The following is a 126,274-nucleotide window of genomic DNA, read 5'->3' as shown; positions in this document are numbered from 1 at the left end:
ATCAATGGTAAGGTGCTACGTATCAAGCAAAGCACTATAGTCATTCAATGTTATTTGGAATGAACTGCACTGATAAATTCTAAGTGGCCATTGGTGCCTTGGATGTATACATTATGGGCCGTTGCACTACCGACTGAGCCACCAAATCGCCTCAATTTATCAGATTTTTTACAATATACTACAATACATTGCTTTTTAATACATCTTTCTTCAATCATAATTAATTCATACAAACAAAATTAAACGTCTCATGAATTTTGTTACTATTAAAGTATAACCATTTTAGAAATAAATAAAAATAACAAATTTTAGTATTTAATCAACGTAAAAAATATGTTTTTAATTGTTCAACCAAACACATCTAAATTATTTCAAATTTTTGTTGTAGATTACTGACTTAAAATGTATTCAACTTTTGTTATTCAACTATATTGACGTAGTTTGACATATTTATTAATTTTTTTATTATTTTATGCTGGAGAATTAATGAATTAAGTCGGATTAAAAATATGAAACTGATACTATGAATTGATCAAAGCTAAACGGAAATAATTCTAATCTGTGTTAAAAAGTGTTACGTCGATTAAAACCCACCTGAGCTTAATTTTACTCAGCATGATCGTCTTTAAAAGGTTGCAACAAGTTTTAAAGGTTTATAATCCTTGAAGGAAGTACATTGTAAAGTTTACGCAGAAAGTGGATAAACAACAAACTTTCCCTTTATTTAACCATAACAAAGAGCACTTCAGTACCCTTATAATTGATACCGAGCCGTCTAAAGGGGACCGATTAAGAAATTAGCTCTTATTAAAAAATACGACATTTATTATTAAAATACGAAATATTTTTATAATTAACTAGGTAATAAGATTATTATAACTTGTAAAGCTATCAAATAAAGAGTTTTTTTTTTTAAATAAACATCTACGATGAGACTGTTCACCATATTTTTATTTGTTACTTATAAAATGCTCTACACATCTTTGGAGTTTATTTAACATAAACTGTTTCATAAAATAGTCTAATTAATTTTAACATTATTTTACTGTCACAGTTTTCAACATTAGGTTTTTATCTATAACTACCAAAAAAGGTAGGAACTACAAAAAGTGTTTTAAATTGGGCAAAATGAATAACATATTAGCCAGAACCCATTGAAAATGGTAACTTTGTACTTCTTATACCATAAATATTTAACCATAAACGTTAGGGTACACTACAAATGATAGAAATGTATAAGAACATATGATAAATAACTATGATAATAAAATTATATTGCATCGTTTATAAATAGAAATAAATAGGAACCATTCTGTTTACTTAAAGAAAAAAAAAATCAGATTCATATTCTTTGCTACAAGAATGAACAAACTTTCATAAACGACACATCTAACTATTATCTAATTATTTGTATACTATTCACCTTAACCAAATACATGCAATATGGTTAACAATAAGTTTATGTATGTCTAAAAAAAAATCAGCTTCAATCGATCGACCCTTGATTGTTATATAACCACCCCTAGTCTGGACAAACATGGATAATCAGTCCAATAATGAGGAGATTAATCCTGTAGTAGATCACAATCAGTCTAGACAACAACAACATGTGTTCAATACATTGTGAAGGAAATCAGCTCCATGTAACTTAGGGTTTTGGTTAGAAGGTTACACTTATGTCATTATCATGTTTAGTAATAAAACTTATAGCAAGATATGTTTTTTTTTTGTAGAGAAAAACCTCGTGTAGTAGATTGATAGGACTTTCATTGTAATATACAAGAATATAAAAACGATGATACTTAAGACAAAACTAGGTGTTGTTAAAATTTTACATTAATTTAATTTTGATATATACATATTATGAACAGAGAATATACTCATACAAAATGGTTTTGTAATCAACATGATGAAAAATGATAATGAACTTTCAAAACATTGTGAGCAGGCAACTTGTCTAAAACTGAACTAAATTCCTTTCTCCATAGCTTTTTTACTTATTGAGGTTGTTTCCCTCAAAAAGATACAATCTCTCTTTATATGGTAATAGTTTATATAGTGAAGAATATAGAAAAAAAATACTGGTGGGTTTCTCGTCTATTAAAAAAAAATTTAATCGAATAAAATTAGGGCAGTACACTATATAATTCTTTATTGCAGTTTAACTAAGGAAATAATATTTTGGATTGTATCTTAACGATAAGTTGAAATAGGTTATATCTTAACAATAGTTAGCACATTCATTCATTATAAAACCTACTAGCCAATCATTAATAGTTTGACTTATTTAATTATTGTTGTATACAAACGTAAGAGTTTTTGAAATTGAGAAATGGATTATCATAAGGACTGCAATAGGCTAAGCAAAAACCCCCTAAAGATTCATCAAAAAGCTGCGTAATCAAACTTTTTGTTTCGCTATGTCATTTTGTAATTGGCATTTTTTGTAATGTTTCTAAGAATATAATTCATGATTTCATTAGTGATAATTTTGTTACTTCAAACAACGTATTTTGATTTGAAATTAAGAAAATAATGTATAAGAGAGCATTAGAGATCACCGTTGATTATAAGTACTTCAGATAAGAGATAGGCGTCTGAAAGCTCATCCCATTATCCCCCTATGATTGCAGTCGCATATATTTTGCATTATAATAATAGCTTTCAAGTATTTAAGAGTGATTAGAATACCCTTTGTTGTTAATTTTGCTGATTTTAGAATAATGATGGGAGGTGGACCTTAAAACAAATTTGTATTGCCTACCTTTGCCATGGTTGTTCTGTTGGATGGGTTTACTATATCCTTTTGGATAGTATTGCAAACTAGTGTTGTAAACTTTTACGCGTAACACTAAGCATAGAAGGTATTTATGATTGGTGCGATTCGAACACGGGATCTCAGGAAACTAATCCCCACATCTTACCACTAGACCAGCTCGATCCCTATCTTAAGATGTTGTAGAGTTGTGGGATTCTCGTTCTAAAACAGAAAAATGAACCACCTTGCATTGCAATGAAGCACCATTCGTATATTTTCATAACACTTTTTATGAACCATCAGGACACTAGCTTCTAGTCCGTAGCTATTTGCAATCCAGCCCAAGCTGGGAGAGTAGTGGCATTTATAACATCACTAATTCCGTTAGCGATCGGCGGTATTTGAACCCATAACTTCAACTTTAAGACAATATTTTCAATTTGCCAAGCTATTTCAACGTCAAACCATACAATTATATTCCAGTTTATATTTTTTTTTTATATTTTTGTCCGCCATGAATTATATTCTATAACCATTTCTGATAAATAACGAAGATCATATCTTAATTTATTTAAGATTTTATTTTTTATTTTTTTTTACTTAAACGTGCAAGTCATGAAACACTCCCTCTAAAGGCAGAATATTTACCTAGGGTGTATAAATAATGTCTTCAAAGTAAAAAAAATTAAATACATTTAGGAGAAAAACATCTTATTCTAGGTAAAACAGATTTTTTGTTAAAGTGCAGAGATATTTCATGTATATATTGTCAATAAAGTAATTCCTATCGCACAAAACTCATTTACCATTTTATTGAGACATTGTATTTGACTAAATTGTATTAACATAACGTTTAACATATGCCATGCACTTATCTTTTTTCGATAAAATATAAATACATTTATCATTGTTACCACGCATATAGTTAAATATTTGACTAAATGATTGGTCGTACGGATTATTATATTTTTTAATACTAAATGAAAGAAAACTATTCACCATACTATTGGCTAAATGTATATCATAAAGAGAAAGCTATACACTATGACTGCCATAACCACTAACATTGGTTAAGTTTTTATTATGATTTGTCTAAACACCGGCTTTTTTGTGTATTGTGATACAGTTTTTTAACACCAGATAATGTGTTCGAAATTAAACTGTACCATAAATGCCAGTCTAAATAATATAAATAACTAACTAATTGTGAAATAATTATATTTATTTTACTACTATTATTCATCGTAGGGGTACATTGAGTATTTGCTAGGATCAAGTGGTTTTTTTTTATCCTAACACTTTTTGCTATCAAAGTTTTACGTGAAATAATTTATATTTATATACTCTCTTTTTAGAATGGTTTACTAAAAAAACTATGTATGCAATAGGCTTAAAACATTATCATAACAACTAACAACAACTTTTGATACAGATGAAGTAATTGATCACTCTTTAAGTAGATTAAATCACAAACAAGAGAATTCTGCGATTAAAGTTAACAAGAGCTTAATCTTGAATAAAACTAACGATGGCGAGAGACAAATATCTCTTCAAGACCGTGACAAGTTAATCAATGGCAGATCCAGTTTTAACTAAGACACATGACTTTCCGTCTAATCCTTACTGATGTCCTTTCTGACGGATTATCCTTGATTAGTAGACTACTGTTTGTTCTTTTAAACTAAAAGAAAATATGAATTAATATTGTTATTGAAATATTATAAACAAATTTATAATGCAGTTTGCATATAACAAGTGGAAAACAACATACCGACTGATACAGACTGAAAAAACCTAAACATTTATCGTAACTATTAATTTATCACCATTCATAGTTGTGCCAGTGTTAACTACAGTACAGTGACAGGATAGTGCATGCAATGGATTCGAATGTCGAGAAGTTGTTGTTACTGAGTTTAGCAGAAAAAGTTAGTTTAGAAAAAAAATACCAACAATGCTGGAAATTACCAACTTAAATACTAACTAGGTCCAGTTTTGAAAAAACATTTTATTACAAAAGCACAGGAAACCTACGAAGTACAACAAGGAAGTCAAAATATAAACTCCTAGCTAAACAGCTGTATTAAAATAATCTCATGGCATGATTAATCGAATGGTTTAAGGAGTATTAAAAATTTCCCTAGGCTTGGTGCTTAATAATACTTGCACAAGTTTGTAAACGAAACGCCACTTGTTACTCTGTCAAGATGACAAATAATCCGACCAAAGAGGCAACTCTTACTTCACTGACCACTTGACACAACCTTTTGTTGACCAATTGTACTCATCTCTTTTTAACCTTCTTCTATCAAAAAATATATTATTTTTAGTGTGAGACAACACAACTTAATAATAAATATCTTACTAAAAAAAATGAATTAAAATTAAAAAAAATGTATTAATTAAAATTAAAAACATAATCTCAAGTTCGGTTTTTTACAATGATCCCATTAACATTTTATTTTCACCCACTTCGGTTTGATTGGAAACTCTCTCCCTTGTTTCTAATTTTAGAAGACTTGTGTAGTGTTAATGGAAAATTACAAATTCAAAGACTTCCGAATGAAGTACAATGTTTCACAGAAACGCTTTATTAAGTTCTTTCGATTTTATTATGTTACTTAAAAAAAAAAAAAATATTGTCTATAATTATTTCAAAGCTAAATGAGCATTGACATAACATATAAGATAGCATACGTTTTTATAAGGACATAGTTTAAATAGTTTAAACGGTAAAGGTGGTACAATTTGTAAATATATCCATCTGTATCAAAGTAGACCAACCAGATAAATTCCGTGCAAGATATTTTACAAACTGCATAGGAAGAATAATACTTTAAACATCTTTCGATAGTATAAATTAAAGTCGGTTCTAAATAATTACTTTTTAAAACTTAAAGTGCTTCGGTAAAACTTTAAATATAACATCACCGTTCAGTAATGAAAGATATGTTTTAAATAAGCTCAATTAAAATCAATATCCTTTGTGCACCTTTTGAAATTAATAAGACTGTTTTCATTGTTGTTTTCCTAAATTTTGTAGTTGTCCTAAATGTTTTCCTGGTTACGAAAATAGCAATTTCATTGTCCTCTGAAAATAATGAATGAGCCATATTATTGCTTCATCATTCTTATTTTAAATCTTTATGAGACCGTGATAGAGGAAAATGTTTTTAAATAACACTGAATAACATAAAGATTAAGCTTTACACCCTGATCTAGGTTTACATGTATTTTACATGTATTCATACTTTACGTTACTGTAAATAGAGTTCACGTGATCCGTACGTCGTATGCAGATATCATAACGAATATGTTTTTGCTATTTAAATAAAATCTTGCAAATTTAGTTCAAAAATATATAGTAGTTTAATGGTAAGTTTTTAACGATTGCCACATTTTGCGTGATTAAAATGTTGTACGTTCACTTTATTAAATACTCCAACGCTTTCAGTCAGGATTTAAACAAAAGCCAACAAAAATAACTCAGACACACGAGGCCAAATACAAAAAAAACAAAGAACAAAAAACCGTATGAAACCTAATACGTAACACTGTTAAGTCCAATAAAAATTACATACAGAAATTCACATTCATTGAATCGTATGCTTCTCTAACATTCATCTTTCAATCTATTATGTTTTGTAATGGCACAATTTGTCATTGCAACTACGTAATTTCCAACTGCATATATTTTACGAAACAAACGTCCTTTACGTGGTAGGAATACATGGGATCAGAGTTACACCACTTAATGTTTCTGTTTGCTTTTGTATAGTTTTTGTCTACTTACTTTGCTTCTTTAACTTCCAGAAAACTTGAGTTCCAAGAAACATCTGTCATGTGAAACAACTAGTTGACTTTTGATTAACTATCAACTCTTATAGATTGGATTTGTTGAATATCACATACGTTGTTGTACAAAATAATGGGAATCTTTTGTAGAAAAACATTCATAATTTTGTAAGTTTATAACTCAATCATTCCATCAGCATTAGAAAAAAAGGTTGAATGACGTGTTTACCATAAAAAATTATGAATGATTTTTCAGACTACCGGGTTTCCATCTTTTATTGTTACAGGTTAAACCTATTTATTATCTTAAACCTATTAGTGTATCATTAGTGAAAATGTATCTTTTTAAAGTATGATATTGTTCACTGAATGGACGTGTAGATGTGTATTCAAGTTTAGCAAAATAAATGGACATTAAAATTGTTATTAACTCATAATACATTAAAATGTACCTAAACCAATTTCTTGTATAGGTCCGCCATCAGTTAAGCTATGTATTACTGATATTTTGTTTCCAAAAATAACAAAACATGTACTTAATCTGAGTTCAAAACGATAAAACTGTTTCATTTCCTACCTTTACCGTATCCTTTCCCGAAATTGAATTAAAGAAATGAGAGAAACCTCTCCAACCGCCGACGTAACTTCGCCACTTCTATTAAATAATTCTGTTGGACTCCTGATTTCTCTCCTTGATTTTTCCATTGTTTTAGAAAGCATACTTGATTCTGATGCTGCAGATTAAAAAACAAACTGTGTTTAGTCATGGAAATAATCAGTTTAGGACAAAGACAATTATTTAAAAATGTTGTCACGCCTCATACATTTAGTAAATTTAAATCTGGTCTAGTAATACAATTTTGTAAAAATGTTTATTATTTATTTTTTTGTATTACATTAGCAGAATTTAATTAGGCTAGAGTCTTCAAAAACGGGAAGTGGCAGTTGGGGTTAAATTAAGCATTTATTCAATGCAATATAATTTATTCAGTATATTAAAACATGTAAAATAACAAGTCTTAGACCCAATCTGAACGGCAACCTATGTACCCATCGACCTTTTAGGAAAAATAAAATAGTAGATAATAATGAAGACCAGAAAGTGTGTTTGAAATGAGTTGAGCTTATGTGAGGAACTGTTTTAAGTTTGTTTACCACATCCTGTTAAGATTCGATTACTAACTACCTACGAACTTTGTAACCAAAGTTATGTTAGCATTTAAATAGGAAGATATAATTAGTTACATCGTTTTTAATAATTCAAGTTGTTGCTAAACACTCTGGCATGCAGAATTTCTGCTAAGACGCTGTCAATCAGCCACAGATACTACCACAGCGCCACAGGCATGCAGCGGGAATTTAATCAACTACTCAACAATGTGTTTGTTATTATTACCATGTGGGTCGAAATGTGGGAATTTTTATGAAAAACGCTGTAAAGTAGGATTTTTGTTTAAATTCTTACTTTAATAGTAATTCAGTTACTTTCAATTTATTTATTATTATACAACATCATAAACAATATTGTAAAGAAAAAGGTTACTTTCGTAATAATTAACCAAGTACTAAAATAAAATCCACCCAAAAATACATTTGATTATTAAAAATTATGAATTTCTTATAATAGAAAAGCGAGGAGATTTTTACAAGAAAATCTATGAGAACTTCGTAAGGCTAGCGAATTACCTTAATAAGTAAATATTTCAAAACAAAAAATACCCAAAACCTTAAGGAAGGTATGTGTAAAATGTATTCAAGAAGAGGAAAATTTGTTTTATTCTTCACTATTGTAAAACGAATGGCTAGGAATTTTAAATAATAAAATACTCCAGACGAAAAACAAAAAAACGGTATAGTTACAGATATTTTGACAACTCTCTTACATTGATGATAAGGTGTTACCACATTACTCTTATCAAATAATTTCAATGCTGTTCATTTTTATGTAAGCTCGTTCTTTAGACACTCTCCACATGACGTTCATACAATTGTTGTAGTGCATTTTCTAAGGTTTCATTTAATATCATTTCATTTAGTAAATGCAATATTTTGTTTACTAATTGTTTTAATTAAATTTTTTCGGTTTATATGCAAAGGAAACTACTCTTTGAGACCAAGTTTACCAAAAACCACACATATTTTTGTTTTATAGAAAGTTTTAAAACAAAAACAGTTCGTACCTAAAATGAACAGGATTCATTTGCTCAAAGCAGCTAATAAGCGTTTACAAAAATTTGACTTTAATCTGCGTAATGTACTGCAGATTACTTTTTACAAATTTCCAACGATAGAGACTTTTCAATGTTCAAAACAATGTCATTAAATAAACAAGGCTAATCTCATAAGGGGTTTTGTTTATAAATAAAACATGAATAACGTCATACTCTTGGCAAGCGAGAAGTCGTTCACAGCAGGAGGGTGCTAGTGTTAAGGATGCATCAGAATTGCTGTTTTACACTATAACTCCTCATTCTCAAACTCATTTTAGGAATTGCATATCCTAACATACATTCCCATGAGGAGGGATTCCCATTTTTGTCCTGGATGGAATGATCCCTAACGATAATGTCGTGTATGATTGTTTGGATATAAATTAACACTACAAACTTTAACAATCCCACTTAAAGAAAGTTGATGCTCTAACAAGGTTCACACTTCAAAGCTTTTGAGGAGATATCTACATTTAAAATATCCTCCAAACTAGAATTAAACATATACATTTGATTATTTAGCCTTTATCGAGACTAAGCTGTAATCGGCATAGTTAAAAAAAATTGCAAGACAATTGTCGTTCTGTATTTTCAGTTAGATGATTATTTAATCAAAGTCATCGTTTATTTATATTCATAATACAAAAGTTCAAATAGCTTCAAGTTAAACCTTGGTCTGCTATAAGTATGTGAAAATTAAAAATTATTTTCCAGTTGCACATAGCTTAATATGTACAGGCTTATATTAATTTATCATGCAACTTCATACGAACATTTTCGCAAAAGGAAATCAATCCATTTAAATTAATCGTTAATATATTTTTAGTTATTCATGGTTTTAAGACGTTGCATCGCTAATTACTCTCTATTTAATCAACATCATTAGTTGGAAAATATGATAGTAAATAATTGTGTTTTTTACATGGATGACATGTGTTGGAGATAACTTCTTCAGATAAAAATCTTTTGACAGGCAAACAGCATTTTAGTAGTAAATATCGGTTTCGTTCTTTGTCAAACTCATTACTAAAAGTTTTTGAATCAAAATCCTAAAAGATTTGTTTTTTTAGATATAACTTGCCATGTTTCACGGCAAGATACGTTTCGGAAGGAAACCAAACAAAGATTGCTTATTAATATCTAATAAATGTTGTACCGAGAGAATAATCAGTACCTATATAAAATATTTGATTTTAAAGTTAACAAAGCAATTTGCAATAACTAATGCTCTGCTAGGACACAAGTTTCAGTTCAGTAAATATACAATGAAACTTAACAGCTTAATGACTGCAACGTAAAAGTACTGAATGCAGCAATACCGTGCCTAAAATGTCTTGCAAACCTGAACTAATATCCCGAGGTTGTTGGAAGAATTTCGCGTGTCAGAGTTTCTTGTTCTTGTAATCCATATTCATGTTATAATGAGTCTCAAACGAGGGTGTATCAGCACTCTCTGATTTATAAACTGCAGAAAACCTTCATGCAATTATTGCAGTTTGTCGTCAACCTAAAGAAACTAAGGGACGTTATGGATTCCAAAGTGTTTCAAAGTTTACAGTCATTCCGTAAATATAATAATGATGTAATGACCATAGTATAACTCTAATAAAAATATGAACCACTGTCATATCAATGATTCTTATTAAATGAATGGCGACGATCAAAATAATTCTTTACAATTTTTTACCGACATTTCAAAATTTTACAGGTGTAGTTAAAAAGTTATGGATTCCACGCGTTTCATAACTGGACTATATTCCTTAATATTTTCGTTTATTGACCTTGTAAGAATGTTAGTAGTTATATAATTGTAAAGGAATTTTGTTAATGCATTTATAATATACTTTGACTTTTGGATAGCCACTTACACAGATGTCAACAGTAATACAAACTCCAAACTTGATTCCAAGTAGGATAGAGTTTAGTTTACCTTTATAGTTAATGGGTAAGTAATAAAATAATTTTTGAGAAACCAAATTATAAAGTGGTAGCACGGTTGACCACAGAATTATGGTAGCAATGACACTTTAACAAATCATCCTTCCTGTACCACAGTAATGATAATATTTCAGGAGAAATAATTTGGTACGTAAAGAATCTGGAGTGCAGACCCCTCAAGACAAAAACCCTTTCCAGTTATATTCCAAGGTTAAATAGAGACCGGACATACGTTTTGGTTTTGGAAAACAAAATAAACATACATTTGAATTTAGATATACAGGATGTCCGTAAAAAAACGTATCAGACTGAAAGGAGGAAAAAGGTTTATGTGACCTAGCATCTTTTAGTTTTTTAGTTGTGAACATACAGTGATTATTTATTATCATTAATTTGTGTATTTATTTATTTATTGTAGAACGTTTGAGAGTTTTTGTAGAAGTATGTTGATTGAATTTGAATTTGTAGAATTTTGGATCATTCTGCCTTACTTCTGACGATTCCGAGTGCATGTACTTTGTTAAAAGGAAAAAAGTAATCTTATTCTCATTTTTATTCTTATTCTGTGAAGGTATGTTCGAAAATGCATATTTATCTATATATCCACCCTTTTGTTTTTTAGAAATAACCATTTTTATCTTTAATGTTTTTTAACTGATGATTATGAAACTTAGTAAGAATGTTAATGTACGAATAACTTAAATACGTTTTTTAGTTGTAGGATCAGGCAAAATGAAGTGCACCCCAAATAACTTAGCCTTATTTCTTACACCAAAATGTTATATTTCCGTTATTTTTCGTCAGATCTTTTTGATCTTGGTATCATTTGATAGGAAATTTAAAATACTAAAAAGTATATTTGACAATGATTTATAAAATGATATATTTTTGAGTTATTTAAGTAATAAGAATTTAAACGACCGCCATTTTTAAATTTCTTTTTGGACGAACTTTATATTTTTTAATAGGTCTTGTGTACGTTAACAGGCTTATCAAATTTCAAAACCATCGGTTGAAAAACTTCACAGATTAACATATTTTTGTATACAAAACAAAATGGCAGATATCTGGGTAAACATGCATTTTCGGACATACCTTTAAATAAACCTTTTTCTACCTTTTAGCATGAGGATTGATATTCCTAAAGAACTAAAACGTTTTTTATGGACACCCTGTATAAATGACTTAACAAATCAGCTTAAAAATGCATAATATCAAATATACGTTCCACTCAAAATAAATATCAATACAAGGATATTAATTTTTCTACTTAAAAAAAAACTTAATCAAAATAAATGTGAAAAACTGAAAACACATAATATTCTTCAATGTTTAACCACGTAAACACACATCATATATATTTCACTTCGGTATGAATGTAAATTCAAGTAATGACCAACAGAGCTTAACCTCCTTTCCAAACATGACGGGTCTCCATAATTAGATCTCCTTAACGAACTTCCTTAACCTTCCCGAACGTGCTCCTTTAACGTTTTAAACCCGTTTCTTTAGCATTGCCTGGGTAAAACATAAAATATTTACTCTAGATATTTTAAATCTTTAGGATCAGAAACAGAGTGATTGAAAAATGTTTTCGTTAATTCTGTGATTACAGACAAGTTTCTACTTTGTATAGAACACGAACTTTTTATATGTTAGATGTAGGCCTATATTCCATATATTTAGTTTACTGATATTTTATAAATAATGCTGCGTGTATGTGTTGCTTATAGTGTTACCCTAAAGAGGATAAACTTTTTTCTAGAACTCCATTGAACGTGAATAAACATAAACAATCATTATGATGGTATCTAATTAATCACAGGCTTTAGAGGTTTTACCCAACACTCTTTTCCTTGTTGCAGCAAATCCAGGCATTCATTTATTAAAATTAAATAAAGACTATAAATTAGACAAAGCTCTTCGGTATATTTAATCAGGATGGTTTTTTTAAAATCTTATAGCTAAGAACAAATCAAACCGTTAAAAATCTTATTTAGGTGTGAACTGACGAACCCACGATTAGTTGGCTTTTTTGTAACAATTAAACTATTAATTATTTACTCTCAGTTGGTTAGTTCTCTTTCTCTCAAATAGAGAAAATGACTTACAACTGGTGTTAAAAGCTGGCAATAGATGGCTTTTAAAGAAAGAAAGTGTTTTAGTCTGAGAAATCTGTTATTTACACCTTTAAATATAATCTGTTTATAATTTGTTTTAAAATTATATAGTTTTGAGGTGAAATATTGTTTTGCGTTAGATTATTGTTTTGAGGTGAAATATTGTTTTGCGTAAAAATTGTTTTGCGTTAAATTATTGTTTTGAGGCAAATTATTGTTTTGAGGTGAAATATTTTAACGCAAAACAATATTTCACCTCAAAACAATATTTCACTTCAAAACAATTATTGACCTCAAAACAATAATTTACCTAAAAACCATATTTTAACGCAAAAATATACTTCACCTCAAAACAATAATTTAACGCAAAACAATATTTTAACGCAAAACAATTTTTCGCCTCAAAGCAATATTTCACCTCAAAACAATCAAATAACACAACCAACATTTTAACGCAAAACAATATTTCACCTCAAAACAATAATCTAACGCAAAACAATAATTCACCTCAACACAAAAATATATACCTCAAAACAATTAAATACCTCGAACCAATATTTTAACGTAAAAAATATTTCACTTAAAAAAAAATAATTTACCTCAAAACAATATTTTAACGCAAAACAATATTTCACCTCAAAACAATAGCAATACAATATTTCACCTCAAAACAATAATTTACCTCAAAACAATAATTTAACACAAAACAATATTTTACCTCAAAACGATAATCCAACGCAAAAAAATTTTCCACTTCAAAACAATATTTCACCTCAAAACTATATTTCTTCCCAAAACAATAATTTACCTCAAAACAATAATTTAACACAAAACAATATTTTAATGCAAAACAATATTTCACCTCAAAACAATAATCTAACACAAAAAAAATTTTCAATTCAAAACAATATTTTACCTCAAAACAATAATTTTAACGCAAAACAATATTTGAACGCAAAACAGTATTTCACCCCAAAACAATATTTCACCTCACAACAATATTTTAACGCAAAAACAAAAATTTAACGCAAAACAATATTTTAACGCAAAACGCACAACAATATTTCACCTCAAAACAATAATTTGCCTCAAAACAATATTTCACCTCAAAACAATAATTTGCCTCAAAACAACATTTCACCTCAAAACAATAATTTAACTCAAAACAATATTTCTCCTTAAACAATATTTCTTCTCAAAACAATAATTTACCTCAAATCAATAAATTAACGCAAACCAATAATTTTAACGCAATACAATATTTCACCTCAAAACAATATTTTACCTCAAAACATTATTTCACCTCAAAACCATTATTTGACGCTAAACAATACTTTAACGCAAAACAATATTTCAACTTAAAACAATATTTCACCTCAAAACAATAATTTACCTCAAATCAATAATTTAACGCAAAATAATATTTTATCGCAAATCAATATTTCACCTCAAAACAACAATTCACCTCAAAACAATATTTCACCTCAAAACAATATTTCACCTCAAAACAATAAATTAACGAAAAACAATAATTTTAACGCAAAACAATATTTCACCTTAAAACGATATTTCACCTCAAAACAATAATTTACCTCAAAACAATAAATTAACGCAAAACAATCATATTAACACAAAACAATATTTCACCTCAAAACAATAATTCACCTCAAAACAAGAATTTTCCTCAAAACAATAATGTAACTCAAAACAATATTTTAACTCAAAACAATATTTCACCTCAAAACAATATTTTATTTATATATGATATATTATATATATATATATATATATATATATATTATAAATAAATGAAATATTTTTTATTATTGATATATTGACATATTATTATAAATGAAAAATAATATAATAATATCTTTATAATATATAAACGAATCGAACTAAAAAGAAGACATTTATTTTACCAATCGATATTATTAGTAAAATGTTTACAAGTATTACAAGTAAGGCTTTATTTACAATAATATTTTAAATTATTTTAAATTATTACGTTACTGTCTGTATGGTTTACAGTGTAAGTGTTTAAGGCCAGACCGAAAGCCAATTAATTCGATGTGACAAACAGCTTCAAGGGTGCCACGGCCCCTCTCTAAAGTCACAAGAGTTATCCTGTAAAGCAGTATGTACTGAGGAACGTTTACTAAATAAAGGATTTTTTATTTATTTATTTTATTTATAGAAGGTGTTGAAATTTTGTAAAGGAAATTGCGTCAACACTTATCATTTTGAAGTTTTTCTTTATGTTACTGTATTTATTGAACATTTTTCTTCAAAATATCTATTTCGTCTTCAAATTCACAGCAATATTTAAAATTTTTTAATGATTCTGTGTTTTCTGCCAATAGTTTGTTTTTGAATAAAAATTCTAAGATAATATAAATCTACAGTTTATTTTTAATATTCATGATTACAGTAAGGAATTGATAATTGAAGATTTCAAAAATGGTTCTAAAAAGTGCAAAAGAATCTACTCAATTTAAGATAACCATTTCAAACCATCACAGTACGTAACTAAGAAAGAAGTAGACTGCCTCAGAATTATTTATATCAAGTGCCGAAGTTATTGTTGTAGCTAGAAGATTGTTCTTTCTCGTTTCCTTAATTGAATCTTCAGACCAAATCATTGATGTATAGTGGAAATCCGGCATGGATGAGTATATAAGTGCGTAAAAAAAATTATTTTTCCACAAACTTTAGTACTCTTTAAAATCTTGTAATAAATTAAACCATACAAAAGTTCTTCCAAAAACCTTTAAAAAAATAATTTTACTAAGTTTTTAATCTGCTGAGCTACATTTTACACCAATTAGTGTATTGGTTGAATGATTGGATTCACCTATTGAAGAGAATCAGGAAACTAATTTTAAGTTAGTAGCTATGCACTCCTTAAATATAGGAAACTGTAAATTTTTAGGGCCAAGATATTAATATTCGTAATAAATACCAATTTTTATGAGTGGTTATTTTAGGGAATCCGATTTACAAATCTATTTTTCTTTTTCGTTATTTTTATAAAATATTTTTATAAGTGTGAAAGTCCATATTACACAAAAAACTACTTCATGTCCAGTCAGGTCAAATTTAAGGGCTATTGATGTTACCAATCTCCTCGACAAGAATAAAATAACCGAATAATATTTATACGTTTTTACAACAGTTTGAAAGACATTCCTATTCTAACTGATTGACGAATCACCTGAAATTAAACAAAAAAAAATACTGTTTCGGTTAGAAAAACATAATAATAAATTGATGATTTATCAAATCCATAGTAGATTACTATGTATTTTTTATTAATTAATTAAATTTATTATTTACTAATTTATTTGTTTTGGTTTAATTGGATTGTCTTTGATGCTCCAGTGACTTAAACTAGGCATACTTTGAAACTTGGGCAGCGAAGTCGTGAGTTCGCGTCCGATTTAAACATTTATACATTTTTCAACACGGCATTCTTGAACTTTCTGAGCTCTAAAAGCCTTAAAATGTTCCAGCACCTGAGGCCCAAGTGAACAGGAAAATTCAAAGAAACAATCAAATAAAAAATACCCCCGCCGCAGCAAACCTGCAGATTAAGTGAATTTCCATTTGCCTGATTGGATTTACACTAAAATGTCTCCTTAAAAATATCACATTAAATTTTATTCCCTATTTAAATAACATTAGTTTAACGAGTACTAAGGTTTGCTGCAACAGGGAGGGTAAAAAGGTGTTTTTTTTTTTAATATTAATAGTTTGGTATGAAATTAATGCATTTTCCAAATTTGATCAAAATATGATCATAAACAAGCAAGTTACAACAGTTTACTTATTCTCCATAAGAATAACATGGGAATTTTAAATTTACAGTTTTTTTGGAATTTTCTCCGTAACCATTAGGCGCATAATAACGCTTCAATATACTAAACTATTTGTTTTTTTGAGCTCTACAAAATGGTTTGAAAAGAAATTGCAAACCTTTTGTTTTTAGGGTCAAAAATGGGAAAACCCAATATTTGTCCCATAAAACCCCCCATAAATCCCTGTTTCCATTGTCCGATTATGCCGGTTCGCGAACTCGTTCTAATAAACGTAGGTTTACACGTTTGTACCAAATTCCATCAAAATCAGATGATTTTTGCTCGAGTTATCGTGCTAATGGACACATATACATATATACATATATACATAAATATATATATATATAAATACCAAAAATTTAGCTGTTTTATCATATATCTATATATATATATGAATTTGAATTTGAACGGATGGTGTTTTTGGTCTCTAGGGACCTCAAAACGAAAAAGTAAATCGGTCCCGGGTCCAGGTCTTACCATGAGTACTACGGTAATAGCTTATTCCCTATATGGGAAATTCGCTAACAAAGGTTTCCTTTATCAGGATAAATGATAAATAAACAACAAAGATTTAAAACCGCATAGATTTAAAGGTTTACACCTTGCAATTTTCTCCAACTTTGTAATAGGGACTTCTCTCATTGAAGTATTGTTTGCGGGCAATAAACGGGTGAATTGTGAGTTAATTTGTCACTGGATTACCTTCCTGTTCCAACCCCGCGTAAACCCTTTGTTTTACCTCAACCTCTCAGCGACCTATTTACATTTTTATTGTGCTTTCATAGCGTTAACACTGGCCGAAATGAATCTTCTCACTTCAAGAGATAATACAAGGTCTTAAAACTGTTTTTTACGGAATAAATTATAATATCAAGTAAAATATGTTAAATGGTATTCAGTATACAACATGATTTATACTGTTTTATATGTGATGTTTAGTTTAAGCAAATAGAAAAAAAGGTTGAGCAATTTTATTAGTGTAAGTAAAACAGTTTGTCTCAAAATTGTACTCTAATTAAACGGTAAAGGTTTTAGGAAATTATTAGTTCAAATACCTAAAAGAGTATGATGTAAACGAGTAGAATATTAGTTAATCAATTTAACATATATAACTTTTTATAACGGTATTAAAATTTTTATATACTCAAAAATGAGTAAAAAAATATATCTACGTAATAAAATAAAACATAGGCATCAGTAAGTTAAAAAAATATTTTGGAATTATTTCTTTGTGTCTTATGGTTTTAGAATCACTGAGCGTGATTTATTTTTATATTTGGTATTAATCTAACATTAGGCCTAATTTAATTTTGGTGAATGTTAGAAAAAATCGTAGAAAGAACTAAAAAAGAAAAAAATGGCCAAGAAACTCTTGATAATTTAACAAAAAACAGGTAACTTTTAATTCGTCTGGTTATAAGTTTCTTCAATTAACATTAGCACAAAGCTTATTTAAGTCATTCTTGTTTCTCAGGGATATTAACATATCAACAACTTTTTAGTATACTTACATAACAAGTGTTTGGAAAGTGTTCTAAATTGAAGTCATAATAATTACACCACGGTTCAAGATGGACTCAGTGTAATTACTTTAATATCTGTAGTGGTTCGAAATACACTCTTATACAATATTCAAGGTTTAAGGTGTCTTGAGCAAGAAAAATATACTCATATACATAACAAAAATAACCATATAATTCTTCTGGCCTAAAAAGTGAGAAGATGCACCTGTTGAACTTCTGAGGACTTAAAAAAATTAATACCTGCTATTAGGCAATCTATTATTCTGTATACGCAACTACATGTTTTGATAAGGTACATTGCTATTTTTGAACTTTTAAGTCATACAAATTGCGGCTACTTGGGGGATTTGCATCCGTCCCAAACGCAGTCTAAATTAAGCGACGCTGTTTCCATAATGACCTCTAATTACTAAGGAGTAATACACGGACGACATTTATAAAGTTTCCTCGTTTAGTTAGTCGAGATGTTAATTAATTTCGGAGGTTCTGCTTGTGGAGTTTTAAAAGTGTGTACCTGAAGCTACAATGTAAGCTGACTGTGAGTTTTTAGTGAAATGTTTGTCTGTGAAAATCATCACAACTGAAATTGTTCATATACGTAAATATTCAAGTGATTTAAAGGATAAAATTTAATTATTAAAAATATTTCATAACAACTTTGGACAATTCCATTAGTTCAGTACTTAAATAAATCTAATTTCCTCCCAATAGTATACGCTATAAATTATTGGTTAATTATTATTCACTCGCTGTAACAACTTTAAACAGACATTTAAGTAAAATCGATTGTTTGACAAAATGTATAAAATGCGTTTAAAATGTTTAGACAATTTTAATATCTAGAATGGTTTCGTAGGATGGCAGCTTTCATAAGGTATAGGGTATACAAAATATTCTAATACCAACCTGTATAATGGTAATGAATAAAAAAAGTCTTAATCGACTTGATTTACTGTTATACAATAAAATAACGATATGCCATATTTGGAAAATATTAAAATAGCAACTGCATGATAAACACTAATTAATTTAATAACATTTTACCAGGAAACCATTTAATTAAAATAAACTAAGTACGTTTCATCTCTTAACACTAATTACACATCAGTAAAAGTATCTTAGCAGGAATGCAATTACTCTGTGAGAAATGTTGAGACCTTTTATATAACTAGACACTCCAGCTTGATTAATTCTTGTTCCTTTTTGCGAATGTAGATACAACATCTCAAAGGTAAAAGATTGAGCACAACACTGCTTCTAAACACCTTACCTGTGCAGAACTCGCTTTTTACATTACAAATGGCCCAAAATGTATTTTGTTATAATTTTAATTATATACAATAATCCTCACTTCCAACTACAAGTAAACGTTAGATAGTGAAATGGTCCCTTATTTTGAGCTTTTGCTATGATAGTTTGTTCAAAGTCAATAAAGACCAGTTAGATATGAATCCTGTAAGAGAATGTCATGCGTTATAGCTACTAGACAAATTAATCATTAGGTAAAAGTGAACCATGCGATATTATCCAAGAGGTGTTTCCTGCATAATTTATTTCGGTATTAGAATTTTATTTTATATCCATAACACGACGGCCATAAAGGAACAAACTAGATTTGGTATACTAGGATCCCTACTTTGGAATATACTACCTAATTTAACCTAGATTTACCTAGATTTGACCTAGAGTTTGCTTAAGCTAACTTATGGAGGAAAACACTAATGTAAACCTGAGAATTACCACAGAATTAGATGGAAGTAAAATTGGATATTTTTTCTCGTGCCGTTTAAAGAGACAAAAATGTTCTTTTTGTTCTTCTCAAATACGAACCTTTTATTATATAACAACACATGTATAATTACGTCACAACTTTAGTTGCTCAAGTTGGTAAGCTATGTAGGCCAGGTCGCAAACGTATACACAAAGTAATATTGGTTGAATGTTGTGAATAAGCCCGAGTAATATAATAAGGTGGGGCAATCCTTTGTCAAGATGTACCAGAATTATTAACTCACAAAGAACTCGTCAGCTCCATTTCATTTTGGAAATCAGAAGTCATCGTTGTCATGCGAGAGAGTCTAACAATCCCCTTCCTTTTGAAAGCAAGGGTTGTTTGTCAAAATAAAAATAAAGTAAGATTCTCAGTTGATAAATAATACCATGCAATGAAATGTTACAGTTTAATTTAAAGTTACGAACAGATGATATTCAGATTACCTAACTATTTCAATTGTAAAACTGTTGTATTAATTTTACAAGTTTTCTTTGACTCTACTATTAAATTTTTGCAATGATGTTAACATAAAATTTACCTGTAATTATAAATATCTGGTTCTTATTTTTTTTTACATTTTTTATAGGTATGGGATACATTATTTCAAAAATTATGTAATTGATTAAACCTATTATTAAAATGGAAATATGGTTATGTGTTTAATAATGTAATTACTAGTTAAACATGTAAGTAACTGAACAATTAATTATTGCTATTTACCTTTTATAAATTGCATTCGATATTATAATTAAGTAATTTAATGTAATAAAATGGGATTATTACAAATCATTGATAAAGGGATATCATTTTACTAGTAAGACTTTAAGTCTAGAGTACACGATCACAAGCATATTTCAATTAAAACATTTTAACGATAAATTCATAACTGTTTATGCTTTTAATTTTGTTTCAAAGAAAGTGTAAAAGCAAACCAACATAATTTAAAGGTATCAGAGACGTGGACTAGTAAAAATGTGAGAGATTTTAAACTTACAGTTATCTAAAAATAAGATGTCCTAACTAAAACCTCGTTGTTTTGTGTCAGTAATCACTTAATGTCAAACAGAGATAATCATCAGTAACAATCACATGATTAATCCCCTTGTAGAACACAATCTGTCGAAGCGGCTTTGTCAACGGAACAATGTGAACACATGGACAAGGAAATCGGCAAACTGATGCTGATATTGAATCTAACCTTTCAGAGTAACATAACATAAAGACCTAGACGAAAATAAAATAAGAAACTTTGTTGTGAAATGCAATTATTTTTCTAAGTGAATAGTTTCATTTTCAACAGGTTGGCAAACTTTAAACTTGCATTATCCCGACCACAAGCCATCAATGGTAAGGTGCTACGTATCAAGCAAAGCACTATAGTCATTCAATGTTATTTGGAATGAACTGCACTGATAAATTCTAAGTGGCCATTGGTGCCTTGGATGTATACATTATGGGCCGTTGCGCTACCGAATGAACCACCAAATCGCCTAAATTTATCTGATTTATTATAATACACTACATTGCTATTTAATACATCTTTCTTCAATCATAATAAATTAATACAAACAAAATAAAACGGGTCATGAATGTTTGTTACTATTAAAATATAATTGTTTGTGAAATAAAGGAAAATAAGATATTATAGTAATTTAATTTACGTAAAATTATTTGTTTATGATTCAACCAAGCACTTCTAAATATTTTTACCTACGACCGTTTTTTATAGTATCCATTTCAGTTCAGTTCTTACAATTGAAAAGTTTCACTTAACAGCTGTTTACTTTCATAACATCATAGTTTCATTTCATAACAGCATAGTTTTTCTCATAGCAACACGGGTAACGGACCAATGAGATTCAAGGATTGAGAGAAAAGAAGTAAAATTGTAATGCTTCGAACGTAAACTAATCAGCTGATCAGCTGATCAGTTGACAATATTAATTGTTGGTCCGTCTTGTTCCTGTTGATACTCGCGTAATTTTAACCTAATTTGGTGGTTAAAGGAAGGTAGATTAAACTGATTTAAAAATTTCAGTTTTAGTGAAAGTGAAGTTGACGAGATGGAGATGAGAGCACAAACTGTTTGTGCTAATCTTTTGCCACCAAAATCGAAACAAATGTAAATTACATACCAGCAATTCATTAAATGGACGAAACAAAATAAGGTTAGATTGATAAATGAAAATGTGCTTCTGGTTTATTTTGAAAACCTAACCATTGTTTTACCCAACTCGTCGTGGACCACATATTCGATGCTGAGATCTAACTGTAAATTAACTGGTTCACTATATTATTCAGTTGTCCAAATAAATATGCAATATTTCCCTAATTGTACCTGGTACAGTATTTAAGAATGCTGCTAGCAGAAGCTATTGCCTGAAAAATAGTAACGTATTATTTAACAAAATTTTACATACACGTAATTACATGAAATCAGCTGATTATACAATAAGTCGTTGCATCTCTTTCAGTGGCAATGACAATAAACGTAAACCCAACCTCTTTAAGAAGCTATGAGTAATGATTGTTAGTAATTAAAAACCAGATGGTTAGTACTTAAAAAAAAACTATCGTAGGTAAAGTAGTGTACGCAACTCGCGTTAATAGTCTTTACGACACTCGTAGAAGTTTTTAAGGCACTCGCCAAGGCTCGTGTCTTAAATTTTCTACTCGTGTCGTAAAGACTAACTTAACGCAATCGTTGCCTAATATACTATAAAATTTTCGTTGTACATTACAGGCTTAAAATGAATTTAGCTTTTGTGATTCAACGATATTGACGTAGTTTGGCATATTTATTGATGTTTTTTTATTATTTTATGCTGGAGTAATAATGAATTAAGTCTGATTAAAACTATGAAACTGATACTATAAATTGATCGAAGGTAGACCTACATAATTCTATTCGGTCTTAAAAAGTGTTACATTGATGAAATCCCGTCTGAGCTCAATTTTACTCAGCATGGTCGTCTTTAAAAGGGCGCAACAAGTTTTAAAGGTTTATAATCTTTGAAGGAAGTACATTGTAAAGTTTATACAGAAAGTGGATAAACAACAAACTTTCCCTTTATTTAACCATAACAAAGAGCACTTCAGTACTCTTGTAATTGATGCCGAGCCGTATAAAGGGTACTGATTAAGAAATTAGCTCTTACTAGTTGTTTCCAGTTAATAATATTAACTATATTTAAATATCATTAAACAATTTTAATAACCTTTTAATTTATCAATACGAAAAAAAGAAAGAACTTTTAAGAACTTAACTTTTAATTAACCATAAATAAAAATCTTAAGCTCAATACTTTTTTAATAAAAGTTCTAACAGAGTAGGCTTAGAATTCTGACTGACAGACCAGTTAAAATGTTCATCTTACATTTAAAATGTTGAATAAGAAACTCTTCCCATACTATGTTTCTTGTAAACACTCTAACGTCTTTAGCAAGATTACCTTGGTTTCGTTGTTCTTTAACCATTATTTTTAGATCATCAAAAGCGCGGCATCTTGACATTGCTACGTACAATTCCCCATGCTGAAAGCAGGGCTCTGGCAGATAAATACCAACTTTTCAAGTGTCTGTCCTTGAATTTTGTAATAGTCATGGCAAAAGCGATTCGACATGGGAACTGTCAACGTTTGAATTTTAGAGGAAAATTTCCTTCTGATGGTCCTAAGCTTAATTGGGGCAGTAACACTCGTTTTCCAGCTGAACTTCCAGCAATAATTTCAAGACTTAGGATTTAATCATTCATCTCTTTCAACATTAATCTGGTTCTATTAACCAGTCCTTTTTGTGGATTTAAATTCCCTAGTAAAATTACAATTACACCTTTTTTTGGCATAACTTGTGAGGAGGTTAACCACTTGGTGCTTAAGTGTGAAGAAATTCATCAGGCACATGTAACTGGTATCCCTCTTCTTGAATCAAAGTGTCCACTGAGTAGTAAACTCGGCTGTCATCATTTAGTTGATAAACTATTTTATTATTTATTACGTCACAAAGTTCATTCTTGTATTGCATGATTTTTTGCCCTTTTTAAAGCATCTTCAGAGAATCCTTAACTGAAGATTTTGTCAATAATATTTTAATTCACAATACATTAGGGCGGAAAAATGACTCACCAAGACACCAAGATCATTATGGTAGCTCTCTTGGCCATTCCCTATTCATAAAAGATATTCAGCAAATATTGATTCGCTTGGATTGGCTCTCATGTTTTTTGCAAATGAAATCCTTTTAAACATTGGCCATAAAGGTGATCTAATTATTGAATTTTCTACTATTGCACAGCGACTCGCGCTAGGTACTGTGGGAGCGCATTGCCAAAAACCACCTCCCAAAACAATCACCTTTCCACCAAAAGGCTTTTCTTGGTCTTCTCTTCTGGCAATATGTCGCAGTAATCTTTCTACAGACGATAAAGCTTACTTATTAGACATATGAGCTTCATCTCATGTCTCATAGTATTTATTTACAATTCCTAATATAAATCTACCTAACACTCTGAATGAAACTGCACAAATAAACTATCCCATTTCATCAGCCATCCTTGTATTGGAAAGTGAACTGATAAATAAACTGTAAAGCTATCAAATAAAGGCTTTCTTTGTGAAATGATAAAAATCTACCAAGATTACGTTCACAAAATTTTTATTTGTTACATATAACATGCTCTACACACAATTACATTTTATTTAGCATAAACTGATTCATGAAGTAGTCTAGTTAATTCTAACATTATTTTATTGTCACAGTTTTCAACAGTAGGTTTTCTATCTAGAACTACCGAAAAGGTAGGAACTACAAAAAGTGTTTTAAATTGGGCAGGATGAATAACATAACCCTGAACCCATTGAACATGCTAACTCCGATCTTCTTATTAATACTTACTTGTACTATAAATATTTAATCATAAACGTTCCACTACAGTTATAGAAATGTATATAACTAAGATAATTAAATTATATTGCATCGTTTATAAATATAAATAAATAAGAACCATTCTGTTTACTTAATTAAAATAATGTCTGATTTATATTCTTTGCCACAAGAATGAACAAACTTTCATTAACGGTACATCTATGTTATTTGCATACTACTGTATTTACCTTAATCAAATACATGCAATATGGTTAACAATAGGTTAAAGTATGTTTAAAAATAAAACCAGGTTCAATCGATCGCTTTTGATTGTTATGTGACCACCCCTAGTCTGGACAAACATTGGTAATCAGTCCAACAATGAGGTGATTAATCCTGTAGTAGATCACAATCAGTCTTAGCTAACAACAACATGTGTTCAATACATTGTGATAGAAATCAGCTCCATGTTACTTAGGTTTCGGTTAGTAGTAACATTTATATCATAATCTTGTTTAGTAATAAAACAATAGCAAAATACTATTTTTTAGTTTATAAAAACCTTGTCTAGTAAATTCATAGGTTTTTCAGTGTAATATACAAGAATATAAAAACAATGATACTTAAAACAAAACTAGGTTTTGCTAAAATTTTACATTAATTTATTTTCAATATCTACATATTATGAACAGAGAATATACTCACCCAAGAATGGTTTGTAATCAACTTATGGAAAATGGTTTGTTGAATATGATAATGAACTTTCAAAACATTGTGAGCAGGCCACTTATCTAAAACTGGACAAAATTCCCTTTTCCATAGCTTTTTTACTTATTTTGTTACAGTTGTTTCCCTCAAAAAGATACAAACTCTCTTCATATGGTTATAGTTTATATAGTTAAGGAAATAGGCAAATTTTACTGGAGGGTTTTTTCGTCTATTAAAAAAATGTTAATCAAATAAATTTAGGGCAGTCCATTATATAATTCTTTATTGCAGTTTAACTAAGGAAATAATATTTTGCATTGTATCTTAACGATAAGTTGAAATAGCTTATATCTTAACAATAGTTAACACATTCATTCATTATAAAACCTACTAGCCAATCATTATTAGTTTGACTATTTAATTATTGTTGTAAACGTAAGCATTTTTGAAATTGATAAAATGATTGTCATAAGGACTGCAATAGGCTAAGCAAAAACCCCCTAAAGATTCATCAAAAAGCTGCGTAATCAAACTTTTTGTTTCGCTATGTCATTTTATAATTGACATTTTTTGTAATGTTTCTAAGAATATAATTCATGATTTCATTAGTGATAATTTTGTTACTTCAAACAACGTATTTTGATTTGAAATTAAGAAAATAATGTATAAGAGAGCATTAGAGATCACCGTTGATTATAAGTACTTCAGATAAGAGATAGGCGTCTAAAAGCTCATCCCATCATCCCCCTACGATTGCAGTCGCATATATTTTGCATTATAATAATAGCTTTCAGGTATTTAAGAGTGATTAGAAAACCGTGTATTTAGCTGATTTTAGAACAATGATGGGATGTGAAACAAATTTGTATTGACTACCTTTGCCATGATCGTTCTAATGAATGGGTTTACTTTATCCTTTTAAATAGTATTGCAAACTAGTGGTAACTTTTTACGCGTAAAACTAAACATAGAATGCCGCATCATTAATATATGTTATTGGTGCGATTCGAACTCGGGATCTCAGGGCCCGAAGCCCCGCATCGTACCACTAGACCAGCTCGATCTACATCTTAAGATGTTATAAAGGCGTGGAAGTCTCGTTAAGCAGAAAAATGAACCCCCTTAAAATTCATTTTCATAACACTTTTAATGTACCATGTTAAGCGCCTAGGACACTAGGTTCTAGTCCGTAGCTATTTGCAATCCAGCCCAAGCTGGAAGATTCGTGGGATTATAACTAATTCCATTAGCGACTTTTGGTATTTGAACCCATAACTTCAGTTACCCGCACTCTACTTCAAGACCAGCCCGTGTTCCGAATCTTAAAATGGATTAAGATTCTTTTTGTTGACAAAACAACACAACTATATCATGTTGAGAATATATCCCCTATATGTTATCATTCCCATAAATATCATCCTGAAAATCAGTAAGTGTATTTTTTTAACTTTCTAAGCTATTTAACGTTAAACCGTACTATTATATTTCCGTTTATTAATAATTTTGTCTGCCATGACAATGGATTTGACTAAATGATTGATTTTACGTATTATTATATTTGTAAATAAAAAATGAAAGAAAATAATTCACCATACTATTGGCCTAATGTATATCATAAAGTAAAAGTGATACACTATGACTGCCATAACCACTAGCATTGGTTTAGTCTTATGATTTCTCTAAACGCCGGCTTTTTGTGTGTATTGTGAAACAGTTTTTTATCGCCAGATAATGTGTTTGAAATTAAACTGTACCATAAATGCCAGTCTATATAATATAAATAACTAACTAATTGTAAAACAATTCTATTTATTTTACTCCTATTTTGCATCGTAGGGGTGGATTGAGTATTTGCTAGAATCAAGTAGTTTTTTTACTATCAAACTTTTACGTTAAATGGTTTAGGAAATTCATGTGGCGTTTACATTATATACTCTCTTTTTAGAATCGTTTACTAAAAAAGCTATGTATGAAATAGGCTTAAAACATTATCATAACAACTAACAACAACTTTTGATATAGATGAAGTAATAGATCACTCTTTAGGTAGATTAAATCACAAACAAGAGAATTCTGTGATTAAAGTTAACAAGAAATTAATCTTGAATAAAACTAACGATGGCGAGTGAGAGATATCTCTACAGGACCGTGACAAGTTAATCAATGGCAGATCCAGTTTTAACTAAGACACATGACTTTCCGTCTAATCCTCACTGATGTCCTTTCTGACAGACTATCCTTGATTAGTAGACTACTGTTTGTTCTTTTAAACTAAAAGAAAATATAAATCAATATTGCTATTGAAATATTATCAACAAATTTATAATGCAGTTTGTATATAACAAGTGGAAAACAACACAAAGGCTGATACAGACTGAAAAAAACCCATAAATTATTTGACCGTGAGTATTATTCTATCACCATTATATCTAAATCCATAATATTAAAAATAAACAAAAAATAATACACAACATTAAACAGTTATGGTTTTGGTTGCATAGTTGTGCCAGTGTTAACTACAGTGACAGGATAGTGCATGGGATGGATTCAAATGTTGATAAGTTGTTGCTACTGATTAAACAGTATATTTCTCTAGTAAAAAATTACCAAAAATGCTGGAAATTACCAACTTAAATACTAACTAGGTCCAGTTTTGAAAACACATTTTATTACAAAAGCACAGGAAACCTACGAAGTACAACAAGGATGTCAAAATACAAACTCAGCTAAACAGCTGTCTTAAAATAATCTCATGGCATGAGTAATCGAATAGTTTAAAGAGTATTACAATTTTCATAGGCTTGGTGCTTAACAATACTTGCACAAGTTTGTAAACGAAACACCTCTTGTTTATCTGTCAAGATGACAAATAAACTGTCCAAAGAGGCAGTTCTATACTTCGCTGACCAATTGACACGCCATTTTGTTAACTGATTGTACTCTTATCTTTTTAACCTTCTTCTATCCAAAAATATAGTATTCTTAGTGTGAGTCAACACAACTTAATAATAACTATCTTACTTAATGATATTAATTGAAATTAACAACACAATCTCAAGTTCAGTTTTTTTTACAACGTTTTATTTTCACCCACTTGGGTTTGATTGACAACTTACTCTTTTTTTTTATTTAAAATTTGACTATTAATGGAAAATTACAATTTCAATGACTCCCAAATTAAATACAATGTTTCACAGAAACGCTTTATTTTCTAAAGTTCTTTTGATATTATGGTACCTAAAAAAACATATTAAAGGCCATAATTATGTCAAAGCTAAATGAGCATTAATATTACATATTTGATGGCATACGTTTTTCGTTGAGTATATTTTAAACAGTAAAGGTAGTACGATATGTAAACATACACATCTGTATCAAAATGAACCAACCAGATAAATTCCGTGTAACTGCATAGGAGGAATAATACTTTAAAAATCTTCCGATAATCTAAATTAAAGTCCGTTCTAAATGATTCCTTTTTTAAACTGAAGGTGATTCGGTAAAACATTAAATATAACATCATCGTTCAGTAATAAAACGTTTATTTTAAATAAGATCAATTAAAGTAAATATCCTTTGTGCAGTTTTTGAAATTAATAAGACTGTTTTCCTGCATCAACACCTACATTTTGTTGTCCTAAATATTTTCCATTTTACGAAAATAGAATTTTCATTTCCCTCTGAAAATAATAAATGAGACATTTTATTATTTCGTCATTCTTATTTTATCTTTATGAGATCGTGATAGAGGAAAATGTTTCTAAATAACTTTTGACAACAGCAAGATGATCATGTCGACCTTAGTCACTAACAAGACTACAAGATCGCGCCACTCATCCTACACTCATCCTTCACTCATATTTTGTTAAAATACGCACATAGTGGCGTCCCCATCTGAAATAATTGATAATTGATAATTGATGCTTTATACCCTGATATAGGTTTACATGTATTTTACATGTATTCATACTTTACGTTACTGTAAATAGAGTTCACATGATCCGTACGTCGTATGCAGATATCATAACGAATATGTTTTTGCTATTTAAATAAAATCTTGCAAATTTAGTTTAAAAATATATAGTAGTTTAATGGTAAGTTTTTAACGATTGCCACATTTTGCATGATTAAAATGTTGTACGTTCACTTTATTAAATACTCCAACGCTTTCAGTCAGGATTTAAACAAAAGCCAACAAAAATAACTCAGACACACGAGGCCAAATACAACAAACAAAGAACAAAAAACCGTATGAAACCTTATACGTAACACTGTTAAGTCCAAAAAAATTTACATACAGAAATACACATTCATTGATTCGTATGCTTTTCTAACATTCATCTTTCAATCTATTATGTTTTGTAATGGCACAATTTGTCATTGCAACTACGTCATTTCCAACTGCATATATTTTACGAAACAAACGTCCTTTACGTGGTAGGAATACATGGGATCAGAGTTACACCACTGAATGTTTCTGTTTGATTTTGTATAGTTTTTGTTTACTTACTTTGCTTCTTTAACTTCCAGAAAGCTTGAGTTCCAAGAAACGCCAGTCATGTTAAACAACTAGTTGACTTTTAATTAACTATCAACTCTTATAGATTGGATTAGTTGAATGTCACAAAGGTTGTTCTAAAAAATAATGGAAATCGTTTATATGAAATCATTCCTAATTTTGTAATTGTGTACCCAAATTATTCCATGAGCATTAGAAAAAAAGGTCGACTGATGTGTTTACCATAAAAAAGTTATAAATGATTTTTCAGACTACCGAGTTTCCTTCTTTTATTGCTACAGGTTAAACTTATTTATTCTCTTAAACCTATTAGATTATCATTAGGAAATAGTTATTTGTGCAACTAGTGAGAAAAGTGAGCAATTGACTCACTCGAGAGAAATCCTTACTCCCGAGCCGTAGGCGAGTGAGGAATGGTTTCTCGAGTGAGACAATTGTGCTTTGAACTCGAGTTGCACATTATACTTTTCCTAGCGTTACCATAAAACAAATAAATTGGTGAAGAAACATAACCTATTTTTACACAGAAGTGAACTTTAAATATAACATTTAATGTGAAGTGACAAATACAACAGTACAACAGCTGACCAGCTGATTTACAGCCAGTGCTGCCAACGTATTTCGCGCGCATACGACGTTGCCTGCATGTTACGCGCTCACTATTTCGTGCCTTCACGTTGCCAATCTGGAGTGAGACAAAGTAATTAGAGTGAGACAATGTTAACATTGTCTCACTGATGAGTAAATTGACCACTTTGCTTTCTCAAATCAGTGAGAGAACATGTACATTGTTTGGTAACTGTAGGAAAAGGTACATTTTTTAAATATGTTTATTGTTTATGTCCACCATATGGACCAGATATGTATTCAAGTTCGGAAAATGATACAGTTTTGTTATTAATTATTTATTTAATAATCAGTAAATAAATGTAAAGATTCTATGACTAATTAAAATTGTTAATGTTAATCACTATTTGCATTTATTACAATGAGAAATGAGCACACTATAAATATAAAATAAATAACAAATTAATTTGTATTGATATCACTGGGTTCAAGCGTCATCGGATATTAAAAAAAAAAAAAAAAAAAAACAGTAAAAAAGCTGGAGACATAAAAAAGCTTAGTTAGAAAATAAATTTTAAATTATACAAGAAGGAGGACAATGGATTATATAGGAAGGAGTTATTCGAGATGCAGAAAACCCCGTATTTTCATATCTATATAGTTTGTTTATTAAAAAAAATAATGAACATTAAAATTGTTATAAGATCATAATACATTAAAATGTACCTAAACCAATTTCTTCCACCATCAGTTAAGCTATAAAGTATTTAACTGATATTTTATTTCCAAAAATAACAACACATAGACTTAATCTGAGTTCAAAACGATAAAACTGTTTCATTTCCTACCTTTACCGTATCCTTTCCTGAAATTGAATTAAAGAAATGAGAGAAACAACCTCTCCAACCACTGACGTAACTTCGCAGCTTCTATTAAATAATTCTGTTGGACTCCTGATTTCTCTCCTTGATTTTTCCATTGTTTTAGAAAGCATACTTGATTCTGATGCTGCAGATAAAAAAAACTAACTGTCTTTAGTCATAGAAATAATCAGTTCAGGACAAAGACAATTATTTAAAAATGTTGTCACGCCTAATACATTTAGTAAATTTAAATCTGGTCTAGTAATACACTTTGTAAAAATGTTTATAATTAATTTTTTGTACTATACTAACAGAATTGCTTTAGGCTAGACCCTTCAAAAACGGAAATTATAGTTGATGTTAAATTTGGCTTTAATAATAAATAATAAATAAAATAAAATAAAATAAAATAAAATAAAATAAAATAAAATAAATAATAAATAAAATAATAAATCGCTTTATTTATCAAGCGATTGTCTGTACAAACAGATTTTCAAAATAACTTTCAAATTCTTTGATTCAAGGCAATTGAATTTATATATTAAAATTTATTAAATAAAAAGCCTTTGACTCAATCTGCACGTTAACACATTTACCCAGAGACTTTTCAAGAAAAAAAAAAATAAACAAAGCAGATAACAATGAACACTAAACGTATGTTCAAGATTACTTGAACTTAAGCTAGTTCATGTTTCAAGTGTTTGACACATCGTTGATTCGACTAAGAACTGTGTAACCAATGTGATGCTATGAATTTAAATATGTACGTATTAATTAGATATTTGTCTAGTCATAATCATATTAATTTTTTTAATTTAATTTGAGGCTAAACATGATTCTGAAATGTGTAATTTTCTTTTAAGCTACAGATACTACCACAGCGACACAGGCATGCAGCGGGAATTTAGTCTCCTGCTAAACACTATGTTTGTTATAACTATACAAGTGGGTAAAAATGGGAAAATGTTGATTGCAAATTATGTAAAGTAGGAATTTTGTTCGATTCCTTAATTAAACAATTTAATAGCAATTTAATTACTTGAATATTTGAATTTGAATATTCTATAATCATTGAATATATATACCTATAGTCACGTATAGTCATATATAGCCATATATACCTGTAGGTATATATAGTCGATGCTATAATTTATCAGAAATAAAATTGTAAAGTAAAAGGCTACTTTCATAGTATTTATTGAAGTAATTTATTATGATGAATTGCATTTTCATTAAAATTTGTTTTAAATTTACTAAATAAAAACTTCTTCCAAAATAGTATTTTACGTTTCTAGTCCTGAAAGTAGATGTATACCGGACGAGCATGGATAACTATAAGAGTCCGGTAAACACATTTCGGACGAATGACGAAGAATATTTTACTACTCTAAGCTTACTTAGCAATAACAATCTGTAAAAATCCTTTTATTTTACCACCGACTAAAAAACTAAAAATCTTTACTCATAACCTCTAAGAGAAGTTATATTTTTTATTATAACCACTCAATGCCAAATATAATCAGCTGGTTGGTGTCCGGTAAAAACTCATTACAGTACAAAAGTACGTAATGAAATACCATTTGATTAGCTGGTGACAAACAGCTGTTTTCTGGACTAAATCCTTGCGTGGGGAGTTCGTTAAAACAGTGATGTAAGGCCTAAAAATTTTTACTTTTATTTACGGACTTATTATCATAACCAGGAAAGACTTTTTTACAAGAAATTCGGTTAGAATTTCGTAAGGCTTAAACATTTCTCAAATAAGTATATATTTTGAGACAAAAATACCCAAATCTTTAAGGAATATGTAAAATGCATTCAAGAACAGATTAATTTGTTATTTTTATCATTGCAAATTTCTAATCTGAATAATTTGTATGACTGATAAAAAATATCTATACATAATTTATATATACATAATTTAATGATTCTATAAAAGGTTATGAAAACTTTGAGTGTAACATAGACATGAAGTCAATAACTAGGATTTTAAATGATAAACTATACCGGACGATTATTAAACAAACAATCTATACACTAGATATTTTTATTACTTTCTTACATTGGTCATAAGGTGTTATCTCATTACCTCTTATCAAACTATGTTAGTGGTGTGCATTTACAAGTAAGCACTTTCTTCAGACACCCACCAAATTGCGCTCACACAATAGTTTTATTGTATTTTACCTAGGTTTTTTACTATATAGTCTAATTTAGTTATTGACATTTTTTTTTGACAAGATTTTTTATTTTACTTTTTTACAGGTTTAGTTGTGAAGAAAATTACTTTTTTAGACAAATTTACCAAAAGGCAAACACATTAAACTTTTTAGTATAGAAATGTATTAATCACAATTAGTTCGTACCTCGAAAGAACGGGACTCATTTGCTCCAAGCAAATCAAAGATGTTTACAATAGTTTGACTTAGATTATTTGTTACATTTTCACCTATGGAAACTTTTTCTTGTTCAACAAAATAGTATTACTTAAACTAGGCTAATCTCATAAGGCCTTGTCTGTACATTGATAATATCATACTGTTGGCTGGCGAGAGGTCGTTGGCAGTAGGAGGAAGCTAGTGTAAGGATGCATCAGAATTGCCGTTTTACACTAAATCCTCATTCTAAAACTCATTTTAGGAATAGCATATCCTAATATACATTTACACGAGGAGAGATTCCCATTTTTATCCTGGATAGAATGCTCCCTAACGATAATGTCATGTAAGATTGTTTGGATATGAATTAACACTACAAACTTTAACAATCCCACTTAAAGAAAGTTAATGCTCTAACAAGGATTATATTTCAAAGCTTTTGAGGAGATATCTATACAAACAATATCCTCCAAACTAGAATTAAACATAAATATTTGATTATTTGGCCTTTATCGAGTCTAAGCTGTAATCCGCAAAATGAAACAAAATTTGCAAGTCAAGACAACAATTTAACAATTTAATTGTTGTGCTGTATATTCAGTTAAAGAAATATTTAATCAAAGTCATAGTTTATTTATATTCTTTATACAAAAGTTAAAATTTAAAATTAAATCTTGGTCTGCTATAAGTATGTGATAATTTAAAATTAATTTCTAGTTGCACATAGCTAAATCGGTACAGGCTTATATTAATTTCTCATGTGATTTCATACGATATTGTTCGTAAAGAAAATCTAGTCATTGATATAAGTCGTTAATGTTTTTTAGTTATTTATGGTTTTAAGACGTTGCATATCGCTAATTACCATTTATTTCATCAACATTACTAGTTGGAAAATATAGTAAATAGTTGTGTCTTTTTGTGTATGACAAGTTTTGGACATAGTTTTTCCGCAAAACATTTTGACGGACGAATAGTATTTCGGTATTAAATATTGGTTTCGTCGTTTTGTCAAACTCATTAGTACAAGTTTTTGAAACGAAATCAAAAAAGATTTGTTTATTAGATATAACTTGCCATGTTTTACGACTAGATACGTTTCGGTAGGAAACCAAACAAAGATTGCTTATTAATATCTAATAAATGTTGTCCCGAGAGAATAATCAGTATCTATATAAAATATTTGCTTTTAAAGTTAACAAAGCAATTTGCAATAACTAATGCTCTGCTAGGACACAAGTTTCAGTTCAGTAAATATACAATGAAACTTAACAGCTTAATGACTGCAACGTAAAAGTACTGAATGCAGCAATACCGTGCCTAAAATGTCTTGCAAACCTGAACTAATATCCCGAGGTTGTTGGAAGAATTTCGCGTGTCAGAGTTTCTTGTTCTTGTAATCCATATTCATGTTATAATGAGTCTCAAACGAGGGTGTATCAGCACTCTCTGATTTATAAACTGCAGAAAACCTTCATGCAATTATTGCAGTTTGTCGTCAACCTAAAGAAACTAAGGGACGTTATGGATTCCAAAGTGTTTCAAAGTTTACAGTCATTCCGTAAATATAATAATGATGTAATGACCATAGTATAACTCTAATAAAAATATGAACCACTGTCATATCAATGATTCTTATTAAATGAATGGCGACGATCAAAATAATTCTTTACAATTTTTTATCGACATTTCAAAATTTTACAGGTTTAGTTAAAAAGTTATGGATTCCACGCTTTTTATAACTGGATTCCTTAATTGTTTCTTAATATTTTGGTTTATTGACCTTGTAAGAATGTGAGTAGTTATATAATCTTAGAGAAATTCTTTAATGCATTTATAATATACTTTGACTTTAGGATAGCCACTTACACAGATGTCGACAGTAATACAGCTAATATAGCTATTTATATAATATAATAATATAATATAATATAGCTATTATAGCTAATACAGCTAATATAGCAGTAATATAGCTGTTATTTTTGATTGCTTTTATTGATGCAATTGCTGATGAAATGTTGATTTGTTGTAATATAATGTTTTGTATTTACATAATCTATTATAATCTTAACCGAATGTGTTTTGTAAATGGCATTGCCGTGGAAATAAAAATGAAAATGAAAATGAATACAAACTCCAATCTTGATTCCAAGTAGATAGAGTTTACCCCAATAATTAATGGGTAGGTAATGAAATAATTTTTGAGAACCCAAATTATAAAATGGTAGCACGTTTGATTACAGAATTATGGTAGCAATGCCACTTTAACCTTCCTGTACCATAGTAATAATAATATTTTATGAAAAATCATTTGGCAACTCTAGAACATAGATGGCAGACCCCTCAAGACCAAAAAACCTTATTCCAAGAATAGAGATCGGACAGACGTTTTGGTTAAGGAAAACTAAATAATCATACATTTGAATTTAGATGTACAGGGTGACCGTAAAAAAAACGTTTCAGGACTTTGGCATATGAATGCTAATGCTGAAAGGAGGAAAAAGTATTCCAAAGGCATGTACTTTGTCAAAAGGAAAATAAATCTTCTTATTCATATTCTTATTCTGTGAAGGTATGTCCGAAAATGCATATTTACCTAGAAATACGTCATTTTGTTTTTATACATAAATATTTTTTTCTATAAATATATTAATATGTTTAGTTTTTCAACCAATGATTATGAAACTTGGTAAGAGTTTACGTACACAATACCTAATATAGGAAAAAAGATGGTCCGATTAGAAATTTTAAAAATGGCGGCCGTTTGAATTATTATAACTTAAAACAAACTTAAAATTGGATAATTTTATAAAAAAAATTCTAGATAATTTTTTAGCATTTTCCATTCCCTATAAAATGATACCAAGTTAAATAAGATCGGACAAAAAATAACTTAAATTAGAACGTTTATTAGTTATAAGATCAGTCAAATAAGTGCATCCGAGTAACTTTGCTTTATTTTATACACCAAAAACGTTATATTTCAGTTATTTTTTGTCAGATCTTTTTGATCATGGTATAATTTGATAGGGAATTTAAAGTGCTAAAAAGTGTATTTGACATTGTTTGATAAAATTATCAATTTTTGAGTGATTAAATAATGAAAATTTAAACAGCCGCCATTTTAAAATTTTTTATTGAACCAAATTTATTTTTTTTTCTATCATAGGTCTTGTGTACGTTAACATGCTCACCAAGTTTCAAAACCATTGGTTAAAACAATTCACAGATAAACACATTTGTGTATACAAAACAAAATGGCGAATATCTGGGTAAACATGCATTTTCGGATATACCTTTACGTAAACCTTTTTCTTCCTTTTAGCATGAGGATTCGTATGCCAAGGTTCTGAAACGTTTTTTTACACCCTTCATAAATGACTTAACAAATCAGCTTAAAAATGCACAATACCAAGTATCAGAGGTTACTTACGATCAATATAATACGACTTCAATTGATTGTTTTTAGTTTTAAGACACATACGGTTACATTAAAAATCCTTCATAAATTTGGCTTAAGGTTAGTTTTCGTTGAACCTGCAAGACAAATTTTGAACCATGTAAAGAAATTTTGGAATATATCGTTTAAAGGAGCTAGGCTACGTTCCACTCAAAATAAATATCAATACAAGGACATAAAAAAAACTTTATTTAAATAAATATTCAAAACTAAAAACGCATAATATTCTTCAATGTTATACAACGTGAACACACGTAATATACACTTCGGTATGAATGTAAATTCAAGTAATGACCAACAGATCTTAACCTCCTTTCCAAACATGACGGGTCTCCATAATTAGATCTCCTTAACGAACTTCCTTAACCTTCCCGGACGTGCTCCTTTAACGTTTTAAAAACGTTTCTTTAGCATAGCCTAGGTAAAAAATAAAATATTTACTCTAGTAATATTTTATCATTAGGATCAGAAACAGAGTGGTTGAAAAATATTTTTGTTATTTTTGTGATTACAGACAAGTTTCTATTTTCTATAGAACATGAACTTTTTGTATGTTAGATGTAGGACTATATTCCATATATTTAGTCAACTGCTATTTTAGAAATAATGCTTCGTGTAGTATTTTGTTTATAGTGTTACCCTAAAGAGGATAAACTGATTTCCAGACCTCCACTGAACGTGGATAAACATAAAAAAAACATTATCATGGTATCTAATTATTCACAGGCTTTAGAGGTTTTACCAAACACTCTTTTCCTTGTTGCAGCAAATCCAGGCATTCATTTATTAAAATTAAATAAAGACTATAAATTAAACAAAGCTCTTCGGTATATTTAATCAGGATGGTTTTTTTGAAAATCTTATAGCTAAGAACAACTCAAACCGTTAAAAATCTTATTTAGGTGTGAGCTGACGAACCTACGATTAGTTTTTTTTTTATCAAACTATTAATTTTTTACTCTCAGTTGGTAAGTTATCTTTCTCTCTAATACAGAACATGACTTACAACTGGTGTTAAAAGCTGGCAACAGGTGGCTTTTAAAGCAAGAAAGTGTTTTAGCCTGAGAAATCTGTTATTTACACCTTTAAATCTAATCTGTTTATTTTGTTTTCTTATACTAGCAAAATAAAGTCCCTAAATCATCTTATACCTAGTACATTAGGCCATAGAGAGTAAATAAATACGTCTAATAACACGTATTATACTGATAAAAAGTTATTAAGCCATGCTCACAAAATAGCATACCATGGATTGTAAAATATATTTGGTTTAAATGTTATTTTAATCGGTAGGCCGTCACACAATTTAATTTCTTATTACTAATTGTCAAGCATTAATGTTGCGTTTTTTAGAGATTTTTAACACAATGGCTAAGAAAATAATAACAACTGTTAATTTACTATTCCAACACCAGTTATAAGTTCCTTTATTTGAAGACATGTTTTATACTCTTACAGTTTCAATCTGTATCCATATAAATGCATGTAATTATTTCAATGAGGATTTGTTTTTAAAATTTTGCCTTAAAACGTGAGTTCTATCGTAAGTAAAAGCGTATTTTGATACCACCATGCTATAAGATTATCCTGTTAGAATGTTAAGAAACAAGGCTTCTCCAATTAGCATATTTTAATGCATTACATAAAGGCAGTTAGCTTTACAATCGTATGTTGGCGCCTTAGCAAAAGTTTGTATGATTTTCAGGCAGGGCTGTTATGATGCAGTATTATTTAAGTAGATGTATTTGAGTCGCTGACCATAGATCCATTGAAGCGTAATACTTTAAATGTATGTAACTCCCTATGACCTTGAACTAAGAAATGTATCTTTAGTGAGTGCTTTACTAAAAAAAATATATCATTTACTATTTCCAGTTTGTTATATAGATAAAATTATGTATATCAAGGGAGTGTACAAGCTTAATTCACTTTGTTTAGAAGATGTTTTGGTCGAAAACATTTCATTTTGTATACATTTTAGCTAATTTCTTATCCTGGCTGTCGTGGTCATCAACATACAATTTAATTCTAAGATTAAGTATGAAAGGCAAGCATTTATCATAACTTAACGAGCAACAATCATTAATTTCAACTAAAAAGTGTTTTAATAAGGTTTAATGGACCCTTTAAAATACAAAATTTTGATCACTATTAAAATTATCGATTTCCAGCTCCGATAAGTAAAAGAAGAAAGCAGTGACGAGGAATTTAGTTGTAATAATTTGGGTAGTGTTATGTTAATTAACTGATTTACATTCCTGGGTGGCTCAGAGATTCATATAACTTAACCACGCCCGCGGCTGGTGGGCTCACCGCTATGAGATTATTTCTTCTTCTTTCCCCTCCGACTGATAAAATATTTACTTTCAACGGCCCAATACACTCCTTGAATTTGAATACACACAATCCTATAAATATTAATGTAGTATTTCTTTAGCACGCTTCATTTTTAATTTTATACAGGAATTGTTTAAATCATGTAAATTTTGTATTAGTAAAATGTTACATTAGCTGTTTTACAAGTAATTTTGATTATTTAAGAACGACTTTGGTAATGGTAAAATAAATTTATGAAATATGTTTGCTAGTTTATATTATTTTTATTTTTTATTTTAATATTTTATAATATTATGCAAATGTAATTAGCTACTTTCGTGAATTTCTTTTTACTGAAAGTCATGAGTTGTTATACTAACATTGTTTTCTTGAAATGTCTAACTACACTTAATATCACGCCTTAATATAATATATTTAGTATACTTCAATAAGGTAAATGTACACAATGACAGAATAAATAAGTTTCTGAACGTTATGATTTCCGGTAGGAGAAAGCTAGCGTTTTATACAGAATACTAGGAACAATAACGCCTCTTCTTGAAAACTCATCCTAACTAATGCCACTATTACCTCCAGGGTTAATCTGTGTATTCCTTTATATATTTAAAATTATTTATCATAAAGTCTTATATTTCACAGGCACGACTAGAAGTCTTGTGCTGACGTCAGTTCGTATAGAGCGTCACACTCTTCTTGGCAACTCCTCCATACTAGAGTGTCACTACGACCTTCAGGGAGAGCCCCTATACTCTGTCAAGTGGTACAAGGATGGCAACGAGTTCTTCAGGTTCCTGCCTAAGGATGTCCCACCCAAGCAGGTCTTCCCACTGAGTGGCGTTGAGGTCGATGTGAGTACCTACATATCTGAGAAATAAATTAGACATGTTTATAATGCACAGAGGTGGTTGGGCGTTCAAAAAATTCATAAGCCATGCAATTCGAGTAAAAATAAAAAAAAATATTTAAATAGATACATTGAATGAATAAACAAAATGCACACGCATTGCCTAGAATTATTTCACATTTTAAATCCCTCTATCGAACTAAAACCATGCAAAGCGCAATATTTTACATAGTTCACCGACAACAAACCCCTGATCCATCTGATTAACAGCACGCGGTGTTAACAGGTGATAAGGGGGTGATATTTACACCATTGTCTTTCTACTACAATGGATTACCCTAGAGTCCAGCATACTGCATTGCGCTCGTGTTATCCTCAACAAATTGTCAGTTTATTGGCCACCATTGTTTACTGCAAACACTTTAAATATTACTGTAAAAAACGATTGAAAGAGAAATAAATATATAATTTAGGGATCACGTCCCTTAAAGTTGTTCTTACATTTTAAATCAGTGCTGATCTACCTTTTTTATCAAATAACTTTCAAAACAGTGTTTCCAAGTTATCATGTACTTTATTTAATACGATAAGCAAGGGGACTGACACAAATATGGGCATAATATTTACCTAATTCCAACTGTGAATTAGAAAAATATTTTCGAGATTGAATATATTTTATCATGGCTGTTTACCTGTAAGTTTTCTTGTTAGTGTACTTAAGACGTCATTAATTAAAACATATAACAATATATATTTTGAAGTAAATTAATCACTTACGTTCAATAAATTGTTAACCAACTATGTTTTACCAAACGGCGAGGAAACAGTTTAATTAATCCAATAAAACATTGAGTATGTAAATATATGTTTACTGACAAAACACTATTTTAGGTAGTTTTCTTATTAAAATATATATTCTGGGTTAGGTGGATCGTTCGAATGCCACTCAAGTATGCCTGATCAAGTTGACATTGGCGAGTACAGGCAGATATAGATGCGAGGTGTCAGCGGAAGCTCCTTCCTTCCAAACCGTCTCGGACCACGGCGACATGCAGACAGTTGGTGAGAGCTCAACACAATTAACTAGGCTTACTATGAGAACAGTGCAACGTAGTTCTTTGTGTAGGAGTCACACAAGAATCAGCATGATTCTTCTTTTAGTAATTTTAAAACATTTGGTTTTCAATCTTTCGCCAGAAATGAATTTGTCCAGGACCACAACAATTGTAGCCTGCATAAAATCATAGCAAAAATATTTTCTAGGAAGATTCGGCGGGAGTTTTTAACCAACTCAAACGGTTACGTCTGTACCAATTTAAAGCATACATCACTTGTGTAATTAAATTCGTTTGCGTTGTTAAAGAAATAAATTGAAATTTCAGACAAGAAAAAAAATTTACTTTAGCTTATGTATAACGTTATCATCTTAAACGTATACTGACATTTTTATGTTTTGGATAGTATTTTTTGTACTTGTATAGCCTCTTACAGATTGTGATACAAACGAAGAATCATTCCTCTTTTCAATTTGATTATGATAACTTTAGTTCATGACACCTGTGCTGGGAATTTGATGCAAATAACCATTTAAGTATAATCAAAAATCACTAGTGCATTGTTCGACACCATAAATCTATTAAAGGGCCTAATATTAATACAATTGGCATTTGAAAAATAGCTAAATGCAGTAATATGAAGTCTAGAAGTCCTTCACATACAACAATGGGATTGAAAAAAAAACTTGCTCTAAATGTTGTAATGTTAATTTAAAATCATAAAATTGATTGATCAAAGTCGTTCCTGTGCTGTATGTTGAATGTCTAGCTAAGCTGTAACCTTTATTTTACAGCAATACCCAAGGAAGGACCACGCATCATTGGAGGCAGACCTAGATACCAACTCGGAGACACGGTTAGGGTAAACTGTACTTCAGGACCTTCCCGACCAGCCACCCAGCTCACTTGGTTCATCAACGGAGAACAGGTTAATATTTAACTATATGAAACTGAACCTTACGTATAAAACAATTTTACACTGGCTTAGAGTAAATAGCCTCTAGTACCAAACATCAATTATCAGTTATTAATTATTATTGGTTGAGATGAAGATACCACATAAGGTACGTTTTTAACCCAAATATAAGATATTGATGAATGTAGAATGGGGTGAGATGATCTGTGTAGCTTTTTTACCGGCTAAGATCAGCTGTTTCATTAGACAGGGCCATTTCTTTTTAAAACGCAATGATCGGGAACAGCTCCAGTTTTGAACCATCAAAAAGCTACTGAATTTTCTCAGGATCGATTCAACAACCGTTGCATTGCTAATCCAGTACTATAACCAATCAGCTAACCAACCTGTACTAAGTTAAAATAACTGTTTGACAGGCTAACCAATCGTACGTGGTTGGGCCAATCCGCAAGCCTCACAAAGGGTTTGAAATGGTGACTCTGGGACTAGTGTTCCGTGCAGAACCTCGCCACTTCAAGCGAGGAGATCTCAAACTGAAATGTCTGGCCACCATCGCCACTGTCTACTGGAGAACGAACGAAGAGAGTGTGGAGAGTGACAAGCATCACAAGTCTCCAGCCTTGGAGATGAAGGATACGGGCAAGTCTATAGCAGACAGAGTACGAGGTGGGTACAATGTGAGGTTGAAATAGTTGTAGTGAGTTGAGACGTAACACTACTTAAAACCTAGAGGTAGTGTAGGGAGGTGGGAATCCCTAATTTTAGATTAAGTTTTAAATTAAGTAAAAGATGGAAATGGTTTTCCCAATCTTCAACCCATACATTCATCTTCTCAAGTGAGCTTTATTTAATAACTTGCTTTGAGTTGGATCTATTTGACAAGACCCAGTTTAGAAAGTATAATGACCAAAAATATGAAAATTATAATGTTCATGATCATGATATTTATGATACAATACATAACATATTTGAAAAACCAGCTTTGACATTTTCTGGGTCTAGAATCTGGTACGATTCACAGGTGAGGAAGTATCTTAACCATACAAATGTTATATTAGCACAATCCCATCAAAGCTAGAAAACTACACAAGTGGATTTACGGTTAGACAATAAACATGAATTTAACTTGTATTTTTGAACAAAAGAAAAACCGATCTAATGTTTGGTCAGTATACTGATCTTGGTACATTGGGGGACTTTATCAGCTGAGGACAGGATCATATTGCAGACCAGATTTAAAACTTGTCTTCCCTATTCGTGATAAAATTATCCGTAAACATCACTAGGATAACATAAAATTGCACTTACCAAAAATAGACTAAAAATGAATAACTTCATTGTGCAACCTTCCCTAAATTATTGTTGAAGTCTCAGTTGATGCGTATTTCCTTTTGAAAAGTACCTGATGTAGAGTTGTTGTTTTCCAGCGTCGATCAGTTGCTGTTCGTCTTCAGGCAGTGTTGTCTGTTTAGTAGTTGTTGTACTCGCTGTGACCTCAGCAAGATAACCTGACTCATCCAGCTCCTCCTTGGACTAATCTTCCATCTTCCACTAGTTTAAATGTCTGAGTTTGTTGAGATACGCTATCTTTTTCGGACTAAAATGTAGTTAAGTATAAAGTTGTACTGGCTTACCCTGACACATTAAAAAAGGTTTGTCTTAACAGTTTGAAATTATACATTTACGTAAAATAATTTTCGAGTATGAGTTAAATACCATCTCAAAACGTTTGGTATCAACATTTTAACACACTTTGCTTACTAAATTATTTTCCATCTGTGCGTATAATAATAAAAAATTTTAGTTGTATTGTTCTATTCCTATCTAGTCAATGGTTTCCCTTAAGTGGCCTAATGGTTCTTTTAAAACAATAATTTTGATGGTAAAATTAGATAAACAATAATCAAAGAAATTTATTAAGATGAAAATTGGATGTATACTTAGAAAATAATGTTGCTCTAAGTACAGTGTTATTGTAAGTATCTGTGTGAACTATATCTGTGGAAATGTCGTCAGACAGCCCACTTGACTTTGTTATGAAAAATCAGTTATTAATTGTAAACCGAACCGCATTCCAGTGTATAATGCTGCAGACCGTAGTTAATTATCTAATTTTGACTTTAATTGCAAAGTAACACTTTTAAACTTAGTTGCTAGAAAATTGACTGTAGCTTCCATTGCGTAAGATTCTTGTAAATTTACGAATAGATAATTCCAATGTATATACTGTAGATGATAAATTTAAAACATCCCTACTAAACTAACGTGTTTATTTATTTATGTACAAAGATAAAGCATTTCTCAAACGTATTTTTACAAAATGCATCAACGAAACTAGCTTTGGCATATTACCTATTGTACAAATTATTAATGATGAAACGGTTTTGTGTTTTCTTCCTTCTTAAACATTATCTCAAAGTTTTCTCTAGGAAACTTGGCATAATTTACTAGTGTATTCTAAGTGTTGGTTACTACCCAAAATGTATAGATTATAAAAATAAAAACTAGAGTTAGAAATACTCGGCATTTATACATATCATCTAAGTATTTGGCCTACAGCTGCAGATTGTTTTTACTTTGCTATGTATATACTATTTTAGTAGCGCAATGGTCTTTGTTTCATTATAAAGAAACTTATATTAAACATATTTTGTTAACTTCTTTCTATTATTTGTGACCCATTTATGTACTACAGTTAGATAAGTTGATAAACAATTCGTTGCGAAATTTGCGTGTTTAAAATGGTTTTTTAGAATAAAATCCAATGATTCTACCAACACCTCACGATTTATGAGTACAGTATTTTCAATAAATCGTATATATTAAGCAAACATCAACTAGGCCTAATAGATATTCATGCAACGGTTGTTTCTTATCCTAATTTTGAATTTTAATAGTCGTGGGTACATTTGAACAATAAAACAACCCAACGATAAAATTTTATTGGGTGAATCAGAACAGGATTCTAGACTTGCTTTTTCATTTACGAGGCGTTCTTAAAAATCAATATACAATTTTCAATGTATTCAATAAAGCAATTTAAACTGCATTCTTAGTTCCTAGCTGTAAAGTTTGATGTAGGTTTTTATAGTTTTAGGTTTATTCATCTAATACATTAATAAAAATCATGATTACTAATTGCACCAATCACGTATTTCTTGCGGTGGTGTATGAAAAAATTATATACAGTAACTAGCTGTTACCCACGGGCTTCACCCCGTTTAACATCATAAGTATTAATAAAAATATTGATTGGTTAAGTTAAAATGAAATAAACAAAATACAGTAAAAGAAACAAATAATCACACCTGACTTTAATAAGGCAATAAATTGAAAGAATAACAAACAAATAAGTACAGCTGAGGTATTTTTAACATTAGGTACATGAAAAGTTCCCTTTGGAAAGGAATTACGACCTTAAAGGGCAATTTAAGAAATAATGGATAGCTTTGCGCAAGGTTTCTCGTCATGACGAACATTTTAAGTATATGGTTTATGGGGGTGTGACTTGTAGTTTTCTCAAAAGTTTATGGGTACTTTTGGCTTTATATATAGATTATACCATCATATCAAGCAGAATAACTAGCAATATGATTAGACATTATGATAACGTTTGTTTTCTGTCTTCGGAAAACACGGCTTTTGAGAGACCCAACAATATGTGTTATATTTACAAATTTATGACAGTGATAAAAAAAAAATACACACGTTATAGCATATCATAGCCGTAGCCAACTTATACTTCATTTATTAAGTCTACTCGAACAGCTTCATAATAGCAAGGAATTTACTTTTTAGATACATAACAGTATATCAAATTATTTTTGATATTGCAAGTAGTCCAAGATACAATTGTCTGGTTTGACCAGGAAACCTACCACCAGTTTAGGCTCCGTATGGTTTAGTTTATTAAATAATACTGTTATAACATTTTGCTGTCTTTAAGAACGAATGATTGAGCCTATTGAAAAATCTAGAGCATGATTTGATTTGAACTTCTTGTATGCTTGAGTATGATGTCGATTTGTTTACCCATTTCAATAAAAAATCCTTGTTCTATAGTACAAAATGAAAAATTACAAAATTATTCATGTAAGATAATATTTTTACAAACCATATTGAAAAAGCTTAAAAGGACTGTTTAATCGTAATGTTTAATAAATTTCAAAACTAACTATAAAATTTTTCACATTGGAACATTATTGACATAACTTGGTTCTATTTTATTATATATAATGAAAAACGCAAGTAAAAGTATAATCTACTAGCATTATCAACCGTACCAGCCCCATCTTTGAAAGCAATTTTAAAAGATCTGGATAAATGCTTATACCTACGCCTAATATCATTACACAATAGCCCCCTACCTAAATTGACGTTTATAATAATATAACAATATATTTAATTTGCCTCACAGTTTATGTATATGATATAATGCATTAAATGAAATTCAAAATATATTTATCATACTTAACCTAAACAAAAATGTTTGTTTTTTTCTTTTCAAGTCATACAAATGGCGGCTACTTGGGGGATTTGCATCCGTCCCAAACGCAGCCTAAATTAAGCGACGCTGTTTCCATAATGACCTCTAATTACTAAGGAGTAATACACGGGCATTTATAAAGTTTCCTCGTTTAGTTAGTCGAGATGTTAATTAATTTGGAGGTTTCAGCTTGAGCGATTTTAAAAAAGTGCAACTGAAGCTAAAATATAAGCAGTGTGTGTCTTTAATAAAATACATGCCTGAAAAACACCGTCATGAGTTACTCTGCTTAAATTTGCAAATGTTCAAGTGGTTGATGTTATTTAATTACTGATCATATTTGAATAATATTTACGTGAACTTTATAATTGATTATGGGGATGACATTAAGTCTAGTACGTACTTGAGATATAGTTGTTTTTATTGCTAATGTTTATATTTAGTAAAACTTTATTGCAACGGTTTTTTATACCGTCTCATTTTAGTTCATAATAAATAATGTTTTCGTTACGATAATTTTTTTTGAAATTCATTTACATATAAATTGTTACTTATCTTCTATAACCAAACGCATCCAATAATTTTAGACCAATTAAATATTTATCAATAATAATAAACTGGTTTATACATCATTTACAGAAATGACCCTTAAGCAAATCAATAGTGATCAAATAGAACTAATGTTCGAAACATGAAATCATATTGGGACTATTTATTGGCAGAAATTTAAGAAACGACCATTAAAAAATATAAAAACAATAACTCTTTGTTAAAATTATTAAATTTAATAACGTTTTACCTAGAAAACATTTAATTAAAATAAACTAAGTACGTTTCATCTCTTAACACTAATTACACATCAGTAAAAGTATCTTAGCAGGAATGCAATTACTCTGTGAGAAATGTTGAGACCTTTTATATAACTAGACACTCCAGCTTGATTAATTCTTGTTCCTTTTTGTGAATGCAGATACAATATCTCAAAGGCAAAAGATTGAGCGAATATGATGACTTAGGCTGATAATAATATCTTACTTGTGTATAACTTTTTTATAATACGAAAGGCTGAGAAATCCAGAAATAATGTTCAATTATAGTTTTGGTATAGATATACAAACAAACAAAATTCTATCGTTTACAGCTCAACAATAGTTAGGTAGGTTAACAACAATATGTATCATGGCTTGTACCTTTCCTATAATCACTTTTTCTAAGTCTCTAACGATTAGTTTGATTTAAATCAGACCCTCAAAGGCAAAGGATAAAAGTGTATTTTATTTAAATAATTTATTCCTAATAAGTATTGAATTTTTTTATGTGTAAATGCAACACCAATAAAATCAAAAGGTCCAAAAATCTTAACTTTTTATTCAAAACAATTAATTTTATCTAAATATAAAATATCCTTGCTAAACATTGTTTTTTTTGTGTCAGTAATCACTTAATGTCAAATAGAGATAATAATCATTAACAATCACATGATTAATCCCCTTGTATAACACAATCTGTCGAATCGGCTTTGTCAACGAGACTATGTAAACACATGAACAAGGAAATCGGCAAACTGATGCTGATTTGAATACCCTTTACAGAGTAACATAACATAAAGACCTAGAAGAAAAATGGCAAGGATATATGTTTGGACATGCAATACAAGTGTTTGAAGTGAGTATATTAATTTAAGATTTTGGTAGACTTTAAACTTTCCATTTTGCCCGTCACCAAAGGCTAGGGGTGCTACCTAATAAACAAAGTAATTGACGGGTTGATGTTTATTTGAAGGAAATGTACTGATAAATCTTTAGTGGAATCAGTGGAAAGCGAACCAAGGCTGTCTTGAATTTATGGACCTTTGCAATACCAACCGAGGCACTGAATCCCATTAATTATTCTCCAAGTTCATTATGTATAAACACAAATTGTATGATGAGTGTGATGTTCGTGTTTAAAATACTATGTTAGGTAATTGTAGTATGTCAGTCGCTGTAAAATGTATCTTTTAATATTACTGTAAGTATAAGAAATGTGGTATATGTTACTACAGTAGATGAACCTTAACATTTGTGGTATAACTTAAGTAAAGTTATTTAGTTTGACTAGCAGACAATTTTTTAAATAAAACTACTCATATAAATAAAATATTTTTAATACTAAGCAATAGTGTAATTCCAGCTTTTGCATTGTTTCTAGCTTAAGCTACAAGCGCACTAAAAAAATCAAGAGGTGTCCGTTTAAAACAAAATCTATGAAAGATCATTTCAATTAAAGTTTCCATGAAGTGAAACAACTGTAAGCGACGTGGATTCATAAGGAAAAGTGTAAATATTTATTTTTCTACGAGAGATGAAAGACTGTAATAACAATTGCATATTATTCTCCTTATTTACTGCCAAAGAGTTTCATTGAATCCTTCAAAATATCTTTATTAAGTCAACGGACTGGGTATGGTAACATTAAAACAACTTGGTTTGTTAAGATATATGTGATGACGTGTTATAATTGATACAAACCTCCGTTGACCTACTTTTACAGACCACAATGTGAGTTTTTTAGTCTTAAAGTAAAGGGAATGTGAAATTAAGAATTTCGAATTTAGCAGATTAGTGAACATTGACTTCGAATAGGTATATGAAGTTGTCATTGGATTTGTTGTTTCTTAAACGGAATGCATGCGCTCTTACCTTACGTAAGTACCTATACTATCGCATAATTGGATTAAACTACTCATGTTTATTACGTTAATCTTGCTCACTCTCTCACTCCCATGGCTTTTTATGCCCAAGGCGGGATTTGGCCGCACCAACAACTGTGCTCGATCTCTCTCTATCTTCTGCCTCCTCCACTGCTGCACACTTTTATCTAACGTCCTTGGAGTCACTATTCCACCATCTCTTTTTGGGCCTTCCTAATGGTTGCTTCCCTTCTGGCTTTTCTATGCTTGATTATTTTAATATTGAACCCCTTTCTGTCCGTAGTGCGTGTCCTTCCCACCTTATATAAAAAACATTTTCGTTGAAGTGTTATCATGTTCCTAATGCTTACAGGAAAAATCCGAAAATTGTAATGGTCAAATTCCCATGTTATTCTTATGGAGAATAATTAAACTGTTGTAGTTTGACTGTTTATGGTCATATTTTGATCAAATTTGGAAAATGTATTTGTTTTATACTAAACTATTAACAAAGAAAATTTGACTTTCCCTGTTAGGTTTGCACCAACTTAAGTACTCGTACTAATGCTATTTAGATATGGATAAAATGTGATATTTTAAGGAGATATTTCATTGTAAATCAATCAGGGAAAGCGAAATTCGCTTAGTCTGCAGGTTTGCTGTGTAGCGGGTATTTTAATATTGAACCCCGTTCTCTCCGTAGTGCGTGTTTGCCCACCTTATTCTCCTTGCTTTCACGTGTGCTACTACATCATAATCATTATACATATTCCTTAACTCTCTATTATGCCTTTTCTCTAGTCTCAATTTTCTTGTGTTGGGCCATATATCGTTCTTAAAAAACTGTTTAAAAACCAATCTTTTTTCTTCTTCGTCTTTTTTATAAAGGTTTCAGCTCCATATGTTATAACTGATCGAATACATGCATATGGTAGTATGATATATGTTCATTAATCCTTCATATATTCAATGAAAACACATCTTCTGTTTTATGAAGTTACAATTAAAAATTTTCTTTTTCCAAAAGAATTTATGACTTTACAAATACAGTTTATCGGTTTCTTTTAGAATCCGCAAGTAATACAAATTTTTTTTATAACTGTTCATAATAAAAAAACATATTTTTGTTCAAAAGAAGTGTGACACGAAAATACATTGAATCCCCAATGTCTAAATAAAGTATGAAACATATCTAGATAAAACCCTCAAATCCAAGCTAGGTTAAAACAATTTTAATAATGTGTTTAAATGTATTATATCAACGAAAACCCGTCTGAGCTTAATTTTACTCGGCATGATCGTCTTTAAAAGGGCGCAACAAGTTTGAAAGGTTTATAATCCTTGAAGGAAGTACATTGTAAAGTTTACACAGAAAGTGGATAAACAACAAACTTTCCCTTTATTTAACCTTAACAAAGAGCAATTAAACAATCTTATAATTGATGCCAACTTGTCTAAAGCTGTTTAGTAGGAAATTAGTTGGATAATGCCTTATAAATATTTTTGTTACCAGCCTGTATTACGTAGCAGTGGTGAAAGTATACATTAGAATTATTACTATAAATATTTTAGCGTAGTAAGCACACTATGTTCTAACTTAAAGTCGTTTAACACTTAACACTAAGCCTGGAGTCGTGAAATCAACATATTGTATGAGTTTGTGTTGATGCCAACGGTTGATGCGTTGGTTGATGCCACAACCCTTAAGGATGTGATGATGGGAAGTAAAAGTTTAATTATAAGATTTTACTCGGTGAGATAAAAGTTATAGGAGAACGATTCTTTACATCTATAACAAGGAAAATGTGGTAATTTGAGCAAAATGGTTAGTAACAGGTTGATTATAAAACTAGATTGCAAAAACAATGGTCAATAGTTAAACTGAGCTTTTTCAACAAACAATAATCCAATGGTAATAAAACAATAATTACAATGGTTGACAATCCAAGGACATTTTGAAGACCACGTCTGATAATTCATTAATCAGCAAAATTATATATTCATTATCAAGGGAGAGATAAAAGCGAATACACAAAATGGATGGTTATTATTATAATGCAAAACATATGTGACGAGAATCTTGGGATGATGGGATGAGCTTTTAGAGACTCATATCCAATCTGGAGTACCTACAATCACCGGCGATTACTAAAAACGCTCTTACACATAACAATCCCTCGATTCTAAATAAAATGTTACTAATATCGTTAGTTGGAATTTATATTGCATGATTTGTGTTGGACAATAATTAATACTTGCGATATAATTAATTTTAGTTGGTTTGTTTTCACAGTTTACAAAACTATATCCCGCTTTTAATCAGTTCTATGAAATGTTTATAATCATATTTGAAGAAAAGTTTCTTATTAACTTAGTGTATCAAAAGTAATTTATCGTACTAATGAAGGGTAATCCGTCAGAAGGACATCAGTAAGGATTAGACAGTCAGTAATGTGTCTTAGTTAAAACTGGATCTGCCATTGATTAACTTGTCACGGTCTTGAAGAGATATCTGTCAGTGGACATCATTAGTTTGATTCAAGATCCAGTTCTTGTTAACTTTATACTTCTTAGAATGGATCCAGAACTTTGTCCATATTAGGATTGTTGTTCGTTTGCTAATAATTACGTAAATGTATAACCTCAATATGCAGTTTGCCCATAAAAAACGTTCCAGGACTTAAGGAAATGAATCCTCATACGAAAAGGAAGAAAAAAGTTTATGTGAAGGCATGTCCGAAATGCATATTTACCCAGATAACCACCATTTTGTTTTTTACACAAAAATATTTTCTGGGAAGTTTATCATTTGATGATTATGAAATTTGGTAAACATGTTGACATCCACACGGCCTATTATATAAAAAAATATAAAGATGCTCCGATTGTAAATTTCAAAACGGCGGCCGTTTAAATATTTATAACTTAAATAACTTAAAAACGGCTAATTCTACGAAAATATGTCAATAATACTAGCATTTTTAATTCCCTATCAAAAGTTACCAAGATAAAAATTATCGGATGACAAATAACTGATATTGAAAGTCCTTTATTTGTAGGATCGGGAAAACTTAACAATCCTTGTTCCTAGCAATAAATAGTATAGTTTTCTCCTCTTGAGGATATAACAAAAATATTAATGCATGTATTAACAGATTTTTAAATATTATTGTACGACTGTGTATACAATATATTAGTTCCTTCGCTAACCCTTGAATATAATTGTATATATTACCAAAACAGGATGATATTCATTCGCAGCCCAGGTTTTTTTCTAATACTCTATTTAATTATAAAACTAAGTGATATGTAGGCAACATAAATCGTTGTAAAGTATTTTGGTTTTGTATAAAAAATGTAGTATGAAATCTCCGCCTTATAAATAAATATCTTTCCTATGCTGAAATGTGTCTAATGTTGCATGTTACGTCTTATTTTACTCCTGCAATTGTTTATCATCCCAGAGCGTGCGCCACGAAACGCATGTTTAGGTTATGGTTGAATTATGCGATCGCACTGTTTGGAACTTTTCTACTCACTTAATTCTTGGCTTTAAAACAAAATCAATTGAAATCAATAGTCACAATTATGGCCATACTTTATCTGTCCCTTTTAACGATGGAACATATTAAAATACCCCCGCCGCAGCAAACCTGCCGACCAAGCGAATTTCCATTTGTCTGAATTGATTTTCAGTTAAATATATTTTAATAACATTAGGTTTAACGAGTACCTAGGTTTGCTGCTACAAGGAAACTAATAAAGTGCGTTTATGAGTAAAATATTGATAGCTTTGTACAAAATAAATAAATTTGCCAAGTTTGATCAAAATATATCCATAAACAAGCAAACTACACAACATTTGACAATATTCTCCATAAGAATAACATGGGAATTTTAAATTTACAATTTTTTTAATTTTCTCCGTTACTAATAATCGAACAAAAATACTTTTATATACTAAATTATTTGTTTTTTTAAGCTCTTTAAAAAGGTCTAAAGAGAAATTGGGAAATTTTGTGTTTTGAGGGTCAAAAGTGAGAAAAACCAATTTTTACCCCATAAAACCCCCCGTAAAGCCCCGTTCCCATGGTCCGATCGTGCTGGTTCGCGAACTCATTCAAGTTTATCCCGCTTTACACCTTTAAACCAAATTTCATCAAAATCGGACTAAAATTACTCAAGTTATCGCGTTCACGGACGTATATATATATATATATATATATATATATATATATATATATATATATATATATATATACATATATAAAAATTTTAACGAATGGTGTTTTGGGCCTCTGGGGACATCAAAATGAAAAAGTAAATCGGTCCCGGGTCTAGGTCTTACCGTGCCACCTACGGTAATAGCTACTTCCCTATAGGGAAATTCGCTAACAACTAAAAGAAAAAATAATACATATTTTTATTAGGAATTATATAAACGATAGTCACAATATACTTGATAAACCGATATAACCTAACTAAACTAAAACTTATTTCATTTTATAGTTTCAATATATAAGTAATAGTGAATCGAAAAATATTAGTAAAGGTAATTTTAATTACCTTGAGGTTGTATTTGCGTAGGTATTCTCCATATAATAATAATGTTGCGTTATTTTGTTAGCGAAGTCATAGGCCTCCATGTGGTTCCTTAGCTAGCATTCAATCCTTGAGATTTATGGATTGAGCTGGTATAGTACAACATTTTCTTCTTTGTTCTAGGACGCTTGGTATTAACCCGGGATTGTTTTTCACATTACGTCAGGCCATATGTAGGGGTTGCGGCACCAGATCAAATCCATTGGTGATTTGGCAGGATTTAAACCCGGGACCTCAGGGATCGAAGCACTGCGCTCTTACCACTAAACCAGCTTGCTCCCCAGGTCTAGTACAGTAGATCGTGGGCCAATGGTGCTTGAGACCATGTTGAAAAATCTTGCTATTCCCCGATGGCCACATAAAACACTTATTGGCGATCAAATATTGGTAGCATAGTTCTAAGCCTCTAAGCAACAGTATTGTCTGAGAAATATTAGCTTCTCAGATGGCAACTAGTTTTAAATTAATCCTATGTCATGAATTGACCCTTGATCAAATGTTTTAAGTGTCTTATATTAAACTAAAATATGATCTTGCTTGTACACGATTTTCAATAGTTTAATACGGTATGATACGTTCACAATGGTGGATAAAACAACACTTATGTTTCTGTCAAGATGACAAATAAACCAACCAAAGAGGCAGCTCCTACTTTACTGACCACTTGACACATAGTTCTGCTGACCGATTGTACTCCTGTTGTTTTAACCTTCTTTTGTCTCTCAAAGTTATTTGCAGTGCTAGACAGCTTAAATCACACATTTACAACATAAATAGGTATACGCTAAACAAAGAACAGGCTATATTTTAAAAATTATTAAAATGCAAAACATAACTGTATGTGGATAACTAACAATTACCTTACATGACCTTTGCATCCTTTATACATTAAAGACCAATGCTACAGTAGAAGGAAAACTATGACTTTGAGGATAACTTCTTTAAGTGGATTAAATTGAATTTATAGTATTTAAATTAAGGAAGATTATGGTAAAATGTTAATTACCTCTAGTGGAAAGCTATCCATTGCCAGAAACGCCAGGAAGATGACAATGAGAAAAGATGTAGTGTTATAGGAAAACTCGGGGAAAGTGTACTAAGTTCTGAAATGAAATGAAATGAAATGATTGTATTTCCCAACTGCATAATACAATTCTTGGTATTTACATAATAATTATACAATCCTTAACCTAAAGAAAAAATTACAAAATTATATTATATGTAAATGGCACATAGAGAAAAAACCTTATCAAACTGTGATTCCTTTTGCTATATCTTTCAGATACTGTGAGTCTTCACTATTTTAGCCAATTTCCCAATAGGGAGGTAACTATCGCCGTAGGTGGCACTGTAAGACATAGACGCGGGTCGATTTACTTTTTAGCTTTGATGTTCCCAGACGCCAAACAATTTATTCGTTAAAATTTTATATTTATAAACACAAAAAATAAAAAATTTTGTGGGCTATATTAAAGCGTTGTTGTACAATTAATGGTTACTGGGGAAATTCCCCAAAAACCCGTATATAAAAACTGTTGTAGTTTGCTTGTTTATGGATACACGTTGATCAAATTTGCTAAATTTACTTATTTTATCCTCTATACTATTAATATTTGGTCGAAAACCCCTCTCGAAAACCCCTCTCACCTTCCCGGTACAGCAAACATAAGTGCTCTTTAAGTCTATTCCTATTGTTATTTAAACGGGAAATATATATTTCATTTTCACAGAAATATTTAAGTACAAATCCAATCAGACGAATTGAAAGTCGCTTAGTCTGCAGGTTTGCTGCAGCGGGAGTCTGTATAAATATAGAGTGTTCTATCAAAAATATTGTATGGAATAAAGGTATGAATATAGGCCTAAATTTATAGTATTAAACGTTTTTGGAACATATTTGGTGAATTTATGATCAATAGCGTTTATTCCTACCGAGTATCCTGTCGAGTAATTGCACTGAACAGGACTGTCAATTATTGCATTAAATATGAAAAACCTGTATTTTATTTTGTTTGTAAACCAATAATCTATAACGTTAACTTTTTCCAACTGGTTTTATTCATTTAAAAAATCATAGCTGTTATCTAAATCGCTTTATGAAGTATTTACATTATACAGGCGGATTCTATGTTGATTTATTGTAATGGAAGGAGAGGTAGGGGAGAGACCACAGTCACTCATTAGTAAACTTAATTACAAAGATCTCTTCAACGTTTTTTAAAACCATCCACTTAGCTTTGGCCATGTTTAATTACAGTAGCAAAAATGAATTTGTGGCTGAAACCAACTTATTTGCTTGGTTTAAAATTTGTTATTGAAGTTGAAATTGTTTTAGTTTTGAGTCATAATTAATTATGTTTCGTACACTGTAGGGTTTGTGTATCTATTATAAAAGTATGTTGATCCATAACTATTTTAGCATGCCAATATTCTTTTGTTTCTAATACAGTAAAATAATGAATATGTTTAAGTTATTTAACTTTTAAAATGTATTTATTTAAATTGTTCTTTCATTATAAAAAAGTCTTATTAAACCTTTTTGTTCATTGTAAAAAAATAATGTATGGAGTTAGGTTTTTAAGTTTACTATGTGGTCGTCCACTCAAATATGATAAACGTTAGAGCTATCATGTTGACAATGTATTTCACACCCCAAGTTTTCTTGGTAACAAACCATTTCGCTCTTTAGCAACATCGTAAACAAACAACGCACCTAGCACACCGACCAACACTGTTTTATTGTCACATATTGTGTTTACGTTTCACGAGAATTCTTACTCACTCTCGTGTTTAAATTTTCAAAGATCTGTTTTGTATACATTTTAAATATTGTAATCGAATAATTTCTGGATCAAATAAAATATTTCGCAGGAAAGTTATGTTTTACCAAGTATCTTTCGTATTATAAAACTGAAAATTTTTCTTTTTAGATGAGTTTTGAAACTAATAACACTTGAGGGAATTTCTATTTAATAAAGCACTGACTAGCAATATATTCTAAAGATGGATGTTTCTTTGTTACAAAAATATCATTTAATTTATTCTCTGAAATTGATAAATGGGCCAATGAGTAATATTACTGACTCCTCACTCACCCATTTAATCTCCATGAGATCACAATGAAATAAAGTTCTTTAATGACGACGGATAGCTCATGTGAAATCTGAATCTGTACATCCTGCTATAACTTTGTATATTATATTACATAACAAGCCATATCGTCTGCTCCTATATACTGAGTTTACAGGATTTATGCTGTATACTCTTGCGGATTTCATAACAAATACCTTCAACTTAAATTAGTCAGTAAGAGTTTTCCTTTGAATATATTCTCTACAGAAATTGTTAATCTGTATTGATATAAAGTATACAGTATATCTTGTATATGCGTTAGTATAATTTCGTTCATTCGCTTACTGAACTAACACCTTCACCAACTGAGTCAATCCAACATACTTAATACTTTATTTACTTATTAGTTATAGGCCTACATGGTTGAAATTCACCGAATTTTAGGCCATTTTAAAACGTCATATTATCAAAAATGTCCATATTATATACGTAGATGTAGCTCAACATTTTTCTACTCTAATATTCATCTTTCATTCAATTATGTGTTGTAATGGGGCTATTTGTCATTGCAACTACGTAATTTCCGACTGCATATCTTTTACGGAGTAAACGGCTGTTACGTGGTAGGAATACATGGGGTTAGAGTTACACCACTGAATGTTTCTGTTACTTCTAGGTTCTGCCATCAATATAAAACTAGTTTTGTGCCTATTCACTAATTCAAATGCATGTATAAACAATTTTTCATTTCGTAAGTTGATTTTACTTATTACTAACGTTTTCAGTTTCCAGTTCTGATTTTGAAATGCAACGTTTTCCTGAACACGTCTTAATAATAATTTCTATTGACATTTGAAAGGTTATTACATTTTATGTTTAATTCTACAAAAAGAAAATGTATAGGGGTTTGATAAGGTCGAATTTTTTACAACTAAATAAAAGAGTTCTAGCTCGCTAACATCAAAGAAATTTATGTAAAATACAAATTAAATATGCTCATATAGCCACTTTTAAACTATTTTGACAAGAAGAATTTAATTTAAATTGCAAATCTCTTTTTCTATAAAGAAACTACCAATTCAAGCTGTTTTTTCAGCAAGAAGATTATTAAGTATAGGCTAATCTTATAAGGCTTTGTTTCTAAATATAACATGGATGGCGTCATTTTGTTGGCGTTTGAGAGGAGTGAGCCAGTAGGATGCATTCGAATTGACTTTTTAAACTAACTTCTCATTTCCTTACTCTTTTTGGGGATTGGATGTCCTGACATAATTTTACATGAGGAAATTGTCCATTTTTATCCTTGTTACAATATTTCAGCGAGATAATGTAGTGTAAGTTTTGTACAGACATAAATACTTAATATGTTGGGTGGATGTATAATGGATTTGCTCAGTCATATCTTAGTTTATTTATATTATTATATTTATTAAATATTTGGTTAATGATTCAAAAAATCTTTATATGATTTATTTACTAATTATTTTGCAACCTAAAAGTTTACAATGTTTTTGTAACTGAGCGTAACTTCTAAAGAATATTTTCCTTTAACAAGACTTCTTCAAGCACGTATCAATTATTATTACAAGGCTACGCGATATTCTGTATTGCTAAAAAGAACTGCGTGCCAGAAAAAAACTTTACTATTTTAATTTGCAAATTATTTACACCAAACGATCTTTTTGGTAACAATCCATATAATTATTGTAATTTAGAAAATTACTAAAAAATCCACACTTTAAAATCATAAAATAATAAAAGTTGTTTGGGATATAATTTAATTTCTAGTTGCACATAACTAAAAGGTTGGTTGGAAATTCATACGAAAATAAGTTTACAAAGGCATGCATTGAAAAATTGGTTGTTATTCTGTTTATAGTATGTTAATCGCAGACTCTAACTATTGTATTGGTAGTTACTCTTTATATCAACAACATTAGCTAATACAAATTTTATTATAAATAGCAGTGGCATTTTTACACATGTATGACTTGTGTTTTTGATTATAACCTCTTAACAAAACCTTTTTACAGACAAAAAAACTATATGGTATAAAATAGTTGTTCCAACATATCTATTAGTATCTTATATTAAAAGTTTGCAAACACAAAACAAATATATTGTTGTCCTTATCGAAATAGCTTTAGTTGTTAAACGATAGTGCTTTAAGTTCCAAATGATAAAATACATGTTATAAACTAAATAATACTCGGACACAACATCCTGTGTTAATCGTGCATAGCCTAAACTGCTATCGGTATGCATTTCACGTTACAGAATGGCATTTGTCAATAATTGATGGTCATGAAATCGCTGTTAATACTCTAAGAGAATCATTTATACAAATATCACGTATTATCTTTGGAAGTTGGGAGTAGTTTACATTTGAAAGATATCTAATCGTGGCAAAGCTTGTACGATAAATACACATGTTTTAATAAACTCTTGCTGTGAAAGGATAAAAACAAGGAGACCATTGAATCAAACATGACAGCTTAGTAACTGCAACATAATTGTTGCAAATGCAGCAATACCGTGTCTACTAATTGTCTTGCAAAGCTGAACTAATATGCCGAGGTTGTTGGAAGAATTTCGCGTGTCAGTGTACCGTGTTCTTGTAATCCATATTCATGTTATAATGAGTCTCAAGTGAGGGGAGTATCAGCACTGTCTGAATTGTAAACTGCAGAAAACCTTGTTGCAATATTTGAATTATTGCAGTTTGTCAAAACCTAAACACGTTACGTGTAGTATAGATTCCAAATGTTTTCATATCTTTCAATTTCGTACATGTATTTCAAGGCCATGATTAGTAACTTTCAAATATTATTTGCTGATACATCAGTAACGTTTGATAAATTAAAGGCCACGATTGAACAACGCCTTATGCACGTCTTTTGACTAGCATTTATACATTGAAATTAGATACTTTGAACGGTTTAGCTATAACAAATATATATTCTGTGGGTTTCAATTCAATTGGCATGCACCCAAAACTATTCTCTATAATATAATGTTTTTTTTATAAAAATTAGTAGTAATATATTTTTTTTTTCAAAAATATAAGTTATAATCCAACGACTGTATACTTTAACTAATAATATCCTCTTTGTAGATGTCAAAGTAGTATACAGTAATTTTAAGCCTGACTCATAGACATAGTTTTTTTATTTTTTTATAATAAATGAATTGGCTAAGAAATGACATAATTAGTGTCCCATAGACATAGACATAATTAGCTTGGACCTATAGAGCAATGTTACTTTACCATTTCAGCACCAAAGTAATAACATATGTTGGCACTCTTTAAGAAAATAATTAAAATGGAGGATTCGAAACATTGAAGGCAAGAGACCTAAGGGATTTTAAGATCGGAAATAACATAAAACAACCTTTTCAGATGTTTTCTAAGGTTTAACAGAGAACGGGCAGACTTAAAAAACACGTGGACTGGCATACATTTTAATTTAGATTTATAAATAACTTCACACTTTTCCTTTTTTACCCAATGCAAAACCACAACACACCAATTTATTGAGACATGCTGTTTTTGCCAACCTGTTTTGTGTTTAAACCAGTTTTGCCAAAATCTGATGATTAAAAACAAATGTTACAATTTTAGATATGATCAAATATGTACTTTTTCTCTTTATTTTAATTTGACTGTAAAAGTTAAACAAATTTTATAAACTTTACTCTTCAGAAAGATGACGAATTGAATAATTTACCAATATAAACATATTTCTATTAAATTTCTATTTAAAAAGGCATTTTAGGAACAACCTTTCAATAAGCTTTCTTCAACTTCTGTAAAATAAAGTATCTTTCCAAGATTGTTACTTTAAAAAATTTCTAATAAGGATAAAATATCTAAAAAAATAAACTCTGTATCCTGAATTTGTCAACTGCGCGACTCACTAGTCATATAAAATTCCCTACTGTTTAAATGTAAATTCAAGTAAAGACCAACAGAGTTAAACGCCTTTTCAAACATGACGAGTCTCCATAATTAGATCTCCTTAACGAACTTCCTTAACCTTCCCGGACGTGCTCCTTTTAAGGGTATGTTGCATAGCTTGTGAAAAAATATCATAAACATGGCTCTGGTAATTTTCAAACATTAAGGTTAGAAGTAGAACACTTTATATAAATGTAGTTGTTATTTTTATGTTTTACATACATGTCGTTATTTTTATATTTTGTAGGATAAAATCCATCACTACCTTGTATATAATACGAACTATTGTAACATATAAAACTGAAATTTTCTGAAGTTGTATGAATAAGGTTGCATGCAATTTATTGAATTAGTTGCCATTAGCTGTATGGGATATTAATTAACAGCTGTGTCTAAGGAATAAGTTGGCCTTATAGTCACTAACAAGACTACGAGATCGTACCACTCATCCTACTCTTATCTCCATTCATACTTGGCTTAAAATACCTACTTTGTATGGTCTCCATTTCATTGAAAAGTATTAAAGTATTGAAGATGTAATCCTATAGAGTTTGAAGTCATACATTAACTTTGATTAGTCATGGAATCACAAGACACATTATATTGATGTGCATTTCATAAAAAACCTCATAGGCTCCTCTTTTTTAACCTATATAAGCAAACGTAGGCAGTCATTTGGCCAAAGTTAAAAAGACTATAATGTGCATGGGTCAAGGTAATTTTAAAACTTAAGAAAATGCAAATCCGTATAGTCAGAATATTGAAATGAAACTCTATGATTAAAAATGAACTGTCAAACTAGAACATATTTTTCATAAGAGTACAAACATTATGTTTTTCAAATCACAATAGAAAAATAATTAATAAAGAGTTATTATAGAGTGACTAATATTGACTAAACTATTATTTAATCATTTTCTAACAGTATTTTGTCAAACATAATAAAATTATTTGCATAGCTGTTTTAAGAAATTAAATATAAATTAAACAATCCTGGAAAAATTTGAGTGTTATTTGACTATTATCAATAACTTGGATAGTGTTATGTTAATTAACTGATTTACATTCCTAGCTGGCTCAGAGATTCATATAACATAACCACGCCCGCGGCTGGTGGGCTGGCTCACCGCTATGAGATTATTTCTTCTTCTTTTCCCTCCGACTGATAAAATATTTACTTTCAACGGTCCAATACACTCGTTGAATTTGAATACACATAATCCAATAAATATTAATGTCGCATCATTTTAGTACGCTTTGTTTGTAATTTTATGCCGCATTTTCGAATTCATATATCAAAATCACATCAAATCAAATACTTTAATACTTTTCAATGAAATGGCGACCATACAAAGTAGGTATTTTAAGACAAGTGCGAATTAGTGTAGGATGAGTGGCACGATCTCGTAGTCTTGTTAGTGACTAAGGTCAACATATTCCTTAGATAATAATAACAATTTATCTTTATTAATTATTAGTATTTACATGAATACATTTAACAGAGTCAAATCTTATAACTAATGTCCATAATTAAAATATGATAGTTACAAATAAAACTGTTTTAAAAATACCCATAAAAATAACTTTAATAGTATTATAGTGGCCGTTGTACGAGTTTGATTTTGTCAATTAATAATCTGTTTTATAATCAATATTTTTCAGGAACCTAACTTCTTTGAATATCTTTGGATTACATTTGTACTTATTTTTTCGGGGAAGTCGTTTTAATCAAAGTCGTGGCTAGATTTCATCATCATATATTTAATAACTACACTGGATATGAAAAAACCTATCACAATTTTACTTTAATATAAGTCCATAAAAGTTATCTATGGAGTCAAAATAATTCAATCCTTGAGTTTAAAACTCTAATTCTTTATTATATTTTTAGCTTTCTAATTTATTTTTGGATACGGAAAAACCTGGTTACCTCATTCAATCAAAGTTCAATAATGATTACTGAAATGTTAGTGTTAATAATATGAGTAGTTAATGATGTATATGCTTCCAAATCAATCTGTTTAGCCATAAGTTTACTTAATTTTTTTGTACTTTGGGGAAAAGATTTTGTTTCAAAAGTAGATGCATTTCAATTTCTTAAATAAGTAGTACTTAATTGAATTCGATGTTTTTTTTAATTTCTGCCTGTATTAGTAAATGAAGATGAAATAACCCAAACAAAAGGTTAGAACCCTCAAATCTGCCTTTAATTTAAATATTTTTAAGATTGAATAAAAATATAATAAAATTACTTCATTGTACTATAAGCTCACCTTTATGTAAAGCCATTATATGATTCTAGGTATAGTTTATTAGAATGTATTTTTTATAGTTGATGTTGAATTCAAACAATTAATCTAACAACCAAACGATTTAGTAACTTTATTTCTGTCAAAGGATAAAGCATTTGTCAAACAGATTTGTTAAATAACTTAGAATGGTTTTCTTATCGTTACGTTACTAACTACAGAAAAAGATTACACTTTTTTACAGAAACCCTATATTAGAATCCATGCAGAATTTTTCATATTTTGTGGTGGTTTTACTACTATGATTTACTAACCTTACAGTTTATGAGTCTTGACTGCTATCGAACAATAAATATTTGCCAACGGTTTTTCCTTTCCCATTGAATTCAATTCGATGCGCTTGTATTTGAACACTAAAACAGCAGCAATAAAGGTTTAAGGGGTGAATCAGATCTGGAATTAAAACTTTAGTATTTGTGTTTACGATGCGTTCTTAAAAGGCAATAAACAGTTTACACTTATTCCACTAAAGCAATTTTAAATTCATTAAATATTCCTTAACGTACATTGGAATTACTGTAATCGTTAATGTTTATAGTTGTATAATAAAATTATCTTAATTTTTCAACTGTCCCCCAACTATAATATTATCATAGTTTTCTTATTTTTTTTGTATTAATAATTACCAAAACACTTTCATAAAAAACACATTGCTTACATTAATTAAAATTTAAACCCATATCTTTGTAGAAACGCATTAAAATGCCTTAAAACCACGAAAATGGAAAAGGAAAATTAAAAAATTTAACTAAAACAACTACAAGATAAGCGAAATAATTCCTCACATTTCTATATGTTGTAATTAAATATACAATAATAGTTTTAATTACATTTTCTTAAAATCAGACATTATTCAGAAGGTTTTAACTTTATTTTACATTAAGTTTATTCAAAACCACATCACTGATCAAAATAGAACAAACACTAGTTACATGAAGTGCTAAAAAAAAACTAATTAATGATCGATCACCCCTTGTTTGTTATGTGACCACCCCTAGTCCGGAAAAACATTGGTAATCAGTCCAACAATGAGGTGATTAATCCTGTAGTATATAACAATCAGTCTTATACAACAACAACATGTGTTCAATACATTGTGAAGGAAATCAGTTCTGTACATGTTACCTTACAATAGATATATTTTTACAATTTAATTATAAATAATGCAATTATTTTGTATACGCTTCAAAATATTTAAATAAAAATGGTATGAGGGATTTCTAGCTACTAAATATGTGTAAAAAACATGTACTGTGAATATTTATATTTTTCTTTAAAAGTGTTTGCTACCAAGTAATACATTTTAAAAGCAAGCGATAAAGTGTATAGAGACGTGTATAAAAGAAAGCATTTTATAATATAGTTTAAATCTTCAAAAGAAAACCCTGTGATAATTAAAGCTTAGTGTAAAAATAAACATGTTCCGATTCCTTCCCGGAAGTCTCCGGGACATTTATGAATGTCTTGAGAGTCGGTTACTACATTTGGATTAATATAAGTAGGCATTGAAATTAAAACTTTTAAACAATAACCATACTTAAAAAAAAATTATAATGGAGGGTTAAAATTATAATAATTAGCATACGGGTAGTAAAAAGGACACATCATCTAATATCTAAATCCCTGTCAAAAATCTTATTACATAACTTTCACCTAACAGAGCTCAATTTCCTAAATTGTCTGTAAAATGTATTCTGTTCATTCATATTTTGTATATTCAAGTGAATTAAATTCAAATACTTGAAAAACAATTTAAAATTTAAATATCTTCTAAATACGTTTTGATGTCATAGAATAGTTTTGATTTAACCATATTGAAAAAATTCAAGCATAAATTGTACATTATGTTTAGAATGTTTTAGGATTGTCCTAAAAATATACTTGAGAAAACATAAAAAAATAGTCTTCATTATTATAAAATTTGTAGTTCTAATGTATTTTATAGTTTTGGTGTAATTGAAAACGAGATTATGATAAAGGTAAAAGTGTTTTTAAACCATTATTGATTTAAGTAATTTATAAAAGAAACAGGCCTCTAAAAGCTCATCAAGGCAGTATTGTCTCATTTGTTTGGTATTGTAATAATGACTAATTTTGTTCCTTCGCTTTCGTTATAAAAAGTATGGAGCACAGACCACAAAGAAAATATGTTGCTAATTATCTTTGAAAACAGTTATATGCAAAAAATTAGTAATCACTGTTAACTGCACGCTACATAAAATATATGTTATTCAGTTCGATAAAAAAGTTTTGGTAGTTTTGATTTTTGTGATGTGTAGATACTGTTATGTAATGTATATTTCACTGTTTAATGTTTTTGGTCATTTAATTTATAGTTTTATTACATTTCTCTCCTTTGATATCTTACTCCACTATTCAATTCTGTTCGATAAAATAATATTACCGGTTAATAAATATATATAAATCACATCTACCGGTTAATTCACATTTATATTTTAGCCTTTATAATTACTTTTACAGTAGGGTTCCGGAACACAAATATAAATGGTTTACAAAAGCTTACCAACGGTGATCCCAGTTGAAGGAGATATTCCTACAATACTTTTTAGTGTTGGTACGATTACAATATTGCTTTCAGTTATCACAGACAATGGATAATCATTTTCTATACCGTTGTTCTATCAAAACAAGGTTTGTAATTTGTAACAGCTGTTGGTTATAATGTTTTGATTTGTTTTCGTCATGATATACACTATGTTAATTATTCTTTTACGCCACACTACATTTTTTTGACGAACTTCCCACGCAAGGATTTAGTCCAGAAAACAGCTGTTTGCCGCCAGCTTATTCAAATGAGGTTTCATTGCGTACAACTGTACTGTAATGATTTTTACCGGACACCAATCAGCTGATTATACTGTATTTAGGTGGCAATGAGTGGTTATAAACAAGAAACATAACCTCTCTTAGAGTTTATGACTAGTGATTTTTAGTCCTTTAGTTTGTGGAAATATATAAGGATTTGCAAAGATTTAGTAGTATGGCATAAACTATCGTACGAAACTCGTCCAAAAAGTGTGTACCGGACTCGTATGGTAATCACCATCGGTGGGAACACGACCACACTCGTCCGGTAATCACTTATTTTCAGGACGTAATATACAATTGTCAAATTTGAATAATACATATCGTTCATATAGCGGTGTATTATTTGATGTATATATTAACCATATATAATCTATTTCGGGACCCAAGCCATTATTATAAACACACACAAAAACCATGGTAGATATCCAGTAATAGATCACTTTGTAAGAAGATTACAGTTAACAAGAACTGGATCTTGAATAAAACTAATGATGTCCACTGACAGATATCTCTTCAAGACCGTGACAAGTTAATCAATGGCAGATCCAGTTTTAACTAAGACACATGACTTTCCGTCTAATCCTTACTGATGTTCTTTCTGACGGATTGTCCTCTATTAGTACATATCACTGATCATTAAGCCAAAGAAACAGCTGATCTTAGACTACTTCAGGATTCATTTTCAGCTTTAAATACTTACCCAAAAGTGAATAACTGTCTTGCAGTTTTGATTTGTTTTGTGAAAATCATTAATAAGTTTTACTAAACTATAGCTTTCGTGAAGGACAGCTCCAAGCAAATCTCAGCTGATGTAGGAAAGTAAAAAAAAAAAAAAAAAAAAACAAAAAAAACAATGCAGTTTATAATTTCCTGACACATTTTGATTTTGTTATGTAACAACAATCTTTCATAAATTAATTTTTAGGAGAAAACTATTTACCAATGTGTACAGACACACGGTCAACGATTGTTATTCATACTGCTCCTTAGTTGCTTATTAGTAGTCGACAAACTGCAATAAGTCAAATGCAACAAGTTGTCTGCAGTTTACAAATAAGACAATGCTGATACTCCCCTCGCTTGAGAATTATTATGACATGAATATGGATTACCGGAACACGGAACGCTGACACGCGAAATTCTTCCAACAATCTTGGCATATTGGCTCTGTTAACAAGTTTGCTAGATATTAGTAGGCACGGCATTACTTCATTTACTACAGTTATGTTGCAGTTATTAAGCCGTTGGGTTTAAGAATGCATTTAGTTCCACAAGCATTGTTTGATGCCATCGCAGCGTAATTTGTTAGATTGCGGAAGTTTATTTTAAGTGAATAATGTCCGTACCAAGCTAAAGTTGAGCCATCAAAACTTCAAATTCACATGCGTGGCAACTTCAGTAATGATTTAGCCAAGAGTTAAAGTTCCATCATGCCAATTAACTTATTACCAAATGATTTCGTTTCAAAACAAGGATTGCATACTAATACAATCATTGATTTTATTAACTAGTTCCTTTATAAACACTACATCTTTTTCGAAGAAGTTTTAAGGATCATAAAAACTAGAATTTGGTTATGAAAAAAGGAAACTAATTTGAAGGGGAGAGAAAGTAATACCTGACAACAAGATTTACATCTAGTTACATCTACGAAAATCGTTCGTTTATAAAATTTTCTTGCCCAAAACATTAAGCAAAATTTAGTATCTTTATAACTTGTCATCCACGTAGTGAATAAGTGAATGCATTAGCTTCAGTCTACAGTATAGAGATAAAAGATTAAGAATATTCAAAAATGTGTGCAAAGAAATACCGTATTCTAACGAAAAACATACATTATGTAACACTCAACATATCCAACAAAACAATGACTTAAAGGAATTTTGTTTATACAATATTTTGCGTTATCGCTGTTTCATGTTCCAGTTAGGGGATGAAAATGGGGCTCTTCTCATGTAAATGTATGTCAGGACATCCAATCGCCAAAATGAGTTTAAAAAATGAGAAGTTAGTGTAAAATGGCAATTTCGATGCATCCTACTGGCTCACTCCTGCTGTGAACGACTTCTCGCCATCCAAGAGTATGACGGCATCCATGTTTTATTAATGCAAAAACGAATCGCGAAATTAACCCACTTCCTGAAGTGCTTTTGTAGAAAACATATTTTTAAAGAAATAATAGAGAAACCATAAGTTAATATGATAAATCAACAGAAAAGTTTACACGTTGCTACCTGAACATTGTAGTCCAGTCCGTTTATTTCTAGAGTTTATTTTCTTTTTAACTGTCGTTAATGCTGACACTTTTTCAGTGTTATAATGCACTCATTAGTAAAAGGTCTAAATATACATTATACTCGGTTGTGACAGTTGATTATAGTAAACTGGATACAAAAATCGGAGCAAAAGTATGCTGAATTCCTAATTACAAAACCTAACTGTTTCAACTTGAATCATAATTAACAAGCAATACAAACAGTTTAGGACCCTGATATTGATCCGAAAAATTCAAAGAAATCAGGAATTACGTTATTAAAATAAACATATTATATGAAATATATCCTAACTGTATTAAGACCATAATAGTCTAATCACAGTTTATTTTGTTTATTGCTATTTAAAACGATTGCATTCAAGTATAATAGTCATAACAGCAATGCTATTGTATCATATGTGTCATTTTACAACAGTTAAACAAAATATTAGAATGTAAAGTTACAAGACATAGTATTATAACTGTGATTTCAACACAATAAATATTTGAAAAAAAAATCACATTATTATTGTGAAACCTGTGGGATAATCTGGATGAATCTGCTTCAAGGTTTGACTTAAACGTGCTTAAACTAAAAGGGGCGTGGGTTTCAGATAAGTTTGGTAGTTCATCGATCTTACATAGACTGTCATGTGATATTATTTGTAAAAGGGGTTTTGTAGCTTTGTGAATCTAAATCTACATCAAAGCAAACAAATTTTAATTAGGTTTTTTGTTGTTTTTTCAATGTTTTATTAAAGTTTTATCACGTTAAATGTTATTGCTTGTAGCTTAAAGTATCTGAAATATTGTTTAACATACAGTAATTACATTTTTGTTTGGTAAAAAATAAGTTATTGAGTAATTAATATATTAGTGTTAGTTGAGCAATAAAAATCAATACATACTTGATAGCAATTATAAAAACACATACTCCGCATTTCGACCCACACAGGCAAAATGCAATAACAAACAAATTGTTGAGTAGTTGATTAAATTCCCGCTGCATTCCTGTGGCACTGTGGTAGTATTTGTAGCTGATTGGCAGCGTCTTACAAGAATTTTCGCTTCTATAGCCTGTAGATAAAAGTTATTTGTTTACTAATAAAATAATTATTATCTTTAATAAATTACCTTTACAATACAGTATAAAAATATTGAAGATTATTTCAGGACTGGGATTAGAATAAAAAATAACTTGTGTAAAGAAAAGGAAATGTATTTAGGCCAACATTGACCTTTAGTTCGTTAGCTGTATACAAATATGAGCCACATTTAATCTACAATAAAACCAAAAGATTCGTAGGAAAACAAATTGGCAGTTCGATATTTAAGGTACAATTGTCGATACCCAATTTTAAACATATTTTACGCGTTGATACATTTATTCTCAAAATATATTTAATTGAACTTAATATTCTTTGTATAATATGCAACTCATTTACATAAAATAACACGATTTTACCTTTTATAAATGCATTATTCTCAAAACAATGGGGGAAACAAGGAGAGAAATCAGGAGTCCAACAGAATTATTTAATAGAAGTGGCGAAGTTACGTCGGCGGTTGGAGAGGTTGTTTCTCTCATTTCTTTAATTCAATTTCAGGAAAAGATACGGTAAAGGTAGGAAATGAAACAGTTTTATCGTTTTGAACTTAGTTTGAGCCAATCCATTGGGTTTTTTGTTGAAATTTTTGAGGATTGACTAACTTTTGTTTGTAAAAAGTACAATAGGTGAGATTTTTTGGTTAATATTATTGACTTTTAGTTACTCTTGTGATATAAGTATTTAAGTTATAATATTGAAAAAAATCAAATAAGATTATTGGATTTAGATAGTAAACATTTTCAAAATTTTTTTTTTTTTATCTTAATGCAAACTTTTATGCATATTTTACTAACGAGACATCACGGATAAAAATAATTGAATACAGACAAATACACAATAGACAAACGAATAATACATTCAATATAGTAAGCAATTATTAGATGCGTTACATTTTTCCACAAGTGTGTAGAGGCACACCACTTGTTTTTCTCTCAAGATGATAAATAAACTGACCAAAGAGGCAACTCATACTTTACTGACCACTTGACACATCGTTATGTTGACTGATTGTACTAGTAAGTATTTTTCTCCTAGTTCTATCTCACAAAGTTATAAGGTGTACGAGACAGTTATAATAACACGTCAAAATTATAACTTGTTGGGGAAGCTGTAGAGTGCAATAACATGCTGAGGATTATTGCCATAAAAGACTACGAAACTCCTTGGTAAGCTATCAATGTATTCCCTCTTTATACAATTTGTGTATAATAAGAAATTCACTGCGTTAGATTTGCGGTTCGATGTGTTAAGTTACATACCATATTTAGCCTCAATGGTTTGATTTGGCTCATTGGTTTTTTGCCATAGGTATGGATATATATAGCCAATTCTAGTTTTATTCTTAATTCTAAACAAAGATTACATAATACACACAAAAACGAGAAAATGTACTTGGACCACAAAATATGCATTTCCTGAAAGTACTCTTAAATAAATTTACCAAACAATTGCTAAAGTGCTTTCAATTTAGTGCTTCTATAAAAAGATCACATTCGAAATTTGATTTTTTTCACAATTCGTTAAACTTGTAATTTTATGAAGGCTGACGTGTTTAGTGCAGACCGAACCTTAGTCGAGTTAAATTAAAAATAAATCTAGAATGATAAACTAATAGTAAATCTTTCTACAGAAGAATTCATCTCATACAAGCAGGTTTTATGGCAAGTTATTGTAGTGGGGAGAGAGAGGTAGGGGAGTGACCACAATCACTCATTAGTAAACTTAATTACAAAGATCTCTTCAGCTCGTTTTAAACCATCCACTTAACATTATTCATGTTTAATAAGTGTAGCAAATAATAAACCTGTTATAAAATTAATTTATTTTCTATCTGCTTCAGATTGGTAATAAGAGGTTAAATGTTTAGTTATTATTTATTTTGTTTCACAACTTCGTGCTTTTTGTGTTTGTATACTTTTTATTAAAATTTATCAATTTACACTGTACTTTTATCACAATTTCTCATTGAAGTATATTCAACCGAATAAGTGTTTTTTTTTCTTTTTTTCATTTTAAGTTTATTAGTACATAAATACTAACCAAATTGTTATAGTGTTATAGGTTGCTGTATATAATAAGTAGTTGTTAAAAGTAACAGCTTACATCCATAACCATCTGTAAACCATTTATTTGATATTTATCATGCAAGTAAAGTGTAAATTTTAATATCATCGAATAGCTCAGATTTTGTACATTTTTATATAGATTATCAATTAGAGGAGAGCAAACATTCTTAACAATATTAGTTTTGCACATCATGCCTTCTCGTATATTTTCCCACAGTTGGTAAAACTATTCCAACATTGACAACTCAAAGTTATCACCTTGTAACTGTTTGGAGCTAAAAATAGATTTTTTCGTGTATGGAAAAACTTAATCAGCCTATTTTATTTTTATTAATCAGCGGTATTTATAATATTTATTTGAAAATAATTGTAACATGAAATTACGTCTTTAAAATCGTATATAAATCAAAATAATATTTGTTTAGATTGTTGGAAAAAGACGTTCACTTTGTTTTCTAAATTTTTCCACTTGTAATGTTAAATTCAGGACGTCAAATACTTGTACCCGACCTTCTACGTTGTCCTGCAGAAAGAGCGCTCTGAAGCAACATCGTAAACAAACAAGACATGAAACACACTGAACACTGAACAACAGCTGTTTTATCGTGTCAATTGAGTTTACTTTTCACGCGGTTCATGGTGAGTTGTTTAATCTGCCGTTGTTTCAATGTTATAAGTATGCAAACTTATTGTAATAATATATAAGAAAACCATGATTGTGATTTTCATTTGTAGTGTAATGCTTAGGTCTAAATCGATGTTACACCCTATTTGATCCCTACAATCAATAGTTTTTTCTTGAACACTCTTGTCATTGTGCCATGTCTTGAACTCTGTATTTTAATTATAATCGAGTTGTAACACAGTAACATTCTTGAAGATTGTTGCTCTTTGTTTACCTATTTTTAATTTTAATTTATTGTTTTACAATATTTTATTTTATAAAAAAATTATAAGGTGGTCGCAAGCTTAAAATCTCATGGGAATAATAATAAAAGTGATTAGGTGACACTACTAGGGAATGATTTTTGCTATTGTATCGACATTCTACCCTTGATATACCTTGCAATGATGAAAGCATAGCAATAAATCCAATTAAAAGTAAAAAGTCTTTATGCACTCAATGCTAAGGTAACATGGATAAATTCTTGTTGACTGAGGTTTTATTTGTTATATTAATATAATAAACACCCTTGCCGCAGCAAACCTGCAGACTAAGCGAATTTACATTTGCCTGATTTGATTTTCAGTTTAGTCTAATTAAATAACATAAGGTTAACGATTACCTAGGTTTTACTGCTACAGGGATGCTAACAAAGTGTATTTTTAGTTAAATATAAGAAAGTAAGTAAGTAGAAAATAACAAAATTTGCCAAGTTTGATCAAAATATATCCACAAACAAGCTAACTACAACCATATACAATATTCTCTATAAGAATAACATAGGAATTTAAAATTACGATTTGTTGAATTTTCTCCGTAACTAATGACCGTACGAAAAAAAACTTTAATATACTAAGTTATTTGTTTTTTAAGCTATTTAAAGCGGTTTAGAGAGAAATTGGGATTTTTTTTTGTTTTGTGGGTAAAAAATTATAAAAACAAAATTTTACCCCATAAAACTCCGTTCCTATAAAAGCCCGGTCATGCTAGTTCGCGAATTCAATCAAGTTTATCCCGTTTACACCTTCAAGCCAAATTTATTCGAAATCGGACAAAAATTACTCAAATTATCACGTTCACGGACGTATATATGTCTATATATATAATCGATATATCACATTCGTCACTGCATCTACGTAATTTCCAACTCCATATACTTTATGAATCAATTACCCTTACGCAGTTGGAATACATGCGATTATATAACCATGACGAAATGTTTCTATTTGGTCTGGGTTTTGTCCTAAATTTGTGTCCAGTTTATTGTAGAATCAACTTTACTTCCAGAACTTCTTCGATGAGAATTTGTTACTTTAGTTTACTTATTACAAGCCGCTTACTATCACGGGATTGGATTATTTAGGTAAACTCATAGTCTAAAAATTTTATGTTTGATAATTGTTTATAAACATTCCTTCGAATCTACATGTTTTCTGTCCATGCAAATCTTTGCGTGAGCAGTATAAGACACATTTTCTAAAGCACGCATTTCAATAAATCTCTTGTGCCTGCTTCAATGTATATATCCTACACTGTTGATCCGTTTAATATACAGCATATACGGTACATAAATTTAGGTATGCATTTTTCCTTCAAATCATATGAAACCCGCAGTTATTTTATTTTAAATATTTCCTAGATGAGAAAACAATGATATTAGAGATTTGGCATATTCATTGATGAGATAAACAAACTTTATGGTTATAATTGATAAAATGCATTGTAAGTGGAATAACAGCCTTAGTTTTGTGTAAGTTAATAAAATACATTTGAAGCTTCTTCAAAATATCCCAGTTTAGGAATTCTAATGTGTTATTGGTAGCCATATGCAGAGAAGGGGAATTTTTTGCTACATTTGTATATAGCTTCATCTAATATTTCCCTGCGCTTCTTTAAAGTCGATCAAAATACTTACTTCTATATTTGGTCCATCAACAGGAAATGAAGAAGACTGACCTTTTTAAAGACCTTAAAAAATAAATAATTTAGTATATCGAAGTGTTTTTGACCGTTATTGGTAAGGGAGAAAATTCAAAAATTGTTAATTAAACCCATGTTATTTTCATGAAGAATATTGTAAAATTTTGTAGATTGCTTGTTTATGGATATATTTTAATCAAACTTGGCAAAATTATTCATATAATACTAAGCTATTAATATTTTACGAAAAAATGCACTTTACGTTTAAAATACACTTTATCCTTGTACACATTAAACCTAATGTTATTTAAATAGATTTAATTGAAAATCTATTCAGGCAAATGGAAATTTGTCAAGTCGGCAGGTTAGCTGTGGCGGGGGAATTTAATAGCTAGACTGGTTTAAGTATACCCCGTATAACAATAACAAAATAAAACACATGTAATAACTAGTTTCAAAGATTTTGTCTCAAATTTACTTTGAAGAAGACATCTCGCACATGTACATATGTCAGGGGTTAGGCCTTGAAAGGTTTTTGACCCAAAAGATTAGTTTTTTTTTTTTTAACGTATAATTATAAACACTCCTATTGCAAAACCCTGGCAAAGATTTAGTTAATTTCGGAAAAAAAACTTAGAAATCTTTGGAAGAATGATTTGTTATTCCCAAAATATTTTAAGTCTGGTTTATCTGTATTCAGCATTTTCAGTTCGAATTCCTTTATGTTTAACCCAATAATGTAGGCTAGCATTTAAACAGAAGTAAATTTGAAGACATTGGACTTTGGATAAAGTTACTGCTATTATAGCGATAAATATATTTAATATTCAATCAACAATAGTATTTTGGTTGGTGTTTTTCAATAAACTACAATAAAGGAATTCGAGCTAAAAACCAAATAGGCTTGCAAAGGTTTCTTTTAATTTAGATCATTAAATCAATGCTTTTTTCAACATAACATCTATATAAAACAAATATAATTACTTGTTTGAAAATGTATACATTAAAACGTGTAGAAAGAAACAAGTTAATTAGCTAACAACAATACATACATAAGCAAACCAATAATTATCTGTGGTTGTAAGCAGACATTGAGAATATTGCATTCCATGTGTTAAACAACATAATTGCCTGCGTTCACTGACCAATGATTGACTTTCTGGTTTTGGAAATTTCGACGTCAACATTAATTAGTTACTCTGCTTCTTTTATTGCCAGCCAACATTTACTAGAAACTAGTAACTCTATTAAGGTATCAATATCTGTTGACATCTCCTGGACTCATACACAAGCGTACAATATTTGTATGGTGATATGTTTACGATGCTATGGATACACGAGGGGATAATTAACTAAATTTTTCTTATACGATTCGACTGGCTTCCATACCATAACTTGAAAACTTAAAAAATATACTTCGTACAACCTTATAAAAGAGAAATGTGTGGTTAGGTTGTATTTTTCAATAATCTTTCATATGTTGAATGAATAGAAAAAATTCTAAAATTGGTAAACTTAACCAAATTCTTGTTATGGATATTCATTCAAAGATTAAATGTATTTGGGTTCGTGATGGACTAAAAGGAGTCCTAATCGTAACTTAAGTTAATAAAGCTTGGTAAAAAGGCCCAATATTAATTGTTTTCTGCTTTAAAAAAGATTTATGAAAATCGTTGAATTGGACCTTTGATAGAGCTTTAAATTTAGTTAGTTAAATATATAAATATTTATTTATCTAAAACATTTGTAATAATTAAGTTTTCTCTTCAATAAAAAATACATACATCATCAATATGGTATGTGATTTTGTTTGTTTAACGAAGGTACAACGTTTTTTTAGAATGTAAAAATTTATTGAGTTTTTAGGTGCATGTATTATGGTAGAATAACAGTAGAATAATAAATATATAAAACTTGTCTCTACCACATTCACTCGAAATGTTTCACAGTTAAATCTCCTGATCGAGCTAAAGCCACGCAATAAACATAAAAGCGCAATATTTTACATAATTCACACAACAAAGTCCTGATCCATCTGATTAACAGCGCGCGGTGTTAACAGGTGATAAAGGGGTGATATTTACACCATTGTCCTTCTACTACAATGGATTACCCTAGAGTCCAGCACACTGCAATGCGCTCATGTCATTCTAAACAAATTATCACATTATTCTTTTCTTAGTTTTAATAAGGATATTTTTACAGCCTTAGATCGTTTTTAAACTGATCGATGTATTACATTCATTACATAGTCTTTTATCTGTTAGCGAATTTATGATATCTAAAAGTAACAAATTTATGATTTTATTTTTTACCCGAAAAAGGTATATATGGAATACAGAAACATAATTCTATTTTTTCTTCTGACTCAACAGTTAGGGCAAAAAATTAATTAGCAGTTTTTCCAAGATCTAGTTATCCTTATTAGAAGGAAACCGGAAAGTGAATAATCTAAACTAAAGTGCCATACAAAACTTCATAAAACTTCATAATTTTTTAAATTTTGAGTTGTTGCCTTACGGATTACTTATCAGTTTTAGAGGTTATAGTATATTTCGTACCTAGGGCCGAAAATGAGGTTTTGCCGGCATGAGAAACTTTAAACCACCGAGAGCTGCAAATCCATTCCGGTCCGTGGAACGAACGCTATTTTTCCCCACACTATAAACTAGTACAACTATTTACCACAACAATAAAGCAAACTGATAGTCAGCACAACTACATCTTTAAAGTTATGTAAAGAAACAATTTAAGGGATCAGCAAAAATAAAAAATAGTTGCTAGGCAACGGTGACAATAAAACAATTTAAATGCAATGCTATGGATACTGATTGTGTATCTATAAGTATAAAAGAGGATGTTTGTATACATCTATATATATATTTGTTTGGCAGTGATAAACTCAGACAACGCTGAACCGATTTCCACGAAACTTGGTACATAAGTGTAGAATTTCATGGAATAGGTTTATACACCATCAATTTCGTGATCCGTCCAATCAGCTCCGCCCCAGTGGCTCTGGAGTTTCCCATGTTAACCTTATGAGAAATGGAATTCATGAATCTTAACAGCTGTTTCAATTAAACAAGTTGGTTCTGTTCTATGATGTTCAATAGCATTAACAAGGACAACCAACAGGGTGCAGCACTATTATTTCTTTTACATTTATGACAACAGCTAATTTGCAACCAAAAGGTGAGTGAGCATAGCGAACGAACTTCAACCTGGAGGCGAGTTAGCGTAGTGAACGAGCTAACCTGAAGGCAAGTGAGCGTAGCGAACGAGCTAACCTGAAGGCAAGTGAGCGTAGCGAACGAGCTAACCTGAAGGCAAGTGAGCGCAGCGAACGAGCTCCAACCTAAAGGTGAGTGAGCGTAGCGAACGAACTTCAACTAGGACGTGATTGAGCCATGCAAGTGAGCACAGCGAACGAGCTCCAACCTAAAGGTGAGTGAGCGTATCGAACGATCTCCAACCTAAAGGTGAGTGAGAGTAGCGAACGAACTTCAATCATGACGTGATTGAGCCATGCGCACGAGATCATCTTGAAAATAATGTCATTAATAACCATGAATGAAAATAACCATTAATAATTAAGCTAGCATAACCTAGCATTATCAATTTCGTGATCCGTCCAATCAGCTCCGCCCCAGTGGCTCTGGAGTTTCCCATGTTAACCTTATGAGAAATGGAATTAATGAATCTTGACATCTGTATCAATTAAACAAGTTGGTTCTGTTCTATGATGTTCAATAGCATTAACAAGGATTACCAACAGGGTGCAGCACTATTATTTCTTTTACATTTATGACAACAGCTAATTTGCAACCAAAAGGTGAGTGAGCATAGCGAACGAACTTCAACCTGGAGGCGAGTTAGCGTAGTGAACGAGCTAACCTGAAGGCAAGTGAGCGTAGCGAACGAGCTAACCTGAAGGCAAGTGAGCGTAGCAAACGAGCTAGCCTGAAGGCAAGTGAGCGCAGCGAACGAGCTCCAACCTAAAGGTGAGTGAGCGTAGCGAACGAGCTCCAACCTAAAGGTGAGTGAGCGTAGCGAACGAACTTCAACTAGGACGTGATTGAGCCATGCAAGTGAGCACAGCGAACGAGCTCCAACCTAAAGGTGAGTGAGCGTATCGAACGAGCTCCAACCTAAAGGTGAGTGAGCGTAGCGAACGAACTTCAACCATGACGTGATTGAGCCATGTGAACGAGATCATCTTGAAAATAATGTCATTAATAACCATGAATGAAAATAACCATTAATAATTAAGCTAGCATAACCTAGCATTAGGTTATCCTTTGTACTATATGTGTTTCATTAGTTGTCGTACGTATTTTAATTTAGTTATAAGCACTTCATATACATACAATAAGACAATTAAATGTTACGGTACTTATAAATAGTCAAAGGCAAGACAACGTCTGCCGGGTTTAGCTAGTATAGTATAAATAAGTAAATTCTACGTATGTTATTTCATTTTCATCCAAATGCTGAATTTGTGTCGAACACACTGAATGTTTACAGCTGTTACTTTAAGCAAATGGTATTATACCTAAAGTTAGAGTAGAATATTAGCGTCGGATGCTAGACTTTTTAATATTTAAAACTCAATTTCTAAAAAAAACTGAAACCCTAAACTAAAATTATGGCTTCGACATTCCCTATTTTTCAAAGTTATCTTTCTTTCAACACAAAAATCATGAAAATCCGTCAAGTAGTTGATTCAGAATCGTGAAATAAAAAAAATCCTGTCACGTTTTAATATATAAGATTCATGTTTTAAGAAAGTAAGTGGGCAGCTGATTTTGCGGCCCTAGGGATGTAAAAACCTGCTCGGTCCCCAAATGACGATGACAGCTGGCATGGCCAGCGAAACGTGACTTTCAGCCACCAATTAACGTATCTAAAATTGCGAAAAACATCATAGTGTGGTGAAAATACTTTTTGTAAATTGAATCTTTAATCATCGGAATGACAACCTTTCCGTCGCTCCTAAGTAGACATTGTCACCACAAAACATGTGGTTGTCACTCCTAAGAGTCCGTCACAAGTATTTAACACACATTAAGGAGGCACGAATATAAACAAACCTTTCAACAAACAAATAATGTATTGTCATACGAAACAAGTATTATAAAAACACATAAATATTATTTTAAACTAATAACACACTAACATCAACACGTCCAATGATAATTAGGAAGTAATTTTTAAAAACGAAGAAAAAAATATTATATTCAATTTTATTTCGGATGATAATGTTACCCTTAATTTCTCGAAATATTCTTTATCCTAGTTTGTTGTATTTATTCCTAATGTTTTTTAACACATCAGACGGTACAAGACGGTTGGCCTTGACACGTCTGTAGCAGTTCTCCAGAAAACTTCATTGAAGGAACTGATTAATTCTTAATGGATTTTCGTGGTTTACTTAGATTGAATTTTCACCTCACTTGACGAACAAATAAAGGTAGAATAATTGTAAATTTTAGGTTCGGCTATCAACTTAAACTACACCTGATGAATCTCTCCTATGAGCGAGGAAAATTATCGGTTCTTGTTTGTCTTTTATTCAATTGCTGTAAAAATAGCAATTCACACAATAAATGTATTGTGTCGCTAATTATTTCAACACCTTTAATTGCATCAGTCTTTCTGTTCATCATACAAAAAAAAAAAAGAAAAAAATCTCTCAGTATATAAATGGCTAAATAAAATAATTCAATTACCACCGGAATTGTAATTTTGATCTTACGTCATCAAGGCTCTTTAAAAAAATTTTAGGCAAAGCCTTTAACCTTAGAGTAAAAAAAAAAACAATACGCTTTAAACATCTATTGAAAAAAGTCGGATAAAAAGGCTTAAAGTGCAATGCGACTAACTGCGCAAAAACTGATTAAGTGGCAACTTAGTCACAACGTTGTTCAACCCAATTTGTTAAAGTTCAAATTTACACATATTTTACAGATTACATTTGATCAAATCTGTTCGTCTTAAGAGCACAGAGTAATAGCACAGAGTACTATTATTATTCCAATTAATAATAATTTAAAAGTAAAATATTTAGATCTATTTCAAAATGTAAATTCAACACGAAATTATTAACCGCTTTTATTTAAATTTCAGTTTGTACAGGTTTTGCAAGTAACATGCAGGGTAGGTATCTTCTGATTGGTCAGAATGTTGTAGAAGATTCAAGTTGTAAGCCAATCAGGAGATGCCTACTGACTACCTGTTTAAAGGCACTTCTTCCTCAAACCGTCCTTGTTTGTTTCTGACCATAATGCAGTCTAGTAGTTTAGCGAGTTGCAGTGATATGTAAAATTTGGATTACAGTTTTTTTTGTGTTTGTTCCCCCTTTTTAGGGTAAGTTTTAGAACAGTAATAATTAGATAGATTTTTGCAAATCCTATAATACTCGTAAAATTTAAACAGTATTTTTTTCCTTTTGTTAAAACTAAAACTTTAAACTTTTTTACAAGTTTAACTAAATGATTGATTTTTATAGTTAACTAATTGTTTATTTTTTTTGGGGGCTCACGATTTGGATTTAAAACTTAAATACTACTAAATTTATAATGTACCATAAAATTGAAGAATGATATGTAAAAAGATGAAGAGATTTTTAGTTTTTTTATATAATAGCATGATTTTGAAGAAAGAAGTTTTTTAAGTAACCGGAGTTTAATATGATAAAATATGGTACACGTCTTACAACATTAAAACTTATTACGCTTAATTTTAAATGTTATAAGGCGTTTCTTTTATTTACTTTCCGTATATTCTTAATTGACAGATTTCCTAGAAAATGCCAAGCTATCAACTTATATCCGCAAGGATTGAACAAATTATATGTGTGATGAGTGCACAATAGTTAGTATATTTAATCAGTTTGGAATGTATTCCAGAGTGAGAAAAACTGATTATTTTTTAGGGGACATTTAAAATATTTATTGTTAAGTAACATGCATTTTACGAATTCTATACTACTGAATGGTTAGAATTATATAGAAAACAGAATCCAAGGAATATGCACTTTTACGTAAGTGTCATCTTTTAGCTTTCTTGAACCATTGCTTGTCTTTGTACTTGCAATATACTTTTACAGCAATAAGTGAGTATTACCTAGGTTTAGGTTTAAATTTGTTTGCAAATAAATAAGTATAAAACCTTTATTTGGAAGGAACGTCATTCCATTTACAAAACAAAGTAATTATCAAACGGGTCAGAATTAATAAAAAGAGAGTTATAAATTGTTTATTGATCTACATTCTTATGTGGTTTATTCAAAACGAATGTTTAAAACAAGATCATCCTCACAGCTAGATTTTCTTATGCATAAAACAGTTAGCTTAGGGGAGATCTCATCAGAGTTAACTCAGTTAGAGATGTTAAATAAGGTTGCGACTTGAATAACTAAGCTACAGCATGTAGTTAGATTGTTTGTGGTTGAAACAATTAGAGTTCAACACATGGTTTGATAGAGATAGTAGAAAGTCCATGTGTGTGCTTTCCCGTTAGAAATTTAAATAGTATTATTAACTATTATTACATGAACAATAGATCACCTCTTATATGTCCAGCAATAAAATAAAATTAGTCATAACAGTAGCCGAAATATAAAGTAAAAATATGTCGTCTTAGACTCATCTAAATTTATATCCATATTGAGTGCTTAATAATCCTGTAGTTACTAATGTTATGTCCATAACTTTCTCGTAATGTATTCCGAATTATTTCAAGTACAAAATATCTCACCGTTTGTTTTATTTATGACAAATTTTATGTCATATTAATGTCATATTAATGACATATTAAGAATTCGTATGACAATTTCAATTAGCTAGTCTTATTTTATGCTTATCTTAATTTATAGAAAACATTTTTCGTTTATTTTATCTCGGTTTTAGGAGGTATTAGTGAAGATATGAGGGGGCAGAGGAATTTCAAAATCAAACTCACTACTTAAAATTACTATCTTTCAAACATGTTCTTATACTAAACACAACTGTTTTTAGAGACTACTTACTAACATGTGTCTATTTATTAAGATTATAGTCGAATCTTAAATTTAAATTGAAGTGCTTAACAGAGGTCAACATCTGTTATTGTATATTTTACTTTATTAATTTGCTAAAAAAGTATACTTCTTCCAATACATTGTTATTGGGATTGTGTTAATCACATTAAATCATTTTATTATTATTTAACTCATTTTTACATATTTATGTGTATTATATTCTCTTTATCAATAGGAACTATTACACACAAATATTCGAAAAAAAGTTTCAATTTAGATCCAAAAAGTGACCTAATTTGTCATATTTACTCATGGTATTTAGTTTGTAAATAAAAAGAAAACATAATTAACTTCCCTAACCCAGCTGAAATTTTTAATTCTTAGCCTTTTCGTATAGGCCCTAATTGAAATCCAATGAACGTAAACCACGGAAAGCCATTAGTATTTGAATTTCTCCTCCATCAAAGTTTGCAAAGTAATATTGCTCAAGACAAACAGCAATCAACACCTTGTAGCATAATCACCATGACTCAATAAACTTTCATGGCTAGATTTAAATTGTACAGATCAATATCTGTACAATTTAAATCTAGCGTTAGCTTCCTCCATACAGAATAGCCTCAGAGTATTGTAAGACAGATATGTTAAACTATACCCTAGTGAAGAATACAATTGATTATCCATATATAAATCCCAAAGTACCCACGAGCTTTTGAGAAAATTACAAGTCACATCCCCATGACCATATATCATGACGAGACACCTTGCATAAAACTACCCATTATTTTATAAATTGCCCTTTAAGGTCGTAATTCCTTTTTAAAGAGAACTTTCCATAAACCTAATGTTAAAAATAGCTCAGCTGTACTTATTTGTTTGATATTCTTTCAATTTATTGCCTTACTCAGGTTTGATTATTTTTTTGTATTACTGTATTCTGTTTTGTTTATTTCAGCTTAACTTAACCAATCAATAGTTTTAATTATACTCATTAAGTCAAACGGGGTGAAGTCCGTGGGTAACAGCTAGTTATAATAATGAGTGAATTGTTACTACTACAAATCACAATAATAATTATTATAATATCAAGAAAGAAACAACGTAACAAAGAAAAGATTACAAACAAAATATTGTGGTGAAAATGCCTACCCTATAAAAACCTGTGCATGAATTTTTACCTCGGTTTATAATAAATAGTATTCTCTTTTTTATAGTGATGAAATACAAACTGGCCCAATCCAGGACAGAACTGTATACTTACAGGATACTTTGCAGGGCATTGTAGAGCTTGTGTCTTCGTTGTGTTTACTTGGTGGTGTTTGTCGGACAAACATGTTGTTTATCTTTCTTCGTTATTTACTTGAGAACATTGTGCGATATAACATGACATCGGGAAAGTACTATGCATTACTGATTGATATAACCTCGTTGGGGCATTATTTTTGTTGTTTTATAAACGTTTGGAGAATTTTCCATAAATAAATAGTTTATGCTGTGGACATCATGGTAATATTAAGGTCCGAGATCACGATTCCAGGTTATGTTTGTTCCAGTGCCTTCATCTTGTCAATGTAGGGTAAAAAAAAACTTAGTTTGAATAGAATGTGTGTTTTGTAAACATATATGTAGAGAATATGCATGCACACAAGAAAATAAATCATAGAATTTTATATTAATTTGTCCTAAAATCACGTTTATGTTCCATAAACTTAAAATATAATTTGAAAAGTCATTTAAAATTCACAATTAAAAGTGTTGACGGTTTATTGTTTTGTTTATGGTTCTGTGGAATCACCAATCAAATGGTTCCTTTTTCTTTTTCGAGTGCCACTATTTGCCTTAAGACGATTTAAACTTGTTATTGAAAATAAATATGCTGCACCTGGGAAAATATAGATACGGTAACTGTATTGTTAATGTATCAACTTTATCCACTATAAACCATTGTTGTTGTTATTTTTATTTAATATCAAAACTCAGCATCAGTTTAATGTGCTGCCAATTGTATTTGCGACTTATCAAAATACTTACTAACTCAAAAGATAATATTTATTTATTGCAGTCATGACAAATACATTTGTAATGTTTTCAAAATATTAATTTTTACCTGAAAGGTTTTATTCCATTTAGAGCAAGAGATCTTCATTTAATATAGTTTACTATATTGTTACTATAGGATAAGTAACAAAAAAATAAAACATTATTGAAAACATAGACGATTTGTATTTGTACCAAATGTCATATTAGCTCAATAATAGGATAAAAGACCCAAAAACTTTTTTTCTAAAGACATTTAGTGTGTCGGAAACCTTTGCAGATTTTATATAATGAAACTTTAAAAACCTCAAAATAATCATTAGTTCCAACATTCATTTCAGAGGAGATCTTTTTCGTTATGTAAAATATTTGAATAATTTATTTATTAACTTATATAAAATTTTTATTAAGAGGCAAAGATGCAATCGTAAAGGAATGAAGGGGATAAAGGATAAAGGTGTGTTTTTGTATAAAAAAATGTTTCTTAAGTATTTAATCCACAATTTAAATACATCTTCTGTAACACTGTGCAACTCCTTTTCACTCCTTTAACGATTCGGACCAAACTTCTGCGAGTACTCAATTATATACAAAGCTTCTAAGCAATGCCAACATTTTATTAGATGGCAACACAGTGTTCATATTAGTAACAACAAATACCGTCTCACTTCTTAGTGTGCTTGATACCAATAAAAATTGGTTCACTCACAGGCCTTTGACACCAACGTGAACAGGAAGATTCAAGGGTTAGGTTAAGTTTGGAGGCAAAATAAATGAAAAAAAATAAAATTCTGATCCTAGCTTCATTCTTTAAAAAATTTAAAAGCAAAAAAAAATTTCATTCCCGAATCATGGTAAAATTAACATATATTTACCGTTAAGAATTTACAAAATCTATTAACAACATTTCATTTAAACACAAACTCGTAGTAAACAACTGTTATTGCTAACACTATTACAGAGTTGTAAACAACGTCAATAAAGCCAGTCAATTACTTACCAAGGTAGCCAACAGGATATTGCATTCCTGTGTTGTCCAACTGTCTCTTTAATTGACTACCGTTAAGGTGTTTTGACGAAGAGACAAAATAATTAATTTCTAAGTGAACTTTCATCAAGAAATATTTATCAGGGTTCAATTTCGTACACTGTTTCATTCAATATTTTAAAAGCTCATCGGTCAGCAAGTTGACAAACTATGTTTTACACTTTAACGTTGATTATGTTGTTTATGATATTATCAACGGTACAGATAATAATTAATTACAGGCTAATTATTAACCTTACTTAGATTTTGCCAGACGTTACTACTGTATACGGAGAAAAAGGTAATTTTACTATTTCACACAACAAGTGAGTAAATTTAATGGAAATTGTAAATATTACTTATATGTGATGTCAGCTAGTGACGCAGGTTGACATGAGACAAGATAACTAACTACAAACTGACGCTGTTAATTAATAGGATAATGGATCTACTGAACTCTGAGTTGTTGACTAAATAGTTCTTATCAATAACTACTTATTCTCTTGTGTGTACAAGCTGATACTATAAGATATTGGTAGTGAAACTGTAATACTCACCAATGTAGCTTGTGAAAGTCTTATTTTAATTGTGCAAATTTTTTTTATAATAGAGTATACTGAGTGACTAATGTATCTGATGTTCTAAGTATTTTATAAAGCATACGTCAACTCATATTATGCGTTATGAAGAAATGACAATAATTCCTTGTGTGCTGATTACGAAAGTGGTATATCAATAGAAAGCTAACTAGATAACAAAACAAATAAATTACTGTCAAAAAACAGTATAAATTTATTATTTTTGACGTTTGCCAGTTATTAAAAATTATCAGAATTTACGAACTCAATATTATTATTATGGTTCATAGTCATTTCAATATATTAAGAAATAATATGTATAGTGTGCAATACAACGCGCAAAATATCTCTTGAATGTATGGTTTTTAGAAACATACACAATTTAGTATAATTGATAGGAATATTATATTTATTTTTTATATAAATCCTATGTCGCACAGTTATTATTTTATCGGTAAAACATACTTATCGATTAACTATATTTGGCTGCGTCAATGAAGTCAGTTAAGAAAATGACTTATTATTATGTAGATGACCCCCTCAAGAAAGGCATAGCTGTGTTGACCTTTAATTCCCTCGAAGACTGCAGTCGTTTTAATATAAAAAGGCTATTGAAGTAGAATACAAATACCACGTTTGTCTGCATCATACCTTCGCAATTGGAATGAAAAAAATAATACCGCATGATTGAAAATTAGAATCTAAATATTTTCGGAAAATAATAGGCCTACAACTGTTACGTTCTGATAGGCCATGCTCCATAATATCACCAATGATTAATCAATTTAATAAATACATTATAGTATTAAATATCAGTTTTGGAAACCAATAAATAAAATAAACAGAACATAAAAGTAAAACAATTTAAATTTATTTTATAAGTGGCTTACTATAATATTTGTCGATTTTAAAAATAATTTATTTAATTTATTTCTTTTTACATTTGAAAGATTTTTTTGTAATACAAAAAGGTGCACATTTTCATCATGTTACGTCGATAATTTATTTTTACAAGAAAAATAACTTTATGTACATGATAATTTTTAAATTTCTATCATGACATTAAATGATTGGTTAGTGATGTCAGTTATATACTTGTTCAAGGTTAGCATCGTTAGTTCCTTCTGCGACGGAGATCCAGGTCACCAATTATCACCTCTTTATTACAAAAACAGAGTATTACTAACGACGTGTGTTTATATTGTACGAATCTTGAGAGAACACTAAAACTGTTTGTGCACTTATCCAAACGAAGAGGCACTACCTTTTAGAGGTAAAAAATTGTTACGTAGATGATTGAAAAAAACGAATAAATTAAAAACATCTGATTATTTAAATATATATAAAAAAAGTACAAGAAATAAAATGTCAATATTCCGGATAACACGAGCGCATTGCAGTGTGCTGGACTCTAGGGTAATCCATTGTAGTAGAAGGACAATGGTGTAAATATCACCCCCTTATCACCTGTTAACACCGCGCGCTGTTAATCAGATGGATCAGGGCTTTGTTGTGGGAATTATGTAAAATATTGCGCTTTTATGTTTATTGCATGGCTTTGGTTCAACCAGAGGATTTAGACAGAGAGTTATTTAAAAGTAAAGCGGAAAACGTATGTTTTATACTTTTATTATTATTAATCGGCAAGAAACTTTCGAAAGCACTTTTTTCGTTTTTATTTACTGCAGGAAGGGAGGCGTGGAAGTATATGTGATTGGTTACATGTCAAGAGAATATCGTGACTTCCAGTAAACAAAATCTGAGACGGGAATGCAAATAAATTCAATTGATAGGAATACGAATGCAGCAATCTATCATTTTTACTTTAAAATGGAACTGAAAATAGCTTTTTAGAATTACATAGCTAATTATTTTCTACATTTAAGGATTTTAATTGATTTATAAAAAAAAATATTTATAGTTCTGCCCTATTTACAGCAACTTAACCTACTCCAAAGTTAAGATTTTAAAGACAGTTAAGGAAACATACTTAAATAATTTTCATTGTATACATCCGGGTAATAAATTATACAGTGTACGGTGAAAACCCACCCAGTATTTAAAAAAGTTATTCAAACAAACAAAGAAATATAATAAAAAAAGTTGTATTACAAAGAGCTAATACTATGCCATTTACACTATATTTAGTATTGAAACTTATATCTGGCCAAAGGGGTAATCCATTGTTGACATATTTTGATTATTTGTTTTCTTTCCTGAAAGTTACCAATAGTTGTGCGTGACATTTTCGGTAGAATGGTCACCACTTGGATGTTTTTTTGTTCAGCCTACTGAAACAGAACATAGAACAATATTAGTTCAAATTTCACAGAATTGCCTGGTCTAAAAATAGCTGTAAACAAATTGTTAAATACCAGTACAATTAGAAAGGAACGTTTGAGTTATTTAGTACAGATCCATGCACTCATTATGGAAACAAATTTTTTGTCATTAGTCAAAATGCTGTACTGTATCCTACTTTGTAATTTATGACACATCTTTTCCTCATTTGTGAGATAATTCAATTTTGAAACAAAATCTGCAATGGTTATGTGGCCAAAGCTCTTTGGAAAGAATAAACCTATCTTGGCTCAACACACACCATAGACTGCAGACGACACTAACATTGCAGGGGCAATTACAGCTGTTAGTTAATTTAAAACTCATTTCGATTTATTAAGCATTTAAGAATAAATTTTAAATACTTTTTTGGGTCAATACAGTTTTTTTTTCAAGAAGGGTTTTAATCGTGGAAAAGTAGCCTAATGAGTTGTTTCAAACCTGAAGTTTTTCAAACTAGAGAGACTAACTGTCTGAACCAAAGAATTATAAAATTTCATATAATTTGGGACAAAAACCAGCTACAGTACAACCAGTTAGAAATTGGTTGTATAAGAGACTCATGATTGCATAAACTTTAAAATATATTTCTATTGACTCTAAAAATAATAAAATAATAATTCATACCTCGTCAAACTGCCATCAATAGTCATTGTTGCACAGTGGTGGTGAGTATTAGTGGACTTCGGTAATCTTTAAAGGAACCAACACATGCTTCTAAATTTTGTTATAACTCTTCCCTGTCACCAACAATTTCATGTTATGAATTCGGTATCTATTTTACAAATATAATAATGTTTAAGCTAGCACCATTTTCGTCTGAATACAAAAATCTGAATACAAACAACCATTTTGAAATATTGCGGATAATAGGAGAAAGTATTAGTCGATGGCTAAATTATGACCAAATAGTTTTACTATGAGTTACTAGAAGTTATTAGAGTTACTAAAAATATAAAAGGTAAATTATACATGAGCTACCCAAGACAAGACATCTGGAGGGAGATCTCATCAGAGTTAACTTAGTTAGGGATGTTAACTAAGGTGGTGACTTGAATAACTAAGCTTGATCATGTAGTTAGAGTGTTTGTGGTTGTACCAATCAAGTTAGAAACACATATACTGTCTTATGCTGCTATAGACAGCGTTATACAAGTTTGGTTATGTAAAAAAGGAGTGTGGAGCGATGTAAAATAACTATTTGTTTATTAAGAGCGCAAAGTACGTCATTACCGCTCAATCACTGGAGATGGTCACAAGAAACTGAGTGCGGTCATACGTTTCGAAAGCAGCAATGACTGTTTGGGCTTGAAATACACACACAATTTTCCCTACCATTATAGTTAAATGATCATAACACACAGATTATCTTTTTGGTTGTATATAAAATCATTCGCGTTTTGTTTTTTGCTAAAACTGTAACTGGTCTGGCAAAGAACCAATTTCCATGCAGTGGCAGGAAACAATTATTGTGATGTAAGGTATTTTCGAAAAAAAAAACTTTTTGACGGTGTATGTAAATTTTACGTTTTTAAAGGGAACGGTCAAAAACCTGGTCTCGTTACTATCTAACTTAGACCTTTTTGTTGGATAGCATAATTAATTCATAGACATATGACACATGGCTTCAGGGTCTGGATACGATATTGCTTGGACTCGAAGTAGTGATTTTTTTATTGTAGACAATGTAGAAATAAAGCTTTGCTTTAGTGCCTAAAAATTGTTTAAACTTGCTGTTCAAGTGTGTAGCAGTTAAAACCCTTTATTCTTGTAATTTTATAAATGCGGTTCTGGCTACATACGTTAATTTAGGTTGTGTAATGTATCAAAATATAATTATTAAATTGTTAGGTTCTAATATTTACTTTTAAGAATCTTTCCAAAAAACTATCATGCCAAAAACTTTTAAAAAGGCTACATTTACATAGTGGAAAAAGCACAACGCATTACATTTTTCTTATTTTCTAGGGGAGGTTTTCCCTACGAATGTTATCGAGAAAAAGCCCAATCTAGTATTTCAATTGAGATATACAAAAGGAAAATGCTACTGTACGTAGGTTGTACTCATAGTAACGTGGATAATTTATCCACTCCTTAAATAATATTGGATAATATTGAATAATATTGGATAATTGGATAATTTATCCAAAGCTCTAAAGGTTGTACTTATTTAGTTAAAAAAACATACAATAGATGATTAACTCTTTATGACATTCCATGTTAGGAAGGACAATCAAATACTGATTTAAAACAGTTTCATTAATTTCCATTCTATATTGAATCACTATACACTTTTTGTGTGCAGTGGTATAAAATAATCTTTGTTCTGTACATTGTCTTAAATGTTTAAGTTCAAATTAGAAAAAAATTCGTGTTATTTTCTTTCATTAAACATTTTATCTTTTCTAAAATTGTAAACTCTACCCATTATGATGATAGCTTTTAAAAATAAACTATTTGTTTTTTTGCATTTGAATTAAACAAGAACTAAGTCCTTCGGGACGCACAGCTCGTAACTCAATTATTCACTGACGGTCAAAGTAATACATTTTGACCTAAACGTTCGTTAAATCTGCCAATCTGTACCCGAATCGGATTCTCAGCTAAACCTACTTAAATAAAAATACGCAAAGACATTTTTTTTAGAATCGCTGCTGTAAAAAAGAAATGGTTACGTAAAGACATACCTTTTTTTAAAATAATTTAAGGTTATTGCCGTTCCTTGTCCAAGTTCAATCATATGGGACTCGATGCAGAACAATCATTCTTCTACTTTTCATGAAAACTAAGTTGAATTTACCTGCATTTCTACATAAGCGACGAAAAAATAATATCCCTATTACTGCATGGAAATGATAACATTGTCGTACCTTTAAACAGTACGCAAAATAGCTCATTGCCGCTGCAGAGCGGGTATGGGCCATTCGCTAATCACGTGTGTAATAAGGAAAGAAATCGTCTTCCTTAGTGAAAAATCCACCAATCCAAGAAACCAGGATAGAACAGTAAGTATTGCAGGGCACAGTCGGGCTTGTGTATCCGATGTGTTTACTTGGTGGTGTTTGTCCGGCAAACATGTTGTTTATATTTCTTCTTTGTTTACTTGACATCAATGTAACATGACTCTTACAGATTGGAAACTTCTCTATGTCTTGATTTTGACTCAAGGTTAACTGTTAATTGTTCATCTAAGTTTTCGTTTAGTTAGATATGTTCAAGAGTTTATTTTATCATACAGATATGTGTTAATGTTTTATGAATCAATTATGTAGTGTTTAAATTTAACGTGTAAATAAACTGTTCTGGAACGGCATAATAAATTGTGAGAAGATAAAAAGAGATGGTCACATATTAAATAATATTGTAAAATAGCTGGTTTAGATTGAATACAAAAAGATGTATTTTTCGGTTATTCAAGTTGGTTTTGAGTGATTCCCATTCCAATAGTACAAACTTTTGCAACAGAAGAACACACACATTTGCACGATTTGTACATTTTGCACGATCTTCTCCAAATTTACTATGATTGCCTTCCTAAAGATTTTGAGTTGATCTTGATGTTGTATTTCGTCTAATTTTACATTTTAACGAAACTATTTCTGTACTTTAGTAAAATAAATATATATATACCCAAACTAAAATAAATGCTGATAAATGCTGATAAGAGTTATTCATTAGGATTTTATGCGATACAATATAATAAGTACTTGAATACATTATCACGTTTCAAAGATGTACTGGCTTGAGATAGAAATCACAAGTTGTGATGCATTGACATTGTCTCCCTGGTGCACCATGTACTGATATGGTCTGAAGATGCACCATATGCTACCGCTGAACTGGGAAGACAAATTTTGTTAAATTTAGATATTGTTTAGTACAAGGTAACATTTTCTCAGCAATGAATTTTACAAGAATTCAATGTTAAAACATGCTATACATATCTTACAAAATAATCTAAATTTAAACGCTTTGTTTACATTAGTCAAGGCAAAACAAATTCTTTAGAAAAGAGTTAGTTAAATAAGAAACACTATCAGTTTACCTGGGTACCAACGCATAGCATAATCACACTACACAAGTTATAAGACTCAAAATCCAAAAGGAATTATAATTCTAAACCCATCTCTCATTTTGATCAGTGTCAATCGTGATCTATTTGCATTTGTGAAGTTTTGATTAAATCCTGCCAAACAAAGAAGAAATATTCATCCATGTTTACCCTGAAGGCTACACAATACATATTGATACGCTGCCGTTGCACTGCGGACACTGAAATATAAATCCAGACGTGACTTTCGTATTCATATCTCAAGGTTGTGGGGTCTGAATGTAAACTTTCACCAATACTTCACATTTTGAAACGTGCCACAACCAAATACTAACAAAATCACCAATTCTAGAAAAAATAATAGTGATGTAAGCTTGAGATTACGCATAAACTGTGGGAACCAAGCTAACAATATTTTATTTGTAAATAGTTTGTTGTGATTAACCCAAAAAACAAAATCATTGGCATCCACACGAAAACAAGGATTCTTTTTAAATGAGTTAAAAGTTTTTGAAACCCATCAAACAATTATTATTATGGTTTTTATTTGTTAATTAAAAGTGTTTTATCAATCCTTAAATATTGAAAAAATGAATATCGTGCCGCAGAATGTAAAATGTACTTACAAATTCCCTTAAAACATTCATTTATTCATAAAATACAATTTTACGTAATTTGTTTTGTTAAAAAATTACTTGTACTCTAGTAATTTATGAGATATTTTAAACAAAACTTGGGAATCGTATATTCAAAAGTTTTGCGTTTGCAATACCTCCTGACGAAATAAACTTTAATTCCTAGGCCAAAGCTTAATTATAAGTAATTTTTCTCAAAAATGGTTACTATTCTAAATCAAAAACTTGTCAATATCTCATATTTGCAGCCACCGGCAAAACCTCAAGTGACGTTTTTTTTTTTTTAGATCTAAAAAGCCAATGTGAATACATACAAATAATTGATCAACTCATATGTAAAACTTTAGATTTTCCGGTTGAGTAGAGTTTTTTCGTCTCGGAACAAAAAGATACACAGATAAAAACCTTTACTTTATTGTATTAATCATACTATCACAGTTAGGGAAAATACGTTTTGATTTGAATATCCAAACTGTTACACAATGTGCCATAACCCATTTTTAATATCTTCCCAGTAAAAGACAGTGTCTTAAATATGTTTAAATGCCAAGTAAAGATTGTACACGAACGTTATTTCCGACGAGAGATGAGGTCACGATCTTGCCTTTTCCCTTATTAAAAAAATATTAAATCTAAAAAAAGTAAAAACAAAACAGCATGGTAAAAATTCTTTTTAGATTTTAGGTTCAGTGTTAAAGTGGACATTGCGCCTACAAATAGTGTTTTATAAGCTTTTGAACCAGTTAAGTATTTACGTAAGCTTACAAGTTTGTACCATAGTTATATTTCATTATTAAACTTCGAAAACAAATTAAGTTAATTAATTTTATCATGTCCATATTCAAAAAGTAAAACGTGAAAAATGTTGATTTGAAAGGTAAATTGTTTAACCTTGTGGACTACGGAAAAACATTGTATTGTACAGCTTTAAACGGTTAGATCAAACCAGTTGTTATGTTCGTATTGGGCTAGTTTATTAATTCAAACAGATGCTGGTTTACAAGTGTGTTCTTATTGTCATAAAATTCGGAATGCTTTGAAAATAACTTGTCTATCAAAGTGTCTTTCGATTGCAGAGGCTAAAAGTTAAAACGTCTATATATTTTGCTTTACGGACTACGACAATAGCTACTGTATAACTGAATGTATGTTTTTCGTATAAAGATAACTTCTTTAAATACTTCAAGCTCATGGCCTACTATTGCTATTTACTTAAAGGTTTTCAAAAATGTAGACCCACATTATCATCAAAGTTGTTTGACACTCCAGCTCCATTTATGTAAAGTAAGTTAAAACACCTTGTAATTTAGCACTAGTTAAGCCCTGAAGAGAAAAAATTTGATCCAATGAAAATGCATACTCTATAATATCTCTGCTCATAATTAAATTCTGAGTTGAACACTGTATATAATATTAAGGAATGGCTTAAAATATTTAAAATTAATATTCAAGCAACAAAGCTGTCACTATCAGTTCTAAACCTTCTTAAACTTAATAAGAAGTGATTTTACTTTTATGTCTATTACGTTCTCTATATTTAAGTTTCTTGACATTGTGGATAAAAAAGGCTTTCTTTTATTGCAATCCGATAAATATTTATCGGGAAATGATTTTACTTTCCTTTAAAGGGAACATTCGTTATTATCGATGATTTCTTTTCTATAAATATCGATATTTTGTTTTCCTTTACGATCCACATTCCTTCTGTTTTAATTTCACATTCCTTCCTCCTGTTTTCCTTTTTTTATCTTCAAACGCTTTTAAATTACATATTGAGAACTTATCTTGTTAAGAAAAAAACACATAGGCCTATAGGTACATAATATGCATTAAGAAATGAAACTTTTCTAAACTAACATAACACAACCAACCAAACTTGCTGTACCGTTTCAAAATTCTATTAATAACAGAAAAGGCATATTGGGAAAATCAAACGGAATTTTGAAATGTTACTGCAACTTTGGTAATATATTTTGTCATTTGTTGTTGATACTAAACAAATTTATTGTCTTCGTCAATGTTTCAATTCGTTAAAATTGGTATAACGGAACGAAAAATAAATTTCGATACATCAAAAAGAAATTATCGATAATAATGAATGTTCCCTTTAAGATTAAAGTACTACAATACATAAGTATTTAATAGTATAGACATTTTTTTACTTTTCTTTCACTGGTATAGTTCCATTTTTAGGAACTTTTGTAAGTTTAAAAACTATTTTATTAACTTTTTGTATGTCATTAAATTTATTGATATTTTTTATCGTTGCTGTTTGCTCTGGAAATTATAACATAACATAAAAATAGTATTTTGTGTCATTGGATCTTAGGTAGTTTTGGTGCGTTAATCATTATGTCGTATTTTACCATACATAGTGAGTGTTTTATTCCGGAGAATGCATTAAGTCCGAAGGTGAGGTATTTTAAATCTAAACTTAGTTCAAGTATCATAATTGCTAAACACTAGATTAGATCTATACATACAGTATAGTGTAACGTAACTAAAAATTATACAACATAAGATAATAAATAAGACATATAAATTCCTCGTATTTGCAAACGATATCAATATTAATGCAAGCAAACTTGATTCATTTCAATATACATCGCAATATACTGGAAGCGGTGAAGGTAAATATTATATCAGTCCGTGAAGGGTTGGGGGAAGAAATAATCGTACATTTCCGATCTGCTTCCATACGTACCTGGCTGTGTATTATGAATGCGTGCATTGAAACATGAGTTGACTAGAAAACTTAATACATTTCAGCTATCGTATTATATTTTTTTAAATAACGTCACTCTAAGATATTTGCTTTTTATAGACTATACACGGGTCTATTAAAAAATATATATTTCAGCTATCTTATTTTATTTTTAAAAATAACGTCACTCTAAGATCTTTGCTTTTTATAGACTATACAAGGGTCTATTAAAAAAAAAATATTTAGTGAACTTAATTCTGATTTTTATTTTTGATTATGTCCACATTCACGATCAAATTTATATTCGTTGTACTTATCAATAATACATTATAAATCACCGTCATTCTTAACAATTACTTGGTGAATTACCTAAATCACTCGTCTAAACTAAGGACAGTCATATTAATAGATGATTTGTCAATAGTGTTGAACGATAACTGAATAAATTAACAGTGCTACTCGAAGTAAGACATACTGTAAAATGTAATACAAGTAGAGTTCTGAAGAAAAAGTCATCTAGTAACTCAAAATGTTACGAACCAAATACCAACATATAAGTACTGGCTAATTATTACTTAAATAATTTAAGGATACTAGATTTCTTATCCTGAACATACTGGTATTAATATTCATTATAGCTGATATGAAATGGGTGAGTAAAACTTGACTATTCCAAAGCTACCTCAGTATAAATATAACCAACATTGATATCTAAATGTAGCTTTTAATGTTACTATGGGAGAGATCTGAAGCACACAGGTGTATCATCGAGCTAGATACTCTCCGGCTTTTTAGTTAATGGACTAAATACTCTCACCTTTTCCTTTCCTGACAACATACTCTTATTTTCAATTAGCAAAGTACTTAAGATCATGTAATTATTTATTAGAAATACGTCCTCTTGATTCCACTCATAATATAATTGATTTGTTTACTTGCTCGTGATAATATTCAGCATGTAGCCTACATAATAAACTATTACAAATTATTAAATTATACTATTTTTTGTTAACGACTAGCAGTTTGCAAAATAACTAAATATGTAGATTTCGTCTAAGATCATGTCAATTGATTGGTATTTAATTTGAAAGGCTTTTGAAGAGAAATTCTGACTAATTAATAATTTGCGTGTAATTAATACACTAGGTATGTTTCGTCAAAGCAATTTTCAGTTAGCTAATGTCAACAATGATGAAAAGAGAAGTCGTAACTGATTTCTTATAATTAACCTTGATGGATTTAAGAGTGATAAAATAAATTCATAATATCATGATATCTTTAATGCCAAATAAAATTAGTGTTGCATTTTTTTAAGTCGAAACTAAACTATATATCTTATTGGAGTGCCTTTTTATATGATAACTGTTTGGAAAAAAACTGATAATGTAGGCATGCAGCTTGAATTTCCATTGATGATTGTGGAATACATAGTTTATTGGAAGAAATAAGCCAAACCTAGAACAGGACTAGTTGTCGTCTGCAGAAGATACTATGAATGGGTGGTTACAACTAAGTATTAATGCCAAACTCCGTTAATAGTAACTTCCACTTTCATGATCTCATATTTTGACAGTTAAAACCCAAAGCTCTATGCATAATCTATCAAATAAAATAAAATATTTATTGTTTTGACAACAGACACCTCGGCAAAGACGTATAAATATAATGAAATGCGAGTTTAATGATTATCTTGTACACTTTTCTGAAAGTTTTGTGCTTATCTGACATTATTTAAAGAGGAGAATCACCAGGTTTAATTTAAAAAAGCGTTTTAATTTAACCGATTCAAGCTAGATTGAAATAGAATCGGGTCCTTATTACCGTTGAAATAATGGTTGGGTTGACAAAAGAGAGGTATTTTTGCAAAAAGTTAACAACATTTTGTTATGCAAAGATTTTAAACCAGAAGAAACATAATTTAATATTCAAATAAATACACTCCAACCAAAGGTAACCTGGGTTGAACAACCATTTTCTACTTTGTTGGATATTTAAAAAATGTATGAAATTAATGGTTGATTCACATAACTAATGTAGAGGATAACTATCAATGTAAACATTTAAACCTGAAAGAAGTTCATCCTTACCTACTATGCGTTGTAGTAGTTTTACTTACATTTTCTACTACATAGGTTACATAATGTTTGTATCCTAATCTACAGCAATTTATAAAACATATTGCTGGTATTAGCTTAACATGAAGCTATTGCTCCATGTATTCTGTAGCGCATATCGTCATAAATTCTTCTGTAGTACCTACTGAAGACGTTAGAGAGCCATTTAGTGTGCAAGTGATATTTCCGGGCAGCGGCTGGTATGAGTTACTGGCATATTACTTTACATACCTAACATGATGGACTACATAACGTATGATACAACGCTGTATAAACTTTATAATTTACACTATTATCATGTGGTGTTATCAAAATAAACGATAAGTATTTATAATTGTAAATAATTATCTTAGAAATGCGTATTCAATTTTAACATTTCATTTGAATCGACTCAGGATTTTTAAAGTTTATTTACAGTTAGTTATTTTGCAAATTGTGTTTGTTTGTGTATATTTTATATTGCTATCAGTTGAAGTTTCCTTAAGTTATTTTTTTTGTTACATCTTGATCTAAAAGGACATGGGAACGGATATGATGATAGCAATATTATGATGTAATGTTGATTAGTCATTTAGGGGGTCTTGATAGTATCGCGGATGATCTATGTTATTAACTAAGGGTAGAAGATTTGTGATTTTTGTGTCTCCCACAGCATTGACATTTTTACTATATTTTTCAAATATATATTCCAAACTCTTGTTAATAACAAAGGTTAGCCATTTTTGGCCAGCATTATTATTTGACCATTTGTTAGACCTGTGGAAAATGTTACTATTGTCCATAATCATTCCTGCTTGCAATCACACTACCAACCTTCCGATTGGAAAGCAAGCGTCTCTTGCCAACATAGTAAATGAAAAACATTGACTGTTGCTTACTATAATATTGTAGTATAAGGTACATATTTTATCCTACACTATTAAAATTTGGTCGCCATTTAAAAGGGGAATAGATATAGGTCCTGTTTATGGAAATATTTGATTAAAAATCCAATCAGACAAATTTAATTTCCCTTAGTCTGCAGGTTTAGTGTGGCAGGAGTATTGCAAAAATAAATACTCTAGGAAAAGTTGTATTTGAGAAGCCCTATATTGCAGCCACGTTAATGCTACGTTTTAATATTTAACACAATGAGGATAAAAACATACAAAACCGACGTTTCTCTGGGTTGGTGAAGACGACGGTTTAACATTAAACTTTAAACCAATTTAGCTACCGAGTATTTTTAGATAATTAAAACTAATTCCAATTCTGACAACCCTTAAAACATTTCACTCCGTTGGAAAAGGCGTACAGCAGAGATTAAACAAAATGAGAAAAGTCCATTGACAGGTAATCTCCATGGCTGACATGAGATAACGATCTGAACGACCTGTTGTGTGGCTGACTGTACTGCAGGGGTTTGTAGCTAAATTATACTGACATATAACGTATTACCAAACATAAAATGTGCAATGTTGTAGAAGTCGTAACAATAACTGAAAAACCATTGTAAATGGTGATTCAAATCAAACTATATTGGCTTAGGTTAGTTTGATATTTTCATCTTATCTTGAAAGCTAATAGAAACCCCCGGGGGTTAATGAAATACTATTTAAACGATACCTATTTATAGAACTGCACATCAACACTTAACATAACAAATAGTAATTCCCAGAGTATATGTTTTATATTATATACACTATGAAGAACAACAAAGATCAAACATTTGCTCTCGATTGGAAAAAGAGCTGTCTAGAATATTATAGGTATTATGAAACAATCTTAGAAAAATACTGTTTTATGTAAAACAGTTAATTTTTAACTTTAATTTTAAAATTTAAGCTCATTTTCAAAAGTTTAATCTGTGTATAAAACAACGTAACAACAGAAAGAATGATAAAGAGTCAATTTGTATGTTAAATCTCAGCGGTTAACTTGATAAAGTAATCGCTTTACATCAGCCTTTAAATAACTCAGCTTTTGAAACACCTCTTTATTTATTTCTTATCATTATTTTACTGATGTTAATTTGTTCTTTGAGGAAGGAGAACCGTTTCAGTTTCTATCACCTCTACATTTAAACTAAGTAAAACAGTTAAGAGAGAATTAGAGGTATGAGTCTACTCTCTGTGCTAAATTGTAATTTTATCATACAATACGTGCTTGGAAATATTGTTCATTGTTTACCTAACGGTGTTTGTCAATATTTAATTAATAATATTTTTTAAGGTGAAACTGTCATTTAACTGAGTGAAAAAGGTTTTTTGCACCTAGTGAACGATAGCTGATCCAAATAAAGATGTAAAATTAAATAATAATTAATAATAAAAGTTAAAAAATGTTTTAGACTTACGTTTGCTAAAAATGTATGATATATTATCAATTTTTTTAATATATGCTACATCACAAACTTTACTATAATTAAATACACCGTAAGTTGATTTTTAAAGTTTTTTCGGAACAGAAATAGATACAAATACATAATAGAAACTCAATTTTAAACTAAGCTTAAGAAAGTAAATTAGAAACATATTTTAGTAGGTTTCCTATTCATTTACAGGGAGGTACTAGTTAAATGTTTTTATCCTGAAAATAGTTAGGTTCAAGATGTAAGCTACCAGCATCGGTTTAGAATAGAATAGAATAGAATAGAAATAGTTTGAAGTACTGTATGTTTTTAATTTTGAGTGAAGAGGGATTAGATGTGCCTTAATTTATTCACATCTGGAACGAATTTAAAACGATTCTGAGGTTAATAAGATCAGCAACTTTTATGGAATAAATTATGAGACTCAAGGGCCAAACCAGACGCGGAAACACTTGAGATGAATTTGTAACTGCGAGATTATGAATTGATTTAATTTATTTAGTGTTTTTGTTCCTACAATTTAGTGAGCAATTTCAAAACAATCGTTATGTATTGTTTGGTGTATATGACATACCATACAGTTTGGAGATTCATATCAAGACTATTTTAAAAGTTGTCATTAAGTTGCTAGTCGACAGCACGCAAATGTGTACAGTTGAAAATGTAACGGATTTTAGTACGGGTAAAATGTGTGTTTTATATATTATTCTAACTGGCCAAATAAATATGCAAATTTCACTCAATCAATCTTTACACACTAAAACAGCACATCGTTTTGAGAGAAAAATAATTTATAAATAAAAATGTCACGTTTTTAAACGCACTAAAAAGTAGAAAATTATTTATAAAAATTTTGAGAGAATAAATACTTGTAAGATTTAAAACTACAAACGTGGGGTGCATGCTAATTAATTTACAATTAACTTTACCTATTGAACTATTATGATCTATTGCATGCGCCCCACGTTTTTCGTTATAAATCTTACAAGTATTTATTCTTCTAAAATATATAAAAATTATCTTCTACTTTTTAGTGAGTTTAAAAACGTGTTATTTTTTAAATGTATTTTTATTAATAAATTATTCTCCACTTTTTAGTCTTTAATTTGTAAATATGTTAACTCCATTTTATATGGCCTGTTAATACATAACCAAAACCTTATTATCTGTAAAGACGTTTTATCTTTACTTTGAAAAGCTTAAATAATATTTTTAGAATATCTCGGGAGCAGAAACTGTACCTTTTAACCTCTGCTCTTCGAACTGTCAAATTTAAGTATTTACAGCTGACTTAAATTAATTGATACATTACATTCTTTCAAAATGTAAAAATGGACAATTTAGAAGCCCATGGGGCGCAGCCCAAGGGAATAATGAAAATGAAATCATATAATATTGCATTGTCATCCATTTGTAAGCTATGTATCAAGTTTCAAGTCTCTAGCTCATCGGGAAGTTGGTATAAAGTGATTGCAAAATTTGTACCGGACAAGAAAGCGAGCTAATAAAAACAAGTCCATGGGGCGTAGCCCAAGGGAAATATGAAAATTAAATCATATAATATTGCATCGTCATCCATTTGTAAGCTATGTTTCAAGTTTCAAGTCTCTAGCTCATCGGGATGTTAGTATAAAATTGATTGCATAATATGTACCGGACAAGAAAGCAAGCTAATAAAAACGTTTTAAAACTTGTTACAAAAATTATATTTAACGGTTGAGCGTTATCATCCTAGGCCCGTGGTTTGTCGGTTTTGAGTATTTGATTCACCAAAATAACCATTGGTGAGAAACTCGTTGCCTTGAAGTTGGATTACAGTTTTTTTCTAGTCATTACACATTTGGGATCATTTTGCTCTATAAATCTCGCACTTAATTTAAAGGGTCGAGAATAAAGATGGACCCACTTTCACTCGTATTTCGAAGTTACTTTTCGCTACAATACGAAGACTAATTAATTTCTGGATTAAAACAGACATTGTTTTCCTTAAAGTAAATAATCAATGATGGATTTTCGCAGGTGATAAACATGTAACGAAAACAGATCATTTCACAGGAGTTTAGCGAAAATTGAATTGTTCAACTATGGATTATTTGAGCAACACAAGGGTTCCACACGTTCGAAATCATTTATTAACTAAAACACACAAATACTGGCATTCAAATGATGATAACAAAAATATTTAAATATTCCTACTAAAGGTTATTTCATCTTCGTACTACTATAAAAAACATATAATACTTGTTGCCTAAACTAACTTGGGAAAAAATAAAACCTGCTCGAAAAAGATCATTTATCTAAACTTGCGTATATTTTAGAGGTTTAGAGATTTGTCAGCCTCTCTAGTCATGATAAGCCATGCAAAAAGCTCCGTAACTATTCTAATAAGACAATAGCATAAACGAATTAATATTTTGACGCATTTTAAATTGAACAAACTAAATATGGCTCATAGTAAAAATATTTATATACCGATTTAACAACAAACACACTCAAAACAATAAACTTCTCCGGTAATTACCATGTTCTGACAAAACCGATTTAAATCTCAGTTTTCACAACATTATTTATTGTGTAGCCTATAGGTTCCAAAATCCTCATTTCCAACATCAAATAGTTTCATTTTGCCAAACCGTAACCAAAATAACTCCGGGATCGATATCAGCTTTAGTTAGCTTAAACAAATTGAGCCAATCTGCATTTTAAATCAGGGATTACCTTTGACATATCGTTGTTCTCGCTTTGCCTTTGAGTTTATTGTAAGCTGTTATGCAGTGGGGAGATAAAACGGGAAAATCAGTCGATGTTGTTAATTTTGTACCCTATTAATACATTAATCTGTTAATATATTGTGTTTTCTATCACTGAACCATCTAGAAAGGGTGGTTGATATAAGTCTGCCAGCTGTTTTATTCGACAGTTATAAGAGACATAAAAAAATTAGGTTGCAACTACCTTGGATTTTTTATTTTAGATTTTGGTCAAGTTGAAAAAATAATTTTAGATGCCATTTTTCCAAATATGGCCACTAAATTTTTTTTTGGAAGTTTCCATATTTTATGATTAGAAATGATGATTTAGAAATTAAATGAAACTGTTTTATTCCTGGTATTTTTCTCTATAGCTACTAGTTCAGTAGTTTCAGTGTGTTAAAACTAAAAAAAAATGTGTGGTTTCCATTCTACATCATGTAGTTCCAAAACGAGTAAGTTTAGAGAGAAAATGAGGTGATAAGTCTTAAAATTTCATCTACATTCTGAAAAGACCATAAATGTTTAACACGTAGCAAGTAGTGTATAAGTATATTGTGCACGCAAGGAGATGTTAGTTTGTTGGCGCTCGGGCACAAAGTTTTTTACTACAGATTGTAAAAATGGTAATGGTTTCACCTAAAAACACAATGGTTTTCTAATAGTGTAGAGCTATCGTCACGGTCAAATCAAGATTCAAGTGTTGCGGCAGAGTAAATAAACTATAGGAGGATTCGCTACAGGAATTCACAATATCTAGGCTTGAATGTCAAAAGAATCAGGATGTTTATAGGTAATAAACAATGCATTCCATTTCTTCCACCATGGCAGGATTTAGAGTAGACTGTAAAAATCTCAAATCTTTTCATTTATATTTTAGATAATTCTTAGGGTTCAAGAGAATAAAAAGACAATAATTGCTGTAGAAGTTAAATAGTTTAAAGAAAAATATATTTTGGGGAAACTAGAAAAAGATTCTAAAATAATGCTTATATTAAAAAAAATACAATATTGGTTGAAAAAGTCAGTGGTATTGTGTAAAGTACAAATCCTGCTGTACACTGTGTAGGTACACAATGCACCAGGGTACCATTGTTGGTGTAGTACAACATGCTATGGTGTAGTACAACATGCTATTGTGATTTTTATCTGTCCTCAATATGAAGTTAAACTGTTTTTAAGCGTTTATAAGACCAAAAAGTCTCTAATTTATGTTAATATAATTCTTTTAGTGATTTAAAACAAGATACACATTTTTAGGCTAGAGGACACATTTTTAGGATTACAACATTTTTAATCCTAATTTTTTTGAAGCGAGTCATAATCAGTCTGTTCACTTCTACATTGCAATACCAATCAAACGTAATTAATATCGCCAAACTCTCTAAGATATCCAATAAGCGTACTTAACTGCAGGCCTTATAACCTCGAAAGGGCGATGCTAATTGGTTTTTAATTACAGACCTAATTAGAGACATCGACGGTTTTGACAACTTAGCATCTTAAATCATACTTCACCCATGTTTAGATTTGAATCAGACATCATTAGGAGCTATTGGAGATCTATAAACTAAGAAAATTAAAAACCAATTGAATTTATTTTTGAGGATACATTTCTCGTTGTTTTTCATGTTATGAATTTTATATTGAGACTCATTTTATATTATAAAATATCTATACTTAGCTTAAACGTATTTATATTTCAATTTTGATTACAATACTTGTTTATACTGTCGTCAAATTTATGGTTTATTGGTAAACTTATTTAAAATGACTAATTGGCTCTAAAATCAATAGACATATTTTACATACATAATTATTTTGTACCATAAGACTTCCATTCTAAAACTACTTTGTCAATAAATAATATATATTTAATAATATATTTTAATTCATAAAATATACATGTTATGTAAGATTCTTTTGACACTATTTAGTTTAAGCATAATAAGACACTATAAATGTTTCATAGCAACATTGATGGTATGAGGATATATGGTATGGAGATGTAGCTTCTTCTGCCACTTGGAATGTCTTTTCTTGACAAACTGCAATAATTTCATAAATGTTTTCCGCAGTTTATAAATCAGACAATGCTGATACTCCCTCGTTTGAGACTAATTGTGACATGAATATGGATTACCAGAACATGGAACACTGATACGCGAAATTCTTCCAACAACCTCGGGATATTAGTTCAGGTTTGCAAGACCCTTTGGGCATGGTGTTGCCACATTCACAAATTTAAAATTGTTTGAAGCTGTTATATATGATAATACACTTTAATTTATGTCTTTTAAAGCTCGGTTAAATACTTCATACTTAGTTATCTCTATAACAAATCTTCTCCCCCTAGATTGAGACTAGAAGCTTGAAGAAGAAAATAACAAAAGGAAAATGAATTGTAACTGCTGCAAATAGTTTTCCTAAGATCACTCTTTCGTGGGAAAATGTGAGTGTATTAGACCAATCATTGAACATGTCACTCACAATAATAGCTTATTGTCAGAAATTTGTTTCCATAATTGAAATATTGTGTATACTACATTATCTTTAAGATAGCTTAAGCTACGCACAAACTTGCAAAGTTTTTGCGGGTGTAGAAACTTAAAATTAATTTATATTCTAGCTTCTGAGCTGTTATATTCAATATGATAAAAATGAGCTGTTTGTCAGATTTATAAGGTTGTAACCTATTTATCATATTAAACACTTTTCTTTTACATCCTTGCCTTGAAAGATTTTGTTACTACAGTATTTGACAACGGGAAATAGAAGCCTAATTCCGTACGCAATTAAGTACGTTTTAATATTTCAAGAAAAAGCTTGAGTTTTAACCTAAAGATTACCCTGATTAGTCAGATTCCTAAAACAATGCATCAAACAAAAATGAAAGGCCTATTCCAACAAAGTACGAGACATAAAGACCGTAATAAGTTATGACGTATTCCTAACTCTTACAAAAATCAAATCGATTCACGCGTAGATCCATCACAACATTTATCATCAACGATTAACTGAGAACAGATCAGCTAAGATAAATTAATTCATTAGTTAATTAATTAACATGCAAACAAACCTCTTTTGACGTCACATATAGACCGAATTAATATGATAACCCTAACTGTTGATTTCGTCACATACAAAAGTTAATTTAATGTTAAGTTATTTTTTATAATGCATTTTTACTTGTTGTGAAAGGCATTATGAATTACATTATATATAAAAAGAAACTCTGCTATTTGATAATAAAAAAATAAAAATAATATGTAGTGTAAAGTAATAGCCAAATATGGAAACGTTCTCAATTTACCTTCAAATTAAAAACTAAAAATCCGGCCTTGTAATAACAAGGGACATATATAACCATAATATAACCTTTTTAATAATTACAATAGTAGTTTGATAAAGACAGCAAAATCATAATAGGTGTTCAAAAGAATTATACAATTCTAAAAAAAACCTACTTTTATTTCAACAGCTATGTTAATTGATTAACATTGTTCAAGCTTGTTTGTAGACTTTTACACGAAAATATGGCTATAAATGTATACAAATTCTCCTCTATATATGTTTTTCACGCCTTCCAATCACCGATTTTAACCTGAGAATGAGAAGTTAGTTTAAAACGGCAATTCTGATGCATACTTACACTGGCTCACTCCTGCTGTGAACGACTTGTCACCAGCCAACGGTATGACGCCATCCATCTTTTATAACCAAAATCTATTTATAACTAACCAGGTTTTACAGTAGGTTGTTTTACAGTAGTATCTTTAAAGAAGTAGTACAATATATTATAACAGCTTTTTTGCACGTACTACAGCTAAATCATCAAAAAGGTTTAAGAGTATCAGAGCAAAATAAGTAAAGAATTCATTTCAAGAGTTTATCTTTTACATTTATTTTCAGAACAATTCTTATTGTTTCATAATTATAACAAATGTATAAAAAAGATTGACAAAATGTGTGCAAAAATAACCACCTTAATGTCAATCAACCTTGGTGGAATTACATAATATACTTTGACACAATTATCATCAAAAGGTACTTTGGAAGGTATTTTCAAGGTTTTATACCGGTTGAATACATGTTTACTAATTTATAAACATAAATATAACAAGAAAAATTAGTTTTTTACATTTCAATAAATGCGCTATTTTATGTATCAAAATAGTCTAAGGCAAGCCACTTGTATATCTCGATAACAAACACATTGTTCAGCAGTTGATTAAATTCCCGCTGCATGCCTGTGGCACTGTGGTAGTATCTGTAGCTGATTGGCAGCGTCTTAGATAAATTCCAGCCTCGTAAATACACTGTTCCAAAATGTTTAGAAAAGATTAAACACCTTGAATTTGAAATATGAGTTTGAAATAATAATATGGTTTTTATGAAGCAATGTAAATTTCCTTAGGTCACTGACTATACAGTATTAATACGTACAGACCTAACTTCAGAGAGTCCTGGTATGGGTTGTATAGAATTTCGTTATTTCAGCATAATTTTATTTAACTCAGGCTACTCACAATATGTTCAATTTCATAGCAGTTAAAGTGACAACGACAGTTCCTAATCCGATTACTCGATTGTTGAATGATTGTGTTACTGGTGCATCTCTGGGGAAAAGCGATGCTCAGTTTGAAATGTTGTGAACTAACTAAACTAACTAAAATACTAATACATCCCAACGTTTGGGGATATAACTAATTTGTTAAATTTTAACTGGCAGTTTACTTTACTATTCTCTACCACAATTGTTACAAACGTCATGCGATTTTTTTATGTCTTCATTGTGTACAGCTGATTGACTTTAGCTTAACTGTCTTAACTGTGGTTTGAACTTTAGAATGTTAAATATGACATAAATAATGTGGGTGGTTGGAAAGGAGAATTATCCGTAAAATGTTTGGAACACGCATGGTTTAATGAATGAATTAACGGAAAAGTAAACAAATAAACAATGTATAAAAAAACTAATAAAATCTGTTCATAACGTAATAAAAAAGTCCAAAATGTTGCAGTATAAGTAATACAATTCTTGTTAAGTGGAACCATCGCAAATGCAATTATTATAGAGATTATTGCTCGATGTAAAATTAACATATCATCGTTAGAAGATAGCAAATAATCTTTAATTGACAAACTACGTACAGGGCCTCAATAAGACAACGAAGGAGCAGGCTGATTAATTTCTACTTGAGCGGAATAATAATTTATATGCCGAATTTAAAGATGACCTATTTTTAAGTAGCTATCCAATCTATATAAATAAAATCTTACATAAGCAAAATTTATATAAAAGTACTTTAAGCTACGTAAAGCCATAAGCAGGTTAGTTGCTCAAAGCTATTATGGTGCAGACACAAATATATTTTTTCTTCGTTTTTTTTTTCTAATTTCAGTTAAATGTAGTTCATTAGCTTATGTCACAATTATAATTGCTTATTTACTTCTCCATTGTAAGTAACACAAATATCAATTCCATCAAGATGATGTTAATACGTTTAAGAATCATTATACGGTAAAGCGGATTTATTATTAGTATTCAAAGACTACCTTAAAATTCAGCCAGTCTTAAAGCCTGTTTCTATAAGCTCAACTGATTGACGTATATTTACACTTGATTTGGTTTTAATGCCTTAAATACTGAGCCGTTCAAGTTTATCATGGTAATACTTGATAAAGGACTGCTTTCAAATAAGGCTCTAATTAGGAGATAATTTGTGCCCCTAAAGATTGCGAAGGTATGTATTGATTTTATTCGCATTCATAAAAAAAATATGTAGAACAAATACAAATGTTTAGATATTTTTTAAAAATATATTTTGCTTCATATCTTACGCATACGAGTATAAATAAAATTAGTAAATAAGATAAACATTGTACTACATTGCTTAGGTTTTCTGCTTTATTTTTACATTTAATATATTTTGTTTTTATGCGTATTTATGTTCATAAACGTCCTTTAATTAGAACAAAACAATATCGAATAAATAGAGTTACATTTTATCATTGACTATTGGAGTAAATAGTCAAAGATTATATCTAAGGACTGGACATCTTTATCTAAGGGTTAAAGCAACTTTTAATATTCGAGTTTTGGATATCCAAATATTTGTGTTTGGTAGGGTTATACTGAGGGTTAGACTTTATTGCTACATTTGTATATTGCTTCATCTAATATTCTCCTGCGCTATTTTATAGTCGATGAAAGTGCGGTATCATACATCTTCTGAGTCCAACTGTAGGAAATGAAAAATGACTGACGTCTCGGTATTGATAACCTGACTTGGTTTAACCTTTGTGATTATTAGTAATCAGTTTAATGGTGAGATCATAAATCTCTTGATATTGTATCTCTGATAGAAATGGGTCTCATACATGTGTAATTTTACACTAACCAATGATTTGCCTTTTTTGTTTTAGTACATCTAAATGAGCTATTTTTCCACAATTAACAAACGCGAAAGTGATTGCTATCTTTATTAAGCCTACGATGTATAACCACATCCTAAACAAGGGTGATGTATTTTTGTAGTGTAATGTAAATGGTGCAATGGGCAGAAAAAATAGATCGTTTTGGTTTTCTGTTTGTTTGTCAAGATTCAATATCGTAAGTGGTAAATAAGTTTTAGGCCAACTCTTTCTGTATACAACTTTTATTAATTCTTATTAGAAAATTAATTGTGTATCTTTATAGCTACAATACGTATTCTTACCAATATTAAAAATATAAAATACATTTGCTTAGTATAACAATCTCGTGTGAAAAAAAAATATCGTATGTATATGCAAAGTATAATCTACAAACTGTTTTCTACACTTGTAGAAATATTAATTCAGCTGATAACAGTTTAGAATTGATTATTCAAGTTTGATTTCAATCTATGTTAGTTACAATTAAGACCTTTCATCAAGCCTACGAACTGTTTTAATTAATGGTTTTCTCAGAAATGTAGAATTTATATTGCAAAAAACAGTTAAAAAACAACAAGCATACAACTTTTCTATTATTGACTTTTTATGGATAGTAACTGGTATTTGAAGAATCTCCAATTGTATAATACTAGTGGCTTTTAGGGGCAATAGCCCCTATATATATATTATATATCCTGTCTCATGGGTTGAACCTTGAACCATTGGGTTGATCTCCATTGGGTCAACTTGAATTATCGTTTAACATTTTTGTATATTATAATATGTATTATTACATACCTGCATAATACATATTGTTGTCTGCACTGTTTAAAATAAAAGTTCCAAAAGACTGTTCATGCGGTATTATAAAAACTTTCTAATCATAAATACAACTAAAGAACATTTTTAATTATAATCTTCATGACAATCAATCAAATATATATAAATCTCTTTGAATATAGACAAATTCACTTAGATTAAACACATAGAGATAATGTCATCCTCCAGATTGTAAAATGCTAATTACAATGTCAGAAAAATGTATTTTGTATTTTGTATTTTGTTTATAAACAAAATCTCTCTGAAAACAACATTTGTTGCATGGTAGGCTATCCATTTTAGTCGATTCCTTCGTCTTTATTTGATTCTAGTACTATTTTAACATCATCTGGCCGCTTTACCTGGCTAAAAGCAACATAAAATTGACCATGGGTAAACACTGTTTTTTTTGTTTTTTTTTTTTAATCCGAGTTTTGTTAAGGTTTGGTCTTGTCCGTTGCTTTAATAATAAGTAATATTGAAAGCTAATCGAAATGATTGGGAATTGAATACTTGTAAACTTAAACTAATCAAGATCTATAGAAATTAGTTTTATTTTTGGCATGGAAAAATAAGTTCCCTTTGCCTACTCCAGTAATCACTTCTAACTTTACACTTTGTTCAGACATACCTAACACAACCAATCGTACTCCATTATCTAATCCAGACCCTTAAAATTGGGAAAACGTATATTTCAAATTTATAATAAGTTAGTATGCATATTACAGTGCATAATACATATCATATGCTTTAAATGAAGTTAAACCACATGTTTTAATGTAAACAAAGCAGACATGACCTAGATTCCCATGTTATTTAAATGTGAATTATTTTATTCCGTAACAACGTTTTGGTGGATATTTAAGAAAAATGAATATTTTTCCCCAAAATTTCATGCCGAGACCTTTAAAATGAGACCTCCCCCAGCTTTCTACGTCCTCTCGTTCGCTCACAATTTCATTGTAAAATTTTGGGCTTACGGAATTAGATATATAGATAGATGAAGATCGGAGTAAATTTTATAGCAGCTGTAACAATGGATACATTCACAGGCTATTACAAGTTAACATCTACAGAATAAGCTATTTATGGTGGAAGAAGGTTGTGAGAAGATTAACTTTATGATGACCCTACAACATCATTAACATGTACACGTACAGTGCTAGCAAAAAAAAAAAAAAAACAAAAAAAAAACAAACAAAAACTGCAGTGCAAACGTTACATAACATAAATCGGTATTTTATTCCTTCTGATGTATATAAAAATCTCTTATAGGAAGTTTATAGCAGTTTATTATTTGATATGTTTAAACAACTCAGACGCTAAGTACAAGACGTTTGGCCGCGACCTGTCTGCAGCAGAGTTGCTCACCAAACTTCATTGACGGAGAAACTGATTAATTCTTAATGGATTTTCGTGGTTTACTCAGATCGAATTTTCACCTTCCTTGCCGACAAAATTAATTGTAAGTTCTAAACTAAACTAACAGAAAAAAAACTGCTGATAGGTAAACCACTCTGTGGTCAGGATCGATGTTTTTTCACTATTTATTTTTATTTTTTATTAATACTGTAAAAACGTAATAATCACAGTGAATGAAGTATTCCATTAACATTTTGCATTGTACACTCAGAGAATGTGATATTGGATTTGTACTTATGTGGAATATAAAAACATAAATGCACTTCTACAAATTTCACTTGCTAGGAAATTACAATCCACTTTGTGTTATAGGCTACGATATGTTTGTGAAAAATCGTATAGGTATGATGTGCGAACCTGTTCCATCTACTAAAATACTGCAATTATATAAGGACATAATTGTTATGTCATAAAAAACATTTTGTTTATTGGCTCCCAAGTGCTTGTAAAAGAGCTGCACTTTTTATTTCAATCCTAGTGTTTTTTTTATATTTTATCAAATTTCAATGATATTTCTCGCCTACTTTTCATAACTAAATTATTTATTTTGGTCAGTACAGGAATCTAAGCAGTAAGACCTGCCGAGGTATTCGTTATCCAGATGTAATATCTCTTCAAAAACATAACTCTTTCTCACCAAACTTGTATATGTACTGCATAACCTTCAAACATCATGGAAACATGTTGTTTTTCAACTGAATACTCAATACTTTTAACTGAAATGGCAACCATATTGAAATGGTAGGTATTAAGCCAAGCATTAATGGTGATGAGTGCAGGATGAGTGGTGCGATTTTTTAGTCTTGGTTCTGACTTTAGGCCGACATGTTCCCTAGACAGACTTAATAGCCCATACAGCCAATAGCAACTAAGGGACACTACAGTTTATTGTGAAATCTGAACCAAATTATTGTCTTGCAATTTACGAATTGGTTTAATTATAAGTTGTTGGAGGAGAAGGTTTGACAATACAAATAAAAGTCCAGAGAACCTCACCTTCAAAGATGGACCTTTTTAATTAATACATGCTCCAAAATTCTGTAGTATGGTTTAATCTATTACAACATTATTGAGGGGATTTGTGCCAGGCCAGGTGGAACTTCCTAGATGTGTTGTTCAACATGCTTTTGTTTATATTATGTACTTCTACACTTTGCAATTAGGGTGTATACAATGTTTTTAAACAATTGGAAAAACTAAAATTACTAACTCATTAAAAACTGTTTGTAATTAATAATAATTAACTTTCCTAACTTTGCATTTGACGTTTTTTCTGACTTATCGTATGATTAAAATCTAATCAAAGAAAACCACGAAAAGCCATTAAATGAATTTCCCCTTCGTCAAAGTCTGCAAACGATCATCACACTGCTTCGGACAGGTGAGAACAACATCTTAAAGTATTCATAACAGAAATACTTTAAATATAAGCCTTAATTTTTTTAAAGAGCAAAGTTTAATTGAGTATTAAGAATCTATTTTGTTTGGAATTCCTAGTTGTCGATGCCTTCATCTTGCTCTTGTAAACCTATCCAGACGAAAGCTCCACAAAATGCTGAGTTACTTCCAGGCAGAGCATAAAAAAGGCTATTATTAGTACTTGTAGTATAACGCATTGGTAGTATTGGTAGTATAACGTTATGGTTATTAATTTAATGTTTTACAATTATTTAGTGAGTAATGTTAGGTATAATGTACGTATGATGTACTTATACGCAGAGCTGTAAGTATTGGAGAACAATATTGTGCTTTTGTTTCCCTGTTGTTTATTTACTTGGTGGTGTTTGTCAGTCATGTTTCTTGTGTTGTACCTTTCTTCTTTGTTTACTCGAGGACAATATGCGATGTAACATAACCTTTAACACATCTCTTACTATTGGTAAACCAATATGTGAAAAGGTAATGCCGCAACTCATAGGTCTTGCCTGAAGTAATTTGAAAACAATCCCAGACTGGTGCCTTTGGTCCTCCGAGAAAGAAAAACAAAAAAAAACCTCCACCTAAATATCGGTTTAAAATATCACGAAAATACCTAGGCCAATTAAGGCCTTTAATAAGGACCTAGTTAGCTTAAGAAACTCTGTACTTCTTTACTAGGCCTCCTTCAAATAAAAAAAGCTTATCAAATCACTCCTTTGAAATTTACCACTAAGACTAACTATTGTAAACCATATTAGTACTTGCATAGTAGTAACTGTTGATTCGACCATAACCTGTTACCGAAACCATTAACTCTGTAAAAAGAATATATTTCCCTGTCAACATTTATAAGTGTATAGTGTATAGTCTGTGTAAGTCAATGGTGATACCATTGTCTATGGTGATACTCAAGTTTTCAAATCGCTAAGTGACTAAGGACAAAATTGTAAAAAAATATTATTAGATTTAATATTACTTATCGATGAATGTGACTCTCTAATTGAATTATAATTAGATCTGTATGATTATTGCAATAAATTATGTTTGTATAATTTTGATATAGGTATTGCAATGAATATTTTAATGCCGTTATATTGATAAATGGTACTTTCACTTAACAGTGTGATAACAATAAATTATTATGAAGTTGAAAGCACATGAAGAAAACATAAGCGAAATATTATTAGTGTAGTGTATAAGATATGTACCATCACCCAAATGTGTATTTCACATAACCACAAGTTGCCAAGATCAAAATTCCTTTTCAAACTTCTCCAATAATAAAGTTGGTATCGTGGTCAATTTGATTATCAGTGCATATCAAACAAATATTGCGTATGAAAACAATGTTTGTTATGTTTTGACAAGTACGGTGTATATAAATAAAATATTTTTTGTAACATATTTCTCACTATGCACTTTATAAATCGTCACTTGATATTGTGACTTATACATATTGTTACAATACTATCATGATTCCACTTACCAGTGAAAGAATTTAAAAGTATTATGTATTCCATTGTACGTTCATAATTTCAAAACAGGAATTGATCTGAGAGAACAAATGTGTACAGAATAGATACTTTGTAGATAAGAAATATGTGTTGCTTTATGAGAATAGTTGTTTAGTAAAAATCTAAAATAAAAACAATTTCCTTATCGACTATTATGGGTTCCATTCGCTTCTGTAATGCTTTTGGGGCTGAACGATTTTGAGAAAAATTACTTTAATACCAAATTATAACCTTTTCAGTCAGTAACAATAAATGTTATGTTGAAGAAAAAATCCAGATTTACTTAATTATTTCAAGCTGATGACAAAAGAAAGTTAAAAATAACGGCAGATATTTCAAACGCAATTTTATAATGCAATTAAAAAGAATTTTGAAATGTTAAGTATGAGCAGAGTTAGCCTTGCATTATTGATTCATAAACACTCAGGTTTTTTTAAACTTTTTATTCAAACACAAATTCGTAGTAAACAACTGTTAGGGCTAACACTTTTACAGAGTTTTGTAAACAACGTCAATAAAGTCAGTCAATTACTGACCAACGTGGCCGACAGGATATTGCATTCCTGTGTTGTCCAACTGTCTCTTTAATTGACTACTGTTAAGGTGTTTTGCAGCAAAACAATTCTAATTTACTATTTTTATACTTTACTGGAATGTAAAAACTGTCTAATTCCGATAATCTAATTTAGATAGCAAGTAAACTAAATAAATCAAAACATATCACATAATACGTAAGCAGGGGATTGTTCTTACTTTACTCTTGGGGCTTAACATAAAGTATTTTCTTTACTCAATATATGCACGCGAATTGTAAACATGACCCTAATATATGTGATGTCACATACAGTGACGTAGGTCGACATAAGACACGATAACTAACTTCAACCTGACTACGTTGGTTGATAGGAAAATGGTTCAAGGGTAAGCCAACCTTTGAACTATTGTTCCTGTAGTTGTCTCATAGCTTAGCTGTAAATAGTATTTTGATTAATTTAGTTTTAATTTTTAGATTATTTCTAATTTGTAAGAGAGCTCGTCCCGCGCACAGGTCTTGTACGGGCCTATGTGGGACTATTAATTCGTATTTAATATGTATACAGTATATATATATGTATATATATACATATATATATGTATATATATACATATATATATGTATATATATATGTATGTATATATATGTATATATGTATATGTAGTGTATATATATGTATATATATGTATATATGTATGTATGTATATATGTATATGTATATATATGATATATATATATATATTGTAAACATTTTTTGAAATAAAACAGATTTTGATTTAATTTTGATTTGATTTGATTGATTTAGATGTTCATATTTGTTTAATATTTCTGTGGTTTTTTAAAGAGGACCAAATAATCTTTCTACACGTTAATGAAATCAGACCATCAATTTGTAATTTTTAATTCAATAAAATGTATTGCATTGTGCTGAAATAAGAGCAGTAATAGTATATATTTTGTAGTACTAATAACCAATAAGTTAAATACTCTAGGCCATTTGTTGATGTGTATATTATAGTTATAACATGTAAAGAAGATCATACGTAAAACCCGTTCAATGACTAAGTAAAATGTGTCGTGAACATTTAAAGTAAATGTTTTAGCTCTGAAACTAATATCCAGGAATTTTGCAGTCACCAACTTCAAAATAAATACCAAATCAAATTTTGTTATATGCAAAACGAATGATGTATCAATGTGGTCTTATACTTCAGCAAAGGTCCCTTGAAACCGCTAAGGAGGTGAGATCAGTAAAATGACTTATTACCATATAGATGAATCCATCAAGAATGGCCAAGCTGTGTTGATCTTTAATTTCCTCGAAGACTCTAGTCATTTGAATATTAAAAGTTATGCTATTAGTGAACAAATTGTAGATCAAGTAGGTTTAAAAAGATCGAGAGTTGGTAAACTCAAAAGTTAAACAATTTTGTAAAAATAACCCGTAAAGGAGAAATTGAAGTAGCGCAAGCACAGCTTACGAAATAAATATTAAGTTCCCTTTGTGAGTAAACATATTTCCTGATTAAATTTGTGAAATTTAATATTTTAAAATTAAGTTCCAAAACTTTGTCTTCAAACAGTAGATCATTTTGTAATACAACTCACAAGCACAATCATGATCCTATTTATTTATTCACTGGTACCCCGTACTTACTAGACTTAACTGTTTCCAAACGATACTAACTTACATCCAAAGTATAGGGTTTTTTTACAACTCCACTTCTGACGATTCTGAAACAAAATTACCTACTTTAAAAAGTGTTTGAACATGAGCAAAAGCTGATTCTGACCCTGGAATTCAATCTGCAAATTAACTCTACATAATTATGGAAGTTATTAGTATTATTGGGAGTAAGCCGTTAACAGCGGTACTACAAGTTTAAGGTATTACAGCTGTACGGGTAGGCCTAATCTGATCTGAAACTACAAGTTTAAATCCCTCCTACAAATAAATAATTACAATTGCCCTTATAATAAAACCGCAACTAAATAACTTATAGACAATCATAAGTGATTTGTTGGATTTTATAATTATCTAGTTTAGCTAAAAAGTACGAGTAAACCTCCTAAAGATATTATTCCGGATAACACTAGCGCATTGCAGTGTGCTGTTCTCTAGGGTAATCCATTGTAGTAGAAGGACAATGGTGTAAATATCACCCCCTTATCACCTGTTAACAATGCGCACTGTTAAACAGATGGATCAGGGCTTTGTTGTGTGAATTATGTAAAATATTGCGCTTTTATGTTTATTGCAAGGTTTTGGATCAATTGTAATTTTACGTCTTTTTCTGTTTAAATATTTGCCACTGATAACTCTTATAAAATGAAAAACCATGTAAATATATCATATTTTTGTTCAGAATAAATGTAAATTATTTTTTCTAGTTAAATTTTAGTCTAAGTTTGAGTCCTTTAGAAGTTTTTTCTTTGAAAGCAGCCTAAAACCCCAAGACCCCTTGTGATCAATGGACATTATCCCTATAAACAAGCTATGTACTAAATTTTTTTTGGTTGTTTAGGTGGCTTTGTGATGGATTACGAATCCATAGTAAGAAAGCCTTTGGTTTGCGTTCTGTTAGCAAAATTTGGCAGATATTCTACTTCTCTTAGAATAAACTAATTGTTTAACTTAAAAGTTCCAGGCCAAGGTATGTGTGGACGGGAAAACTGCGCTGTAAAAAGCGGCCACCAGCCTAAAGGAATGAAATGTTATTTTATATGTAGTATTTCTTTTTTTTTTTAGATGTGTAGAATTTCATTTTGAATGACATTACGTTTATAGAAAAATGGTTGATGTTTTAAGAATTTAATCAATTTTGGTATTTTAAGACCTTACATGTTTTATTGCCAAAGTGGTTTCAAAATGGGGAAGGGAAGTCTGAAAAATGGTTGATGTTTTAAGAATTTAATCAATTTTGGTATTTTAAGACCTTACATGTTTTATTGCCAAAGTGGTTTCAAAATGGGTGAAGGGAAGTCTAAAGGCCCCTATTAGTCGTGAGCAACATGTGGCGCAGCTAGTGGAGCCGCCGGTGGAGCCGCCGGTGGCCCACAGCGTTTTGGAACCTGGACACTAGTCGCGCGACACATTCGTAGCTCGCTCAAACAGCGGAATTCACCACAACACTCTAGTGTCAAACATGACGTTGAGTGACTGCATCCACAATTTGCACGTCACTATTAGCACTGGACATTGTTTATCTAAACTAAAGACAACTAATAACGCTAATGACACAAAAAGGAAAGAATGAAAGGAAGGAAAGAAGTTAAAAAGGTCACTGGTAAACAAAGTGAACCGAAGTCACTAATGAATATAACAGCAATATAGTGAGGCACGTCTCAATCGACTCAAACCACGATGTAGACTGTGTGACAGGCTTCGTTTTCACGTTAATAGTGCATGCGACCGCGTTCAGTGGCGTCGCATGTTGCCCACGGCCAATAGGCTCCATATACTGCAATGCCCCCCGACTTCCTGGACACTAAAATGGTCGTGACACATGTTGCCGGGCAAAATGACTCCCGGCAACACCTCGGGCAGCTTTTTCGGCGGCGCCACCGGTCTCCCCGCGGCTAATAGCACAGCCACCTCTAGGCACCATTTGACTCCATGCCCCTCTACACGTCCGACACCGGCGGCTCCACTAGCTGCGCCACATGTTGCTCACGGCTAATAGGGGCCTAATGGTACAAAATGATAATGTAGTCTTTAAGTGAAAGATGTCTATTAATTGTATAGCTAATAGCCCATTTTAAATAGGTTTACCAATAAAACATAAATTGGTTTTGAGCAGAAAAAAGTTCGGTAATCAAATTTGAAATATAAATACTAATATAAAATTAATCTCAATATACAATTCATAAAAAGAAAAAACATCGAGAAAAGTATTTTCAAAAATAAATTCAATTGGTTTTTAATTTTCTTAGTTTATAGATCTCCAATAGCTCTTAATGATGTCTGATTCAAATCTAAACACGGGTAAAGTATGATTTAAGATCCTAAGTTGTCAAAACCGTCGATGTCTCTAATTAGGTCTGTAATTAAAAACCAATTATTAGCATCGCCCTTTCGAGGTTTTAAGGCCTGCAGTTAAGTACGCTTATTGAACATCTTAGAGTATTTGTGAATACTAATGACGGCTGATTGGCATAGCGATGTAGAAGTGAACAGATTGATTATGCTTTGCTTAACAAATTAAGGATTAAAAATGTTGTATGTTTGATAAACATTTTCTATCCTAAAAATGTTTACCTTGTTTTAAATTGCAAAAACCAATATGTAATGTTAAATCAGACACATATTACTCTTATAAACGGTAGAAAACAGTTTAACTTCATATTGAGGACAGATAGAGATCACAATAGCATGTTGTGCCACACCAAAAATGACACCCTGGTGCATCGTGTACTGATATAGCAGGATTTGTACTGTAGACAATACCACTGACTTAGCCAACCAATATTGTTATTTTCGTAATAAGCATTATTTTAGAATCTTTTTTCTAGTTTTCCAGTTTTTTCCTGGAACTATTTAATTCTACAGCAATCATTGTTTTTTTATTCTTCTTGAACCCTAAAAATTATCTAAAATAAATATAAAAGAAAAGCTTTGAGATGTTTACAGTCCGCTCTGAATACTGCTATGGTTGAAGAAATAGAATGTATTGTTTATTGCCTATAAACACCCTGATTCTTTAACCATTTAAGCCTGGATATTTTGCATTCCTGTAGCGAATCCTCCTACAGTTTATGGCTATTTACTCTGCCGCAACACTTGAATCTTGATTTGAAAGTAACGATAGCTCTACACTAGTAGAAAACCATTGTGTTTCTAAGTGAAACCATTACCATTTTTACAATCTGTAAGTTTTTTGTGACCCAAGTGGCAAAAAACTAGCATCTTCTTGCGTACACGATATACTTATATACTAGTTGTAACGTGTTAAACATTGATGGTCTTTTTAGAATGTAGATGCAATTTTAGGACTTTTTAACTTCTACCATCTTCTCTCTTAACTTAATTGTTTAGGAGCTACATGACGCAGAATGTACACCGCCAGTTATTTTTTTTTAGTGTTAAAACACTGAAACTCCTAAACTAGTAGCTTTAGAGCAAAATGCCAGGAATAAAAATGTTTTAAGTTTCATTTAATTTCTAAATCATCATTATTCCTAATCATAAAATATAGAGTCTTCCGAAAAAAATTGTTAGTGGCCATAATGGAAAAATGGTCGCTAAAATTATTTTTTACTTGACCAACATTTTTTTACATAAAAAAATCCAAGGCAGTTACAACCAAACTTTATTATAGCTCTTATAACTTTTGAATAAAACAGCTGTGAGTCTTATATCAATCACCCTGTATAGGTGGTTCAGTGAAAGTAAACACGATGTATTGATTGTTGTATTTAAAGGTACAAATTAACAAAATCGACAGATTTTCCCATTTTATCTCCCCTCTGCTTAACAGCTTACAATAAACTCAAAGGCAAAGCGAGAACAACGATATGTCAAAGGTAATCCCTGATTTAAAATGCAGATTGGCTCAATTTGTTTAAGCTAACTAAAGCTGATATCGATCCCGGAGTTCTTTTTGGTTACGGTTTGGCAAAATGAAACTATTTGATGTTGGAAGTGAGGATTTTGGAACCTATAAGCTACACAATAAATAATGTTGTGAAATACTGAGATTTCAATCGGTTTTGTCAGAGCATTGTCATTAGAAGTTTAAATTGTTTTGAGGGTGTTTGTTGTTGAAACGGTGTATATGTGCTTTATTTAGTTTTTTTTTTTTTCAATTTAAAATGCATTGAAATATTTGTCCGTTTATGCTATTGTCCGATTAGAACATTTAAGAAGCATTTTCGTGGCTTACCAGAAATACAAATTATGTATATATTATAACAGTCTGATTAATCCTGGGACCTTTAAAATAATACGCAGGCTTCAGATAAATAGTCTTTTTCGGGCAGGTTTTACTTTTTCCACATTTTGCACCGAACACAGTAAACACATGTTATCATTTTCTCTTTGTCTTCGGCTAGTAGTACCCGTGAGGCAGTCTAACGCATGTTATTAACACCTTTTGTTGGGGACCTACGACCCTACAAAAGTTGATATATTTGGTAAATCCATGCAGTGTTGTCCCAGAAGTTGATACATCATAGAAGTGTCTCTATCATCCAAAATTAAATACAGAATGTTTTGAAATTAGTCAAAATATTTGTGTTTTTTCTTTAGTTTGTTATACATTTTGTTTAACTTAATGTGTGAGGCAATAATTGACTGATCAGTAGTAAGTCACAGCTTTTATTGGTTTTATCCTTCATTGTGTGTGTTTTTTTATGTATATTTTAGAGTGTATATTTATACAAAAATAATAAAAATTAATCTATAAACAATAACGTATTGCCCTGTAAAAAAGAAAATTAATTTTTGCAACATTATTTATTGGATTTTATTAGTAGGACGAAGATGAAATAAAATTCAATAAAAATTTACAAAACTTTTATTGTCACTGGAATCCTAGCATTTGTGTGTTTAGTGTTTTATACTGTTTTGGGGTTCATAAATGATTTTGATCGCATAGACACCTTGTGCAGCTCAAATTATATATAATTGAACAATTCTTTTAGATATAGTTGAAAAATGGGGAAAATTATATTTACAACAACTATATTAAACAGCTGAGGTGTTATATTCCAAGGCCTGTAATTCATAGATTTTGAGTATGTGATTCATACATAAAAAAAAACTCATAAATAATACATTTCATAAATAAATAACCATTGGTGAGATATACTTCGCCGTTATTTTTGTTCATAGGTTCTGTACGAACACATTAAGATCAAGAGAGTGAATAATATATAAAAATAGTTTTTTGTAATAATATTAACGTTATAAATGTAACACACCTTTTACCGGTACTAAAATCCGCAACATTTCAACTGTAAAATTTTGCAGGCTGTCAACTGTAAGTTGTTTGTAACTTAATAACTAATTTTAAAATAGTCTTTTTATGAATCCTGAAACCATTATAGCCCATTACCATAACCGTAACCATTATTATTCATATACACTAAATAAGTCATAACGATTGTTTTGGAATTGCTCACTAAATCGTAGGAACAAAAACAATAAATTAATTTATATCATTTCGTAATCTCACAGTTACAAATTTATCTCAAGTGTTTCCGCGTCTGGTTTGGCCCTTGAGTCTCGTAATTTATTCCATAAAAGTTGCTGATCTTATTAACCTCAGAATCGTTTTAAATTTGTTCCAGATGTGAATAAATTAAGGTAAATCTAATCCCTCTTCAGTTAAAATTAAAAACATACTTCAAACCGATTCTTGTACCTTACCTCTGGAACCTAACTATTTTTAGGATAAAAACATTCAACTAGCACCAACCACTCTTTGTAGTAATACATGGGAAAACTATAGTTTATTTTCTTAAGCTTAGTTTGAATTGAGTTTCTATTATGTATTTGTATCTATTTCTGTTTCGAAAGAACTTAAAAAAATCAACTTACGGTGTATTTAATTATTTGAAGTAATGTTTGTAAAGTAGCCTATATTGCAAAAATGATAATAATCATACAGTTTTATCAAACGTAAGTCTAAAACATTTTTTAACTTTTATTATTATTTAATTAGTACATTTTACATCTTTATTTGGATCAGCTATCGTTCACTAGGTGCTGAAAACCTGTTTCACTCAGTTAAATGACAGTTTCACCTAATTCTTTTTTTTAATTAAATATTGACAAACATCATTAGGTAAGCAATGAACAATATTTCCAAGCACGTATCGTATTATAAAATTACAATTTAGCACAGAGAGTAGACTCATACCTCTAAATCTCTCTTAACTGCTTTACTTAGTTTACATGTGAAGGTGATAGAAACTGAAAAAGGTTCTCTTTCCTCAAAGAACAAAATTAACATCAGTAAAATAATGATAAGCAATAAATAAAGGGGTGTTTCAAAAGCTGAGTTATTTAAAGGCTGATGTAAAGCGATTACTTTATCAAGTTAACCGCTGAGATTTAACATACAAATTGCCTCTTTATCATTCTTCCTTTGTTAACGTTGTTTTATACACAGATTAAACTTTTAAAAATCAAGTTAAATTTTAAAATTAAAATTAAAAATTAACAATTTTACATCAAACTGTATTTTTTGAAGATTGTTACATAATACCTATGCTATTCTAGACAGCTATTTTTTCAAGAGAGCAAATGTTTTATCTTGGCTGTTCTTCAATTAATTATATATTAAAGTAGTACAGTGTAAAATATTAAACATATACTCTGATAATTACATGTCTTATGTTTGGTGATACGTTATATGTCAGTATAATTTAGCCACCAACCCCTGCAGTACGGTCAGCCACACAACAGGTCGTTCAGATCGTTATCTCATGTCAGCCATGGAGATATCCTGTCAATGGACTTTTCACATTTTGTTTAATATCTGCTTTACGACTTTTTCAACAGAGTGAAATTTTAAGTATTTTAAGGGTTGTCAGTATTGGAATTAGTTTTAAGTATCTAAAAATACTCGGTAGTTTAATTGGCTTACAGTTTAATGTTAAACCGTCGTCTTCACCAACCCAGAGAAACGTAGATTTTGTATGTTTTAATTCTTATTGTGTTAAATATTAAAACGTAGCATTAACGTAGCTGCAATATAGGACTACTCAACTACAACTTTTCCTAGAGTATTATTTTTTTATACCTCCGCCGCACTAAACCTGCAGAATTAAATTTGTCTGATTGGATTTTTAATCAAATATTTTCAGAAACAAGACCTATATTTATTCCCCTTTTAAATGACAACCAAATTTTAATAGTGTAGGATCAAATATGTACCTTTTAATACATTTTATAGTAAGCAACAGTCAATGTTTTTCATTGACTATGTTGGCAAGAGACGCTTTCTTTCCAATCGGAAGGTTGGTAGTGTGATTGCAAGCAGGAATGATTATGGAAAAAAGTGACATTTTCCACAGGTCTAACAAATGGCCAAATAATAATGCTAGACAAAATGGCTAACCGTTGTTATTAACAAAAGTTTGGAATAAATATTTAAAAAATATAGTAAAAATGTTAATGCTGTGGGATACACAAAAATAACAAATCTTCTACCCTTAGTTTAATAGCATAGAGCAACCACGATACTATCACGACCCCCTAAAATGACTAATTACCATGACATCATAATATTGCTATCATCATATCCGTTCCCATTTCCTTTTAGATCAAGATGTAATTAATAAAAATAACTTAAGGAAACTTCAACTGATAGCGATATAAAATATACATAAACAAACACAATTTGCAAAATAACTAACTGTAAATAAACTTTAAAAATCCTGAAACGATTCCAATGAAATGTTAACATTGAATACGCATTTCTAAGATAATTATTTACAATGATGAATACTAATAGTTTATTTTGATAACACCACATGATAATAGTGTAAATTATAAAGTATATACAGCGTTGTATTATACGTCCATCATATGTTACGTATGTAAAGTAATATGCCAGTAACTCATACCAGCCGCTGCCCGGAAATATCACTTGCTCACTAAATGGCTCTCTACCGTCTTCAGTAGGTACTACAGAAGAATTTATGACGATATACGCTACAGAATACATGGAACAATATCTTCAACTTATGCATAAACGAGGAGTATGTTTTACGAATTGCTTTGAATGAGTGTAAAAGGTGATGAAACTGAAGTAGAGAGGAATTTTAAAATAAAGGGCTAAGGGACCTATTTATTACAACTTTATGATAACACTAGTAGTGAAATTGAATACGTAAGTTATTAAAGTATACTGTGATATTTACATCCGGTTTCTTGAACCACATTAATTGACACAATAGTTTTTATAACTACTGTTGATAATCATAAATTTTGATTAAATAAGACCAGGTTGTAAATAATCAGTGAGTTTATTCAGTAATTTTGTCCTAAACCATTAAATTAAATACAGATAAATCAATGAAAATTCCAAACCATAAGTCTCCAGACGTTTGCTCAGTTCATTTCATAGTTCAGAATCATAAATAAGTACTCTGCAAAAATGAGTAAGATTTTTATTAATTCAAGTTATACATTAATGGCTAAACGCTTGGAAACCATTGCACGTTATAATGTCACAAACAAATGTTTTATGCGTAACATAAAATCAAATTTTAAATTGACATATATTTTGATTCAAGCAATTATGTTTAGTTGTACATGGTATTTTTAGAGTGTTAAAAATAATTCGAAAAATGTGTTACCTCGGTTGCATATATTCAATAGATAAATACATTATCTTAAGTGCTTTACAAATTAATAATAAGAGTGTGTTGTCAGGAAAGAAAAAGTAGAGAGTATTTAGTCCATTAACTAAAAAGCCGGAGAGTATCTAGGCTCGACGATACACCTGTGTGCTTCAGATCTCTCCCATAGTAACATTAAACGCTACACGGAGAAAAGATTGTTGAACATGTTTACTTCAGGCCAGTTTGGTATTATTTAGTTTATAAGTAATATTGCATTATAAATATAGTTGGTTTGTGATGGGATGATTGCATTACTTTATCTGTATACGTTTTGAGACATTTAGCTTACATGTACTGTTAACACGAGCAAAATAAAAAGTTGTACAGCAGTCAATAACCAATCTAACTAAAATGTAGATATAACATATTCCGATATTCGCACAGAATTTCAAGACCAATAAAAACCCCTCTCACAATCCTTCTTCTACACTGTAAAAATCAATGAACACAGAGTGGTGTTTATAAAATTGACTCAAGTTGTAACATACGGTTTACTTCTTCGGGATTATAATATAATGTTCAGAACCTTATAACAATTACATGACACAATTATTTGTTTAAGAAATTATAAGTAAACGTGTTTAAGTAACATAACCTATAGGGTAACAATGCATAAAATATTATAGTAGCCTACGTTTTGAAAAATATTAAACAATTATTTGGTTAAACTTATATTTCTTTACGATCTATGTAAAAGATTGGCTACATTTGAAACATAAGTATTTTCTTTGGTAAATATTGTGAAATTAAAATTAAAC

General features: G+C 30.2%; 1 protein-coding gene across 1 annotated transcript; it reads left to right on the top strand.

The window, feature by feature from the left end:
- The first annotated feature begins 34,212 nt into the window (after positions 1–34,212).
- On the top strand, positions 34,213–118,246 carry LOC128985277 (uncharacterized). Its single transcript, XM_054404668.1, has 6 exons — positions 34,213–34,219; positions 40,310–40,518; positions 41,441–41,576; positions 42,364–42,497; positions 42,902–43,151; positions 118,098–118,246. Exons 1-6 carry the CDS (start codon positions 34,213–34,215, stop codon positions 118,244–118,246), a joined length of 885 nt encoding a protein of 294 aa, XP_054260643.1.
- The last annotated feature ends 8,028 nt before the right edge of the window (positions 118,247–126,274 follow it).

The sequence above is a fragment of the Macrosteles quadrilineatus genome, unplaced genomic scaffold (assembly GCF_028750875.1).
Source record: "Macrosteles quadrilineatus isolate MER2022 unplaced genomic scaffold, UCM_ALF_1.0 Scaffold_2__2_contigs__length_208266976, whole genome shotgun sequence".
Taxonomy (NCBI): Eukaryota; Metazoa; Arthropoda; class Insecta; order Hemiptera; family Cicadellidae; genus Macrosteles; species Macrosteles quadrilineatus.
Note: the sequence above shows the minus strand (reverse complement) of the source record. Positions and strands in the feature narration are given on the sequence as shown.

What these genes read in the sequence shown, in the direction of transcription:
- LOC128985277 (XM_054404668.1), top strand. An exon ending in TGAGTGGCGTTGAGGTCGAT is followed by an intron (nt 40,519 to 41,440) that starts GTGAGTACCTAC and finishes ATTCTGGGTTAG; the next exon opens with GTGGATCGTTCGAATGCCAC. An exon ending in CGGCGACATGCAGACAGTTG is followed by an intron (nt 41,577 to 42,363) that starts GTGAGAGCTCAA and finishes TTTATTTTACAG; the next exon opens with CAATACCCAAGGAAGGACCA.